This window comes from Pholis gunnellus (assembly GCF_910591455.1).
Source record: "Pholis gunnellus genome assembly, chromosome: 3".
Classification (NCBI taxonomy): Eukaryota; Metazoa; Chordata; class Actinopteri; order Perciformes; family Pholidae; genus Pholis; species Pholis gunnellus.
The window spans coordinates 15,636,268-15,743,286 of record NC_136529.1 but is presented as its reverse complement, the minus strand read 5'-3'; the positions used below and the strand labels follow the sequence as shown (position 1 = coordinate 15,743,286).

Genomic DNA, 107,019 nt, shown 5'->3' with positions numbered 1-107,019 from the left:
GGATCAAGAGCTGCATTTTTATTAGTTTCACATCAGGGTCTCAGAGTTTATGAGTTAAAGTACCTTAGTGCCTACATTAGCCTGCACTGAACACCACTTTGCTTATAGGCCTCTCTACACTTATAATAGAAGGGAATGTGAGAGACCTTGAGTGTTATCCAGTCTAGACTCCAGACATTTATCAGAGGCCATGCAGAAATACACAATGACATCAATATATATATATATTAAAATATTTCCCTTTCTTAACAGACTGAGGTGGGCAGACTGTCTTAGAAAGATTTGTTTGTGAAGGTTAACTATAACAAGTGCTTGTTTAAGTTTCAGAGCACGACTGTAGGTTGAACAATTTACAGCAGTAAACTAGAGGTCGAGTAGCATTTCCATGATGCAAATAATATATCTATTTTTGATCTGGTTTCAACATAACATACACTCAGAGACTAAAGAATGTCTTATAAAACATTTGACCTCTTCCCTCTATGTGTATCTTTACAGAGCAATGTATAGAACATTCACTCATTTAGATAAATATAAAAATATGTATCTGGCATAACTAGCGTTTTAGTCGCTTCAGGGTAAGTCTTTGAGATGCAGTTCCTAAATATAAAGGATTTGTTTTGTTGTAACGTTACCTGAAAGTGTATCTGAAAGGGTTTCACACACACACACACACACACACACACACACACACACACACACACACACACACACACACACACACACACACACACACACACACACACAAGCGCCTGCACACTTTGACAAGATGACTCAAATTGAAAATGATAAGAAACCTGAACATATAAAGCCTTGCAGTTTGAGATCTTAGACCTGCAGATATCCTACATTATATATTAGTGCTTCTCTGTTCCTGTACTTGCATCACAAAATGTTTTATAATTTCCCCGAACAAACCTGAAAGTGCCAACTCAAAAAGCAGAACTGAACTTCCAAAGAGTGGGCGCAGTGCACCACTTGCTGAGCGGCACGTCGCGATGTGCGCTGAACCCAGCAGTGAGTGCAGCGGAAACTGTGTCCTGTGTAAAAAGCGTTTTAGCGTCATCATAAATTGAAGTATCAAAAAATGTGGACTGAATATAATGAATGAGTGCTAGTAGCACACACATCTCCTTTCACGTGTTACAATCTTCCCTAACTTTCCAACCACTTGTCAGTCCATCTGAAAAACTGCGTGATGTTGATCAATAACGCATTAGGTTAGTTGTTTTGAATCTATGTATGCAACGGATCCCTGAGGCAGTTTGATTGATTTGTAGCATTGTGACGTCTGTTTTGTGGCACTTGGCTCAGAGTGTGTTTCCATGTCACTTTGGTGTCCAGTCTGTTTGAGCTTGTGTGAGTTTTGTTTACTTTGAATATAGGAAAATTAAATATAATTAAAGCGGCTAAATCAATATCTTTATAATGACAACTTATCAAATGGAAATGCGAAAACACTGACTAAATTCACTCGAGTTTCAACTGATTGTTTAGCTGTCCGGTCCACAACTTTACCCTTCTGGTTTACTCTCATGGTTCTCATAAAACCCACTGTAACCCATTACCTGCTTAGGAGACAGGCATAGTTTAGCTGGTGAACATAACGGCACATTTAGCTGCTTAAGGGCCTGACATTTCCCTCAGGAGTTGGTAGAGACCAAAAACAGAGCTAAAAGACAGTGCTGGACGTGTATTCACCAGGTGGTCAGAAACACAATTAAACATGAATGATATGCTCAGTCACTGTTCGTAAAAAAAGTTTGCGATTAGCAGGGGAAGTTATGTTAATGTTTTGTTCACCACTTGGCAAAACAATTATTAATGCGTGTTAAAGTTTCAATAATGTAAACAACAAAGGGATTCAGTGCAATGAAAAACAACCTGTGCCAGGCCAATGAAGGTTATGATAGAATTACCTTTGTGCAATGAAAGGACCTGCTACATTATTGTATAACATACATCTGTGTGAGTAATGCATGGAATTGCTATTGATGGGAGTGTGGGTGTAGATTAAAGCGTAATCTCTAAATTGGGGTTCATAGCTTTGAGCAGTAGTATTGTGCTACTTCAGTGCTTTTCTGCGTATTCTCAGAGCATGTGATGAGAGATGCTGCACGTTTCTGCAGAGGTTACTTTGACCGATCAGCTGCACGCCTCTGTCCCTCATCCCTCCATCCCTCAACTTATTTTCATCTCTCTGCATATAAACAGCTCTCCCTCCTTCCTCATCAAACATATTTACAAAGCGTATAATGTTAAATAGCACATCATTCTTTATATGTCCTCCAAGTTATAACTCTGTCCTACCTTTGAAAGGTAAACTCTTGAAAAAATAGTGACTCATTTCATGCATTAGTGCAGTGTAATCTTTTCCCCTCATCGTCTGCACATACATTTATTCCTAATTGCAGTTGCACTCACCCCCTTCCTCTGTCTCTGTTTTCTCATATATCTCTCTGACATTGTTTGTATCAATCAAAGTGTTAGCACGTTCATCGATTATTTCCTTGGAGCATATTCACATCCCTTCCCTCCTTCATCCAAATGTCTCTCTCTCTCTCTCTCTCTCTCTCTCTCTCTCTCTCTCTGCTGCCACCCCTCTCTTTGCTGCAGCGTGGAATTTTCCGAGCACAGCCAGTGCTGCAGTGTGTGATAGCGTAAACGAAGGATGAAAAGGAAGGAGGCAGGATAAAGGGTGAACACTAATTAACAGACACCACAAAAAAACTGAACCCTTGTGATGACGGACCCACCACCTCGTCTAAACTCAACAAATTCAGAGGAAAAATACCAGACAGACATAAAGATACAGATGCAGCTGAGAGGGAGAGCCTCCAAAACATACTGAGGAGGTGGATGTGTTCAAGTTATTTCAAAGAGGAAAATACTAAATGGTGCAGAATCTTTTATTTACTCATTCCTTTATCAATATAATGAATCAGAACCAAATGGCTGTATTAGCATTGCTATTAGTATTAGCACACTAGTGTTGCCTAAACCCTAATGATATCAAGAATTCAGAAACGCATGAAATAAATGCATTTATTAAAATATACATGTATGCAGTCGAAACTTCAGCTGCAATTCATTTTGATTTGATTATCTTCTTGCTAAATTCCCACCTTCCCTTATTGTTAGTCTGACCGGTGGTACTGGATCAGCTTAGAAAATTGCATGTTTATTTATTTATTTACATCATTCCCTAAATTCCAAGAAACTGGGCCCCCAATTTCCCAAGGGCAATGGACAAGGCTGTCATGTAAATACAGTGAACGTGACTATATACTGATTACTTATGTAACAAAATACAAAAATATAGAGTGCAAGTGGTGGATGGGTATTCTCAGCAGTAGCTAGATTGGTTGTTAAGGACGAACTGTTCCCAGCAGTCGATCTGACAAATGTCCCTAAAGGAAAACAGCCAGAGTCACATTGCAGCAAATTTGGTGTGAAAGTGGGGGAGGTGAGTGTAAATGTGTTAATGCCATTCTGCGATTGTGACGACTGCGCAGCAATGGGCCTCTGTGGTAATGTGGTAATGTGCTAATGGCAGCGGTTTGTGGTCATTCCGTGGGTAAATGACTGGGGCAGGTTTCGTGCTGCAGTGTGTTGGGACAGCGCGAGTATGATGACGTTGTAAATGTTGAAGAGAGAGAGGTAAGGGGAGGATACGCCATAGATTATTGTCCAGCGTCACCAGTGATGTGCAGGACATGACAGCATTTACCCTGCTGGGACTGTTCAACACCTCTCATCTCCAGTAACCTATAGGACGTATACATACAGTATATCTATAACTACAAATAACAGTTTACTTTGATGACAAACAATACATAATATGCAGGAGTGTAGTTTGAATGGGTCACGTACAGGTAATTGGATTATACTAATCTACAGAGAGACAGAGAGTCCTTATACTGGTAAAACCATACTGGCTGGTTGTTTTTTCACTGAGTCTTACTTATTTTGGAAAAAACAACTTGGGACTCAATGATGATGAACCTGATAGAGTTTTTTGGTGAAAATCTGCAACGTAGTGGTGCAATTGCGTCAGTGGATACAGAGTAATTTTAAATTCACTATAAATTTGATTGGAAATGTTAGTGTAATGACCTGATGGCCAGCCCAGCCCGTAAATATATCAGGAAATGGGGTAAGAGATGATGGCCAACACATTAATGAAGCAGGTTTGACATATATGAGATATATCCAGTGTAGCAAACAACAACCATATGGATATGTGTGTGAGAAACCTCAGCCACTCCCTGCATCCCCCTAACATATGTTGCGCGCTCCCTGTCACTTTCTGGTGCCAAAAGAAAATAGACCCAGTAATCCTTAGTGATGGGGGGGGGTTATGGGAATCCTGGGACCCAGGCCAGAGTGCCACAGGTGCCACTCATCTGTCCTTGTATGCACAAGCCAAGGGACACTGTCAGAGCAAACCGCACCAAATATGAAGGGGAGGAAGGTCGAGAAAGGTTGCAGTTAGCCTACCAGCTTAAAACGTGGTTAAGGTAAATAGTTTACAATGAAAAAAAATAAAGCTTCCTCTCTTAAACAATCTTACAGCTTTTAATATAAAGTGCAATCTTTCCTCTAACCCTCTCTTTAGGAATGTGTCTGAAACTCTGGCCTATGTACTGTAGTTTCAGCCTGTCTGAGTCAATTTGTCCCATGAAATAATCAGGGTTACATAACCCTGACCCCAGAGCCCACCACCACCACCACCACCAGCGGTAAATCCCAGAGATCAAAAACGGTTTTGAACAAAAGGACGACAGAGCGGACAATGACGAGACAGGGTGAAATAGAAGGGGCCGTGGCTGGAAAGTCATCTGACTGGGTCATTTGGCCCTCTCCTCTGAGAACACAGACTGGGTGAGAACACTGGGGCAGCAGACGGAGAGCACTGCCAGGAAAGAGAGTGGCTTACTCTTTGAAAAGATATGTCAACACAAACTCCCAATGTATGTCCATTTGCCTTGTGCTGTCAGGAACATAAAGGTGGCAGGGCTAAAGGAAGAAATTGAATTATGCCAGCAGTAGCTGTACTGGTATGAGATACTGAAGTGAGGCAGATGAGAATTCAGGAGTATTTTCTAATGTAATCTGTATTTCCCACCTATTCTCTCTGATAGGCGTTTCAAAAAGGTGTTCTGACAATGAAAAAAAAAGTTGGGAACTGGGACAGGCCTCCCTGGGCGAAAGGTTAAGTATCTCAGAAAGTAAGAAAAGGAAAAAAATCAAAAGGAGCAACCCAGAAATCTTCTTCCGCGTTGCAAGATGGAGGGAGGGATGGTAAAAGTAACCTTCAGAAATGATGCTAAAAACAGCCCAGCCATTTAGTAGGAGAGAACGAGAGGTAAATTACAGCCTCTGCCACATTTGCTCTTAACGAGAACAGTTTAAATATAGCCAGGAAGCTTCCGTCCAGGAAGCTTCTTGGCTATATGGAAGTTGAGATAGAACCTTCAAGAGTTTACGATCACTTCTCTCCATACATCTCTGTGAACATTTGCCAACCTTGCACCCAAATAAAAAAACGTAGTATCCTACTATGTCATTGACCTTACACCCTGTTGGAAATACTGTGAACCATACTGTGAATGCGTAAAATAATCCTTGTGGAATAAGATACACAAGGATATTACATAATGCCCACATATGGATATGCAAGTTATAGATTTGTAGAACATATATGAAGTATGAAGCCAGCCAGTGGGCCACCTTATAGCAGTATTTTTTCACTGTATAAACATACTAGTAGACTCCGACAGAAGTGCTATTTGGATGGTCGAACAACATCTAAACTCCCTCGCCCACACCTGTTCGATGTTGGAATTGGAGGAGCCGAATCAGACAATTTCAATAACTTTCCAAAACCTACAATCCGACATCATCGCCCACAAGCAGTGATTGACCTGATGTGTGGAGATGAAATGTTTTTCTTTAAAAAAAAAATCCTATCTAATATATTTCTTTCACATTTCATGTGGACAAAAGAGTGCAACACTGTGAATGCCTTCCAAAGAGAGACAGGGTGAAAATGTGTGCAGTAATCCCCATATTTAAACAATCTCAAATCTCGCCCCTTTCTATGATGGTCAGCTTTTCACCTCGCCTTTGAGTGTCAGCGTTTGATACAGGCATTAACACTTTCGCCTTCCGACATGCTTGGACAACACGTCGTATTAACTAGTTTTTTCAAGTATACCCCGGCTTTTTCAAGTATACCCCGGCTTTAAGGCTTTCCAGTCTCTACGTCAGTGTCCCTTCCTTCTCTGTTTTCTCCATGCCACACCTTCCTCCCCAATGAACTCAGACCCAAAGGAAATCCCCTGAAGTCTCTCCTGCACATGACCAAAGTGAAGAGTGAGATGTCAGATATTCTGTTACCAGTCAATGTCAGCACTCAACTTCTCCTTACTTTAGAATAAACTAAAAACTCAATATGTGTGTGTCTGTGTGTGTGCAGCTCTAACAGCTCTAACAACCATTTATCTTCTGTGGCGACCCGGTGTGTCAGCACAGCTTAGCTGACCTAGAACCCCTGAAAGCATCATGGTGCAAACGTACGCACAAGCAAAGGACTGTTGACATGTGCTGCACACACAGAGATCTTCTGATTACATCAGATTTATAGAAGCTGATCAATGTCTGCAGGGTGGAGCTGCACGGCACACACACTGAGGAAGACCATCGATTCTTTACAGAATTAGCTTGAGAGAGAAGAATGAGACAGAGCTCTTTCCGTGGCTGAGTAATATTTATTCTTTCTGCAGTGGAGGGCGAGAGGTTCTTTGAATGGGTTAATTATATGTAAGATATGTAAGGCTGTCTAATGATTGAAGATAATGATTATGGACTCGGCTTATAAAAGAGTAAACCTTTTGTGCTTCAGTGGCATGCACAGACAAGAGCTATTTAAGAGTCTATCACATTATAGTCCTGTGATACGATGGGTTTGAATTCAGCATGGGACCCTGTCACACGTTATCTGCCTCCTCATTGTCTTCACTCTGAACTCTGGTGGGTTCATGGGAACCTGTTTTTTTTTTTTTTCCTCCCCCTATTACGTGACATTCATTCTTTTGTGCCGGCATGTTCTTCAGGGGACATCGTTATAAATGTGCTTCTGAATGACATTTTATAACCTAAAACATAAACTTTTTAGTTCAGACTAAATGCAATATACTGAATGTCTGTATAAAGTAAGACAGGTTATAGCTAGACAATTACATTTTTATTATTTTTTTACTGTCTGGGCATGCTATGATATTTAGACTAAATGTGCATGCAGTAATTTGTGAAAATTACATCATCTTTACACACAATTTAAATCAGACAAATGAAAGATAATGTAAATATAGGTCTTCTATAGTTGCTTCCAGTGATTTTTTTTATAATAAGAAGCACACTTATTATGAGGGACATGAGAGTCTTGTAATTTTAGCCATGGAGACACTGTATCATGCTCAAGTTGTACAGTGTTTCTATATTTCTATTCATTATGTGTACATATAAGACGTTATATCACCCGATGTAAGCTACAGACATCTGAGAATTTCAACAGATTTTCCAAGTAAAGGATATAATGATAGTAGAGTCTACCTGTGAGTAGCTCCAAATGGGTTCAAACATTTAAATTACAACTGGATGCATGCAGCACACAGCACAAAGGCTGGCAGAGTAGCTGTGGTGCTGCAGGTGTTACACGATAGTGTGTATCTCTTTGTTAGGGCTCCTCAGTGCCTGAGCGCTTCACGTTCATCCCAACCCCCTCACCTTGTGTTCTGAGACGCAGGGACATGGTAATCTTACACCAGGCAACCTCTGAAGATGTGATGGCTCAATGGATCCAGCAGGCCGCTCAACCCTGCAGAGCACCTCGCACAATCAATAAGCCCGAGTACCACAATGTGCGTCTGTCAGTGAGAGAAAGATGGAATGAGTTCAGAGAGATAATAATACCGACCCAATGGACTGTTTTTGAGGCTCCCGAGTGAAATGGTAAGAATAGACTACAATGATCTCATCTCACATTGACCTCAACTATGTTCCAACACGTGCAACAGGCGAGGGGGCCTCGAGGACAATTATCAAGATATTTGGGGCATCACTGCTGTCAAATAGTGATCTTAGTGGAGGATACTCATTTCAAAGACGGTGGATCAAGATCTAGTCCACGTGTTAACATTTTAATAGGAGCAGGAATTTTACTGGCTGGAGTTTATGTTTTGCCAGCTTAAAAATAGAAGCATAAAATCAAACAATGTTTTCAGAGGGACTGGTATATTAATGAAATATTTGGACCAGAAGACTCAAAATGTATTTATTAAGTATTGCCTGTCGCTGTGTTTTATTGCATGTATTATTATCTGCAGTGTAGTCAAGTGATTTATGGCAAACTTATCTAAACATAACTGAGCCAACTCTCTCCTTCGTCCCCTGGCTCAAGAAGCGGTCTTATCTGTGTAAACAGATGGCAGGGCCAGAGAATACATGACATTAGCACTATATAAACACACACACAGGGAGGACGATGATTGGTAGGCTGGCAAATATGTGGTTGCTTCACCCGGTGTTTACTAAACTTTATATCTGCTGAGCTGACAGTCCTGCCACACTTAAAAGCAACTGGCAAAGGCGATGCCAAACGCTGCCAGTGACTTCTTGCTGGCCACAGGTGTTTAAGCGATGACACCCCTGTCTCTGTGAGTATCATCGGGCTTGGCTGGACCAGGTTCCCTATCATCAGAGGACTTATGGGAATCATTAACCACTTATCTATGTTCTTTCAGTTGATCAGCAGCAATATGAAGGCTTGACATTTTTTGGGATTTTTGCTGGAGTCAGTGCTGTGCTGGACTCTTTCTGTGATATCCCCAAAAAGATGTTCAAATACACACTGCCAGCACTCTGTGTCCTCCCGATCCGAGCAACAGGAAGAACATGTTGATCCAGGGGTCACAGCAACAGTAACCACCAACACATTGCTGCAACTGCTAATGCAGCAAAACATGTTGTACAGGGGTCACAGCAACAGTAACCCTCCAACACATTGCTGCAACTGCTAATGCAGCACTCTTTAAAGCTTCACTCCCATGCTATAAATAAAGACCTTCCAAAGTACTGGTCAATGGGAATTCTTATCCTCATTTAGAAAGTCTCAATGTCTCCTCCACTGTGGCATGTGTCTGACTGGATCACACTACACTGCTGTCTATCAACAACATGGAAAGAGAAGAGAGGAGAGGATAAGGGGAGACACACCGTTAAATGCTTTCTACCGAAAGGACATCTTTATGAACTGGCATTTCCAAGTTTGTGACAGAAGCTGACAGGAGATCAGCTGCTAGACCTACTGGCTGACATACAAGAAAAGATTCAAACCAAATTTGCTGGCATCTTCACAGCTTTCCAGAGACGTGTCAGCTCACTGCTACGCTTTCTGCAGGGAGTGGTTTGTAAAAATAAGAACGAGAAGAACGAGAAGAACGAGATGACAGATGAAGAATAAGAGCTGCAGCTTTACAAACTGAACTTGAATATAGCTTTTACTTCATGGTTTTTTGCTAACAGGAAAGATTTGAGATATAATCTGTTATTGCAATCCCGAATGCACTGATCTTCCTGCTGTGTTCCAAATCAGTTTCATAGCTTGGAAATGTTGGGCACGTTTCCAAAGACACAGGTCAAATGCCAAAATAATGGAAAGAACTGTACTCTACTGATGATTGAAATTAGTTTCTTCTAGTGAAATGAAAGGGAAAGCACAATAGAAAGGGAAAATCAAGAGATTGTTTTGCCCTGATATACCTGATATGAGAAACAGCATTCTGCATACAGACAACTCATTTTAATTTTACTTTTAATTTATAGAACGTGCAATGGCCATAATTACTGAAACTTTACACTAGTGTCTGGCTACTAAAGTATGAAATGTTTAACATTCTGGATAATTAGAGCAAGTTTTTTTTAATTAGCAGTAGCAAATTGACATTGACATGAGGAAAATTGGCAATGAAATGAACCAGCTTTTTGTCCTTCAGGTCAAACCGCATAAACAAGACAAGTCACTCTGATATAACTTGTCTCATCATCCTAAAATACATGTCTCTAAGATGGAGAGAAGATTAACATCTGTGAAAAAATAAAATCTCCATAGTTTTCAACTCTTTAAAAACTTTTCAAATGAGTCAGTTATAACACAAAAAAGAGCTGTTGAATGCAGATAAGTGAGTAACAGTAGCTGTCTGATTGTAAGCTGTCAGAGACAGGTGGAAGAATGGAGAGGTCTTATTCTTTCCTGACGTGATGATCAGGCTGGTCTTTGTGTATTTGACCACAGTCTCGATGACAGCACATTTGAAAGCAACAATATCTGTCTTTGGATATTTCTGTGTCTGTCTCTTACTTTCTCTGACTGTCATAAAGCTGATTCCTACCAGAGTTCAATGGACACGTGATTTCTTTCGGACAGCACACTGAAGGCTACACGAGCGCAATCTGAGGTTTGAAAAGAGGAAGTGCACTTGGGAGGGGGCTGAGTAAATACAGGAAGTGGGCCTGTTTTGGATATCTGTACAGCGAAACAAAAGCACTCATCCTGTTCTGTCTCTGCAGTGCTGACGCGCAAGCTCAACATAACTGCCGAGTCAACAATATCCGAGTCTTCCCGTTAATTAATCACAACGCTGGACAAACAGAGGACTCAAAGGCTGAAACAAGTGAACACAATAGGCCTTTTGCACGGCATAGGGGAAATTAATAACAGTCACAGGCTGGATCATTGGCGCTGCTTACTGGGACACTCAAAGGGAGCTGAGCTGGAGAGTCATTCATATAATTAGAATCACCTGTGCTTTACCTGCTACGACATGTCAAACGTCTGCTGTGAGAAAAGCTGCGCCTGAACTCATTTCCTCATTCACTCATTAACTAATCCCTGTTTGATAAACTCTCAGCGTACTCTATAAATGAGCGGAGCATTGCATTGTGGGATTGTTAGTGAGAAGATGTGTACACCCAATGGAACCTAAACATCAGTGTAAAGCCGTGGCTTTCAACTGGCCTAAAATGTTAGCTTTATAAGACAATAGACTCAAAACCTTGCAAGTCCTAAACAAGATAACTATTCATTATTTTCATTATTTCTCACACACACACACACACACACACACACACACACACACACACACACACACACACACACACACACACTTGCAAAAAGGCCGTTAAATCTCTGCCTGACCACAAATAGTCAGAATTATGTGAAACTGGTGAGTTGTACCTGACTCATGATTCCCACCAATGCGTCACTAAACTCACAAAGGACTTGAAAGACAACTTTGCCACTAAATCCAGTTGAGGCAGTTACCAGGTTCACATGACTTTATCTTCAGTTGTCAATGCAACAGTCCAATAATTATGGGTAACAGTACCACAAAACATGCCTTTTTTACATGCTTCTCTGGGTTTTTAAGAACATCATGGTTTGGGATAATTGCCAGACTTTTACAACCATGTGCTGGTCGCAGTCTGTTACATAATACAACTACAGGCACATGTGAGGAGTTGTACTTTTACTAACAGCAAGAATGTTTGGTACAGAATATCTAGTCCTTCAACTTTTTCTGTATCCTTTTTCTGCTGAACAACTGCACATTGACAATATATGTACACTTGAGCGTTCAATCTGCATAAAACAAACATGTTTACTTCAACATGTCTTCTGATAGATATGAATTAGACACTTTTCAGAAATAAAAAACACAAAGAAACAAAATCCTGTTTGGAAAGGTTTCTTAACTTTTTATCTTCTGAAAAATAAATACCGTGTTAAATAAAGAAGTCAAAGACAAGTTCAAACACTCCTTTTTCTGTCTGCTTCTTAAATACACGATGGATATATCTTGTCTTTGTACTGCAAACCAAATATACAAATAAAATAACCTGAATCACACGCACACAAAATAAACTCATCACACAACGTGTTTGAAGTGCAACAGGTTCAGTCCTCCCTGTGAAAGGTGTGTCTAATAAAACTAAGGAGTGGTATCTTAACTGGGGGACTCTCACAGGCAAAGAAACTGGTCTGGGAAGAAGTGAAATAGCGAAAGACAAATGATGGTGAATAGACGGCAGAGATAGATCAAATTTACTGTCTACTAAGGTCAAAATGCACAGACCAGCGTGGTAGATGGAGAGCAGGCAGTAAGAGAGTGAAGAGGTCCTGGAAGAGCATTTCCACTGAAACCAATGTTTAGTTTGTGACTAAAGATGTGCTGCGAAAAGTAGACAAATGACTTTGGTTCTTTGATGAGTTTACAGGATTCATAAGAACATTTATAAAACTAGTCATGGTGTAAAATCAACACTTGTGTATTGAAGTAATGAGGGAGAGAGTAAAGAGGTAAATAGAGAGACAGATGTGCTGGATGTAGTGTCAAGCTGCTACTAACGAGGAATGCATGATATCAAATATGTGTGAATTGAGGGATATGATGAACTTCAATAAGACTTATCAGGAGAGGTTTGCCTTTAATCAATAACAAGATGATGGGACAACAGGGGTGCATTGGCGTGGACAGGTCACTACAAATGGTAAACTTAGCGCCATGCTCAACAACATACTGGGCTACAACATGTTCTATTTGTGTGCAAGTGCAACAATTTGATTGGTCGAAGCAGTTGTTCCCCTTGTACTTTTTGCACTTTATATACTGCGACACAACATTCCCCAGATGAGGTTCCATTATAGCAAATGAGGATCAACTGTCTTGTTGGATTACACATTAATTATTTTTTGTTTTGCCAAAGGCCTTGATGACAGCACCATGTAACACATCCCCCATTCTCCCAGTGCATTGGTCTCGATAAACTGAATAAGGAACCCCACTGTGGGTCGAAAAAAATGCCTGAAGATGCTGAAAACCCAGTGTTGTTACACTTTCCCCTCTGGTTGAATAGGAGCAAGATGGCTGATGTCTCAAAACTGATGTCTGAAAGTTTGAGCAATAGTATTGACACTATATTTATGTCTTATGCAACAGCATTTGAATTGTCTTGTTGTTGAAAGGTGCTATACAATTAAACTTGCCAAAACACTTTATACTGTGTGTAACAGACAAGTAATTTGTTTATTTAATGTATATTTGTATAAGGAGAAGTATATAGCATGAGGCAATGCATGGACCTTTAAAATACAATAATGAAATATAAACAGAGCAGCACAAAACACACAATGTCACAGTTGAATTTCTTGTGAACATGGATACCCTGGAAGAGTTAACTGCCCTGAGATGAAGAATGTTGAATTTAAATGAAGCGCTCAAGTTCAATAACTTATTGGACAACATTGCCCCCTGGTGAAAGGTCATGTGAACTGATTGTATATGCACTTACTGTGTAGCTGACGTACATCCGGTTCTGGTATGTGTAACAACTTTCTAAATGTTGAATCAATCCAACTGTTATTGACTTTACACAAGAAACTGTGAACTATAAATCCAAATATTTTACAGAGGAGGCAAGTGAGAAGGTAAATTATAGTATTTAAGTACATGCAAGAGGTACTTTAACATTACTTGAGTATTCCCTGCGTTATACTTCTACTCAACCACGTTTCAGAGGAAAATGCTGAACTTTTTATCGCACTGTTTCTTTAGTTCTTTAGTTCACATTTACAATTTGTGTATGCAAACCCCATACACTTGTATTGTTTCTAAATCACCTAACCATGATTTAAAAAGACTTTAACGAACCTTAAATTTGCAGCTAATATTTCGTCCCCCGTGCATTCTTATCATGTGTGCAAGTTAGCAATAAGACGTGCAAGTTAGCAATAAGAAGTGCTTACCTTGTTTGACAATGGCGTGACTGTTAATAAAAAAAAACGTATTTGCTGCCGAAACCCGGGATCGAACCAGGGACCTTTAGATCTTCAGTCTAACGCTCTCCCAACTGAGCTATTTCGGCGCATGTGCAGCAAAGGGGATTCGTAATCTCTTTATCGTTGAGTTTATGTTTTCTACCGATAACTATAATCTACCAAGCCGTACCGAGCTAGCTACATAGGTAACAATGCACCTAAACCGGGTGTGGACTATAGTGACCGCCGAAGGTTTCTTATCCAACTACAGGACCCTGGCTTTCGAAGAAAAAATGTCTCCAAAAAACACATATCGGCAACTAAGCAGCAACGCCAGTTGATAATAACAGTGGAGAAATACAAAGTCCTCTTAATGCTACATTTAGCCGTGTTCAGCTAACGCTAAAGTTGTCATAGCTGAAGTTTGACCACATGATGGCGACATTGGTGACCATAAAACGCTGGCTGGCATAATATCAGAGACACGTCAGAGCAGATAAAGACTGTGTTTGATATTATTCACCGTTGTCTTTTTTCACAGGACACACAAATACGTGAAATGACCACGACCTGCAACAGCGCTTTACGTGATGGTGGCACGTAATGTGTTAACATTAGTAGTCGGCACCTCTGAAACAATTTAAAGTTAGGTTTAGACAACAAAACAAACTTTGGGTTCCATGGGCAACACGTCATTTCATCACATTTCGTGCCGCCACGTGATGCACTGAGAGGTCGTGGTCGTTTCATGTATTTCTGTGGAGGGAGGTTGAATGTATATGAAACACATTACTATACCAACTAACTATTTATTTGTACCCACAAATCAAAACATTTACTTTGTAAAAATGTATAAATGTAACACAATTTCTTGGGTGCCATTATTTACATTAGTGTTCCATATATTTGGCATATCCTACTTACAATATAATACATTTGTTGTGTTATGAACAATCACATCTCACCATACATAGAGTACTCCTTAACATTTTCAGAACTGTATCGATTAACATCTTAGCATCAGATAATATTAAAATCTATTAAATATCGGTCAAATTAGAAGGCCTCTGCAAGAACTGTGACCAGCAGGTACACTAAGTCCTGTCAAAGCTCTGTCAGTCTGTTGTTCTTTATTCCCATTACTGAGCTCAGACTCGATACTGACTGAATGTTTTGCCATAAATCACAAAGAGGGAGAAGGCTATAAATACTTAGTTGTTGGCTATCCTGTTTGTTTTTTGGATGACACCCAAACATGATGGGCAGGTGCAATATTGTAAGAAAACAGTAAAGCTGGATAATCTTATCATCGTGCACTTTGTTTTTGTATTGGGGCTCTGCAGTGATGCAGTGTTTTCCCTTTATTAGTCATATGATGTCCCGATGCCAGCTTCTATGCCTCCCTTTATTCTGTCTTTCCCTCCTTAATCTCCACTCAATACTGCCTCTCTCTCTCATTCTCTCTCCCCCTCTCTCTCTCTCTCTCTCTCTCTCTCTCTCACAGATTTTTGTGTCTCTGTCATCCCCCAAGGTGACTTTCCTTCCTTCACCGACACTGCAGCTGTTCCTCGCTTTGTTCTGGAAGGCCTGAGTGTGGATAAGAGATGAGAGAGACGCAGGCCGACGGAATAAAGAAAAGGAGGACCAAGGGAGGAAATGAGGGTGTGAAAAAGGAGGGGACTGATGAGATTATCAAGCAGAATGGAGGAATCTATGGCGTCGACTCACTGCTTAAATCAGTAAGGCATCAAACAAACAAACAAACAAACACACACATCACACATGAGCGGACAGTTTTGTTCTGGTATAATAAAAAAATGAAGTCAACATCAAGAGATTGAGCTGCCTCGACAGATGTTTACCTGACTAACAAGTTTCATCTTCATTAGTACTGGTGATTAGCACAGTTGTCACATCCCAGTGAGGGTGCACCAGAGTCAGTACTAAATACTGCAAGTATCTGGGACGGAGTTTCTAAATTTAGGGATCAGAGAGACGGGGAGCGGAAACAGGAGATGTATAAAAGGAGGAGCAGCTGGAAAAAGGAGTGACCGTTTTCGGACAGTAAGGTCCAGAAGAAGTCGGACGGAGGACTTCTGATGTTTCACTAAGCAGGATGAATCCAAGCAGCTCCTTAAGACTGTAGAAACACAGCTGCAGTGACGCAACTTTTTGTTTAAAAGGTCTAATATAAGAGTAACAGAATTTTCACATTTCAATTCTTTTAATTACAGATTCAATTCTTCTGAATTCTTAAATAGTCTACTGATTAGAGGTGTCATTTTATACATGAAGGTGATTGTTTAGGTTTTTTCCAGGTTGTTAAATTGAAAACAAGACATTTCTTCAAAATCTTCCCAATTTCTACCTCTGTATTGCTTCAGTTCTCTTATCTATTTTGTTATGTGTCTATAAGCTCATGAAAAAACAAGTCATCCATATAAATATTATTTCTAGTATCCTAGCAGATACAAATACACCTATGTAGATATTTGTAAATATTTTGTCCAGCTAAACAAAATTTCCTGTCAAGTAAAATATTATATTTGAAAATTGGCCACCAACACATTGAAGACAAGACGTGCATGAACTGACACTGAGATGGATCAGTTCTTAGATAGATCATCTTTTTTAATACAGATTCTGTTCTGTTCTATACAATAACACGTAATATAAATCTTATACAATACTAATATTTCTCTATACACATGGTCATAAATGTACAGTACAGTGTACACACATATAGTATTAACACAAATACACTTACATGTATCTTCTCGTTACAGTAGCTTTCCAACTCACTCAGAGTTTATCACAATGGCTGATTTTCTGTCCGGCAGATGATTGTGACCAAAAGAAAAACTATTTTCTTTGACTAAAACCCAAAACGGACACTTCAATATTTACATCCCTGAAAAATGTACATGAATACACAAGAATTATTGTCTTTTGTCTGGCTCACAAATATTGTAAAAGGGGTGAGGATGAAGGAGATAGCCCCAATCCCAAAGGCCCTCTCCAAGAGCCCATATAAAGTTTAAAGTGTACTCTATCTACTTACTGACATAAATCTACTGTAACATCCATTATACAACAGTTGATTGAGGGCTGGTTTATTGTTTTACGTCCAGCACGTTGAGAAACGATACATGAAGCCCTGAGGAGAAAGAGAGACACAGATATAGTGAAACATATTCAGGACTCGGTCCAGAAGCTGACAAAGGCTTTTTTACCTCCTCAGTCATTCAAAGTACTGTCCAAAAGTAGTGACTCTGCCCTCCAGAGCAACAAGCAGCCAACACGAGGAGATGTCCCATATCAGAGGTTTTTTTTGCCCCGTGTTGGGATTTCTCCCGTATAAGATGCTAGTTTACCTGCAGTTACTACAGACAGTTTTAATTAAGTTTCCACAAAATGTTGCCCTTTGATTTCCACTTTAAAACTGCAGTGATACAATTTCAGTAGTATTACAGTAGCCTGTGTAGTTAAGATTGCTCCAAGTATCCTGCTTTTATATTATGCCCAGTGGCCTCTTTCTGTTAATCAGTTGATTAAGTCATCTTTCTTCTCTCTTCCCCCAGTAATCTAAACCATAAGTAGAAAATCAACAATTCTGTGTTCACATTCTCTTTGTTCACATCCTAGGGGTCATTGCTTTTCTCAGAATTTATTGCACATAATCACAAACACGCACGCTCCTTTATTCATTTACCCAACCGCACACGCAAAAACACATGCCTACATGCACACATGCAAACATACCAACGCAATCACACATCCTCGCTTACGTCATCTTGACTTTTACTCATACAATTTATTAAACAAATAATAAATAAAGTCATGCCTTTTAGCTTTAACTTACACACATTCTTCCAAAATATGGTGCTTACTGCAAATGAAATCGGAAGCAGGTTTTTTTGCAGTTTCCTGGTAGTTTCATATGAGCTTGTAAACATCTGAATGCTTGTATTTACCCGCTATTAATTAGCTATACCATATACAGTATGTGCACTTTCACTCTGATACATTGTTGTAAACAAACAGCAGGACATTCAGCACCACAAGAATATAATAATAACTCAATTAAGGCATGAACAAATGAGGGAAATAAAGAGAAATATAGACTTCCATTAATTATCTCACTGAGAATATATCTGTGCAGGTAGATATTGGTGTGCTTTCACAGATAATGACTAAATATAGATCAGTGTGCATGTTAGGTGTGTGTGTGTGTGTGTGTGTGCGGCATATGTACATGCACATGCAAGTTGAGAGTGCACGCAGGAGCAGTAATGTATGCATTTGCTGTTGTCTTATCCTATACAACTGCACACTATTATTTTCAGTATACATGGCTGTCATATATGCTTGGCCAGTGTTGTCATGGAGACACAGTGGCCACCAGTTAGAAAGTGGACTGATGAGGGCGTGTGTGAGGAGAGCAGAGAGGAGGCTCAAATTACAGCCCAGGACTCGCCTGTCTCCACATCTGCATGGAACCAGTGGAGTCATTGGATTTGACCTTTGTAAACTAACAGTTTTTTCTCACGCCCATGCACAAATATACACATGACCCATCTCTAGCAAATTGGTAAGATACATACAATTCCTCAAATTCACACACACACACACACACACACTCACGCACATGCAAACACACTGAAGAACAGCCTCATTCCCTCACTGCCTCTGTGAGGCATCGATCAGTGGCATCACTGGCCTCCACTCGTGGCTTGCGACTCTTCCTCTGGCCTCCCCCCTCCACCCAGGAGTTATGAATAACTGTCCCCCCACTGGGAGCTGGGTCCACCTGCAGAAGGGACACTACCCTTTTCTTGACACGTGTTTTGAGGGCACGGCGCAGCTTCTGCCTGGTGAAGGCATAAAGCAGAGGATGAAAAATAGTGGTTCCATAAGCCATTGCCAAGAAGCAGAGGCGCAGCCGCACCAGGCTGTCGCTGGGACCCATACACAGGATCAGAACATTGACTGCAGACAGAGGGGCCCAGCAGCCGATGAAGGTGGATATGATGAGCAGGGACATTTTGAGGACGCGACGTTGACGCTCTCGACGGTCCCTGTGCCTGCGCACTGCCCGCCTCAAGGCGATGATGGCAGAAACCGAGGCCTGTACACCCAAGGTGGAGGCAGGCAGTGGTGATGTGGCGTGGGGCTGGGTTGAGGCTGAAGCTGGGGTTGGAGAAGCAGGGGTGGCCGGTGTGGTGGCGATGGGGGTGGTGGCAGCAGTACTGACAGTCGTGACTGTTGCTCCACTATCAGACGTCGCCTGTGGCATGGAGGGGAGTGGTGGGGGCGATGTTGGCGTAGGTGTGAGGGAGGGGATGAGAGGTGGATTGGTGAGGTTCTGGTTCTGGTTGGAGGACACTACCTCTGTGGGCAGGCTCAGGTCTTTCTTCTTCTGCCTCCTGCAGCGTATCCTGCAGGTGGAGTCCTTTGCACGCTTACTCCTCATCATGTGGGAGCCTATTCGAATGTTGAGGGCCTGCAGGATCCTGGAGTAGGTGAACAACATGACGACCACAGCGATGAAGAAGCAGGGCACTTGGAGTAACAAGTGGTAATACATAGCCAGGCCAGTGTAGTACCCCTGCCCTCCTACGCACAGCAGCGTCCTGTTCTGCCATACTGGAGTCAGGTGGTGTGTCGGGGAGGAGGGATGAGTTGAGGGTAAGGAGGAAGGAGAGATGGAGGAAAAAATGGGGGTCAGTCCAGTGGTGAAGTCCGAGTCATTGTTCTGCCCTCTTGGCTCCTCATCCTTACTGTCCTCAACCATCGAAGAGAAGAAATCTCCCTCAAGGAAGGGCAGGAAGAAGACAGCCAGAGACACGGCCCACACTGCTGCCAGGAGCAGTGCTGCTCTCCTGGGTGTCAGTAGACGACTGGCTGGACGCACCGAGATGTCGTAACGGTCCAAACTGATCACCAGCACATTGACTGCTGTGGCCACACTGGTGAACGTGACACAGGCCTCATGAAAGCAGCACAGCGTGGCCAGGCTGCCGACTCCGCTTTCATTAGCTGGTAGCAGGATCACAGCCACAGTCAGTGGCAGACACAGCAGACAGACCAGTATGTCCAGCACATGGAGGTTGACTGTGACCAGGTTGCTGACTGAATCCACCAGGTTGGACTGAGCACAGTAGAGCACAAGTACGGTCAGGTTGCTGCTGAAGCCCAACACCAGCTCCAGCATCAGCACAGTGGTCAAAGACACCTGGAAGCCCAGGGGGTAGGGTGTGCTCCAGCCCTCCTCCACCCCCACCTCACCCCCTCCATCCAGCAGGCCTACCCCCTGACCATCGCTGGTCTCCAGGAGGTCACGATAGCCTTCGGTCTCCATTGACGCCACAGCACTCCCTCACACATAGCAACAGCGGCCGCCACGCCAGACCATGCTCTGTCTTTCTTTTTCTTCTGGCTCAAACGAGACAGTGATGAGGATGATGGCCAGATCTGTGGTTGATTCTGTGAACAAAATAAATAGAAAAGAGTAGAAAGACAGGGAGATGACAGAGCCGTTATCAGTCAGCTTGTCTCATATTTACTCAAAAATAACACTGTACAGCAAGTACAAGTCAAACTTGTCAGATTTGACAAGGGGAGAGGAGCTAGGAGTTGACACAAGGAGGTGAAAGTGATCTTGGCCGGCGATTAGAGTCGTGGTGTGCAGTTCAAGCTGCTGCTGATGACCCATGATTCCTCACTGGGCTCAAGTAGTTAGACAACAACATGCTTCGCATAGACAATGGTAAGAGTTCAGACAGGAATTGGAGCAGGAAGTCTCTCGGGGGGTCATTTGCAAGTACGAGTACATTAAGCAGGGACTCAGCGGAGGATCCCTGAAGAGTCAACACATTTTAACAAACGATAGGGATTTATTTCCTGACTGTGCTTACAGTTCATATGCTATGATAAATTTTGTCACAAAGATGTAACCATGCCTCTCATGAACAGGAGTGGGTGGATGTTGGATTCATTGTTACGCAACATATAGGTCAGGAAGCTTGCAGAATAAGGCAAGTGGAAACATATAGAAACCAACCACAACTGTACTGTAAAGATGGCACTGACACACTACATGTTGTCTATACTGACGTAGATCTACCTCTACCTCTACCGGATTTGTACAATTAATGCCTTTACAAATCCAGTATTTGCCAATTTGAAAAAAAAAAAAAAACATCTGTTAAATCTTAAAACGGTCAGCTTCTGCCTCCAAGAGGAGAGGTGGCAGGGACATTGGTGGGCTGGTAGAGAAACCGTGCAGTGCATGTCAAGATAGCAGGCCTCCAACTGAGGGTGGCAGCAGTTAATAGTTCTCACAGGGAGATGTAATGAAGACGAATGGATCAATGAGCCACAGACAGTGGCATATAAACAATGCTATCACAGAAACACCAGATCCCCTGGCATCCTCTCTCCACACCCCCTCTGTCTCATCTGCTCTCCTACATCCCTCACCTCCCTTCCTACTCTGTTCCCCTTTTAGTGTACTGGCTGAGACAGACTACTTTGTATGTAGAGCATGCTATTCATGACTGACTTAATGCTCTCCTGTGCTTGGGAAGGAATCTTATTAAGTGTTGGTTGATTAGATATAAAACCTCTTGTTGATATGTAGCGATAGAAAACTATTCCCTGAGTCTCTGAACTAAAAGCAACAGGTGTGTCTTTACCGGCAGCGTTGACCTCAGCCTTTGCTGTCAACCTTTCGTCTAACCACAGCGTTTGTTCTCACCCTCTCGTTTGTCCTTTTCCCTTTGTTTTATCTCACTTTTATTCCGTCCCATTTGTCATCTGGAAAGAACCTACAGGCAGAACAGGACTCCGTGAGGAACAGTGGTCTATCTTAATCCACTATAGGTTCCATGGGGTTTGTGGTGTTGGAACATTGATTTAAAGCATCATTGATCCGATCTGCCAATTTAACAAGCCCGAGGCATGGGAGCACACAGACACACACTCTCTGTCTCCTCCTCTCACGGGTACCTGTGGTTTCATTTTGAGTCCTGTGGTTTCATTTTGAGTGCTGCATAAAATAGTTGTGAGCAAATTTGTTTTGTTTCTTTCTTTCTTTCAGCACCAACTGCAGTTAAAGTGTTGGTTTTATAGGTCTCAGTGTCATGCTGTAAGTGACATTAATGAACTGAGGTAGTGTGTTTAAAATGTTGGATGTAACTTCAGTATTTGTAATATTCCCCTTTTCCCAAAAGCAATCAAAACATATGTTGAACTAAAGATTTAAATTAAGCCTGAAATGGAAAAGACATCCGGCATAATCACAGATATATTTTAGGTATCTAGATGTTTGAGGCTATTCACACTGAACCACAAGAATATTTAGTGAGCTGTGATGTTTTAATGCCATCAACATCAATTGTGTTAATCACTTACAACAATCACAGAGGCAACATACATGTCAATACTGCATTGACCAAACTTCTTCCATCTCATGCAAGTGTGTGTTTGACGCACTACAGTAAATTGATGTCAGGAGAATTTACCATTTATGTAAAATTAAATATATGACGTAAATGTAAGCAAAAAATATGAAATGGAACGATATAATACAAAAATCACCTGTGATCTGAATTTTCATATTCACAGAAAATGGAGACATTTGTTCTTTTTTCAGTAAAATGCTATTATGAAGTTACTGATTTGATCTCGTCAAACATCATCTGCTTCTCTTAACAGTCCTGGCAATAATTACAAAGGGATGATTGTGTACCGGTGAAATGAGCGGGCTGAATTGCTTTCAACAAGAGTCGTTTATGTTACTCTATGACTAAGAGTAACAATGAGCCACAATCAGTGCTGTGATAATAGATACTCACTTTGTGATGAACTGGTAAGAGATAAGAGCCACAAGGCCACAAACAATAGAGCAGAAAAAAGAAGTCTGTGTTAACATGCAGTTTGAGGGCAAGACAAAATGTCATAAGCCCTGAATATGAGCAGCTGTGACTCTGACCTGCGGGCAGGAGCAGTCACCATATTATAGTATTTCCAGGGAGAGAGGGAAGAAGAAAATGAAACTGTGTAGACAGGGTGGTGGAGTTTGGGCTGTTTTCCTAATGATCACCAATGTTGGTGTCTTTCAGTTGGAATTGTAAATACTCAGGTTCATTTGAGGCTGCAGATCAGTCTTACACAATGTACGGTCCTGCTGGCTGAAAACCATGATGCAGAGAACTCCTTGCAGTATGCTATCATAAAATTGTGGAATAAGTGCATTGTGTTATTGTGGCGTGCTTGTTGCAACATACCAAAGTGTTTGTGTGCATATGTACGTGTGTATGTGTGCAAGTCGGTGCTCTTTTAGTTGTGGAAGCAAAAATAGCTGCAAACAAGGGGAAACTTCAGCGCCGGGATTTACATACAGCCTATATGATTGACAAGTCAGACAGAAGAGAAAGGAGCAGAAGGAAGCTTAAGGCATGCACTACAAAACATGATCTAAACAAATGACCCACACAATCAGGCATTCCAATTTTAAAAAGTCTAACACGCTTTTTGACAGCTTTGGTAGTTAATCCTGAAGACAAACAAACCTGAAGGTCATTTTTTTTAAGCCGGAGTTCTTTTGAGTTCTGTGATCATCATAGGGGATGGCTTCATTTCAGTCACAGAGGCTTAAATTAGTTTCGTTAAATCCATTTGACCCTCTCCTAAGTCATCAATCAACAGCATCATTTACAATCACGTACTGAAAGCTAAATAAAGTGTCTGGTCGGTTCAGCGTGGAATCTAAAGAGTAACTGTCATCTACAGATTTCATTTTGAAGATGATTTCATCAAATCTGGTGTGTAAATAACTGTAGATTATGTCCTTTGCTCCAAAACAACAACAAAAAGCTGAGTGTCATGCACAGTGACTGCGCAGCCTCCTGAAGCCGTGCTGTCAGGATTATTATAGGTGTCGGAAAGTGCCCCTCTACACAATACCAGAGGGGAAATGCTCAAGCTGATCCTATTGTCAGTGTGAAAAGTTCATTTTTTTGTTTCTATGCTTGTTTTTTTGTTTCTATGCTTGTCTTTGTGTAATTTATTTACATGTGCTCTAAGCTATCCATGTATCTAGTTTCTTTCTCCTGACAAAACGTTTCTTGCCAGAGGCTAAATTACTTCTTTCCAACACAAAGACAAACAGTAGGCATCCTTTTGGCCCAGACGGAGTCTAAAACAACACATTGTACGGCGTTTCATTATCTTGGTCTATTTGTTAGGTATGTCTTTGTGAAATAACATAACACACAACATAACTACATTGAGAGAATATGTAAAAGTCATAGCAGTGTACATGCTAGAGAACATGAGCAAGACTGAAATACAGCTGATCCGCCCTGGACTCACAAGATAACTGCAGCAAATCACTGCAACAGTTTTATCAAAGGAGTGCAATCAACAGTGCCGCAGCAGCTTAGTGGATGCCAAGATTAATTCAAGCCACAACTCTTTGTCTCCTATGTTTAGTCAGACATTGTGTTTATTATCTGTTATTATCAAAGAAAACAGTTATTCAGTTTCTACACTACAATCTTCTTTTATCAATACACCTGCAAACACCGACCACATGGATAGTACATTATAATGTCACTTCTGTAATCCTACCTCAAGGTGTAGCAGCACACTTCACTACTTCACACGAGATTCACCTCAGATGACAACTGCACTTCCAGGCCAGTGCACCTGTCTGATAAAAACAACACGTTTGCCGGGATGTCTAAAATGAGGCAGAAAAGGTTTATTAAATCTGTCCCTTTGTGTCATGGCTTCCGTCTGCTGTGCTGCTGTGCGCCGAGGTCTCAACCAGCTGCTGTTGAAAGTGCTGATCCTGCACCAGGCCTGAGGGCACTCTCCCATTTTCACCCCAGTCCTCTAGATGTGACAATGGTAGTCGGTACACGCGAGACTTCACTTTGCTAATTATTCAAATGTGAGCACTGCCTGTTCCCTCAATAAAACTTGATGTGCTCAGTTTGCATATTTCTGAGGGTGATAACAACTTTCCACAGAAGACAATCTCTGTCTGTTATAAACCATTTGTGTGGTGATTTAAAGTGTTAAAGTAGGTGTAGTGTAGGGTTGTTGTTTTCTGTCTCTTTGACCATCCTAATATTGCTGTAAGTTAGACAATATAGCTGCGAGCAGGGCTACTTAAGAATGACAGATAAGCAGCTCAGACTTCCGTAAGCTGATGTTTCGGCCATCTAATGTTATCTGAAAAGTCTGGTTTAGTGGAGCACACTGGATTGCTCTAAGTAAGTCTATCCGTCCTCGAGGCAGGAATTCTTAATTTTAATCAGTAAACCTGCTGCTGTGGTTTAAATTCAGCTGTTGGAAATGATTCAGCTCTTCTGTGAGGCTCTGCATTCACCTCAGGGACGGGGTTGTCAGTGCTGTTTACATTCAGACAACAATAAATAAAGTAGACGTGTGTACGTTTTTTTCTTTTCTCCAAAAATGAGATTGGAAAAGGAAAATTATGGTTTATTTAGGTAACTATCTGTTGAGAAATTGTTATCTTTTTCTTCTTTGATGGATACAAAATGGTGAAACTAGAAAGAAGCCTATGCTCTTTGATTCTATCGGACGGAAGCCAAAAGTTGACATTTAGTGAAGAAAGGGAAACTAGAGGAGAGAGACAGGAAAGGTGAGTGAAGGAGAAAAAGAGGGAAATGAAAGAAACCAACAGGAGGATGACGCATGCAGTACGCTGACTCATGGCTCTCTTAGGTATTCCTAATGTCCGCAGTGAGACAATCGATCAAAGACTTAATTTTCCCACTCGATTCATCCAGCAGTGCTAACAGCAAGCAGCCACCAGCTGGGCAGCAGCATACCTGGCAAGCTCCCAACAAAGCAGCCTGGACAGGCCAACAACAAAACCTGCTCAGTGAGAGCAACAACCTATCTCATAGGTTTCTGATTAGGACAGCTTCAGGAACTTCCTATGAAATACATTTGAATGTGCAGCAAACAGAATACTGTATGTTTATTACAGTTGTAAGTACAACTCCAGTGCTGTTAAAACCAACACTGCTACTTCAATGTCAGGCCAAGCAACACTGTAACTCTGTTAAATAAAAAAATGGGTTATCATATCGCCTGCTAAGACACACAAGCACGCCATGTAGTCCACAATGTATGGCTAACTGCCATCTGCCCACACAGCCACCCACCGCCAGCCCACGTCTCTGCACGCGCTCCCTGCAGATACAGCGGAAGATGGATTGCCATCTGAGGTGAATGACATCTTGTGTGCTCAAGAAACTGCTGAATCCCATCCGCACTTATGCCTGAGACAAGTTAGGGAAAAGGGGACGGGGGTAACGGGAGGTAAGATGAGAATGGGAGGTAGGTGCAGTGAGGGAGTGATGGATGGGAGGGTGGCTTAGGGGTGTGCAGATGGATACTGAGTCGTGTGCTCGCTTGAGGGTAATGTTTGTTCCCTGCGCACTACCTCTATCCATCTCTCTTTTGAATAGTCCCAGTTGCGCTGCCTCGCCTCCCCTCACCATCCATCTTACAACCAGCACATGCCTCTTTGCTTTTACACTGTGCAATACCTTTGTGAAATCCCACTCATATGTCCAGGCACTTTGTATCTCACAATTCTGACAGGCTGCTACCAGAACATCAATAAGGAAGCGATAGCAGACAGGTTAATTATCAAAGCCAGGAATCTATAGGAACAGCACTGAACAAAAAGACCTTGGTCGCAAGACAACTCAGACATCACTACCACCTGACAGCATGCTTGATAGATTTCATTTGGCTCCACACGTTCATTAAATACACTCTTTGGTATCCTATATCCAGCTATACAGGATACCAAGCCTGTAAAAAATAACCCATCAATAAGCACTAATCAAGGCTACCATGCAATCACAGTTCTTTGGCGAAATTAAGTAAAATTGAGTCGGAGCAAGATGAGACTGTTACGTAAATCAACGCTTTGGAAGGCTGTTCACTGGCCCAACAAAGAGAATAGCAATGATTCAAATAATTGAAATAATAATAGAAGAGGATAAATTGGAGAGATATAAAAGCCTTCATTATATTTCTATTATATCCATAATTACTCGTACATTCCTTATGTGTTCTGAAGTGATCAGACGTGATTAGCTACAGTATGTCTGCCTTCATCTCTCCATTTCAACAGCCCTTGTCATCGGGAGTTAATGGATTGTCAGAATGCAGTCAAGTAGCCTATATGCTGCACCCGCCTATGTATATTTGTGTTGTGAATGGGTAATCAAGCCACAGTGCGAGTTCTGTGGTAACTTTAATGCTGCACTGGTGACAAGACATTAAACCAACTGCAGATCAGCGAAATAGTGAGACCCCATTGGCGGATGTGCGAGCCGTTACTTCAGCAACTCGGACAGTGGCATGGATTTATCAATACACTGCCCAGAGTGAGCTGCTTCTGATATGCTCTGCGCCGCCTCTGGTGGCTGCACAAGCACTGTCTTTTGTGGCTGCAGCTACGCCCGATGGAGCCTACTAACTTGCACAAACCTCAGTACGATAAAGGATCAATAAGTCAGGCTGACTACACTAACCTATTCAACTAAACAACCCCTCTGCTTTGCTCTCTCAGGGAACGGAGAGGGCAGGTGTCAGGTATGGCAGGTTAACAGGGGGATGCATTTTGCTCATTTGCTAACAAGGGGGATGGCATCCCCCCCTCATATCACCTATTAGGCCTACTCATCCATGTGCTCAAAAAGAAACAAAACAGGGAGCCTTTTATTAAATGATTGCTCCATAGGATAACTAGTGGTCAAACCCTCCAAAGGAGACATTTAACAAGACACTGCAGTAAACAAACAAATCTGGAAATTTGCATTATTCACCTTCAGCTTGGATTTAATCAAACTTTGCTTCAGAAGCAGATTTGTGCCTTTAGGGAGAGGAATCTTTGGACCAATATATTATGTTTTACAACTATCTGAAATACACTCATGCTCAGTGTCCATGGATGATCGAGCTTTAGAGAAGTGGAGAGCAGTTGAAAAGGCCAAAAAACGAGAAAAATGGATTTGAAGGCAATAGAATAACAGCAAAGCAGTAAGTGGAACTGATAGGTACAAGAGAAAAAAGACTGAAGTTGTCTGAGACAGGTTAAAGTGATTAAGCTATTTCACTCAATACGGCAATTAAAGCTCAATTAATGCAATTTTCCCCCTGACAGACAGACAGACAGAGGTCTAACCTGAGGAACCAAGTCCAACACACACACAACCAAAAAAAGTCAGGGATTTATTTTCCATTCCCATATGAAGAGGTTTGGAAACCAGGAGGGCCAAAGAGCATGAGACGCATACGAAATACTTTTCAATTAAACCTCATTTACTCTCACACCTAATGTCGGTCAGCTTCCAACTATACCATGAAAGGTATACATGGCATACATTATATGTAAAACATACGCCAGGTGTGTCTGCAACGACTACCTCTGTAATGTTTGATTGAATGAACTCAACCCACAATTGGCTAATCCTCCCCGTCTAGACAAGTGTATCAGACATGTTTTTCACTTGCATGTCTTACACAACAGACACACTCTCATTTTAATCAATGCAAATGTCTGCACCATTTCTGTACAGGCGCACGTCTCAGCTCCGTCTCACAGGCGTAACTGTGACTTGAAGCATTTATTTAGGCTTCAAGTCAACTGAGCAAACAGTTTTCTCCAACTGTGTCTCTGACTGCAGAGCAGCAACTGAAGCGGGGATGCACTCAGCTGTGTTATCACTAGTGGCCCCTACCGGCCAGGGGAACGGTATATAGCAAGTGAAACGTCAGTGGGCAGCATAAAACATTCAATAAAAGTTGTTTTGAGAACGTTCTGATTCACCGCAAATTATTATGCAGTTTGCTGCAGCAGTATGAGAGATTTGCCATGGACAGCCGAGATACTCGCACACTCGAGCACTCGTTCATTCACTCACTCGCTCACACATGATGTCATGACCCTCCTGGAGGAGACACAATATAATATGCAAGAAAGCAGCTGTGTTCCTGTTTGATATCTATGAGTGGCCACACTGAGTCTATAAAGTCTCTGTGAATGGGTTCCATGTTTGCCTCTGTCTCCCTCCTGATAGTCCATTTTCACTCTGGTTACTCCACTCTGCTCTAATGATTTATCGGTCCGTCTCTTCTCTCTATTTGCTCATCATGCATCTCACTTTTCCACCATTCTCCTCCTGCTTTTCTCCTCCTTAGGGAATTAAGTGCAGTGTGCTTTTAATTTCACATGGTTAATACGAGTACGCTGACAGGAAGGATGAGCAGCCTCAGCCATCTCGATTATCAACACACCTTTGTGCACGGCAGCCACTGATGTTTATGATGTTTTTACTTGTTTATGTTGTTATACTATAGTTCAGAGACTGGGTTTGACAACTTGTTTCGACGACGATGAAGAAAGGAAGTGGCCGATCCAGTCAAAATGTAGTTCTAAATATAAAAATACAAATATACAGTTGTCCTTTAATACTATACAAGCCTGTTACAGCAGTAAATGTGATTGTTTGTGGTTACTGCAGTGACTTTTTGCACATGCTCATTCAAAAGTTGAATTGTTGAATTGTCAGTAAAAAGTAAACTCTTGGGACTATTTGTGTTGCAACATAACTGTTCCTTATAAATGTGTGCGAATCAGCGATGTAGCTGTGCCGTCATTATTATAAACTTAACACAATCATTGTCACATGTAAAACAATATTTGAGCCATTCAATTATATCCAAAACATCTTCCTTTCAGGCTTTTATGACAAATGAGCAGCTGTTACATAAATCGTGTGTGCTTTTCCCACACTGTTGTCCTATAATAACCTCAGCAAGACTCTGACCACCTCCTCTTCAGCGCTGTTATATATGAAAGGTAAATAAGACTCCTCAGATCAGAGGTAAAGTACCCCTTTGCTCATCGCGCTGAAATAAAATATGACAGTTTTCCTCAACTATGCTGCGGCATCTAGCTGGAGAGTGACACGTGTGGTGGAATATTTCCCCACCAGCAGCATCAAAGCTTCTCTATAAATACACGCACAGACACAAACACACAATGACCCACATGCAAAGCAAACACACAGGCTGCCTTCATGAGAGTGAATGGAAATGGGAATACATTAAAACAATTATCCCTTTGGGATTCGGCATAGAAAAGAGAAGGAACCACACTAACGCACAGCCAGAAAACATCACAGAGAAGGTGGGCTTTAACTCTGTCTTATTAATCTTCTGCATGTTTGTACTCAGTCTCATCAAAAAAAGTTCAATTGGAGGTGAACAGTCCTAATCTTGGCTACTTAATATCAAGATGAGCTTGTTACTGTATTTTCAGAGTAGCTAATTAACTGGCAGTTAAAAGGACTGATTGCTTGAGAAGATTGAGAAGAGAATAAAACGGTCCTCTTTGTCAAATGTGGTCACCTTATGGTTACTTTGCAACCCAAAAGTTTTTCATTTTACCAACTAGGCCACATCCTGCTGATTAATGTAGGCCTATTATTTATTTTAGAAAGTTTCCATAATGTGCCACTTGTTCACAAATTACATAACCACACATACAAAACACAAACACTGCGTCAGTATTTTAGGCCAAGCTTAAAATGAAATGAATTATGTTGCCACATATTGTGGTATGTTGTTGAGTGTTAGAAGTTACAATAAATGAGAGAATTCAAAAAGCATGTGAATGTGGGAAGGCAATAATGTGAGAAAATGGAATAAATAAGTGTTGCTTGGGATCATGGTATTATGTGGGAGCACAAAAGTAATATGAGCAAACAAAATACATTTATATTAATGTATTTTTATTTTAAATTCCTCACATAGCAAAAACCTCTTGACAAGAAGCAAAACATATGCAGCACTTGATCCAGAGAATTAGATTTTTGTATCGGAGCACTGTCTAATGCGGCAGTTTGACATTTAACCAACTGAAACTGTAACCTCAACTGAAGAGTATGTTGCTTTAGTGTTCAGCAGGGAGAAACCCATCACCACTTCACCAACTCACATGTTCCCATTTCGCATCTCATCAACAAGAGAGCAGTGCGGGAAACACTGCTCCATATTCAAACACATGGCGAGACAGAGCTAGATTACAAAAAAGGCTGATACAGTATTTATAGATTTTAAAATCATTTCTACGATTATACTAGAAGAAACAATGGCCTCAAAGAGCTCTTCATGAACACTGTGCTACACTATAACATTTACAATTTCAAATCTACATGAAAGCATAAGTCAAGCGGAGGAAATTTAAATTTCGATTTATTTTTTGGTTCATTTTCTTTCTTTTTTTTTTTTTTACTGTTTTTGCGTTTTTTGATGAAGGAAAATAACGGCAGAGACACCCTGATGAACAATCCTTTGAAAGCATTGTGTTGTCGGGTTATGCCAGTTCAAGACCAACTAATCATGTTCAATAATCTAATCTTATTATTAAAGCATTAAATGTCAAAGCATGGGTTGGTGAACTGAGCCATTGCTCTTAAACATGATCAAACGGGCCACCTCCATGTCAAGCGTGGCACATCCATGTGACTGAAGCATATCAACAATTACTAACGAGAGACCTGGAGGATCAAAATTACTAAGCCCACTTGGATCAAAACAACTCACAGGTCTATATTTTCTATTATATATTGTATTTCCCTCTTTGGGACGAAGTGTTGTCTGATTGTTGCTGCACAGAATGAAAAAGCATGTCCCACGTCATGTCCGAAAATGCAAAGAAGCGATTAAAATCAGTCGGTGATATGTCCCGAGGCTGATTTCGGGCCCCTCTTAAGTGCTGGTGAGTTGTTATCGTCGCCTCCAGTCCGGAATCAAAACAGGTTTGGACGGTCTTGTCCCTCCACTAGGCAGCCCACCATTTGATCCATTTTGCTGAAGACTGTCGATCCCTTTTGATCCCGTACAAGTCAAACTATCTCATTTTAAATATATATTTATGAAAACATGATCAAAATCGTGAGGATTTTTACTTGTCATTAAAATACGTGTCTACTAAACAGAAGTGTTGTAGTCGAGTGTTAAACTTACCAGTTTGGTGAGTGGGAATTCCCTTTACATCCTACTGCAGGTGTCGGTGCGCTGCGCTATCTCCAACACTGGACCCCGATTCACTCCAAGGCTCTCCAGGACAGCCGGCTGTCAGCCAAAAACGTGACCAGAATTTTTTGCCTCCGTTTTGTCATAAATATTACAGCGGGAGGGGGGTGGGGGGCCCTCCACGGCTGCAAAAGACGCAGAGTCGCAGCAGTGGCTCACAAAGCAGGTAATACCACAGTGTTTGGGCGTTTTTCTTTTAATTCCCCAATCAACACGGCGCGCTACACCTGTCCACTTTTATGCAGCGGACTTACAGCATCCCACACACGGACCGGTCAAAACGCATGATTATGCGCTAACTGCTCGCTGGAGCGCAGTCGCTCCATCACAGCGACCAATACGGTGATCTGCAAGCGCAGGGGGGGGGGGGAATGGAGTGGGATTTTTGTTGGAAGGGGGAGGAGACAGGGATGCGGGAGGAGGAGAGAGTGTGTGTGTGTGTGTGTGTGTGTGGAGGGGGGGGGGGGGGGGGGGGGGGGGGGATGGGTAGCCTTCCTTCCACAAGGACGACCTGAGATTCCTCAAGGGTGACCACTCCTCTGTAGTAATTCAAGGAGATTTCCAAATTACTTGTATCCCTCCCTCTCTCAAAACATATTGCACACACTTCACCTGATCTCCCTCAAAGGAAAACGACTGGATTGACTGGATAATATCAGTCTCCCCCCACTGTGGAGGAGGCTTTTGAAGGCTTCTGTCTTTGCTTTGCTGCACACTGGGGGCTGTACGGCGGGTGTCTGCCCTCATATCAGACTCTACATTTCGATGAGCTGGTTAAAGAGAAGATTCATGAGGCTTGAAGCCATATTTCACCTGAGATTGTCATCTCATTGTAAGGTGCATCATTCCATCTGCTGTACTAGGAGCACTCTGTCACTAGGAGCTGTGTGCATGGATCAAGGACACTGACTCAATTTGTGACCTTGGACACGTTAAATATGAAGTCCCTGCCACTGCAGTTCTCACACTGATTCACAGACAGCTGTTTTAGAGAGGGGTGTAAATGACTGTGCTAGTGAATATGTGAGATAGACTGTGCAGAGGGAGATTTAGATAAAAGGCGAGGAACATGGGGTGTCTGAGGAGAGGCAGGGCAGCGGATGTCAGCTGTTCACTGTTAAGAAACTCACACAGTAGACTGTATGCTAAAATTAAAATTAAAAGTCCACTATTAAGAATTGCTATGTATGGTTTTCCCAAAATGGATGTAAAGACTGTGAATATTTAACCTTATTTTGAATTGGTAAATGGTAAAACCTGCATCTGAAATTTCCATGTTTGCTCTTATATGCTAATAAACAGATGGTGGAATAAATACTGCTTATATAACCTTGAACAAGAAACATTGCATGCCTCTAAAACTAAATAAAATCAGTGCTGGCCCTCATGTTCTCCACCCACCATCCACCCCCCTAGGTTTTTGTATTCCATCCTGCAGTAATTGTTCATTTTTCTTGTTGGTATCATATTATCATGATATATGTCGTAGGTTATACGCCCAGAGTGTGTCATGTTGCAATAGTTTTGCCATTTTGGGAAATATTAGTTTTCTTGCAGTGAGTTGGATGAGAAGATGTACGTATATCACTCTCATATCTGTCCAGTAAATACACGGCTACAGTCAGCAGCTGGATAGCCTAGCTTAGCATACATACTGGAAACAAGGGGAAACAGCTCCCAGCACCTCCAAAGCGCACTGATAAAGGTTACTGCAAGGAACTTTTACCTGGTTATAAAACAGTCTCAATAAAATACAGATGCCTCTACGACCTACAAATGAGAACATCAGCAAGAACATTGGCTATTTCTTTATAGTTGCTCTTAATGCAAGTCATCAGTGCCACCGGGTCTACGAAATCGTGAAGGTTCACTAGAACCTCTTTCAGCTCAGACTCCAGCGTTTTTTTCCATTGGTATAAAAACTGTAAAAATAACAGTTTTACAGACATCTGTAGCCGGACCTTTTCTTCGCCGCGAGCAGTAACTTCCTGAAGTATCTGCGGGTTGCCTGGCAACTATAACACTAAAGCCACATAACTACAACACAGAAATGCCCCATCTCATTTTACGTGTTCTTTTTTTTTTCTAGAGAAATATAAAGTGTTAAACAGTGAACTTTAAAAGCGACGTAGGAACACTTTGTTGCTCTTTTGGACTAAACCAGGCTGTTTCTCCCTGCTTCCAGTCATTATGCTGTAACTGACTGCCAGCTGTAGCCATATGTAATGTACACCATACAGACATCTATCTCCTCATCTAACTCTCAGCAAGGAAGTGAGTGTAAAATGTAATACAGTAACTATAAATTGTATTATTAAGATTTGATTTAGGGAGAACTGACTGTGCTTCATGTGTGTGTTGGACAAAGATATGTGTGTAATGGGAAGTACATTTTTGGAGAAAAAGACATGATTATTGATGGCTATGATCCTTCATGAACACCTGGTCTCAGTCTAAAGATTGTAGTAGTTCACACCCCGCCACCTCCATCACCATCATTTCTCTGTCGCCCACTTTTTCCCTTTCACTGTGCCACACATTTTACAGAAACACCAAGGTTCCCCAGGAGCCCGCAGTTGCCAAACAAACACAAAAACAGAGTGAATTGCCCTTGCTACCGATCTGAATCTCTTGTGAAAACAGTCACATACAAATGCAAAGCTAGCCAGTGATAAGGAGCATCTGCCACACACCCACATACCATATGCCCCCATCACTCAGCCAAGGAAAAATACAGAAAAACATCTGAACACACACACCATACTAGAAAGCAAATAAAACTCCCCATAATAACAAAAACATATTCACACACTAAACACTTATCTGCTGAGACAAACTGCCGCCTATACAGCAAGATATAGGGAAAAAACTGCGGGGCCTACATTCAAGCTGTGCAACATGAATAAAGAATCTCTCCATTGTAATGTATCGTCCATTTGTAATTTTCAGCGCCTTCCAGCAGCTATCTTATGATACATGCTGCATAACTGTTTCAATGTATAAACCCTCTCTCTCTCCGTGTGCACTGCATCACCTCATCTTTTTTAATGATTTCTTGTTTTTCTCAGAATGCCTTTCAGCAACACCAAGACAAGGGGCATGAACATACAGGTGTAGCGAACATCCACGGAAAGATGATGAAACTGAAATGTAATAAATACAACAATGACAAAATCTTAACTAATAAACATCTGTAAGGAACTGAGTAACCCAAGACCTCTACGGTTACTGAGCACTTGGACTCTAAATTGACCACGTGTCTGGACATACTCATAGCAGATAAGACACTCAAGCCGTTAAGGCTGAGTCTACCATGTTTTATGTAGGCGGGCAGTTCTTTTCCGTCTGCAGGCTCGAAGGCCCAGTGTAAGCCAAGACATCTCCACAGGCTGAGAGGACATCCAGCCAACCTGAGAAGCAAGAACCTGAAGAAGTGTCTTCCTTCGTCTGGTTTCTAACATGCTACAACCATGATTGATAACTTTGAATCCTCCACACCAGATCTCTCCCTCAAGGCTCTGCCGGTTCCGCCTCTCTTCTGGCCTTCTGTTCCTGACCCGTCGACTGCGGCCATTCTGTGCCGTCTAATGTGCCATGCGGCTCCGACCTGCAATGCACCAACGTGCTGAAGATTTATTCCAGCAACTATTGAGAGAAAGAGACTCTAAAAGAAAAGACTCTAAGATGAGAGACATTTAAAACTGCCAAATGTGCCATAATGATCCCTGCTGCTAAAAAGAGGGGTGAAAAGATGAGTCAGCATCCCGCTGAGAGAGATGGAGAGGAGGAAAAATGGTTCAAGTTGTACCTCAACGAAGAAAACTATAAGCTCCGAAGATATCAGAGAAAGCCGAACCAACTGCCACAGAGGGAGGGATGGAAGAATGCAATTCAAATGAACTACTATCATCCAACATGATCCGAGATGCAGCGATGTCCACAGAGGAACAGCCGCCACTTCACACAGTTGAACCTCCCATCTGCTCATCAGACCCGTCAGGTGAAAACAATACAATTTCTAGATGTAAATGATTTAAGTCAGGCAATAAAATATTCTTAGATAGAAATCTTCATTAAACAGATGAATACGTTTTAAACCTAAAGATCTAAATTAGATGTAAATTAGAACTATTATAAAATTGCTTCACAATCGTAGCTGGTGCGTTTTAAACTCTCAACTGTATAAATCTTTTGAACAACATTGAATGTAAAAACGTCAAACGACGAATCTAATTGATAGACATTAATCAATGATAGGAGTCACTGATTGTACCTGGTCACATACAGTCCTTTTATTTGTGGTTCCCTATTATTCATTGTACTCTTCATCATATTCTATGTTCATTCCATTCATTTTGTTGATTCTATCATTTATTCATTAATTTTCTGTCTAGTAGTTTAGTTACTAATTCATGGGTTTATAAATCATAATTGAATTATTAATGATCATTAAATAGTTTGATATTAATTCATTATATTGTATTAAAACTGCTACAAGCAATAACGCTACACAGGTTGTGTTAAAGAGCGGCAGCGGGTTTATGGAATCTCATATATCTCCTTCCTATACAGAGGATTTCTTCCCATTTGGTTGTTGAATGTCAGCAAAATGTTGAGGCTAAAAAGAAACCCTCGCTCTTTGAATTTAAGGGGTGATATCAAAATGTGACCTTTTCTCTGACGTGTTAGAGCAATGAAAAGTTTTCTGTCAAGCCTCATTGTAACTGCACCAGAAAAACTTTAAAGCTCTCAGCTACTTATACTATTGAAAAAAAAACATACCACCAAACCCTGAGATGCATGTTGTTTTTTGTCTTTTGTATGTCAAGTCGAAACTGAAGCCCTACAAGTACTGTGAACCTCCCTGTTTCATCGCCAGAGGGAGATTTTTTTTCTACAGGCATCAATAAAGCAGCAGATCAGTTTTCTCCCTGTGGACTTATTTTGTACTTATTTTAAGTAGTGAATGAATCAGTCTGTGGCCACATTTCCAGATCAATGTGGACATAAAACATTTATTGGAGTGATAATTGTCAATCCTCTGTGTTGTGGGTTTTTAAGTACGTCCCTGTGTCCTGTGTGACAGCATGCCTGGCAGTTAGTGGGTCTGTGTCTCCGTCTGTCCTGCGCGGTATCAAAGACCCCATCATAACCTCTGGTAAACATGATGACATGTCAAGACCCCTGGGGCCCAGTCTGACTTCAGCCCCACTGACCAGTCAACAGAAAGAGAGACAGGCGGCCTGTCTCACAAACTCCCACATATGCTTGCTCGACCCAAATTAAAGTGATCTTAACCCACTGGTTCCCCAACGCGGGGGCACACACAGGTGTAACTAATAACATGTGAATCACTGCATCACAATTGCTGCAGCAACGATTGAGCTACAGTATGTTATCAAGACCGACATTAGCAAAATGAAGCAAAACAATATATAAAAAAACAAGGTGAACAGAACAAGACTTACAGCAGCTTCCCTTACAGTGCACGTACTGTTGCATGCAGTATATATTAAATTGGGACGATTAGGACTACTTTGTCATAACATTGCACCTTGAACGTTGACCTTCATGCTCATATTCTTTGCGCTAAGGATTGTGGGTCAGAATAGACAGAAAAGCATACTGCAAAATGGGACTGGATGTAGGACATCCTGGTATTTTTGGCATGGGCCTATTGCCTTTCTCTGGCATACTCAATAGGATGGTTGGAATAAATTCCAAGAGTCTACAGACATTCTTGCAGAGCTCTGTGCATCTTAAGCACATCAATGCTTTGAGCTAAATGCTAACATCAGCATGCTAACATGCTCAAAATGTGTATGTTGATGTTTAGCAATTTTATAATGTTTACCATCTTAGTTAAGCGTGTTTGCACATCTAACGCCTGCACCAAATCTTTGCGAAATCCATCCGATATCAGTTGAGATTTATTTATAAAGAAATGGTGGGGGTAGAAGAAAAGTCAGACGACCACCAAAGTCAATCGGACACATGTCTGGTATTAATGTGGTGTAAATCCATCTTGTAGATGCCGACATATTTCACTGAATAGGTGAAAACTTTGACCTGTCATCATGCGCACATATCAGTCAAATTCAACATATGTAAAACTTTGTATCTACCTGCATTTGTAAATGTGCCACAGCAACTGATAAACGTGTGTAAAATAACACAATCTGTTTATGTTCTCGATGGTGTTATTTTAATTTTAAGCTCTTACAAAAGTAATTAAGTATGTTGAGAATATAATTGGGATATGTGTACATGCAGACATGGTTAGTTGTGCCCTTGAATGTGACAGAAACATGCTGTGGACACATATACCTGATGTCCTATTATAGTCATAGACAACAAGATGGCCAGCTGGCCAGCTGGCCAGTGCAAATTAACATGTCACGATGCCTCAGCATGTCACCCATCGACTCAACTACACATCCTGCTCAATGAAAAGCACTTGAACATAAGAGGCAAGATTGATCAGATGGACCTGAGAGGAGAGGAAGCAATAAAAGCAACATGAACAAGGAGTTTGCATTCACTGAATTCCAACTGATACAGACAAACACAATAAGGTGCTTTGATGCAGACAAGTACAAAATTAAGCAGAGGAGTTGACACAAGAGAAGAGAAAATTAACCACGAAACTGTGTGGCCTGGTAACTGTAACCTTGGGTCGAGGTTTGAAGGAGGCAAACGCTGATCCAGGAGCACGGAGCAGACATAGAGTATTATGGGTTAGGTGTGGAGAGAGAGACAGAGAGAATTATGGGTTAGGTGTGGAGAGAGAGAGAGAGAGACAGAGACAGAGACAGAGAGAGAGAGAGAGATTATAATCATGCATTATGAATAAGGAGAGACACATTTACCTTTTTCCAGCTTTACGAAGAGGGAGCAGGGCACACAGAAGCTGGTCACTAAAGGCCACCACTGAAGTGTATTTGTATAAGCTCATGGTGTCCTGCCTAAGGAGGGGCAGACTGACAGCTTGAGTTTACCCTCTCATTAGTGTACCCAGGAAGTAGCCCTGGACCTGCACAGTGGGTCGAATATTGACTTTGTCACCATGACTGTGTGACCCGCCACAGCTGGCCAGTCACCTTTTTCCTGGTATTTTGTGGCGACTGTAAACTATAATTTTTTTTGATGCAGCATGACCACTGTGTGTCTACCGGCGGCTGCTTTTCAAATAAGTGTAATGGGCTGTGAAATTAGTTTTATCTCTGCGCACAATATGGCTATACAGAACATTTCTTGACTATCCAGTCTCCCTAAAAGGGGGAAAATGCATTTTCACTCTAAATGACAAACAGTGTAGCCATTACAGAAACGCGCAGATCCTCAATTTACATATACGCGCTTTAGTTAAGAAACAACCCATTTGACCAGTGTGTTAAGGTTTCCACAAGACAGAAACATTTGATTGGATGATATTTTTGTCTGGTACGGACAAGTGGGCACAGGTGTCTGCATGACTAAGCATTCACCTGTGCTCCTGCAGTCAAATTCAGTCAAGACATTTCTGGTTTGATTGAACCGCAAAGGGACTTTGTGATGGATGGAAGATGAGACGCTCACTGACCTGTCACTTCAACCTCCCCACCTCCAATCTCGGCCCCTTCCTTCCTGACCCCTGCCTGTGCGGTCTGCTCTCCCTGGGCGGCGTCTGACATCCACGGCGCTGTCTACAGCTCAGCCATCCTGTTCCTCGTCCACACGTACAGCCTGTCACTTCCCTCCCAATCCCAACTCAGCCGCACTTCACTTTTCCAGCACAGCAGCAGCAGGGCCCTTCTGTACCCCACCTGCATACTTAAACTTGAAAATGCCTTGTGGTCATCATCGTCAAACATTTTAAACAAGCCACTGCTTTTACAAACTGGTTTCTGTTTTTTTTCTTTAGGGTGCCATTTGATTCAGTGTGAAGATATTACTTGAAGCCTGACAGAGATAATATCCTGAACAAGAGAGCCGGAGCCCTGGAGCCCAGTAATCCAAACTGATACATCCTCACAGACAGCTTTCATACATCCATCTACAGAGACAGGGGGGATATAATCTTCTGTCTCACCTTGCCAATCTATCTTCAATCTCTACTAAACTACAATTTTTCTTCATCTGTGTCCTCCATTTCTCTGTGTGTTTTAAAGTTCAGTTGTTACAACATATTCAGTCAAAAGCTTAGCCATACTTTACACAAATGTTAATAAATCAATAGGCAATTATTTAGTGGTCACGTGATGTTGGTTAGGGAGCAGATATCAGAAAAGTCACTCAGGTAATGACCACATGGATCCACAGCAACAGCACAATTTAAGTCATCAGGGAATGAATGGTAAAATGGAAGATTGTAGTGTTTCAAAGCCGAACTTTAGTTGACCGCAATCAAAAGTGAAATATGAGCTGGAAGCTGCAGAAGGATCTCCCGGACAAGGACGTCTGGCAGCTCAGGCTACTCGCTAAGTGGGGTCAGAGGTCAACAGGCAGCGCTGTGAACCGTGTCTGAGGGGGTGGAGTGACATTGCTGATAAAGCAAACAAACTGAGGAGCTTAAGGTATGTGGAATTATGAGTATCATAAATGTGACGCAGCAACAGAGTCCACTGCCATGCTAGCGGCTCTGTGAGTCTGCACTAATTGCTTATAATGACAGATTTAACATCATTCACCTTGTTAAACATCTAGGTTTAGTGTGTAAGTGTAACAGTGTTTGTTCAATGTGTGATTCCACTTTCCATATACGTAGAGTAGGTTCAGGGGCTCACAGAGCAATATTTATTCTGTTCCTATTCAGACAATGCATGCAGCACCGAAATAGAAGCAGGCAGCTCGTCCATCTTTCCTCCGCCCAACACATCACAAGACAATGTAACGCAGAGTCAAAGGGTAGCCTTAGAGATATGGTGAGTAGAGCCGCTGCTTCTTTGCATCTATAGGTGCCAGCTGAGCTGGTTCTGGCATGTGATCAGGATGTCTTCTGGACACCTTGAGAAGGTTTTTCAGTACTTAGTTATCAGAGAAAAGAAGTGACAGCTTTCTGGTAAACCGTAGTACTTTCATATGCCTTATGGGCAGAGCACTAAAGTTGTATTGGCATTATCTGACTGGCATTAGTGGCTTCATACATGCTTCATACTGACACTTCTCACTATATCTGCTGATGTGATCAAATGTAACTGTATAACCATTTAATATTAACAGTTCATTTCTTGACACAAGTGTCTCTGAAGATATGAAATCAAAAGATATCATCATACGAGTCAAGCAGCAGGGACAACCCATGGACACCCAGGTCCATCGTGCCATCCTGCTACACCACAGTAATAGGTTTAGGTGTTGCACCAGTTCCAACGAGCAGGAAGTACCTTACAGGACCCTATCTTATTGCCATCTACCCCCATCTTCCAATAACCAACAATTTCCACCACTCTCTGCTTCCTAGTCAGCTGCAAAATTACTGATTACAGATTTGCTTACAGTCAAGAGAGGGAAGTGGATCACTGAAAGGGGGGGGGGGGGGGGGGGGGGACCAAAAAGATGAGAGGGAGAGAGTAATGGATAGGGAGAGCTGAGAAAACTGAAAAATCTCAGGCCATCAGTTGTAGCATAGGCTGCTGAATGACAGCAAGGAGAGATGAGAAATGGCATATGCTAATTTAGGCTTATGCATCTGAAATATCCCATGAGAGGCTTTTGATAATGCTGAGGCATTGTGACACTCAGGTGGCCCGTGCTCATCACTGCCATAATGAAGAGAATATGCTAATAGCTGAGTCATCTGCTGGAGGACAAATTAAACAAAGTAAACAACACCAACACTGCTCTCTGTTAGTTTATGGAGGAGATGGACAGGAGAGGAGACACAGTGAGGAAGAGGAGGGAGAGAGATAGATGAGATGGACAAAGTTAATGTTAAGCTAATGCCTTAGTGACCTTCATTTTGCAATTTTAAAGGTCTCTCTAAAAATCTTGATTTTTAAACACACCACAAAGCACAAATGTGCCCTGCATTAAAGTCTGGACTCACAGTAAGTGAGATATGAGGTGAGCAGAGATAGGCTGGTGTGTAATACCCACTTCTAATTGAAACGGCTTTGTGTGAAAGTGCTCAGTTCAGCCAGGAGCCCAGAGAGGCTAAACCAAAGGCTCAGATCAATACACTGAACAAATGCTTAGACTGGCACAACTCTGAGTGTTCAGGTGAAAGACTTACAGGACAGAAGAAACTTCTGATGCCCTCCACACTGTCCACACAAACAAACTCCAGGAGATCAAATAGAGAAAACACAGGGGTCAAAGCATCGGGGAATCTGCTGTGAACAGCACGCACAAGCTTTACAGTAATCCAGTTTTTCCCTGACACTCGCGTATAGATGAAGAATAATAATAATACTAAAATAACTTTATTTATACAGCACCTTTATAATCAAAGTTTACAAAGTGCCTCGACAGACAAAGCAGCAAAAGCAAGGCAATAATAACAACAACAGAAAGCTCAACAGTGAGGCCCAACAAAGCAAGACAATAAGGTAAGAGTTAAACCCCGATAAAACAGTACAATAGATGAAACGGGAAAAATACAATCGATAGGATAAAAATAAACTAATGAATAAATAAAATAAAATGAAATAAGAAGAGCATATGCACCTTAAAATGACCCTCACTGAATGGTTCCTATGTTTTGCTTAATGAACAATATGTGCAAGCGAGTAGCACATGAATATAGATAGAAGATATACGGATCATGTGCTATTATGACAGAGAGGGTAAAAGTGAGATTGAGAACATTTCTAGCATGTTTCATTGCTATAGCAACAGCCTTTGGACTTGCGGATTGAAGTGGGTGGCAGAAAAAAAAGAGCAAGAGTGAGAGGAGTGACGGAGAGCGAGAGAGAGAGAGAGAGAGCGAGAGAGAGAGCGAGAGACTTTGGCTTCCTCCTCTCTTTTGGGAGGTTCTACTAATCCAGCTCTCTGCCAACCCCAGACCCTGGGGCTTCCAACAGTCAAGGTCACTGAAGAGGAAAAATGAACAACTCCTAAACGTGTTTCTGCATACTCCACATTCGAGGGAGGTGAAAAGGAGCAGTTCTGTATCATACAGACAGGGGGAGCTACCATTGTACTCACAACATGCGCATGACTGTCCTCCACAAGACTCACTTCATCCCAGCAGAAGGATCATGGTGGCTGTGAAATACCCTTGAAGGGTCACGGACTATAATCCCCATTGTACCTTATTTGAATGCCTCTGTCTCAATCAAAATAGTGTAGAGAGAAAAACAACATAGTATCCATTTTTCTGTATTAAAAAAATTCACATACAAGCAGACGTGCTTCCTGTTTTGTATGCAAAAGCTAATCATCTCAATAATGTTCCATTCTGATTTAAAGTTGAATGGCCGCAGTACCACTGTTATGGTGGGAATTACAATAACACATATAGCTCGGCACATAAATGCAGTGAGGCGGGCACTTAGTTCATATTAAATTACAATTCAGTTGTAGCCAACGTTCACACACCACATTAGCATAAGTCTGCGAAGGACAACCTTGAGTCATGATATCAGACTGCGTGTTTAGAGAGAGAGAGAGCCCAAGAGCCCCGGCAGAGTGAATATCAAATTAGTTAAGGTTGTTAAAGCTCCCCTTGTTTCATAGAAACTTAAGTTTGCAGTTCCCCCCAACACACACACACACACACACACACACACACACACACACACACACACACACACACACACACACACACACACACACACACACACACACACACACACACACACACACACACACAGCTACTATCCTCACATGTCCTTTGAAAGACTTGCGGGACTGCTCTAAAGGCTTTTGGTGTCTTGTGTAAAGCTGACTAGTTACGGCTGCTGAAATCAGTGACGGCTGCTATTTTTAGAATATGTGAAATGTATCTCTAACACACAAATCATGATGAAATACCATATGAAATACGTGTGTGTGCCAGTGAGCGTTCACACGCACACGCACAAACACACACACACACACACACTCGTAACAGATGAGAGGAATCAAACCGACAGAGGGAGAGGTATGGGAGCAGAGAAGTGTGAGAAAAAAATACTTTTTTGTACTGTTTTCGGGTGCCATTTTGAGGTACTTGTACTTTTGTGAGTATTTCCATTTTTTCTTTCTATACGTTTGCTCCACTACATTTCAGTGGGATGTATTGTACCATTTAACTCCACTATTGATACTGTAATATGTCAGCTTTTAAAATATGATCCATTGCCATAGATAGAAAAAGATACCATAACCATGACATCTAAATATATTGCTTACACTTTAATTTATCAGTAATACTATTGAAGTAATATATATGAAAATATAACACTGTAATACGGGTCATTCTGCATAATGCGTGCAAATAATGTGTACTATTTTTGATACGTCACTGCTGGTATTTAAGTAAGCCGCTTGGGGAAAGCTCTTTCTTGTTACAGCTGTTTATGCATCTGTGCATAAAGAGAAATCCTTAAAAATGTGGTTTTCAGAGTTTGGTGTGGAAAATAAATCAACGCCATATCGCCCAGCATCAGTGTCACACTAATGCTCCTGTGGCTGAATGGGATCAAATCCCTGCAGTAAGGTTCCAGAATCTTGTGGCAAGCTTTCCACAGTAAGGTGGTGGCTGTCAGCATACTAATGCTCACAGCAGTGGCCTGTCTTTGGCCATCACCTGAACAATTTGAAGTCTCTCCCACCTGTTTATCTCTACATCCACAGCCACTGTCAGCATGTTGTGATCTTGTCCTTGCTACCGTGTGCATAATTTGTTGAAGCTGTCACACAGGCTCTGCAAACACATGCGAGCCCACACAGCACGATAAGGTGCTGACTGAGATTACTTTTGAAATTAAGTCAGGTAAAGGAAGATGACAAGGTGACGGCGAAGCTGGGCGAGGCCTGTTGGAGTGTGATGAGGTGGATATAGAGTCGGCGTGTCTTCCACCAAGGGAAATCAACCGAGGGCAGAGAGCATGGAAAAACCTAGGGAGGAGTCGTCGTGGCCAACAAGCAGAAAATCCTCTCATTAATAAAATCTGCTGATGAAATTAGAACAGATCTTGATCTGTCACACATACACACTTAACGATTTCTAGTCTCCTAATCTTCTCATTAACATTGACAAATTATGTGGTGAATTTCCATTATTGGAAATATTAAATTGTGTGTGCACACGGACACAGATCATTGAGGCCATATCATTTTATTTTCTGTTAATGTGAAGATCACAGGTTTAAAAGCCACATGTTCTAGTGTTGTGTATGCCAACATATAATGTTTACATTACAAACAGTTAATCGCTAAAATCAGAGAATACACCAGACTTGTCTTTATTCAAACCTTTGGTTTATTAGAAATGCCTTTTGAAATGTTCCATAACACTACAGAAACATTATAGTTTGCACCACACAAAAACACACTGTTCCATCTTCAATACACAGTATAAAAATACCTTTAAAAATAGCACCTTTTCTATGGCAGGTAAACATGCAGTCGTGATCAGAAACATGACTTCCCCCAAACGGTAAAATACAATATGTACAAAATATTGGCAGAATATTGTGCTTGATTCTTCATATTTAATACAAATGATAAAACTATATCATTAATAATAACCCAATTCAGATGTGATTGCATAGTAATCATGTAGAGAAGTGTGAGGAGTTATTTCAGGCATCTGGGGCTCTGGAAGTAAAAGTCCTGTTAATTCTCTGCAGATGGTATTCGGTGACTTGCAGTTAGAGCACTTTCATGGAAATCTCCTGGTTAAACTCATTCATTTCAACCATGTTGGGGAAAAAAAAAAATTTGATTCAAAGTCAAGATCAAGTACACAAAAACTTTAGGAGAGAAGTCAATTTCAACTCCTAAGGAGCACTACGGTAAAAACAACAACCAATCACTAAGTGTTGTTAAGGGCTGAAGTTAGTAGTTATTAGAGAATGAACTTCTGCTTTTGGTCTGGATTTACATTCTTTCTGTACCGTTTATCATGCAATGTTATTGTTCTTTTAGTTCACTTGAAAAATAATGTAAAAATAAAGCTTATGCATTGTAAAAGATGATTAATACAATTAGCAGTTTAAATAGATTCTTTCTTTGATTCTAATTTTTAATTTGGGGTCAATTTTGGAAGAATTCAGCATTCATGGCGCAGTGGCCTTCTTCTTCTCCATAGCAAAGTCTACTTAATACTACAGTATAAATTTACAGCATTTGCTAACCAAACTAACCCAAATGACAGGATTTCTCTGAAACAAAGCTGAAATACTAACACAAAAGTTACTTTATCCAGGCAACTTCTGTGCCTCTATGTTGAGGAACGTTACAGTAGGATTATCATTAGAAGAAAACTTTCGAATGCTCATTTACAAATTGGAAAATATTTCCACAACCCACACCTCTGCCCACTTTGCTACTCTACTAAGTCGGGACATTTAATCAGTCTGAGTACACATATAAGGAGTGAGCAAAATAATAGAAAACACCTTCCTTGCAGTAAATACCAGTTCAGTGAAGTCCACAAAGAGTGCAATTTGTAGTTTGTGCTGCTAAATCCTCCTGTTATGTGTATTTTATTGAGTGTTGCTGAGTGTGGTTTTCTTTGTTGATGCAGCTTTCATGTTTTTGGTTGTCATGCTTTTTATACTTCTCTCTTTTTTCAGGCAACAACAACTGCAAATCATTGTGACAACCACACAAGTGAGTAAGTTGAACACAGGCCTAGATTGTTGCAGCTTGCAAATTTGAAGAAATTCACACCAGGTGTTCCTGAGATATTGCGTCCACAAGTATGGACCGTACGTACGGACGACCCATACACATAATGCCTTCGGCCACAGTCGCCTCCGGCGTGGAGGCTTAAAAATATGGACCTTTTGAAAAAGTGGAACAAATGACCAAACAATGGAAGACGCAGTACTGTGGAAAGTGTGGAAAGAGTATTTTAAATCTGATAAGATGCACCTATTGTGACAGAATAACCATCACTTTCAAACTGGGAGACATTTCTTTTCAGTTTTCCGATAATAAGTGAAGTGACCGGCTCCATGTAAACACACATAATAACTGAACTATACTACAAACTACAGCCTCAAAAATGACCACTGCGTTAAAAAAAACAACAACATCATGAGCTTCACCATATTGGTATTTACACGAAACGAATAAAGGTACTGAAGGTACGGATGAGAGCAAAGGCACTCTTCTTAAGTGTGGAAATGAACTACTGCACAAAAAGAAAAGTTTTTTTTACGTACTGTACTAACATAACCAAAATAAAACTATTTTATCTTTCTTTTGCATGGTTTGGAGAACATAAAGCAAGGAGGCACTCTGGTATCCCCTCTCAATCTGGGGTAAAGCTTGCTTGGGTTTACAGAAACAATAAATAATGTTCAAGATTTGTTTTTTTGTTTGACAGTTGACAAAATAATAAGGAGGATTTGTCCTGAATCATCGTGCTGTCTTCAAGGGACGAGGACCTAAACAACAGATCACTCGTTAGTTTGCATACATCCAACACTGACATAAACTACCGTGTGTGTGTGTGTGTTTGTGTACCTTCAGCCTCCCCAAGGCAGAGCTCCTCACACTCCTCCAGGTGGAGGAAGCGGTTGTCGTTTCCTTCACAGCCGCTGTAGATGAAGGGCCTGCAGGCCTGAACCTGACTATTAAAGTACCAGCGCAGAGTGTATCGTCCACAGTTCCCCTCCTCCATGGGCAGCAGGCACAAGTCAGCTGGAGCTGCAGAACACACACACACACACACACACACACACACATGAAGAATGTGCACGCAGAGACACAAAGAGAAAAGGGCAGGCCAGGCAGAGAGGAGCAGAGGCAGAGCATTAATAAAGAGCAACAAGGGACCCAAAACAAGCATTCCTGACCACTGAGATCAAAAAATCAATCAAACCAACCGGTTTATTTAGATAATTTGACATTCTCTTTTAGATGTAAAGCAAATCATTATCACTGATACATTTTTCTTTGTTTTCGTTTTTACTGGATGCATTTATGCTTTTAAGACAACAGCAAAACAGTCAACGCAGCCTGGGACATGCAGAGAGGACCAGCCACCAGGCAGGCAGGATGGCAGAATTAATCCGTGATGAATCCCAATACAGGACAACCGCACACGAGCTAGTTTACCTTCCCCTTTGACTCTCCTCTTGATTCTGACTGATTTGGACTTGACTGCTTTCAGAGATGTAACTTTGGCTTCTTTCTGACCATCAGCTCTTGCTGTTTTCTTAACATCAGCTGTGGCTGATTTGTTTGGTTCAACTTTGACTGTTTTGTCAGGTTCATCCTTGAGAACCTCACCTGCGCACACACAGACACACAGCATTCAGTATGAATAGAAAAAAAGGGGGAAAAAAAAGACATTAATGTGATAACGGGTTTAAAGACGATCTAAGTTAACGTTCACAGACTCAGGATGGTGGGCGCTTGTAGCAGGCGTGAGTGAAAAAATTCACAAGGTCAACACGGTATCTCAATGTCATGAAATAAGCACAAAGTGAAACACACACTTAATATGAGACGTCCAGCACAAATTGGATTATGTGCTGGTTGAATAAACAAAATTATGGCACATGGGCAGCAATTTGACATCTTCTATTTATCACATGAACCAGATCAGTTTGTAGCATGTGAACAAATATTGTTAATGTTGGGGCCATTATAATTAAAAAGGGGAATCCAGGTATTTGACAACTTTGTTCTTATCATCAGACTTTTGTCTATTGTGAACATATTAATCACCACCTCCATTGTAGAGATTTGGAAAACCTGGAATTTGGCATAATTGTCATTATAGAATAATATAATATAAAAATATGGGACTAACATTCAGGTTGACACATTTCTTTGAGGTTAATCGTTTTGTCTTTGCTAAGACCTATTGCCTGAAAAACAAATTCACAAACTTGATGGCATAAGTAGTACAGCAAAGGTTGCTGGAGGTCTGATGTTTGTACCCATCTGCCTCTCAAAACCCATACTTCCACTGTTTTGTTTCAATGTTTGATTAAAATGTACCCTGTGGAGATTTTGACCACTTGTAGTTTGTGTTACTGTATGGTTTTACAGGTGGCTCCCCATTCTGTATGTGTATCCTGAACGTTCACAAGGACACACGTGCATGTCAGCACGCACACGGGCAACCAGCAAGCAGACATGGTTGTAAACAATGTTGATTTCAAATTCTTCCAAAAATAGGCTTTGCAAATGTTTTTTTGAGAAGAAAAATATTAATCTCATTTGTCAAGCTGCCAGTGCTTCTTTAAAAATGCTTGTCCGATTGTCGTAAAGCTTCAGCATATAAACCCCCCCCCCCCCACAAGGTATCTAATGTCTTTAAAGTACTATTTCCCTGCACGATAGGATCGGACACAGTATGAAACACAGTACCATCGCTCTGGTTGGCAGCGGGAGTGAAGTACAGCAGCTCGTCCAAGGGGTCGTCGTAGGCCTCGACGGAGTAGATGTGCTCGTAGTCTGGGTCGTTGGTGTTCACCACCACATGCAGCTCACGGCCTGAGAGAAATGCATCATCACACAGGTCAGAGATACTTCACCTGCGTCTGACGACCTCCAAGCCTCAGATAGATGGAAGGCCCTGGACCATATTGGCACAACTCAGGAAGCCTCTAAATACAGGTGAGAATAGTCAGTGAGCCTATACACTAACATCTGTATTTGTCTGGATACGCCTATAGAATACATTATGTGGGACATTAACATAAATGGAGTCCTCTGTTTTTCGTAATGAGAAAACCACCCAGTGATCAGAGGTCTCCAGGCCCAGCGCCACCAAAGTTAGACCTGTTTGTTAGGGACGAACACGCAGACAGACACACAGATCGAGGTCGACAAGCAGAGCAATGGACGGACACACTCACCCGCCTCACCCTTCACGACCAGTTGTTGCTCTGGTGCAGGCCGAGACCTGACCGGGGGCTGGGAACGGTTTACTGGGCCTGAACCTGAGAGAACCAGATAGGACAGGGAGGAGCGAAAAGGGACACCGAGGGAGCGGAGACAGGATTTAGAGAGCGAAGGGGACCGGGTAAGTGTTACAAAAAGGGGGACCGGAAAGGTAACATGATGGAAAAAAAAGGACAGAACATTCTGGTAGTAAAACCTTCAGATACATGAGCCAACAACAAAAACAACAACCCCAAAGCACCACAAAAAATCATTCCACCGTTCCAACATACACACCAGCTGAAAGGAGTTTTTGCAAGACTGGTCACCATGAGGCAGTCTTCCAAAGACTGGTTTTGAGGACTCAAGTCGCTGCTGTATGGACTTGTGTCTTACTCGAGTCCGATTTTTAAAACATGAAATGCATAACTACTTCTTAGGTAATAATGAAAATAAATTAAACATGAGTGACATGTTTGTTTTGGCCTCATTATCAGTAACACTGCATATTTAGTAACTGCTGCTTCACAACTCTGATGAAAACTTGCAATGATTAACATTTCACAAGTTAAAACATTGGGAAAGTTGATCATTTTGATTTTTTTTCTAATTGTCTTTTAATTAATTAATTTTGAAACATTTAATGCTATCCATTCTCAGTGATTGGAGAAAGTATGTTGTTTAGTCTAACATGTATATAATAATGGTAGGTAATATAACTCTCTTATTTTTGTGTGCATGAGGTTAAATGGTAATAAACCACACACAAATGCCTAATGAGAGAAAATGCCCTAAAGCATTCTAAAAATGTATATATGCGACTGACTGCTCTCACTACTCTGCAGCAGTATCTGTAGTATAGTGTACCGCTGTGACTCATACTAAATCACAGCCCTTCTGTCCACCCTTCTCTCTTCTGCTGCAGTCGAATGGCTCACTCACCTCCACACGCTGAGGATCCGACAGATGGACAGGAAGGAAGCAGAAACAGAGGGAATGAAAAAAGGTCAGCTTAAAGAGCCATGGCATTGTTGTAGTTCTCTGCAGCTTCTTATGTATCATACTTTCAAAAAGTTTAGCTGAAGCTGTGACTCATATGCTGTGATTACCATCTGAAGTTCAACGTGGGGACAACTCTGTTATAAATTAGCAATGCAAGCTGCATGAAAGACTCACCACAGTGCTGACTCATCTCTGAGCGAACGTACTCCCTGACCTCATACTCCTGAATTCAAAACAAAGAGGGGGAACAGAGCAAAAAGAAAAGAAACACACTTACAAACACAACCCTAATATCAGCTCTGTGTAAGTGTGTGTGTGCTGTTTGATGTCCACATCTTCAAATTGAACCCCGCGGTAAGGCTCAAGCACTGACCGTCATGCCTGGCTCTCCTCTGTCTCCCTTGGCTCCATCTGGTCCCAAATCTCCCTGCAACATGGACACATATTAGGACACACGACCCACAGAGAGGCTTGCAGCACAATAATTCATTAAGCTGAGACCAGGTGCAGCACGTGAACTAAATGCAAAGTCAAAGTCAAAGATCAGCCATTGTGACTTTTGCAGATACATGAAAAAAGGTTTCTCAGTCTCGACATCCTTTGCCAATATATGGGAAGCTATAAAGCTGGGAAGCATTAATAAAATATGGATGTCATTTTTAAGTAACCAGTTTTGGTTGAAACCAATTAACTGTATAAGCGATGAGAAGCTCATTTTAAATTTGGCACACTGTGGAAAGAGTAATACTGGAATGTAACAAGTAAGTTGTTCAGTGCGGTAATTACATTACATTACAGTCATTTAGCAGACGCTTTTATCCAAAGCGACTTACAATTCAGATCCCATCATACCGTAGGCATAGCTACGGGAGCAATTTTTGGGGTTAAGTGTCTTGCTCAAGGATACATGCGACTAGCGGAGCCGGGGATCGAACCACCGATCCACTTAGCCACAGTCGGTAATATATTCAAATGTTTTTGATAAGGGTACCAAGAATTTCTTCTGACATCTACAAATGGTTTCCTATCAAAGATGACAACCAGGAGACAAGTGTGACACTAACCGCTGCTCCTCGCTCCCCCGAGATCCCTGGGATACCGCGTGGACCAACCACGTGGGGACCGATTGGACCTCTTTCTCCCTGTCAGAGGTAAAACAACATTACAACATACAGCATGTCTGCAGCAGACAGGTGTAGTAAACCTTACAATGCAAGTAACAATCTCTACATTCATAATACATGGACAGGTGGTATTTGCCTGCATAACTTAGACAGATAACTGTTTCTAGTCCAGTGCTATCTATTCTCCAAATAAGCTGCTACTGTACTCATTCCACACACACAATATGCAAAAGAGATTTTACTATGCAGACATCAAAGCTACAGTTTACAGTATGTTTACAGTCTTTTTGTATTATTGTTCATTGCTTTTCCATCCTATTAACAGATCAGATGCTCAGACTTCCTTTCAGCCTGCACCAAAGCAAAAATATTGGTTTCGGAAAATAATGCAACTGGGTTGACTAAAGGGAGTGTCTCAGTTTGAAAAGAAAAGGTGAGCCCATCAAAGAGACTCGATATGGCCCTGCTCTCCTTTCACCAGCTTTCTTTCTTTATTTGTAAAGACAAATCGACTGGCAGACAAGCCAGTCGAATGCCGGGCCCATCAAACTGTCAATCATTCGGATGAAGCAATTCACAGAAATCAAACAAAATGTGCAGTCAGGTAAAAAAGAAACAGGAGAACAAACTATGGAGAAAAACAAAAGACTGTATTCTTTTTATAGAAGTCGTGCATCATATTCTTGTCATATACTGTGAAAAACAAAAAGTTTTATCTTTGTTGCCACTCACACATCTCTGACTTCTGCTCTTTTGTGCACTCACAGAGTAGAGCAATTGACACGTTAGTCTATTTTTGCTTCCATTATATTTTTCTTTGCTAGATTGCCAAGAAATGTGTGCACAGTCATACTTGATGGTGCGCCCATTAGCTGGTGTAACAAAGGCTTGTTGAATTGTCATTATGTCCTATCTCGTCTCTTTAATAGACATCTGCCTCCTTAAAGTGGAGAAGTGCGGAACTAGCCACTGTCAAGCCACATTAAGGATAGTCACCTTCTGTCCCTGGAGCCCCTCTGGGCCTTTAGCACCAGCTGGGCCCTGAGTGCCACTCAGGCCCGAGGCCCCATCCACTCCTCTGGGGCCAGGAGGACCAGGTACGCCAGACGGACCCTACATGAGGCACAGAGACAGTTAATTATGAATGTAAAGGTTTCCTGTATGTGGCTCTGAGGATGAGCCATGTTGTGTTTCTGACTGTACATACATATTATGGAGATTAGGTACAGCATGTAAGCTCACACTGTACTGCTGAGTTAGAAACTCACCCTTTCACCTTTCTCTCCCTGAGTTCCTTTGGGTCCTGCAAGGCCGTCAAATCCACGGTCACCCTACAAAGTCAGAGAAAAGTGGTAACACTCTATATTGGACACATTTATAGTGGATTTCAAGGACAGTTAGACAACACATACCTTGGGACCGACAATTCCCTCTTTTCCAGGGGTCCCTGGGGCCCCAGAAGATCCAAGTTCTCCCTGGAAAACACAGAGAGCATGCCTGTAAACGAATCTTAAGAGCACACGAGGCATATAATAGAGCACAGAGTGTCTGTTTGATGTTACTCATACCTGTTCACCTTTTCTTCCAGGTAGGCCTGATCGGCCATGAATACCAGCATCCCCCTGAACACAAACACTCAGATTCATTCAATTTTCAAAGTAATTATCACACAGTACTCGACTCATACATGTCTGACTCATAACTTATTAAAAAGGTACTATGAGGAGCTTTCATTTTGTGTTGATTTGACAGTCCCTGTGGACAAAAGCACCAGAGACTGCAGGTCGAAGGCGTTTGCAAAGCTGGGTCTGGGCCTGTCCACGACAGGCTGGTCGCTCAACGGCCCACTGGTGTCTGAGCTAAAAGGGGTTTCTGGTGAACCTTAGTGCTGTAAATCGTTTCGTCTGATTTTGCACAGAATAAGACCCGATGACAGGCATTAAGAAAAATGTATGACACCTAGGGATGCACCAATCCGAATGATTCAGTCCAGATATTGATAAAGATACCTGGGCTTTGAGTACTGGCCAATACAGAGTACCCATCAGATACCAGTATTTAATTAATAAGCTGTATGCCCAGTGACTGGGCCCATTGTGAGGCAATTATTATTATTCATTGATACATTTACTGAATTGTTATTAATTACAATAACAGTATCCAATATCAGATTGGCCCATTTTTCACCTAAACCTGATTCAGCTATTTGAGTCAGTATACTGATCTCCGTTATTGGTTTCGGTATCGCTGCATCTCTAATCACCACTAAAGGAAACAACATCTAGCTTCACAGACCACAAGCTATTACTGAAATGTTAACTTCTTGGTTCATTATTGGCACAGAATAAATACCCAGTGTCAAAATACCACTGGGTGGGAAATTATCACTATACAGTTTCTTCATTCATGCTTATTTCCTCTCCTCTTCCTCCCCCCAAATCAGTTATGTCTTGATCCCACCTTGTCTCCTTTTAGTCCATCATTTCCACAAGCCCCCTTGGGTCCTCGGTCACCCTGGAAACACATACGTTCATCATTGACAGAGGCACATGAAGAAGCTTGAGAGTGACAAAGGGACAAGATGCTCTAAACCAGTCAGACAGAGTCCATCCATTGATCTATTGTCCTTCTACCTGCCACTCAGGCTGAATCATTGTGCAGGAGCACTTACACGCACAGCAAACATGCCCCAGCTTGTCCAGCAACTTCCAAACAGCACAAATATGACGCAGAACTCATCTGATAATGGATGTTTTTACAAGTGGCAAAACAGCAGCAGAGGACTGGCCGATGTTGTCTGGTACAGCCGTGCTACATCCACATGTTCATTTGATAGCACACGGTATTATCTTCAAATGCACACAGACAGACCTACAGGACGTTTTCAACCCAGTTTTCCTTTGAAGATTTAAAGGTGGTGTATCTTCATACAACCTTTTTACAGAGTAACAGTAGGAGTCTTATAATTGCAACGCATAATTTAGCAAATGGCACAGAAATTAAAGATAACAAATTAGGTAACCATCATATTTGTATCTAACTATGTAGACACGTGTGAAAACGTAGGCTGGTCCTCAATGTCCACACTATCATTCTTGTTTATAAATGTATCCTACTAAAGCTGCGTCACTATCGCACACCTCTTCTCAGTAAAAACAACTGTTCACAAAAACAAACAGCCAGGACGGGTCAGTACCAGTGATTCCCACCATGAAAATAGTATGAATTTTTTTAGTAACATTTTGGGAAAGCCAGTGAACTGAGAAGATCAATATTACGCTCATCTGAAGCTGCTGCCAGCAGTCGTTTAGCTTAGTAACAGCTAGCCCAGCTCAGCCTAAAGGTAACAGCCCCCGGAAAGCTCACAAATTAACATGTAATATCAAACACATTATATAAAAAGTTGCCATGCACCCGGTGGAGTCTTCAGGAAGTAAATGGTCCAGCACAAGAAATAGCCTGGCACATAAAAAAACGGTTAATTGTGGTTATTATACTTGTCACTATACTTTAGTACGAATAATTGTGCGTTGGATTTTGTTAACTGTGGGCAGAGCCAAGCTAGCTTTATTTCCCCAAATGTCAAAATATGCCTTCAAAGCTTCAACGTCTCATCCCGCTGAGCAATTTTAAACTTTGTGCCTTTTTTAGAGAGGTCTATGATTGCTTCTGATGCAGTTTGTAGGTATATACTTGTGTGTGACTGGCTGCATCTGTTTATGTGTATGTCTTCTCTCTGTACTTTCTCCAGCTGTACTCTTGTCTCGCTTGCAAATTAGATTTTTATCTCAATGAGATAACCTGATAAAGGTTATTACAATAAAAAAATAAAATAAAATAGCTCGCCTCCACACATCTGAATCGTCGCCCACATCTTTGATTGGTTCAGTGATTAAAATATAATTCAAATGAATGAATTAAGTGAAAGAAAAATGGGCATTAGTTCTATCAGGCTGAGCAAAATCCCTATTTTCAGCTGTTTATAATCATAGTGACAGGGTGAAAGCAAATATTCTGCATGGATATCTTTAATTTAATCCTGTGCAATCATATTAATTTGATGCTAGTATTGAGTTGTTGCAGTCATCACCGACTCCTGAAAGATGCTTTAAGGTTGAAACCACACAGACACAAAGAAAATACCTTGATTCCTCTCATTCCTGCAACACCAATCTCTCCCTTCTCCCCCGACAGCCCTGGCATCCCGTCTTTTCCTCGGAAACCCTTGAAGAGAAAACAGAAAACATCCCTCGGTCTGTCCACCAAAGAGATAAAACCACACACAGAAAATGCTAAATCTACATTTGGATGGAATTAAAATCACAGACCGATTCACCAGGTACTCCAGGTTGGCCGGCTTCTCCCTGCAGGGAGACAACAGACTTATAGTGATTAGAGTTGTCAAATTATTACGTGTACCGAGTACTGACTGGCTTTGCTATTGATTCTGACACTGATTTGATCACAACAATCATCCATGCTCAGCATTACTCGCCTTTTGTCCACCAGGGCCACGGGCACCCGGGAATCCAATGGATCCTCTTTCTCCCGGCTCTCCCCGCAGACCCTGATGTCAAATACACCGTTACGGTTAGGTTGAATCATATTTCTGAGTTAAATAATCAGTTGATGCGCCTGCTAGGCCATCAGATCCACATTACTAATGATAATATATCATCAACCCCTAGTTCAGATCAAATTCTGTTGAAAGGCAAACTAACTATAAATCAGAGACAACTACTCAAATAGGCCATTAAGATAATTCATTGACAACTATTTTGACAATGAATGAAATGACGACCAAATAATTTGTAAATTCATCAAAAAAACAAAACAATTAACGTATAACTCAAAAATGAAAATTATCATTAGTAGCAGCCATAAGACCATCACATACGTTCGGACAAGAAACACATTTACCTGCTCCCCCAGAGGGCCCTCTTGACCTTTCCCCCCTTTTTCTCCCTGCACACCTTTGAGTCCCCTGTCACCCTAAAATGAAACAATAGTGACATCCACAACAAGCAAAAACCAAACACTATAAGAACAAACAAGGATATCTTATTATATTCAACATTTGGACACATCCAGGTGTTCACTGACTGTTTCTCCTTTGTTGCCATTTCCTCCAGGAGGTCCTCCCACCAGCACAGTGTCCCCCTGTGAGTGACAGTACAGCTGTAAACATCTGGCTTCTCCCCAAAGCCAAAACATCAACAAACAAGGTTTCATCCTGTAACCTTTTCTTAAGCGGTGTCGCTTTTAGTATCGTAGCTTATTAACATTGTGTGTATTCATACATTCCTCCTGCTCTCTCATGAAAGAGCTCTTTCAAAACAGCCACAATGTGTCTTATATTCTTCTTTATCCATTTTTGTGTCAGAAAGAGAGAGAGAGAGAGAGAGAGAGAGAGAGAGAGAGAGAGAGAGAGAGAGAGAGAGAGCGCAGTGGTGGAGCTTATTAGATAATACAATGCACACACCTTCTCTCCTTTGTCACCTTGCAGCCCGATGTCCCCCTGAATAAAATAAAATAGATTGAGAGCAAAACATTTTATTCAGGCGTGTCAAATTAAATTCCCCATTTTACATGCGCAAAAGACTCGAGGGAGGACACAGCTAGCATGATGACATGAAAATGGAAAAAGGCCTGGTAGTATTCACCTTCGTTCCCGAAGCCCCACGACTCCCTGGTGGACCCTGATAAACACACAAACACACATACTGGTTTATTATGTACTGGTCCACACAGAAAAGCCACCATGCATGTTTTTAACTCGGGGCCATGTTTACCTTGGTCAGACAACACAACTTAAATCCCAATAATATCATGACCCCTCAGGCTGTACAGTTAGATTAAAGGGTGAGCACAGGTTGATCTTGTTTTAAAATGATGGGTGCTGCAACACTGTGAGGGAGGACAAGGCCTGTTGAATAATTAGTTTACGATATAATACATTGTGTCCTTTGTGCAGAACAGCTCTTCTATCATAACAATAAGGATGTATGCCTGCGTTTTCCCCTTTGTGTCTGCATACATACAGCCTTCTGGTGAATTAAGCATTTTGTAAAGCACAACACTAAAAGACAAGTTCAAAGCTTGAGGCTGAGTGTCCATACAGCGTTTTTTTTTATTTCAGAAAGCACTGGCAGGGCACCGGAGTGACGACACCATCGCCTTTCTGAAAAGTTATAAAAAGGATATAAGGTTATAAAAAGGATATAAAAGTTGTCACATGGTATTTACCGTTGGCCCTCTCTCCCCATCCAAGCCAGCCCGGCCCTCCTCTCCCTAAGACATGACGGACAGAAAAAGGCACACAAACAAACCAGTTGTTATTATCCAGATTCATAATAGATCAAATGTTCAATGAAACACTGATGTCACCGATGTCTTACTCTCAGCCCTGATTCTCCTCTCTCTCCTCTGGGACCGGGGATTCCGACACCGACCTCCCCCTGGCAACAGAAATAATATGTACGCCCTTCAAAAAGACCATTAACATTCAAGCAGGGAGACAGAAATATGTGTCGCCTGGATAGTCACCTTGTCCCCTTTGAACCCGTTGGTACCAGGAGAGCCCTATAAAGTATGAATCGTAAAGATTTATTTTACGATAAAATGCACACAATGCACACACAATTCATCACTCATCTGTGTTTGTCGATTTCCCTTTCTCTCTCAGACCTTGAACTTTTTTTAAAAATAGATTTTTACGCAGTAATAAAAACAGGATCTAAACTCACCGCCTGTCCTGGAGGACCAGCGGGACCAGGGGGTCCGACATTTCCTGCACGGCCTGCAAAGCCCTGGAGGCCCTGAAAATGAGACCTCAGGAATTGAAAACCAACCACATATATTAAGAGAGAAGAAATACAGTATTGTGTAATAAGCAGCTCCACCAACCCTCTCCCCTGGTGGTCCAGGAGGTCCTAGTTGTCCAGTTTCTCCTCTCAGGCCAGGCTGCCCAGCAGCACCCGTCTTCCCCTGCAGCCCTGGAGGACCAGCTGAACCAGGAAGGCCTGGATCTCCCTGAAATTAAGTCAGAGTTAGATTTTGACCTATCTCACATCTGATAGATCACTTTTACTGATTAGAGAGGTAAAAACATACAGTAGATCGTCTGATGTTGCACCACATGCTGTTGCTCACCTTTAGGCCTTGAGGCCCAACCAGACCAGGAGGCCCTAGCTGTCCGATGCCCTTCTCTCCCTGCGACACACATTTTGTCATAACTGTCACTTGGATTGGTTTTGATTTCAGGCAAATTAATAACAACCCATGACAGAAGCTTACCTTATCTCCTTTTGGCCCTGAAGGTCCCCGTGACCCCTGAATGAAAGACAAATGTCAAGTGTAGAAGACCCATATCAATAATACCTTACTGGAAAGAAAACAGACACATGTAAACCATTGTTTTTTTCATATTAATAATGATAATAATAATAAAGCACAGTTGCAGTTTGTTTAAACAGTGTAACAACTTTCTGCATGCCTCCCAAATATCTGTTTGGCATTCATTATTATGCTGGTGAAGACACGTTCCATCAGTTTTAGTGTGTACTGTCAGTGGCTTGGTTGTCATTACACTTAACATGCCTCGTTAACCTCAAGGACCTCAAATAATCAAAACCTTGAGCATCAGAGGAGATTGGTCACAATTACAACTGACACTTTGAGATAGGCGGTCTAGAGACTCTAATAACACTGCTGTAGGTAGAAACAATGGCTGATCAAGGTCAGATTCATTGATTGGACTGAGCTTGAGGAGAAACCATTTGGCATAAAGAATCCTTGCTTTAAATGTGTGGCAACATCTGCAAACATTTACCAGCATCACTACATATTCCCTGCACTCTCGTTTGATTTCTGGATAACAGAAATGCCTAAAACATAAGTTTAAGTAGGATGTGATTACATAACTAGGATGATCAACATGTCCAATTTGGAGCTGATTATGCTAACAGCCCTGGATTAACACAGTGTGTAAATTAAGTGTTTAATGTAAAATGTTGATTTTGACCACTTGCCATCCGAGTATATTTTCATCGTGGCTATGTGCCGTGAGTGTTTTTCTTTCTTTGTTTTCGTTTAGCAGCATCTGCTTAGCTGAAGCCTGTTCATTTTGAATTTGTATACAAATACTTTAAAAGTCTAGTCTTTGTCTCAATCATTTGGTGCCCCCAGGCTCTCGCCTCATTCCATATTATCCGTCCCATCGTGCTAAATAGCAATATGCTGCATTTGATCATATTAATATAAAAGTCTAAGCTGGATGTAGTTGAGTAGTTACTCACATCATTATGGTAAAAGCTTTTACCTTAAATTACACACTACTAATGGTAGTGTAATGGTGGCATTTAATAAATGAAAGCATTAGACCTTTGGGAACAATTTGAAGATATACGCAAATAACAAAAAACACGTTCAGTAAAACAACACGTGAGAGAAAAAAAAAGAAATCCAGAAAACAAACGGTGGCTGTGGAAGCTGAGAACTTACATCTTCTCCAGGCTCTCCTGGCTCACCATCCACTCCCTAGTATGAAGACAGATAACATGATGTGAAAATGTGATGTTAACTTTATGAATATTTGTTTCCCTGCAGCATGATGTCACTCACTCTCTCTCCTTTGTTGGCAGCAGCTCCTTTGTCTCCCCTGTTACCCTGAAAGACAGCAGTTATTAGTGATCGGCGTTAATGAAAAAGCGCTCGATATTTTCACACAGTCTTGTGGCACCGACTAAGAGTGAGCCTTCAGTCGAAATGCTTTAGGCAGACTCACCTTTTCTCCAGGTAAACCTCTCTCTCCAGTTGTGCCTGGGAGTGTTTGACCACTAAGACCCTGCATCAATCATAACCAGGAAAGTGATGTTATTCAGTTGCTCTGTTCTGCTTCTTCATTTACAAACTTTTAGTATTCTCATTTCCGGACTAAGCTGCATTAATTTAGTATGTCACAGAATGAAAGAAAGGTTCAAGTAGCTACTTCCTCATTAATGCCATTAACAGTGACTCACCCTCTCTCCTTTGGGTCCAGGGGTTCCAGCCACAACCTTTAACAGTGCAGAAAAATGGAGAAAATAATAGTAATTACCTGCACAGCATGGTATGGCTTGTTGTTCTTGTATGAAAAGAGGTATATGTGTACCTCAAAGCCTTGGTATTACATTAGCCATTAGCTTTTCCAGCTCTCAAACATTAAGAGCCTTAATGTCTTTGGCAAGCACAGGTAATAAATGCACAACTCCTACGGCTTAAACATTGCACTATACCACAGCCTATACTTTTCTTCTCTGTGGGAGGCAATGGTGTTACGACAAACAACAACAACTTGTTTAAGATCCGCACGTATTGTGCTAATAATACGTCTATTCAATTGCAATTGACATTCAAGGAACACTCTGAGGAGAGCTACTCTGTGATCAAATGCTGTGTCTTTTTTTTCTGTGTCGTTAAATCTTTTCGGCTCTGTCTTGACAGAATGACAACTTCCAGATAAGTTGTCTGGGTCAAGAATGAGTGAATGAAGCAAAAAGGAAGCTCTGGTTCTTGCACTCAGAAGGTCTGAAACCAATTTAGAAAGCTTTACATGTGACTGTTTTCAAAGTTCAACGCAACTGTGGAGCTGGAAAATGCGATGTCACTTGTGTGTGTGTATGTGTGTGTGTGTGTGTGTGTTTGAACAAATGGTGGAGCTGCTGAGCAGATGGGCAAGCGTTGCCTTATTATTCATCAAACTAGTGAACTCACTGACAGTGTCACCATGGCTCTGTCCAGGGTGCTGAACCTGAGGCAGTCAGCAGTGAGGGAGCTGCTCGAGAAACTCATCACGATTCATGTCAACATTACGAACAGCAGGAATGGCCGTGACTACAGAGTGCGTGACAATCAAGCTCCATCTTCTTCTTTTTTTTACCAGCAGAGAGAAAGCCACACAAAAAGCTACTCTAGTGTATGAGCTACCTGCTACCATACATTTGATAAAACACCCCATTGTGGGGGAAGAAAAGGGGTTGGAGGAAAACACACTAGTGGAAACAATACAGGAGTATTGAGTATATTCAGTAGAATACTAATTTAAGTTCACATCACAGAAAATAGGTGCAGGTTGTTGTTGCTTTTGCTGTTGCTGTGGATGACCAACCCCTCACTGTGGTTGAATAAACATTGGGCTTTGGATGCTTAACTGAACAGCTAAAGCCTCTCTAAATACTGCCAAATGGACATTACATCTCTAACACAATTGTTCCACATCTGTACAAGCGAGACATCGTTTTCTATTAAAATGCTTAGAAAAAAATTGCAGTTTGGAGTTAATAGCAAGTAAATGTGTGTGCTAATACATGTCATTATGATATCTGGCAGCAATCCTAACAGACCCAAGTTATGCATTATAATAAGCTGCGCTCGAGGCTAAAAAGTTTGATTGTTCCGTACTCAGACAAGGGGGAATCTGCACCACAGTGTAATACTATTGATATTGTAAGCAAACAAGTTGTATTGAGCCATGTTGGATAGAAGGCGAAGAACAGAGATGATTTTGACTCTATGTGATGATGTGATGAGCCCTGCAGAGAGAGTTATGAACGCATGCGACCTTCTTTGTCATTTTCAGTCTCACTGAGCAGAAATGTGGCTTAATTGAGATCCTCATCATCAGAATTGGCCCAGACCTTGGCACGACGAGCCAATCCCTATTAACAGATGTCTGCAGTCATTCAAATACAGAGAACTGGCATGCAATAATATTTCAGTGTCAGTGGTAACGTAGTTTCCATGTGAAGGCCAAGTGAAGCTGACAAATCACAGTTGAGCAGAAGCAGGACTCATTGTAATGTAGGAGTTCATGTAAATCATCTACCAAAGTGTCTTTTGCACCTAAAATGTTGATGCTTGTAAATTCTAGAGAGAAATATTAAATTCAAGCAATAATGGGAGCAGCTACATTAGAACATCTGGTTTACTCTGATTTGCCAATTCCTATAAGAGGTTTAATGTGCACGATAGTGAATGATAAGATGATGAGCACTTAGAACTATAAGGGCACAATATATCTGTCAAGGCTCTTTTTCTTGTTATACCTAAAGATATATTCTGTATATTCTAATCCAGATCAGCTTTTTGCCACATGCAAATATGTTAAATATGTTCCTGACATATGAAAACTCATTATACAGGTGAGCAGGTGCCAGAGAATTTTCTCTTTGAATGTCAATCAATAACAGTCGTATAACAGAAAGATCCCACTGAGAGAACTTGCAAAGGGAAGATGGAGCTCTTCTTTTTCTGCCTTAGCCAAGCTCAAAATACCCAGGATTACGCTGGCTATTTGATATTACAGAGGGTAGTTCACTCAAAACAAATTGTTTTAAAATGTAACTGTAATAGTTGTGTGCGTTTCCTGATTCTGGGTATGCATGTACAATAGGATAAATGAATGAAAACCAAATACTTAGAAATGTTTTCACTCAGATCTTTTCTCACTTTGCCCAGATAGGTAGAGGTAGCAGTTGTACCACCACAGAGCGCTTTGGACACATTTGAACCCACAACTAATCATCTTCTAAGTTATAGCCGACGCAGTTCTTTGCATATCTAAACGCAAAATAAGAAACAGTGATGAGAGCAGGTTATCTGGTGAACCTCCATCAAACTAAGAGGGTCATGAGCTTATGCTTCATGTTGCTAACTAGAGCGCAATTTCTGGATTTAACGACCCTTAAACACCCTCAATTTCTGCCTTGCCCATTGTATTGACTTTAACTACAGGCTACTGACAGATCCCCTCATCAATAGAGAATGTCTATATATTCTGATGTTTTCTGTTTGAGAGCTGTTTGGAGCGCTCGTCTCGTTCCTGTCCGTACAGCCCCATGGCTCACACCGCTGCAGCCTACTCAGAGATATCACAGTTACAATATCAGTTTATAGAGACAGCTAGCAGCAGCATATAACCAGCTAACAGTGGGACTCCCGGACAACATTAAGTTGTGTGTAAATTGTAGGGGAATGTCTCTGGAGCACGATTTGGGTTACAGTCAGCCCCAGCCCCAGGTGGACAAACAACAGCATCCCAAACACGACCCTTGAAGGAAGACCCAGAATAGGCATCAGATGAAAACTCGCACAGTTGGAAGCTAATAATAGCCCAACATAAATGATTTTCTTTTTTATCACTTCAAGCAGCAAATCATTCTGTAGCTGGGATCACATCCAATAAAAGCTACCGCAAAACCAATTTCATTGACTGTCCTTTTAGCCAGCGGCTGCTTAGTAGATAAAGCATGTTCCCACCTTCCCTGGAGGACCGCTGTCTCCCTGCTCCCCCTTTAAGCCGGCCTGGCCTGGAGGTCCAGCATTGGCCTGAGGAACAAATTACACAATGATGACACAGAGGAAGACCTGATAAAAACAGCCCAGTGCACACTAGACATTGCATAAACAGTTGCCTACAAGTACACAGACATAGATAGTAAAACACACACACACACACACACACCTGCTTTCCTGGTAATCCAGGTATTCCTTCTTTGCCAGGCACCCCATCTCGTCCAGGGACTCCTGGTTTACCGGATTCACCCTTAGGAGCAGCACATACTTCAGTAGGTTTGATGTATGTGTAATCACAAGCATGTGCAGTCACATTTGCATTTGAGTGCACTCCAAAAAAGGTAGCAAATCATCTAAAAAGATCTGTGCAGCTGTCTTCAATCAACACCACACTTCATCAATTAATATGGATCAGTAATGGGGTCTTCACTTATTTTACATATTTATTTTATAATAGTGAGGTATTATTACACAAACAGCCAACAGTTTAAAACAAAAAGGAAACCAAGAAAAAGGCTATAAAAAAGGTCTGTACAGCGTACATGACATGTCGAGAGGATTGCTCGTTTTTCAGCTGGAGGTACAACAAATCACATGTTACGTAACCTACTTTTTTCAAACTGTGAACACAAAACACAGCTGAAGCCGCCATTTGTCAGCAAAAGCTTGGTACCCATGTTTTGTCATTTTTATTTAATTACCTTCCCATTTTCAGTTATAATTGAAATGCCTCAGGCAAAGAACATTTCTTCGATTTTACACTTGCTCACTGTGCTCACATCACATACTGCTCACATACTCACCACCTGCCCTGACAGTCCCGGAGGGCCCTGTGGACCCTGCAGAGGGAAATAAATGCAGTGGTAAGAAAGAACACAATCTGATACACACCATGAGATTTTTTTTATGAATTTCATGAGAAAAACACGGAAGCAGTTTCTTCCTGGGACACTTACTACAGCTCCAGGGGGACCCGTTGGTCCTGGCAGACCTGTGCTCCCCTGGGCACCGGGAGGACCCTGCAGATAAGAGAAATAAACTCACACACTGTTCTAAACCCTCACTGTCTAGAATGAAATGTGATTAGGTACTCGGTCAATTGAACCTCTGGACTAAAATATGTAAAATACTACTGGAATTGTTTTACCTTGACGCCAACACCTGGCTCTCCTTGATTACCCTGTGAGAGACACAGACGTTTTATGACTTTGGCCAGCAAGCAACAAACAAAAGAATCTCAGTATACATGCCGTGACACGTAGCGCACTGAGATGTAGTTAACTCACCTTCACACCAAGTGGACCTGGAAGCCCGTTGGGACCCATGGGGCCCTAATTGAAACACACACACCACCAACATGTAAACAGCTGCTGTTGCGAGTCTGTGAATGTGTATGTATGCTTCATCATGCGTGTGATACTTACAGTTGGCCCCCTGACTCCAGGCTCTCCTGAGTTTCCCTAGAAGCAAAATACAAGTCATGTACAGTATACTCACGTCATAAACTCACTAACAGCACACAGGCCACATTTTAAAAATGTCTATTTTGACATCTTGGAAAAGCTTAATCGCTTTAGTTAGACGAGAAGATCGATACCACTCTGGAGTTTGTCATTAAAAATGACTTCTTGGGAGTCTCCCCTAATTGCTAGGCAACCTTAGATGATGACAAAACTCCAGGAAGCCTCTGTGCCCAGTTAACAAATAAGGACTATTTGTTAGCACGATAACCCTCTATTAAACGAACAAGAGATAACATGTTGATTAGTGAGCTTAAGAGGTACTGGTATTCAAATTGTGTTACCTTTGACGTAGTCTAGCTGCTTCCAGTCTTCATGCTAAGCTAAATGGCTTCCGCTTCATATTCAACCAACAGATATGAGGTAGTGACCTTCTCATCCAACTCTCGGCAAGAAAGAGAATAACTGCATTTCCCAAAATGTCAAACTATTCCTTTAAGCAACATATATATGCATACATACGTTTATAAAACTTGAGCAATTAAAACTGTAAATACATTTTTATATACTCAAAATTTAACTACATGGAGTTCACAAAAATAGTACACAGATGTGTCACTGATTGACACAAGAGTCTCTCTAGGAGACACAAATATACAAACACATAAAACATCTGACTGACAACAGGTAGGACGATACAAACACAGAGGATCAACAATGTCAACAAAGAGACACTCGCGCTGAAAAACCAGTGCTGTGAGAGGGATAAGCACACAACAGACAGCATCAGGAGCAGCTGCATGCACGATAAGCAGACTCAAGCGAATTGACAACACAGTACTTTTTGGAGAACCAAAAACCCAATTTCATTTTATTCCCCTCTATTATTGTACACTAGATGCTGGCAAGAACTTCAGCAAAAGATGTCAGCTGACTTCCTTTCATCTCCTCCAACAAATATTTGGTGTCTTACATGTTTAGAAATTGTTTGACACAGATGCTTTGGGGACAGTTGGTCTTTATTAATATTTTAGGAGGATCCGATCAACGTCTGACTCTTATCCCAGCTCCCAGAAGGATGTTTCCAATACAAATGTATTGAAATTAAAGGGATTGAAATTTGTCTGGGAGGTACATGACGATGTGTGCATCCTGATGATAGGTTGTTTTTGTCTCCTGTTGTTAAATGCGGATACATCTTTCAAGCTATTTCCTGTCTAAGCTAAACCCCACTGGCATCTCTAAAGCTTTGGTGCTTTCTCCATTTGCATCCGATACCACAGGGACAGGTTCTCCCAGCCCTCCCTCCTCCAGAGCTCAAGCATGCCAGCCAGCCAGCAGCAGAGAACCTACCGGTCTGCCTAGAACTCCTGGGAACCCAGGCAGGCCCTGGAGAGGATGAAAGACAGGGGGGTATGGGGGGAAGAAAGGTGGGTGGAGAACAGTGTTGGAAGAGGGGAAACAAACAACACAGAAAAAGAAATGGACAGAGATAAGACACATATAAGGAGAGAGAGGAAGTCAGAGAGTAAGGTGTTAGCCGCACAGCTGAAAAAGGTTACAGTCTAAGGATCTATGAAGCCTCGGCCCAAGAGGGGGGAAAAGAGAGCTCCATCAGCCAACCCAGTGGTTTGCTCTGAGGATTAAGCCAAAGAGGAAGCCCCTTTGCTGGGTTACCGGTTACTCACTGGTTGGCCAAGAAGACCAGCGGGCCCTGTTGGGCCCTGCTCCAACATGGAGGGAAGGAAAACACAAAGTGTGAGGAAGTGCTTAATACCTCTCCTCTCCTCCACGCAATCATGACATACAGCACATCTTTTGTGTTTGGGCTTTAAGTGATCACTGCAAATACTATGGTAAGGATAAAGATCAAACCTTAATGTGACCTCTGATGTTAACTGGAATTATGCTGGTTTAAAAAAAATACAACAACTTAAATCATGTCTTTCATATCACTAAATAATCCTATATTTACTATCAGAATACTGTAAATGATTCAATTATTAAGTATTATTAACTATATATTGTTATTCTCATGAGAAAAAACAACACACTTACCAAGTCTGTTGAAAGAAACATTCACTAAATAGTTAACCAAGAAAGTCATTACTATAACACGCTCTAATATATAAAAATAGATTTGATGCGTATAACTTTACGTAGAGTACGTCACATTACCGGTTTCCCATCCTGACCCGGTTTTCCTGGTTCTCCCGGTGATCCCTAAAATGACAAAACAAAAATTGCTTCTTACATTTTTCATTTTACAGTTTTTCATCACGTCTTGAATGTCGTAACAATAAGATCAAAACTAGATTCTCTTACTTTCGGGGTCTGGGATTATTACAACACTCAGCTCACCTGCGAGCCATCACGTCCTGTTTCTCCAGACTGGCCTCTGTCTCCTTTGTCACCACGAGACCCTACAGAACCCTGTAAGACACATTACATGTAGCTCATTTGCATATAGAAACATGTAACAAATGTTATTGTATTATGTGTAAATCATACCCGTTCTCCTTGAAGTCCTGGTGATCCTGCAGCACCAGGTTCTCCCTTCTGTCCTAAAACTCCTGGAGGGCCTCTGGCTCCAGGCGCACCAATTAATACTGAGTCGGCAGAAGCTCCCTACAGTATATACACACACAAATATTTATGAACTCCATTATATGTACTGTGTATCTAATATTTACATTATTTAAATGTGGAATCGCCTTAGTTTCACTCCATCAGTAACAAAAGATGAGAAGGAGTTTACCTTTTGACCTGGTGGGCCGGCTACTCCCACTAGCCCACTTTTACCCTGAAAAACAGAATACATTCTCAGTTCAGTGTGGAAGTCATTACATAAAACATGAATTTCTTCTCACTACCTTGATGTGGTGGACCTAAATAAAAAATGTCAATGTAACATAAAACACTTACAGCTTCTCCTTTGTCACCTTTCTCTGCTCTCTCCCCCTGAAATGCAGATATACACTATATTAGCAGAATCATGTTCAATGAAACATCTTCATTTATTTGCCCAAGTCACCTTAACTCACCTTATCTCCCGTTCTTCCAGCCTCCCCCAGTTCCCCAGGTCGCCCAGGAACTCCCGGTATTCCTGGTTTGCCTGACACTCCAGCAGGCCCTGGGGGTCCCTCTGGCCCTCGCTCTCCAATAGCTCTACCTGTAGGCCCAATTGCTCCCGCGGGTCCTCGATCCCCTTGATCCCCTTTTGTTCCTCTCTCTCCTTGGAAACCACGGGAACCCTGGTGCACAACAGGAAATGGAGAGAGATAATCAAATCTAAATTTTAAACGAAAACGTAAAATGAATTACGTTATATATTTTTTTATTCACTGCAAGCCTCCACGATGCCCTTAGTCATGCTTACATCTACACCAGACGGTCCTCTCGGTCCAGGTTCACCACCGTCACCTTTATCACCTTTCACTGCCTTCTGCACTGAAGGAGGCACTGATGTGTCCTTCATGTCCACAACCACCTTCAGATCCGAGATCTGTGTGGAGGCAAGAAAAGGGAAATAGTTGGCAAGAGCTACATAACTTTCAGCCACAGCTGCCTGTCTGTGAAACACGTTAGACATCAGTCAAACACCAGCCATTGAGATTTCATCTCCGCAGCTGGAGAGTTTTTTGTAATCAGTGTTTATTTTCACGTATTCCACAGGCCCAAAAATGCAAGGCCTAATGGTCAATGTAAAATGTATTTGCACAAAACCTATAAAATATATGGTTTTACTGTGAGGGATGGAGATAGCTTTTCATCTGCAAGAATACTGAACGAGGTTAGCAAACTCCTCCACACTATCAGGGTGACGTTTATTTTAAGTAGTGTGCCAATTTAGTCATAAATCTATGTCTGTCAGTGGTCTACGTCTATGACATCAAGCCTCACATGCTGCGGAAGGGTTAACTACTTGCAGTCCTATTTTTATGATGCCCATAAACCAAGAGCCAATCCCATATTGGACCATGGTGAAATCTGTAATCCTCTTTTACTGGATAGAAGACATTTTATTTTTAAACTAATTGAGAAGTTATAAATACATCTGGAAGCCGTAAATGGCATGATGGCAGTTGAAATAACAAATAGACAAATAAAAACACAGTTCCAGGTCATTTTCAATTAGCATAACTATTCATCTATATATCCAGAACAGATAAATGAGTAATCATTTAGATTAAGGCTGCTAGGAATTAATACAAATACAAATTCAAATTGTCTTGCTATTTTTATGGGAATCTATAATTTGCCAAATTTATTTTCAAATGAAAGCAAAAAATTCATTTTGACATTTGTAATATGCCTAATAAACATATCTGAGTATTAACCAGGAATGTTTAGCGCTGAATCGATAGACATAAGTGTGAAAGTAGTTATACTTGCATTACATGCAGGTGCAAAGCTTTTGGAAATAAGCATTGATTAAAGGACTAACAATTTAAAAGTGTCCATCCAAAATAAATGTGTGCTTTGGCGTCAGTGTGGAGGCATTATTCTTCATCAACACTGACAGACATTTCTATTTTAGAAGGGATCATCATGCCATAACTTAATCAGATTCCAGAGTAAAGATGTATCCACTGCATTTAAATATATCTCCTTATATTACATAAAATACTGACGACTAGAAACCTTTCTGCACCTTTAAAAAGGCTCAACAAACTGTAAAATGTTACAGAATCATTAAACTGCTAATCCTAATTGTGTGCCAGTCCACATACCAGAATGCCATGGCTGGCCAGAGCCTTTTGTACATCCTGGTAAGAGAAATATACAAACATCAGTCAACAGAGATGAACAATATTGAAAACAAATGATTCCACAAGTCACAGTGATGTGCTGACATCTTACCACTAGAGTCCCAGGTTTGCCCGGCACCCCGTCCTCTCCTGGGTCTCCCTGCCAATAAAAAGAGATCAAAGTGTCAAAACACATAAAACCTCACTCACGACACATTTTCAATATAATAGGGAAGGATTTTTAACTTACAGCATCACCTTTCTGGCCAGACGTGCCTCTATCCCCCTGGAACAGAGAAAGTTAGAAGGTCAAGAGAACCACTAAGTGTTTACGAATCTATAGCAAACTGGGATCAACACAGACAACCACGACTTACTCTGGCTCCCACAGCTCCAGGGATCCCAGGAATGCCCTGAAGGACAGAGGAAGGACAATGATGAAAACATCAACAGATAAGACTGTGGGAGGGCTGCAGTAGCACACAGGGACAGATGTAGATAAGAACACACATCTCTGCCGCTACATGTGGGAGAGCAATGCCGCTGGGGACAACACGACCACACGAGGGCCAGATATCAGCTAGAGGTTTCTAATTTGATGCAAAAATAAACCCTAAATGAAAACATAATTACATACAGAGGAAGTGTCCTGTGCATATAATGATTTTATCTTCCATTAGTACACATTAGCCCTGGAGGTCTTCATAATTTCTAGTACACAGCCTTTCACTAAAAGCAGTGACTGTAATATGCATTAAAAGACTGTAATTAACAACAATGTCAGAAAGCTGCAACGTCATGCATACTCACAGGGGTTCCTGGAGGCCCCTGCGGGCCGGGGATTGGTGCCGCTTCAACTCCTTTAGCGTACACCACCTAAGAGACGGGGACCGTGTGTAGATTAGTAAAGATGACAAACTATAATTCCCATTCATGATATATTTCAAACGTGTCTACAACAGACACACCTGTCCAGGTGGGCCAATGCTGCCAGGTACTCCAGGAGACCCGGAAGAGCCAGAGGGTCCGGCAGGCCCAGCAAGACCTCGGTCTCCTTTCTGTCCATCTCGGCCCTGGAAAACATGTGCATTTACACAACTGAGACTCTCTCTACACGGGGTTACTTCCTCCTGTGCTATAGTTGAGGCTGAACTATAAAATCAAAGCAGGTGGCCGCTGCCACCCCTCCACTGATGTTGTAGAGATAATTAATGTAAATTTGCACATGAAAACAGCACAGCACTGACATTTGGTGCCTCCCTGGATTCCTCTCAGAAGCGGTTCCCCCTTAAAGGCTAGGCTTGATCATTAGAGGCTGGTGAATTTATATAGCTGCTTCTGAGAAGCCTATTGATTCAGCAACGAGTGAGGGTGTGATGGTAATGTCAATGTCAGAGCAAACTACAGTTGATAAATACACACTAGAGTGGGAAAGTGATGAGGAGAGAAGAAAGGAGGGAAGCTGATTTGTAATACAATAAAGTCAGGGATCAATACAGGAAGCGGGGGTGAGAAGGGGCGGGTCGACCGGACAGGATACAGCGTAGAAACAAACCAAACACAAAGAGATAACGATAGAAAAGAGATAAGGAAAAACTGACATCTCTTCCAGCAGCTCCCGATTCTCCTTTGTCACCCTGCACATTAAAGACAGAACAGTCAGATTCACAAAGAAATACCGACATAAGTAAACTTTTCATAAACAAAGTCATTAAAAGACAATAGTCCTATCTATCTAAAGTATTGTTTATTCTATTTCAAGTCATCGTGTTTGCCGTCTTTACATGGAGGCGTGTCCTGAATTATTGAAAACATTGCAAAGATAATATTCACGAATAGCACTATATCAAAGATGCAACACTTTAACAGACCATTTTACATGATGCCATTCATAAGAGGAGATCTTTGGGATAGAAGTTAGAAGAAACAGTATCTGACTAAACCTCATTCTGTCAGATGATTGTATAAACTGATAACAGCCACAAACCTTTCTCCCATCTTCACCTGGCACACCATCCTCGCCCTGCAAGTCAAAACAAAATGCATTGCAGACTTGAACAAACAAACTGAATAGTGGCCGGTCTGCTGCAGGAGCACTCAGATAATTCATTGCCATTGCTTTAGAGACTCACTTAAGATCACCATTATGCAGCACGCCCTGAAATAAATGTCCTCACTGCTTTATTGTCAAGGCCATTACCAAATTAGAGAATTATAGAAAGACATACTGGAAGAAAAATCAAGCACTACTGACACTAAGATTCATATTCTGACTGTTTGGATTAAATAATAATAATATTAAATAAAACAGTAAAAATATCAAAGTATGTCAGTCAAGCCACTAATAAAATGTGCAAGATGTCATGTTAGGAAGAGTTTATATTACAGTGAAGATGTTGGAGTATATCAGCTGAGAAAAGTGTTATAACAAGGAGTTACCATTTTGCCAGGAGAACCAGGTTTGCCATCTTCACCTGCTTTACCCTGAAATACAACAACAAGGACGATGACACGAGGTAAATGTGGTGGAGATGTAACGAAACAAAAATAATGGATGATACTGATAGAGCGACACGTTAATACAAAAATGAAAGGTTGTGTGTCGGGTCGTCGGGGGTGTGTATGTACTCACAGGTGTCCCTGCAGTGCCCGTAGGCCCAACAGGCCCCGAGGGGCCCTGCTCCCCTCTGAGTCCTGCTAAACCCTGTTAATCAAACCAACACGCATCACAATGATCAGTTTAATCTCACTTTTATTCAGACTAAATGCCTGCTTAGCTAAGACTAATTCAGATCTGCTCACATGTAGCACCGTATTGTGGGGATGTAAGGGCAGAAGAGAATATGTTTAATTTAGTAGTTTAAAAGTGTAGTAACACTCAGCAGATATTGCAACAGCTATTTGTTTTGCATGTACAGCAGCAGTTATAGAGACGTCATGTGTCTGCCCCATAAAACAGGATTTAGACTTTTTAACTAAATTGTAAATTTAGCAGGACTTTCAGAATCCTTATCATGGTCGATATTACATAATAGTCTCACGTGAAGCTGCACTGGCCAAGGATGTCTTTCCCTACAGTCGGCTTATGCAACCCGCCACAGTAGTGAAGACTGATTTTTACTACCTCCACAGTGCCCTCTGCTGCACAAACACATAATGTGCATATGTGATTGCAATTCAGGGGCAGATATGCGTTTACTGAAAATGTGTTTAATACAGAATTTGGATAATATTATTAAAATCAGAAAACTATTTTAAACTACTCACTAAATAAATACAAAAATCACAACTAAAGTGAGCACAAGATAAAAATATCAGCATCTATTTTCATGTAATTACTGATAACTAATACAAAATCAGGGCCAATTGTATATTTCAACCAACCAAACAGGAGAAACTAAACTCACGTCTCTTCCAGAATCACCCTGTTTCCCAGGATCACCCTGTGACACAAAGAACAAAACAAAAACTCATCAGCTACACACATTCGTAACCCAGTGAGGCTGCACATACGATGTGTTTTAAAGTTTGGGGAAGAGATGGCATAAAGTACCCTCTGACCAGGTGGTCCAGCGGCACCTGGTTTACCATCCAGACCAGAACGTCCATCTAACCCGGATGTTCCCCTTTCTCCCTGATCACACAGATGTTGAGGGTTAGAAAATCACATTGAATTTAGAGCCTACAGTTAGAAAACAGTTGATGTGGCTGAATTCAATTCATTTTATTAAAATATTGATAAAATGACTTGGGTCAGTTCAGTAGGTGAGATTGTGAGGACCAGCCACTCTGGTTGATTTCAAACCTTCTCTCCAGGCGCTCCTCTTTCTCCTGTGTCGCCCTGTAAACAGCAGAAGAGAAAATGATGTGTGTGGAAGAAAATTAGCAAAGCATTCAGGTATTAACAGATATCTAGTGATAAAAATAAATTGAAGTAGAGAAGCAGTGACAGAAAGCAAACTCACTCTTGTGCCTGCAGGTCCCCGTAGTCCCTCAGGACCCTGTATAAGTAGCGGAGAAAGAACAAGAAGTCACAAATGATCATCAGTCATGCATACCAAATCAACAGGGAAAGGGGTCAGTGTGCATACAGATGCATGTACTGTACGGTGGCTTATCAGATGCTCACAGAAGCATTTACAAATTGCAAGAATGAGGCAAACTCACTCGTAGGCCTGGGGCTCCGGGAGTCGCGGCTTCGCCTTTCTGACCTCTGCCGCCGTGCTCTCCTGGGTCGCCAGCATCACCCTGGAAATAACAATAACATGAGGTAAAACTTTTGGCTAATCGTGACATTTTTAATGAGTTTTTTTCACGTGTGGCTGCAATAACTACAGTCTGCAATAAGACTGGATTTGGGGAGAATACTTATTTTCACTCGCACGCTCTTCACAGGTACAGTACATACCTTCTCTCCTCTCTCTCCTTTGAACTGGCCCTGGATGTCAGCCTTTGGAAGAACACAAATATGTAGTATCAGGGTTGAATTGAGTTGAGCTATATGAAGTTCTCTCAATGGTAAGAAGATGCTGCAGAATGTAGTTCCTAACTCTAGTTTACTGTGATCAAAATGACACACTCACCACTTTTCCTGCTGGTCCTGGAGGCCCTTGGAGTCCCTTTAAGAAGAAAGTGAAATATTTAGATAAATACAATAGATATTAAGTTGTATAAGTACTTTGGGAAAAATAAAGCAGACAACAAACCAGTTCTCCTTTCTCTCCTCTCGGTCCTGCGGATCCAGGGCTGCCCTATGATCGAACACAGGTCAATAAATATACGGAGCAGCTGACTTTCCTCACCGCTTCTCCTCTCAAGGCTTCAGTGGGAAAGCACCAGCGCATATTGAAAAGCTGTCTTTATGATGATACATAAATGTGTGCCTCACATTTCGTCCGTGCTCTCCTGGGTCTCCGAAGTCTCCTTTCTCTCCAGGTCGACCCGGCTGACCAGCCAGTCCCTAAAGGGCGGTCAATCAAAAATATCTGTTAACTGAACTTTCCATTGATGGTAGTTTTTAAGTTTTAGAAAGAAAACTTGACTCTCAAACGTGTCAAAGACACTTGTCCTACCCTCAGTCCTCTTTCTCCTGCCTTCCCAGGAAGTCCAGACTCCCCCTGATGAAAAGCAAGTTTAAATAGACATTTGCAGTGACGTGTACAAGTTAATCTTTATAAATAAACACACACGTTTTATGAAAAGAGTGGTCGTTGAGATGTATTATACTTACAGGTGTGCCTTCATCACCCTTCTCTCCTCTCTCTCCCTTTAAGACATAAGTATTCATAATGATGAATATTTAACATATTAACTAGAAGGACACCTTAATTCCAACAACATCAGCTGAGTAGAGGGTCAGAGAACATATACAGAACGAATTGTTAGAAAATATCATGTCATGCACACAAAGTGTCACTTTTACCTCTAAAATGGCATCATTAGATAGAGATGCATGTTGGAAGGAAAAGAAGAAAGCTCAACAGGCAGTCTGATGTTTGATTATAGCACTGTGACCAACATGCAACAATAACAATAACTGTTTGACGATAATTTGAAGACAGTACAGAGTAATGTCTTACTTCACTGTGTAAGGAAATCCACTCCAGGAAAGACATTATAACATGATATAGAGCTGCGACAATAACTTTCACTTTTCATTTCTCTGTTATGGTTTTGTCTACAAAATGTAACAAATTTGTGAAAATATTTACAATTTCTCAGGGCCTAAGTTGACATATTTAGTCCATAGATATTTAGTTCTCAATGATATAAAACAGGGAGAACCAGTATATCCTCACATCATAAAACAAAGATTGAGATGAATTATCGCACAGCCCTACTTCCAACTCTACGTGGAGAACGCTAACAACAAGAGTGAATCATGGTACTTTCCACAGTTAAGGTTTGAACACCAATCTCACATCTTTCCCAGCAAGACCAGGCTTTCCTGGGATTCCTGGCCGCCCATTCTCCCCCCTCTCTCCTGGTTCACCTGGATCTCCCTGAAGAACAGTTAAAAGACCAGTTTTGACAATCAAATAAACAGAAAGGCTAAAAAAAACACACAAATAAACACAGCAGGCCTCTCACCTTGGCACCCGGCCTTCCACCGATACCACCAAGTCCCTGAGGGTAAGAGCACATGTTTTATGTATTTTGGGACGGAGCGGTTTTGGGGCATGACTTACACTGACAGCTGGCACGAGGGAATGTTTCATGAATAATGGATGCAATTGTCAGGAATATATCACAGCAGCTGTAAAAGTTATCATTGTGCCATTAGTTGTTAAAAAATACCATGTAGATGTAGATAAAGAGGCGTGACTATGAACTCACTCTCTCTCCCGGTTCTCCTTTAGCTCCAACAGCTGACCCTCCTGACCCTGAAGACCCCTTGCAGAATGACAGAGAAGGAAATGTGATTTAGACAGAGGTCAGACTGTATGTGTACTGCAGACACAGATTTCCATGAAGATCATCATCCCCTGGTTTCTCACTTTCTCTCCTTTCTGAGCGGGCTCTCCCTTTTCTCCCCTCGCCCCATCGGTACCAGGCTGGCCTCGGTCCCCCTTAAGCAGAACAGCAAAGGAGAGGAAACGCGTCAGAGTGAAGCTCTGGCAAAAGGAAAAGTCTCACGAGAACAGAATTTGATAGCTTACCTGTTCCCCCTTCTTCCCGGGAATAACTGGAGCCTGCGTGATTTGAATAAAACAGTAAGGACTCGTCATCACAGACAACGACTCGGACTGTCACGGACATTAACTGCATATCCAAAATGAAAGGACGGATAAATTATTAGACGTGAGGGTTTTTTTCCCCTCATGTGATAACTCACACTTCTGCCGGGCTCGCCGCGTGCACCTTCGTTTCCCTGGGAACAGACAGGTGCAACTGCTCTTTCATCTTTGCTATGAAAATTCATTACATCAGATTATGAAATGTTCTGTGAAAGAGTCACGTTCCTGTTGACCTGCTGCTTCTCGTATGATTACGCTTAATTTAATCAGCCTCACCTTTTCTCCTGCCGCTCCACTGGGCCCTGGTAAACCCTGGAGACAAAAGGGAAAGACTTCCTTCATGAGACTCTCGATGCATTTATAACAGTCAGACCATGCAGCAAGTATGAAACTAACTGATGTTATTAGCAACATGGCAGCCTGTCACTCACTCTCAACCCTGGTGTTCCTGCGAGGCCCGGCTTTCCTGGGTCCCCCTGCGGCAAAACATTATTCAGATAAAAGCACACAATCCAACCAAAAGGAAAGGATGTCAACAGTTGAATTAATCTAAATTTAAAACTTAACCAACTCTGCTCTACTCACTCTCTGCCCGGTTTCACCGGCCAGTCCTCTCTCCCCCTGCAAAGTAACACATATACAGGTTCACTGACATTTACCAAGTCAAATTGCATGTTCTGTGACTCTTCTGTGATTATCTGACTCACTGTCAACAAATCCTGCATCTTGCAAAGAAAGGTACATTACGTAACGTTTAGAATGATCACACTCTAACTAGTTACTTAGGGAGGTTTGTTGCTACGTAGAAATTAATGGAGCTTCTTAACTTGAAACGGCTCATCTACAAGTAAGTATCATTTCAGGAAAATAAAGGAATAAATAAAGGAAATCCCTCAAATTCTGCACAGCTATGAACATAATCTTGCACAGACAAACATCCATCACATCTAAAAAAGGAAATCAGGACAGCAAGACGTTGAATCGACATTAAAGCTTTCTCTCAGTTCAGGTACGAACACGTTCTCTGCAGCATATTATTTATTGGACTGAAGAAAAAAGAGGCAGCTGCTGTGTCTCCACCTTTTTCTAACCAATATTTCACAACTTGAACATTTGTAAGACCTATGTGAGCTTAATGAGACGCACATCAAGCGAAGCAAGATTGTAAATAAAAAATAATAATAATGATTTTGTTGAAATTGCATGTGCTCTACACTGTGGTAAAATGTGCTACTGCACCTGGTGCCATACCTGTGAATATGGACCATAGTCATGCAGACTATTAAAACACACACACACAGACACTTACACACAGACAGACATGCACATACTTGACTGATTCACTCATCACAGTACTCACCCTGTCTCCCTGTGATCCAGCCTCACCTGGCTGTCCTCGGTCACCCTATCGGAATAGAGCGAGTGACAAAGGTTACTCCTCTATTAACAGCTTACAAAATAAGTCATTTGTCTTACGTTTATCTTACCTTGCTACCAATTTCTCCTGGAGGCCCACGGAGACCCTGAAATACATGAGCACAATGCTGGATCATAAATGTATTAATTCCACTAAGGAGGTCAAGTTTTAATCCTGTTAATTTCTGTGTTTTTTATTAGTTAGCAGAGAATCTCAAAAATGACACGAGAGATTTTAGTGAAAGTTGGGCCATGGTACACGAAAGAAATGAATAGTTTCAACTGGGACAACGCCACCATGTGGACATTTATAAAGCACCTTATATCTTTGCTCACAACTCTTAAATTGTGAGAAACAGAAGCGTCTTAAACAGACACACATCAAAAGTTTGGAAATGGTGATGGGATTGTGTGGGCGTAGCAGAGGTCAGTGCTTTCTACTGTATTTATATTGTGCAAAAAACGGATTCCTCATCTTGACATCTTGTGCTCAACCTACCCTGTCCCCAGGGTCTCCTTGTCTCCCTGTAGGTCCAGGCACCCCATCGCCACCGTCGCCCTGAAAAAAACCCACAAGCCATCACTCTGGGATAAACACCTCCCATGCTCAAACATTCATAGACTTAATCAATCTGCAGCTACCTTGTCTCCCTTGCTGCCTTGAGGTCCTTCTGGCCCTCTAGGACTCTGAGCTCCTGGAAGTCCTGGGCTACCCTGATAATAAAAATGCCATTAGTAAATGCAAAATACACCCCCACATGCACACTAAGTTCATCTGCAAACTAAACATGTCAGCACATCAGCAGTGATTGACAGCGCTTACTGAGGAGCCTTTCTCGCCCTTCACTGCCACCCCGCTGCCGACTCCTGGAGGTCCCTGTCAGCAAAGAGAGATAAGAGCTGAGGATCATTATGCTTATGTGCTCCTCAGAATATTTCTGCAGTAAGAGGACAAGCTGGTGTTGGTGTGACTTACCCTATCTCCTGAGCTGCCCTTGTCTCCCTGCACAATGAGAGCGAGAGAGAGAGAGAGAGAGAGAGAGAGAGAGAGAGAGAGAGAGAGAGAGAGAGAGGATGCTGAACGTTGTTAGGAAACGTTTCTAATAACAACAGACATTGACGTGTACACACTTACTCACAGGTTGATACACAGACAACCCACTTCTCTGCTACTCCACATAGTAGCTCGACATTAAGGCAAAAGATTAAAAGGACAACCGATGACGACACATGAAACTACATTTTTTATATTACAGAAATAAGTTATTGGTCATTCTTTTTAATCCGCAAAAAAACATTGCTTCCATTCCTGAAGAATTAAAAACTATTGTAATGGTAGTTTGTCATTAATCAGGATAATTTCTAGAATAAAAAAATAAATGATTAAGACCATTATAAAAATCCTGACTTTTGAAATTAAATTATACACTAAAAATGATATTGTGTAACAAAAACTACCCCTAAAATCTCAGCTTTCCTGGCACATACAGTAAATACTTAAGCCAGCACTGAAGAAATATGCGAGTGGCTCACTGCTACCACCATGTGCATGAGTCTGATAATAACAGTTTCATCTTGAAGCTGTGCTTGGAGCCAAAAGACTCCATTGAGAATTTATTTAGGTCTCTAAAATGCATCAATCTAACAAAAAAAAAATATTTGAGTACGTGGAAATCTAAATGAGAGCATGCATGCACTTTTATCAAATATTTCATAACATAATTAACATAGTAAAGTTAAAAATGACAACATCTATATTTTTAAAACAGAATATGAGACTGTAAAATGCTTTCTTCAAATCGAATGTCTGTAAAAACTATTTCAGCAACAACTGAATAGCTCCTGAAAAAGCCTGAATATTTGAATATTGTTTTAATTAATGTGAGTAATTTAAATGTATTTTTTGTCACTTCAAAATGCCAAAGGGATGACAGATGCAAACTATCTAATATTGGTAAATCCAGCTTTATCATGACAGAGAGGTGCTCAAAGACAGCTTGTGTTTTGACTGTGAGTTTGGATTTAGGCTAATAGAGTAAATTATTTTAGCTCCGTTAAGGAGTGATGGAATGCTCACTTTTAGGATATTATATCAGACAGGTGTATTTTCAAGAGAAACTCTTTAAAAGCTGATAGCATACAAAAGTTATACTTTCTAAATTGAGGGAAAAGGAGAGAAGCAGGGGAGGACGCTCACCTTGATGGAGAGTCCTGGCGTTCCTGATAAACCTGGGCGACCATCCTGACCAGGTGTCCCCGAAGCTCCAAGTGCTCCTTTGCTCCCATCGCTGCCTGGCCGACCAGGAGTACCCTGAGTACACAACACAAACACTGGTCAGCATACAGAAATGAGAACATCCAAAACATCCAGACAGCTACACACAACCTTTTTACCTGGACGTCACTTTACAGATGAGAGTGTGTGTGAGTGTAGTCCACCGTGAGATTTAGGATACATGTGGCCATACAAAGCTAATTTAGGACTGTAGTCACTCCGGTTTGTTTCTTACCGGTATTCCTGGGATGCCTGGCTCTCCTTTCCTCCCAGGAAGACCCCCTCCTGATATAGCCGAGCCTGGTTCACCCTGAAGCATCAGCACAGCACCGTAAACACACACACACACATTTTGTTCTCCGTCGCTTTCAAACTGCCACAAAGGAACTACAAACACTTGTGAGGTGGTTTTTGGCAAAAGAAATGATCGCTCTGCTTACCCTTTCACCTTTAATCCCCGTTGGCCCCATTGGCCCTGTCCCACCTGTTTCACCCTAGAACAACAGAAAACACTTAGAAACCATTGTACTTTAGATATTTAAATGTCCACCTAACAATTCTACAGGTTAAGAGTTACTCACTCGATCTCCTCTGATCCCAGGTAGGCCCTGCGAACCCTGTCACAAGAACAACATTGTTTTGTTACTTCTATGTTAATACGACAACATGAACACATCCAATGGGTCGGTGGGTTTTGCTCCCTCAAACTCACCGGGACCCCTGGATTTCCAGAAGAACCCGGTCGTCCTGGCAGCCCTGAACTTCCATCAATACCGGGAAAACCCTAAAACGAAAACCAACTGCTTGTTACTTCAGTCCTCATTAGGGAAGTGTGTACAGTTTTGGTATGGCCTTAGCCGTACTCACTCTCTCCCCCTTTTCTCCTTTCACCCCCAATGAGGAGTCAGGAGGGATAGTTTGGCCGGGTGGACCTGGGCGTCCTTCAGCTCCTCTGGGGCCTTCCCTCCCAGGCACACCATCACGACCCTACACCACACATTGGGACACCACATTAGTATGTACAATCCATAGTATTTTGAAAAAGCAGTACATTGCTGTTAATAGGTCAGTGTTAATGAATGACTCACAGAATCTCCCTTGCGCCCATCTGCACCGTCTCTGCCTCTCTCACCCTGCGGAGTAAAACAAAACAAAATGGTACCTTAAAAGCTAAGAATGCAACTTACAAGGAGAGTGGTAAAATATTTTGCTTTCTGCACTGTACCGTCTCTCCACGAAATCCTCGCTCACCCTAAAATAAATAGGAAAGATTATATTTAGACATCATACAGGAGAGAGGAGGAGCAAGAGAACTTGAAGGATGTTTCTGGCGGTATAGAAATACAGTACATTATTATCACAGGTTCAATGTTTTGACACTGTATGAAAGTACAGCTGGAGAACTCACCTGAGGGCACTGAACGGTACACTGCTCTGGACCTGGACCTACCTAAACAACGACAGAAACATTAGGCTGAGATTAAAGAGGGTTTTTACTACGATATCCTCCTTTATTACAGTTAATCTATGCTATTTCCAAAAAAAAAGCTACAAAGTACCAGAAACATTTGTCTACAGATCACACAAAGCTTGAAAAACAAGACTATAAACAAAGCATAGGATTTGTCCAGGTTTCTTCTTACATCTGGTATTCTGGCAATGCCACAGAGCAAGTCTGCCAGCTCAGTATGTAAGGTGTCCAACTGCGCTGCATCACGGGCATACAGGATGTTCTGGGTGCTGCCGTCCGTCACTGCCCGTCGCAGCTCCTCGGTATTCGCCTGGCCGATACCAACTGCTAACACCGTCACACCTAGCAGACACACGCACACCAAGACATTTGTCTCACAGAGCAGAGGTGGATTTGGGATTTGTATGTGTCAGTGTAAAGTACGTCTACATATAGTTGGAAGTTCTTGTGAATTCAGAAGGAAACTAAAAGCACAGAAATATTTTCAAAGCTTTTCAAGTTGTTTAAGTTGTCACAGGCCCAGTGACTTAAAGGAATACTTACCCCGCAAAATGATCATTTGTATATCAACTACTCTCAGTGTTACCTTGAAGAAAATTAGTTTTTCTTACATGCCTCCACGGTGAACGGAGAATCAACGAACGGAGAAAAGTCTTGAGGAATTGAAGTGAATGGAGGCCATGTTTAAGAACAGCAAAACTATATCAAAACATTGTTATTTAAATTCTCGTTTGGACTCACTTGGACAAGTGGATGCCGAGGTGTTTTAGTAAAGATGCATGTGTTTGGGAAGTAGTGCGCATACAACTGGATGAATGAGACTTGGATTATACTGGTTGTGTGAGAGTTTGTAGAAGGATGCTTTGATAAAGTGTTGCCTCCATTTACTGTAATTGATAAGATTGCTTTCTGTTTTTTGATTCTTCATTCACCATAGAGGCATGTGAGAAAAACAAAGTTGTCTTCAAGAATTCAAGGTAACACAGGTTGAGTAATTGATATACAAATGTTCTTTTTATGGGTTAATATTTACATACATACTGTGGCTGAAATCTAAACTAAAATTATCCAGATGAAGCCAACATTAGTGATCTGATAGCTGCAGGTAGTTACATCCAACCAGGCTAAAGCAAACCATAAGTTTCGTTCACAGATGAGTGCAGTGTGACTGCTTGTTGTTCTGCTCCAGCACACCTGTAGTCCTGAGACTGTTGGCTGCGAGAGTCAGGTTGTCAGTTGATACTTTGTCTGCAATGATGACGACAGCACCGGGGACCCTCGGCCTCCGTCCAGCTGTGGGGGTCAGAAGGTACTGCCTGGCGTATGTCACCGCCTCACCTGCAGAGGGAGACAGACATTATCACAACTCATATGCATATACAGTACATCGAGCAGTAAATACGGAAAAGGCAAGAAAAATAACTGACCAATGTTATTCCCGGGACTTTCATCAAATGGTGTGGACAGGATCTCTTGAAGAAGTGTGTCATACCTGCTATGGCGATTAAGCAGGAACCATAATTTGGGTCTGTAACCGTATACTACAACTCCAAACTGAAACAGGCAGAAAATAATCAAAATGTCAGACAGCTAAAAGTGACCGTGCCATCAGATTCTGTGAGCAAACAGCCTCCCCAGGCCCTGTTGAGAGATTTATTCTTCAAGAGCAGTACCTGAGAGTCGTTGGCTCCGATAGTGTCGAGCGACCCAGCTGCACTCATTAGCAGTTCGCGCAGAGCTCTTGCGAGGCTAATCCGATCAGTGGATGCTGGGACCAGAAACACCACATCCAGACGCCCGCCCACACAAACTGTTGACAGCGAAGTTTGTAGGGTTAAGTACGGTATCAAGAGGTGTTTATAAGTATGGTAAGTACAGTATATGAAAGAGGAGGGTGTTGATGTGTTACCAGTGCGTTCAACAACAGAACTCTCAGTTCCCAATCGATTTTCAAAGGTGGGCTGCACCGTAATGCGATAACGACGGCCCAGACGCAGCCTAGTCAACTGGTAAAAGCTGGATGAGGCAGGGAGCGTAACAGACAAGCCTCGACCAACCTCTGAGAAATGTGAACAGTTAAAATGATGCAGGCAGAGTCTTTAAAAAGTAAATTATAACACATATAATAACATGTTTCACCTGTCTCCTCTCTCCAGCGTAGAATATATCCTGTGGCACCTGGTAGGGGATTCCAGCCAATCCGCATTGAATTCTGGGTAACCTCTGCCACTCGTACAGTTGTAGTTGTTGGGGGGGAGGGGGTACCAGCTGTAAACACGGATACAGAGAAGCAGCAATGACATTTAATTTGACATTTCATCCAATATATTTCTTGAAACATAAGATTTTGTATATCGTGCAATATTGAACTATTGCACTCAAGAAAGAAAACATTCCCATGCATATCTACACATCAAGTTCAAAGGCTTCTCAGGGACTTATGAGGTTTTACTTAGTGACTAAATACTGTATTGTTTTAGGGTAAGACTTGACATTATACAAGATATCACTGAGGCCTACAGTGCAATGTGTACTATGTTGTATTTTTACCATATTCAGCATTTGTGAACTACTGTGAAAAATGTAAAGTACTGTTTAACCCATTCATTTCAGAAAACTCCTTACATCCATTGTTTATTTCCTCCAGTCAAAACTCTTTCGGGGGTTAAACAAACAAACCTTGAACGAATATAGGAAGACAGGACTCACGTGTGGTGACTCTGACAGACACAGGGTTTCCCTCTCTGTTTTGAACTAAAGCCATGACCTGCACCTCGTACTGGGCTCCGGGGTCCAACTGGTCTAAATCCACCGCTGTCACATCACCCCCCAGCAGCTGACTCCTCTCATCACCACCTACAGCAGCACATAGTTGCAAGAGTGAGTGGGGTGACACAGCTCTCCTTAAACCTTTTACAAAGGATAGTTCTGATGTTTTGCAGTGGGGTTGTATGAGGTTCTTATCCATAGTAAGTGTTTTACCTACAGTAGATGATGGTGGGCACACCCCTAGTTTGGAGAAACAGACAGTAGTACTGAGGCAAGAGCAAAGCAATGTAGTGCTGTGGCTTCAGTTCCCCGTTGGAATAGGCTCACTGACGGCAAGGTAAAGCGCTGAAAATATATTTTATATAGCACACACTAAAACTGATATTGATTTCTTTAAGTTTTGCTGCAGTACATTGCTTTGCTTCCGTGCGGTAACTGTGGTTTATGTTTCTCCAAACTGGGAGTGTACCGAACGCCATCTACTGTAGGTAATACACTGACTGTGGGTAAGTACCTCATAAAAACCCACTTCAAAATATCCAAACTATCCCTTTAAGGGCAAATTAATGCTTGCGAGATGTTAGATTTATATTTAGGACTTAATAACAAAAGTGAAATGGACCAGCAATAGATCTACCATCTGTTTTCCTCCAAGACACACGATAAGCCGTCGCTCCCTGCACACCAACCCAAGTGACTCGGACAACCTCTCCACGGCCCTCCTGGATTTGCAGTGAAGTTACAGTCCCGACCACAGAGCTATCAGATTCTGAAGGTCGGGATGGAAAACAATCAGTCAGTTATTCTATGTAGTATTACCCTACTGAAAGTCAAGTTCTTCTCCCAAAAGACACTCTGGACAACAGCAATAATGTGAATTAGACAGATTCAGTGTGGTACCTGTTCTGATACTCAGGGTGGAAGGACTTCCCTCTCGAGAGCCAGTGAGTGAAGAAACTAATACGTTGTAGGCTGAATCTGACTGTAGCCCATCAATGGTGTAGGAAGAGATGTCGGCGGCCACGTTACGAGTTTTTTCAACTCCTGCATCAGCAAAACATAGCAGAGAAATGGAAATGTAGAAAAGAGAAATTGTTCCTCCAATTACAGATACATGAGGATAGAAGAGGCTGACAGCCAGATCACTACCCAGATCTACACACTAAGCTTTTATAATGTTATCATGTATTTGGATGTATCTTGTGTCTTTAAAATACTGAGTATTAATGCCAATCATTGCGTACCATCACCACTGCGCCAAGTGATCTTATAGCCAGTCGCCCTAACAGAGCGTGACCATGCAATGCGTATCTTCTGAGATGTAACGTCAACGATGCGAAGGCCAGACACTGATCCACCGTTGGGATTAGTCCGACTAGACAGCGTGACCACCTCTCCAACCCGTTCATCAACCACAGATGCAACACCAATTACCAGCGCCTCATCTGGTTGCAGGCCTTCTATGGTGAAGGCCGTGGCCGCCGCCTCCAGAATACGGGATTGCTCTGCATCTACAAGGCAGAACGTGAGGTAGTATAAAATTCTGCACACAAAAAAAAAAACGACTTTTAAGTAAAGATGTTCAACAAATTCAGCTTCAAAGTCTGCGGTTTTTGTTATTTTAAAGGATCATGAAATAAGATCTAAAAACAGCTTTCGCTCAATCTTCAAATAGATGTAAAGACTAATATAATAATACTTGATTTAAAACGATAAACTCACAAACGCGTTGTGACATAAAACACTTACTGTTGCCTTGTCTCCAAGTAACCCTGTAACCTGTTGCCCCTGTAGCACCGGTCCAGGCAATTCGAATTCTCCGACTGTTTGCGTTGGACACTCTGAGATTAGTCACTCTGCCAGCACCTTGCTCTGAAATGAAGGGCATACAGGGCCTTGTGTGACAAAATGCAATGTATATATCAATTTAAGAAAGCAAGCGCAAGTATTTTTCTTTGAGGGAAACAACAGGTAGAAAGAGAAAAGCTTGTACACCAAAATTCCCAATCAAGACTATTGGCTTTAAAAGATATTCATCTAGATGTCCACAGGTATATATAATATGCTAAGTATATGTGAACAGCATTGTTCAGACCAGTGGTGTGATTTTGCTAAATTAACGAGAGACTTTAATAACAACAACTATTGTGTTTGTACATCAAAGCTACTGTAAAATGTCAAGATAAAGAAGAAAGAAGAAATTAACCGTGACAGAATGAATTACATTATAAATAAGACAGCAATATTAGTTATCTGATATTCAGGTAGATTTACAGGAACAAGACAACAGGATGAATCACACAGCAGCACAGCGACACTGCTTAACCCACCTGGTTTGATGTAAACAGTAACGGGGTCCCCTTCATTTTCTCCCACCAGCGCTGTGACACTGACACCATAAGACACTCCCACTGTCAGGTCTCTGAGGTCAAGGGTCGTCTGGTTTCCAGGGATACGCCGTATTTCCTCTGATCCCGCTGACATGTCATGACACAAACAGAGACGCTATTTCACAAGAATGTTTCCATTCATAATTGAGCATTCAATCATCAAAATGGAAAATAAAGCAATGAATAAAAATGCTTCAGTGCACCTTCTGTGTTCAGTATAATGATGCGGTACTGTGTGGCTCCGGCTACACCCGTCCAGCCGAGTCTGACCGTGCTGCCCAGAGACTCCACAACTCTCAGGTCGGACACCCTCCCCACTGGCTGTTCCTCTGCAACACCAGAGAATCAGGACACTCATGAAACATGGACACAAGCACAAAAGCTTTTAAGCATATCTACAGGAACACGTATTCCCTCGGCATTCAACCCCAGCACATTTATGACCCATAAATCCACCCAAAATGAACTCAGAGTCGTGTGCCTCCAGGCTGAGGTACTGACCTATGGATGTGGTGGAGACAGGTGTGGCCTCCTCACGGCCTTCGAACAGGGTGTACAGGGTGATGATATATTCTGTGTTGGGCTGAAGGCCTGTTAGCTCGTAGCTGGTAGTGGTTCTAGGAAAGGTTAGGCTCTCTACACGGCCTCCTGGAGAGAGAGCAACAATCCAAGATCAGTGGTTTTATGTTCAATATACCTGCAGTACAGTATACTCGTCCTATTACCTGCAACTTAGAAGTGGAGCTGGCATTTACTACAGTATTTGGCTATATTTCAGTCAAAATATGTATAAAAAAATATATTTGGGATACAGTACACATAGCATTACTGTTGTGTATGTTGACATCAAAATGATTTATTGTGATCATCATAATAACTTGTCCATGTTGCACAGCCCTCCTTAAATCTACAGAATGTTACGTGTAATGTACACAAATACTACAAAAGGAACAATTGAATGTTTGAGCCTGCGTATGACATGCACATCTGACCTTCCCCAGTCCTATATTCCAGACGGTACCCTCGAGACGACTGAATGATTCTCCAGGTGAGGCGAATAGAGGAGGGGCCGGTGGTGGCTGCTCTGAGCACCTGCTGCTCCTGACGCTCTGAGGTAAAGACATAATATATCACATGTATGTAATTATGGAACACATCACAAGTAAAGCTCTATTCCCATCAATCAATCAATACAATATGTTAATGGTTAGATTCATATTATTAAAAACAATACTGGCCAAAGAGAGATCCCTCCCTAAAGTGATTTCAATGCGATGGGGACAAACCACACACAGTGCCTGCTCTTTGTACAAATGCAGTTTAAGTTCAGCTGACGCTGATACAAGGCTTCAGCAGGCTAAACTAGTCAAATCAAGCGGGTATTTCAAGGATTGGCTGAATGGCGGAAGAGTAATCTTTCTGTTTTATTTGAAGTTCACATAACACCAACAAGCAAGCTGGTATTGTTGAGTTCATACGACAATACATTTCACTACACTCCATACAAAAAACGTTTCTAAATAACATAAGGAAATCCATAAGGAAATTGAAAAAAAGGTGAGGCTTGCAGCAAGCTCCCGGCAGGTCTGCACCTGAACTGAACTAACTTCGACAATGAACTCTCCCTGAGGAGCTTCTACTCCTTGCTTTTAAAGAGGAAGTTCGTCCTCCTCCAACAGACAAACCAAAGTTAGTTCATAAACAATTAAGCCATCTAATAATTCTTAAAAGAACAACAAATATTTCTAAAGCCTTGTTCCAATTGTCCTAACATAAAAACAAACAGATCATTTAGGTAAAAGAGCTAAACAGAGAACAACTAAACCAACTAAAGTGGTCATGAAATAACATGCCTCTTTGAAACCATGCCAAATCCACAATTCATCTGCACTACAGCCAGATGTGTTTTACGATATTCACGTACACAACCTGCACATTTTCATGCCAGAACGTTGGGGTTCAGGAATCTGTTGCGAAACAATACAAAAACCTACTGTTTTGAGGAGGTAAGAAAACATGCTGTCTTTTCAGAGGACTGATAGAGAGTTTGGTCACATGGTGCAAAGACAATCACTGAAGCTCAATGTCAGCAAAACCAATGAGCTTAAAGTAGTGGACTAAAGGAACGGGATCATCCTGTCCTATAATAACATCGATTTGACTTGACTTTGTTAAGCTTTGTTGTTATGCTGTGTGTCTATTAGTGTGCAAATTTTGTGAGAGAAACAAAACCCGAGTCACATTCCTTGTTCACATGCTCGGCCAATAAAGCTGATTCTAATAGAACACAAAATTGTAGCCATGACAGTAGACAATGCTTTAAATATGGATGTTGCCGCAAAGACGCAACAAATTATAAAACGTGAATGCTTCAAACACACACACACACACACACACACACACACACACACACATCTTCAACCCGGCAGCATAGAAGATCTTTACAATCACCAGTTTCAAGGTGGGCACCCGAGATTAGTGTCACCCATTCAGTATCCGACACAATGTGAAATATGGTCACAATCTTCCCTTCTGTTCCTGACTTATCATGGTGCTGTATAGTGGCCAGATATGAACATTATGATGTCACAGTGAAGTTGACCTTTGGGGTATAAAATGTCACCACTTTTCCTTTAATCCCATAAGACATTTCTGTCAAATTGTGTCATAATCAGCATATGAATTCTTGTTTTATGGCCAAAAATGTGGTAAGTGAGGTCACAGTGGCCTTTGACCACCAAAATCTAATCAGTTCATTGTTCAGTCAAAGTGGAGGTTTACGCAAAAATGTAAAGAAATTCCCTCAAGGCGCTCCTGAGACATCACATTGATGAGAGTAGGACGGGTAGATGGATGGAAAACATAATGCCTTCCGGCCTTCTATCGCCGCTACAGAGGCAGTAAATTATCACACAGGTCAGAGCCACTAACCACTAAACACTTTCTCTCTGATGCTGTATGAGGCCACAGGTCTTTTCTTGTTCGTGAGACGAACAACAAATCAACAAGACAGTGCCAGGTGTCAGAAAAAAGCCTACAGACCAGTGGCTGAGCAACAGTCACTCACTGATGTCTCTTTTAGGCCAGATTCAGACCATACACGAACAAATTCCAACATTTTACTCAATGACACATTTGCTGGATTGAATGCCACACAAAGCTTTTGAAGTGGTTGGGAAAGTTGAAGAAGATAAACATAACCATAAACATAAACAATTAACTTAAACTTTAAATGTCATGCAGTCTTTGATATATTGTTTAGAATTTAATGTTAGACATCCTACATGTAAGAACGGTATTGATGAATATATACATTTGCAAATGAACATGAAGGCGTCATTCAATGTGTTCCTCACTAAAACAAAAAAAGGTCAACATGTTTACCTAATAAGAAGGAACAAACAACTCGTCACAAACCACAGACAACACAAATAGTTGCTTCTCCACAAGTTTCCACCGGAACAAACAAGCGAGGAACAAGCTCAGCTGCAGTTTAAGTTAATGTGGTGGGCAGTGTGCAGAGCACTGTGTATATCTCCCTTCTTTGATAGCAGAACTAGGCCACACAAAGGTTTTTAGTACTCCACTCTCTGCTCAGTACAGGGGCCATGCAGTGACTCAGCCTTGGTCCCACTGACCATATGGGCCTTACTCACGAGAGACAGATGATGTGTGCGTGTGTAATAAGTGTGTAGGTGTGCTCGAAATGTTCCTTAAACAAAGCTAAACAGTAACATGTGAAGGTTTTCAGAAGAGAGACGAACAGCAGAGGAGACTGTTGGCCATCCTGTCTGTCTCCTCTTCCTATCCGTGCACTTAGCAGGACACAACAGAAAGCAAAGCACCTATTAAACAAGCATTATTTTACTACGATCACTAATTTAAAAAGCACAAACATAAAAAGAGGAAGGAATGTAGTGTCATGTGGCAATTGGCAGTTTTGCTGTGTGTGTGTGTGTAACTCTGAGTTTTAAAAAAGGAAGACAGTACAAGGAACACAGAAAAATTCACAGAGATCAGAGACAGATGTTGAACTACTGAACCCACACCTACCTATCTTGAACCTGGCGGTTGCTACCGGGCCCTCAGTGTTGCCCTCATACAGCGGGATGATGGTGACGATGTACTCGGTGTCGGACTGCAGACTGGACAAAGTGTGAAACTCACCAGCAACCTCCACCGTCTCGACATTTCGACCTTTGTGAACAGAAAAACAAAAATATAATCATGAGTGTATGCAAATTTGTAAACATAAAATACTGACAGAAATGACAAGATGTTGTCTCATGTCGGCTTCGTCCTGACCTGTAAATGGTCCCCAGACCAGACGGTAGGCCCGCGCACCAACGACACCTCTCCACCGCACACGGACGCTGCCCTCCGACTCCGTCTCCACTGATAACTGCTGCACTGCCTCAAGGCGCACTGACACATGCAAAAACATGAACAGACGCTTTGAATAATATTTACTAATAATACTGAAACCCATTCCGAAGAAAGAGTATCACTATAAATGTGTACTGTATTCTGTGCATATACTGTATAACGTACACACTGCGTACTTAGGGCTGGGCGATTATTCAATAGGATAATTTACCATCTTTTAATTAAATCATATCGCGATGAAATCATATATCAAGATATCGTGATATACAATTACGTCGTCTAGATTGATAATAACAAGCACATACTAACTCAATAAGCTTCACCATGTGGTTATTTCATATAGACTGTTTATTTATTGAATAACCAGAAAACATGCTATATCGTGATATGAAGTTACCTATATCGTGATTCTTTTTTTGCATATCGCCCAGCCCTACAAATGCTGTACCTAACACTTGTTTTTTAATATTGCTCCATCATGTAACTTTATCCCAAAATCTACAACTGTATTACACTGTGTCGACTGATTATGATTACATTACAAGCACTTGCATCATTGTATAACAGTACCAAAGGAATTGATAAAGGGCCACAGGGTGGACTCACATGTGCGGGCGTTGAGGATGGACGGAGATGCAGAGTTCCGGGGGAACAGGGGATAGAGGCTGACGACGTACTCTGTGTCGGGCTGAAGTGACTCCAAGGTGACAGACGTGGAGTCTGCAGACAGAGACTGCTCCAACAGCTGAGCTGCTGGTTGACCTGCTCCTCCAAACACACAATAGACAGGGCAAGTAGGCATGGAGGGCATGCAGAGGATCAATGAATGCACTGATAGCAATCACAGATTATACTGTACAGTATGTCATTAGACAAATTAGCTTGCAACAAGCTGAAAAAATATAAGAGGTGTCGTCACACGCAAAACAAAGCCTAAGTATGGCAGCCAGCCAACTGTAGAGAAGTATGGTTCAGAGGACGTGTGTGTGTGTAGGTGTGTGTGTGTGTGTGTGTGTGTGTGTGTGTGTGTGTGTGTGTGTGTGTGTGTGTGTGTGTGTGGGTGCCTGTCAGTATCTGTCTTGTTTGTTTGAATTATCAGTGAGAGTAACAGCAGACACAGGAACATTAAACCCCTCTCATTGAAGTATACACGCTGGCCTCAATTAAATACTCTCACATACAGTATGTGCCAAACTAACTAGTCAGAGGAGGATCTCCATGTGAGACTGGCACTCCTGCCACATGTTCAGAGGGAGAAACGGTTTATATCAGCCCTCAAGGGCCACTTTTCTCTCCTGAATCACGGCAAAAGCACCTAGACATCTTAACACTATTCTAATCTATGCCACACCCTGTCTCTAGAAATGCGAGGACAAAATGACTGACGATCCGTGACATAACTGAAGGTTTTCACTCTCTATCTAAATTTCAAGTCTGCTGATGATAAAAATATTTAAGTAATGATTGGGCAATAAAAATCCTAAGTGACAGCCAGTGCCTGAGGGCGGTAAGGTGATAGAGAAGCTCATGTTCCCCATAATCAGCCTTGACTGCTGTACATTCTCGACATGTTTCCAACTTGCTACCAAAGGATAACTGTTATACAGTCCTGTAGCTTTTCCTCCATTTTTACTGTAATTATTCATTCTGCCAAGATTAGTTTTTTGCAAACACACTTGCACGAGTCAGATGAGTGGCAGACAGAAAGAGAAAGACAAGTCGACAGGTATGTGTGTGCCTGACCTCGTGGCCCATAGGTGAGTCTGTAGCCCTGCACAGCAGACGAAGGCTGATCCCAGCCCACAGAAAGAGAGAAGAAGCCTGCCTGGACCAGGCGGAGACTGGTGACCCCTGGCAAAGACCCTATAGGAAGATTTAAAAAAAGACACTGCAGATGTATGACTGTAATAAGTTCACCAGTACGGGTTTTGTCTTGTGAGAGAGAGGTTGCTCTAGCATTTTGGCAGGTTTCCCTGCTGACATTTCATCCTTCACTTTGTACTCACTGGTTCGTTGCTTGGCAGAAACAGACTCCCCCACGCTGTTGGGGTATTGGGCGATGATAGTCACCAGGTAGTCTGTTCCCGACCTCAACTCTTTTGCGGTAAAGGTCCGCTGACTGGCAGAGACAGTCTCCTGCAGAGAGAGCGGTCATTTTTGTAAGCAGTCAATCCTAAAGCAACCTTTCGCAAAGTGAATGACTGAAATAGATTGGTGAGCCATGACATTCTTCTATCTGCACCATGTCTGCAGGAGAAGGGAATTTCACTCTTTGCGCTGCCAAATTGTAATCTCTACAGCATCTATACAAAGAAGACCCACCCATTAGACATGTTTATACTCAGTCTGAAGGCACGCATTTCTCTCGCAATTTGCTACTTCAATCAAGGTCATCACCATGTGTCAGGAATACTCATCAAACACCTGGACTCACCTGACGCAGCTCTGCAGTGATAGGCTGACCCAGGCCAGAGAGTGGCACATACTGGACCACATAGCCACTCAAAGGCCCCCCTGCTGCACTCCAGCGAAACCTGAGAGTATCAGACGTTTGGCCTGTGAACTGAATGTTGGATACACCAGAAAAGCCCTCTGAAAAGGAGAGAAGAGGGTGGAAGCAGGAGGAGACAGATACAATTAAATGCAGGTTTACAATCTCACAATAAAGTCTGAGATAATAATAAGACACGTATCTTTGACTGTGTGTATTTTAATATACTGATGTTATGTTATTTAAGGTAACCCACATACCATCACTAGCATAGACCCCTCCTGCTTTGGAACACACTTGGGGGCTCACAAGAGGAAGAAGTGTGTTCAGCAGCTTGAAGTCCCCAACAAAGGAGGTGAAATCACTGCTGGGCTGGGAGGCAATCTGACCCAATTCATTCATGTCAGCGCTCTTTATACCTAACAAAACCACAGAAAATGATCACGGTGGCTCAGAAGCAAGTACAAAAAAAAATAAACTACTTTGAGTAAGAAAGGAGAAACTGCATGGTAGACACCTACCGACTGCATAAACATGCACTCCTTGACTGCGCAGCTTCTGTGCTGGTTCTGCTACACTGTCTTGTGACTTTCCGTCTGTGACGAGGATAGTGATCTGAAAGTTAAAGAGGACCCACAGGGAGAGTTAGCAACACAAGAGGTGCTATGTTGAATATGCAGTTTCATAATTATGAACCCCCAAAGAATGGCTGCTCCTCAGACCTTGGCTACATCCCGACTGGACGCAGGGTTGAAAAAGTTATCAGCGACAAACTTGAGACCAGCACCAGTCCGTGTGTTTCCACCCTTATAGTTCAGATTCTCTACAGCGTTGACCAGCTCAGTTCCAACCAGGTAAGTACTAAATGTAAATTCAACTCTGGAGGGAGAGAAATGCACATTAATACATATGTCTGCACCTGCTTAAGATCCTTTGCCATTGCATGCACAGGAAAGTAATGAGGTGAAATCTTAATCCTGTCAGTCACCTGGAGGTGTCGCTGTACTGTATGACCCCAAACCGTATCCCAGACTCGCTGACAGAGCTGGCAAATGGCTTGATGATCCCAGCCATAAAGCCTTTCACCTGCAGGAAGTTAGCTCGGCCAATACTGGAAGACCCATCAACCAGGAAAACAATATCTGCTGCTTGCACATTATTACACCTGCCTGCAAATACAAAGCGATGGAGAATACACGTGAGCACATAAACAGACACACACCTGAGGATAACACTTTGAGGAGGAGAATTATAGAGTTATTTATACCCTGAGCTTCAATCCGTTTCATGGAGGAAAGGAGGACAGTCGCAGTGAAAAACCAGCTCCACATCTTCACAACCTGGGTTCACAAAGAGCAGATAAAACCTTTATTATGTCACAAACTATTGCAACTCACTACAAAACAGTCTGACCACATTACACAGTTGTGATATTATACTGCTTTTACATTCTCTGTTAACATCCATCGATTGGTAGTTTCAGTATTCGTGCTTGCAGACATTGAAGGGCCTCGTTTTTTGCTATAACTACTACTCTTCGTTTCCTTGCGTCTCCAGGTTATATTAGTCTGTGTTGTCACCAACTCCAGTTAGAATAAAAGCTGCAACCCCTCAGCTACTTACTATTCATCCCCATCACATTTCCTGTTTCTGCTAGTCACCTGATTGTCACTTTCCTGTTCAGCTGCAGCCCATTAGTCATATGCTCCTCGGGTTATATTTAGGGTGGTTCAGCCCTGTTATTTGTCAGATTGTCTGTGTTTCTTTAGAATTATAGCCACTATTCCTGCCCGTACCTGTTCTAAACTACCTAGCATCTTTGATATCCTGCCTGCCAGCCTCATCCCTTTGAACATGTTTTCTTGTGCTAAATGTCTGTCTGACTGCAGAGTAAAGTCTCTCTTATTATACCAGTCAAGCTTCACAAGTCTGTTTAAGGTCCAAGTTCTATTTGCATGATACATTTTCAGTGAGTGTTAGCATAATGACCAAAACCGGAGCTTGTAGTGTCAGCTAAGGCAAGAATATGAAGTCATTAGCGCACAGCTGATCCGTCTGAGTACAACATTAATACATGTTCATATTATTCCTGGTAGATGTACATAAACAAGGCAAACAGCTTCCTCCAGTCTCATTTTTCTCTTCCCAGTAGGAGATGTTTTCCTGATTACAAATGAAAAAGCTAGAATGTAATGATGAGTTGTGTTCTTTAAAGGCACTATATTACCATGGATGATGATCTGAAGGGAACACATTTGTCATACCTATTAACTCTAAGCATGAATACTCTGTGTCAATATCAACAGAATACATGTTCACCAAACCCAGATGACCACCACCGCTTATGCAGAATGGGGCCAGCGTCCCTCCGGACCAACCACTCTAGCATCAACCATCTTAATTCTAGGCGGACTTTTCTCCTTAAACGCTTTTTTTTATTGGCGTTGTCATAAAGATTGTATTTCTCATCTGGAAAGACAGAATATCACTGTCTATCAAGCACTGTTGATGTATTGTAACTTAACTGAACCCGAGCGCCCCTGGTACTGGGGGCAGTTGCACACATTGCAGCAAACACCAGATAAGGACATGTTAGACATAAAGCAACATATTCATAACATATTATTTCATTAGTGTTAATTCTAATTCCTGGCCTTAAAAGTCAAATGAAAAAAGCCAAGATTTCATCTCATTCAATTTGGAACCAGGGTCTTGCATAAAATCGGACAAATTGTATTTTAGGTGACTAAATCTGCACTCAGTTTCAAACACAATCTGGTTAAGAAATAGTGGAGTAATCCGTATGGATCCCCACTCACGGTGAGGCACGCGTGTGGACCACGGATTAATTACACAGTTCAACGTTAACCATCACAGTGTGAAATAAAGTTGTATTTTGAGTGGAATATGCAATCAGGAATTCAGCATTTATGCTTTTCTAGTCGCCAATCTCTACATTTTTTTACACTGTAAACAAACAATACATTTTTAAATTGACCGAAGGAAAACAAAGGTTACATTATGATGTAAAAAAATGAGGCAAAAAAAAACAAATAGTCTGGAGCCGTGTAGACCAGCTGCTATCATCAAACAACAAAGGGATCCGTATCTGCCAATATGGATCATCAATGATGGACAATTACTATCAGCAGCAAAAAAACATGATCATGGATCTCTAAAAGTTATATTCGCTCCCTTTTTTCTTTTGTGCAGATCCGATCTGTGATCTGATCCATGACTCTGATCCATGATACGATCCAAACCGTGAGTTTTATGATCCGTATTACCTCTATTAAAAAACATTCCAAGACTTTGTTGATGTTTATATTTGACAGAAATGGGCATACTTATTATCACTAAGTCTTCATTAGACAAAGGACACATGGTACACTAAGACACATACAAATGTGTGCAGAGAGACACTAAGACAATGCTGCCTAGACATCTTCTCTCTTTGACCTCATCAGAGCAGATGAACTCCTCCAAAGTCCTTTGATCAGATCGGCCTCTTTTGGTTCATATCACTCTCCACAGCATGACCGATAACACCCTTGAACTTTACTACTGTATGTCTGGACTGCAGATGCAATAACCTTATGAACAGTATGTACCATTTTGAAAAACAGATTTTTTTTCCTCTTCTTTGAGACATAAAGAATGCACAACTTTCTCGTTTTGATTTTAACCTCTACAAATGATCAGTGATACCAACCGCTGCAAACCACCACTTCTTTTCATGACAACCTCTATTTTCACCTTTTTACAGAGGTGATGCACAACACAGCGGCTAGTGCAAATAGCTGACAGATGTTGAGCCAACGAACAAAACCTCTGATCTACTCTGTAGAGCTACGGTAGCTCGAGTAAACATTCCCGGGATCAAAACCCCGAGAAGCCACTTATGTTGATGAGACCAAATGTACATGTGAGAGCAGCGGGACAACAGCAGACAGAAGTGATTTTCTCAGCCTGTAAAGGAATGCAAGGAGCATCAACATCATCTGGAATTGAGTCGTTTTCTTTGGTGTTTTGTTAGAACACTGACCTGAACCAGACTGACTGTCCGTGTTTCCAACGTCAGAACGAGCCCACATAAAAGAAAGCTGTCGTTGACACACACTGACAGGGCTGATTGCATTAAGCAGACAGAAAACTACATTGAACGGCTCCCACTGTGTTGTAGTGCTGTATGACAACTATTTTGGCAACTAGAATAGCTATTACTAATAGTTTCACATACATTTGTTAGCTTTCTTGCTAAGAGTTGGATGAGAAGACTCTCATAAACTGTCTGGGAAATAGAAGGCTACAGCCAGCCACCTGTTAGCTGAACTTAGCATAAACACTGAAGACAGAAATGAACAGCTATATCAGTTGTTTAATTGGTACAAAAACTAAAGAGCAAGAACAACTATGGGTTTTTAATCACTGCACCCAGCCGAGAGATAGTTTGGCATGAAACCACAACTTGTCATTTTTTTTGTAGAAATTTAAAAAAACAAATCATAACATCATGTAAATTATTGGGCTTTGGAAGTGTTGGCGGGTGGATTTCGTTAACTTTGGACGTAGCCAAGCTAGCCGTTTCCCTCCGTCTTCAGTTTTAATGCTAAGCAAAGCTACTGTCTCCTGGCTGTAGCTATATTTACCTGCAGAGCGTTAGATCAGAGAGTCTGATCTAACTCTCTATAAGAAAGCGAATGAGCAAATTTGCCAAAATGTCGTACTCTTCCTTAAAGAAATATGACAAGAGAGTTGTAGGGTCTTGGGTGTTTCTAGAACAATACTTGAGTAGCTACTTTCATACATTGTATAGTGTATAGTACACACAGCAATTCTCTAAAAACTTGCATAACTAAAAATAGACAACAGACTATCCCTTCCAACTTCTAAACCTATAAAATTAAATTATGTGCAATTAGCGCCTGACGAGCCACATCCAAACAATGTTTATTACAGTATTCATTATGTAAGCCAGGTGTTGAGACCACAGCCTATTCTGAGCACTTACATAGTGGCTAACTCAACAGATCATAATTGAAAGGAATTGATGATTTGAGGGCCATTAAAAACACCAGCTGACAGATTTAATTCTCTTCCTGCCACTCGCACGACACACCCGCAAACCCTACTCTATTTTCAGACCCTTTTCTAATCTGTGAGTAAATACAATCCTGCTGGTACATATTTTCGAATATTTGTTCAAATGATACACTGGTCTAGATCACATGCCAACTGTGGGAGTAACCCACTTCCTCTGATGAGCTCATTTTTTTTATAACAGCATAATGTAAAGATATGAATCAAGAACATTCCAAAGGTGGCCTCCACACCTGGGGCTTTTGAAAGGATGAAGTACCTGGTTTATGGATATGGCCACACCAACTATAGGCCACACATCGGTTAAATATCAATGTCTTTGCTACTCAGACATCCAGAACAGGAGTCAAGTGAGGACTTAGTGTGGAAAAAACAAAAACTTCTGCTGCACAGAGGTTGAGCTGTGTTTTGTGAAAGCTCAGTTCGGGCAGGATCACAGAGTTGTGGTTTAGTAGAGATGCCATTCTCCCAGGGGGGGCGACAGGCCACAGGCCACTGCAATGTGACAGAGTGCAGGATTGCGTAAGAGCCAGGCTCCCTCAGCACAACATCGGTCACCAGGGACAGAGAGTGACACGACTGGACAAGGGGACGGAGGGGTCAGAGGAGTACGAGCTGTCACAGTAAATTACTAAAGTTTCCTGCCAATTTGCTCACACACCAGAATGTTGTGTGTACATGGACGCCAGAATCTGCTGGTTGCAAGAACAGAAGAGCCTTACTCTGAGGCTGTCTGGGAGTCAAAAACTGATCCTGTCATCTTTGACCTCTACCCTCAGGTCAAGTATAAAGTCCCTCATGTCCGCCAGTAATGGATTATTAGTCTGTTTCTTCATCCAAACGAAACAAAAGTATTATAAACAGGCAGCTTTTGAAAATCTCTCGTGACCCCTTGTTGGAACAAGTTTCAAAAGAAGCACTAATCTTATCCTCCTTTTGAAATATTTCACAAGCTTTGTATTACAACAAACAAACGCCGGATGGGATAGATCAGGGAAAAAACAGAATTAATTAATAGGTTATCTCATTCACATACAAAGACATGATTGAATGGAGACAGAAAGTCAATATCCCCTAGGTTGTAGCTAGTTTATTCCAACATAAACACAGTCAAGAGACATCTAAGCAACAATGAAAATATACACATATCCACTAAAAATGTAAGTTCTGGCTGCAAAGGTGCTCCACAAAAAGACCCATTGTTGATACAACAAGAATGTTCCTTTACAAACACATCAAACAGACACAGTAACCAGCAGCAGCCCTCCGTAGATGACACACTTGGGATCAGTCCAGAGCCATTCTCTAGGCCACAGACTGGCACGCCAAAAACTTAACCAAGTAAGGCTGCAGCAGTGCAGTCAATGAAAAGATGAATGAGAGAGTGGGAGGCTGAAGGTGAGTCATAGAGGAAGAGTCTAATCTGTCCTGCTAAAGGGTTTTCAGACATTATTATAAATTCCATGTCAATAGAGGACTTCTGGCTGCTGCGACAGCCAAACCACAGCAAAGATACGGATGCACTTAGAAGTGGAACAGACAACTGAAACCAATCGAGACATAAAGTCAGAGGAGCAAACGGAAGAGTGAGAGTCCCTTCCTCTGTGCAGGATAAACAGTGTTTAGCAGGGGTAATGCCCTGTAACTAAGGGAGTTCAGCTGAGGTCAACGTGGATGTGCACTCCCACGTTGACCTGTGCAACTGTAATAAAGACTAATGCAGACAGTGTGAAGGAGTATAATTACAGGATTTACTCGGGGTCAGACATTCATTCATTTAAAAATGCATTACCAAGTTGTTTAGTCTAATCACTGAATCGTCTGTGGGATTCTGAAAAATGTAATTTCAGAGAGGGTGAAAATGAGGCGATAGATGTTCTGCTTGGTCTTGTTCAAAGTCAAAGTTGTTGCTGCAGGGAGAGCAAACGGCGAAGGAGTGGTGCTTTGGCTACAATTCAGAGTTATCAAGAGTTATCGCTTATCCCAGCATGCACATGCAGAGTAAATCAATCAAGATATTTTCAGCCACACATTTAGATATCGCAGACATGCACAGCATAGTATTCCCATAAATGTATCTTCACCAAAGGGCTGCCAGCGAGCAGCACCGGGCAGGATCTGATCTCTCCGCCTCTGCCTCATCTTACCTGGGGGATCTCTGCTCGGTGCACCGGGGCCACAGCCTGCCGCTCCTCACCTTTCCACCTGTGGCATATCCAGCCCTAGCTCTCCGTTCAGTGTCTGTACACACTGCTTAGTATTCCCAGTCAGCGATGTCCAGTGTCACAGCTTAAAAAAAAAAAAAAAAAGAAGCACAGGGCAACTGCACGATCATCCACTGCAGCTCAATAAGTGAACTCCTGTCGCTGCATCCCTGCAGAAGAAAACGCAGTTTCTGATTCCCGAGGCTGCCTTGCTTAGCTGAACACAAGCAGCAGCTGAACAGTCCAGACTTGTTCAGACGCCTCAAGGGGAGTCCTAAGCTCTCCCTTTCTGCTTTTTTTCCCTCCCCACCTCATTCTCTTTGCCTCTTGTCCCTCCCTGCTCCTGCCTGCAAGCAACCCATGTAACCATGCGCAGCGGATACATTAGCCAAACAATTTCGCTACTTTTCAGGCTCAGCGTCACATTATTTCACGCAGATTGCCTTTATTTACGGTCAACCCACTTGGTGTAGTTACCTGCATACATTTGAAGAAGGGACTTAAAGTTTTGACAATAAAAATTCCAAAAAGTACTGTGAGCATGCATACAAACACTTTCTTAATTATTATTTTTTACAAACTAAAGCTTTACTTGTATTGCTGTATTTGATAACGTTTTTTTTTGTGCAATTCAAAATTGCAATGCAACACCCCACACAGAAGAATACCTCAAACATAAGTGGGATCAGCTCAGCTCTTTAAATGGAAATACTTCCCCTTTCTTGACATTTTGATTGTTCATTTGGTGCCTCGCAATGATGCCTGAAGCTTTTACTTCAGAGGCAAATGTGAAAGAGATTATATTGTAATTGTTAAGGTAAATTATTTTCAAACCAAACGTAGCAGACTTTTAAAGGGGGCAGTGCTAAAATAGAGCATTTTCCCGCCTCAGGGAGTTCAGTAATGTCTCTGCTTTTGTGCATTTTCCATTTTTATTTTAAAGGAGTGATTTTGAGAACACAACCAAATAAACCATGAACTGTAGCTAGCTACCACCCTTTGCAGTATGAATAGCATGGTAGTGTTAGCTATAGCTACGTCACTCATTGCCAAATGCTCACCTCCACTACAATATTAGCTGGCTTTCAACTGTTTTTATTTATATATTTAGACAATTGAAATTGTCCCTCTTACAGTTTGTTCTGCAGTTGTACTCTTCTTGTCAAATGTGTGACAAACCTGTCACCTGGTCACAGCCGACATCTTGACTTAGGGAAAACACTGTGTTATAATAACAATAACGACTGCTATGTTCTATTCATTTGTCCAGTAGGCCTAGACAGTGAGCAAGCAGGCACAATACCAGGGCCCTGAAAAGCATCTTAAGGCAATTTAGCAATCATTCACTTTATGACTCATTGGAGCAACTAGAAGTCATAAATTGTAAGAAGGGAAATATGTTCACCCAGTCGGAGATGCTTAGCTCGACGAGGCAACAGCACACAGAAGTGTTGGGCTTCGACATGGCCTTCTCAAATACAAGCTCTCTGGCTACCTTTAGCCCCTTTTCCAGGTCTGTATTCTCGGCTGTGTCACTAATGTTTGCACAGCTTCTGGTACTGGATGGATTTGTTGAGGACAAGCTACACATAGCCGACGAGCTCTTTATTCCTGATCTTCTCAAGGTCCTTCTTGGTTCCATCAGCTGAACCCTCATCATAACAATAGGCAGAGCAACCACAATGGCACAGAGAGGGATGACAAACTGGAATCTGTTATAGTGAGATAGTGTTGTTCAGAACAATTAATAGTCTGGAAGAGTCAGTCAATAGACACTCCTTGATTCTATTATCTTCTTTCCAAAAAACTGTCACCCCACCAGCCTTTCTAAGGCTAAACCTCTATAATTTAAATCAACACAAATAAGACTTCCTCCTCATTCTTTACAGACAGCTTCTTACTGTTGCCTCTCAATTGTCATTGTTACCATGGCAAAAACCCATTCTACTCTAAACTGTAGCACTGTTTCAGTACCATATGATTCTTATTTTATGCATTTTATTTGGGTGTTAGTCTGCAGTGTGTTGGACTTTATATATTGTGTATTGTTGTCTTACATGATGCCTTTGCTCTCTTTCTGGGTTTTGTTGTGTGTGAGGTCCTGTTGTGTGTGCTATGAGGTTGTGTCTCATTTGTGGTCATGTTTCATCCCCTCATGTTTAGGACAAAAACAGCCTTGACAACACACTTGCTCTTCAGATGGATGGTGTTTTTGTTTTTTTGCATCCATTTAATCTTACCCACTGATTTAAAGTTCAGCTTCTTCAGTGTTTTTAGAGAGAAAGAGACGACAGGCTGGTGAAAACCGCCAGCCAGGCAGACAAGCAGACAGAGCTCTGAACAAATCTGTGCGAGGCAGATGTGTTATGTGGCTCTAGATCTTTGAACCAGCCAACAAAGCTGAACCCATAACCATGCTGCACTAATAAAAATACATTCCAGCACTAGAATGTGTGTGTTCTCCCAACACTGCTTTTTTAGCCGGTGTTGGTTAGGGACAAACGGCACAAGATGACTTGTGGTTTAAACTGCTTCAATTTGCACATTACACACGATTCTCCACCTTCACGCCACGTGACATCTCTCTGCGTCTTAATCATAACCAGGCTGAAACAGTAAAACGGGCTAAAGGTTATGAAGGTGAGTTTGTGTTAGGGGTGCATTTTGCTTAATGACAGTCACCCTATCCCCAACAATTGTACCACTACTACAAGGATTTGACTATGTGAATATTAAACAGGGTTTTGCTGTAAAACAACGACAGAAAACATTTAAAATGTCTGCTCAGCAAACCCACCTGAAAAGTGGAAGAAAAACCACATGTAGGGTATCATATCTCAGGTCCACAATATTATTTCATAGATTTGTAGCCAGGAGAAGATGTCAGTGAACAGATCTCCGACAAGTTCTTTAGCCAACAGTCTATTTCTGTCATTGTCTGGCAGCACTTTTACTTCTCGTGCGAGGGTTCAGTGCAGAGGGCAGGCAGAAGGACCCAGTAAACCAGATATATTGAAACAAGAGGAGTAAAGTGGGCATGAAGTGCAGCTTGTTGTAATATGTGATAATGAACTCCTACTAGCAAGCTGCTGTCAACAGGTGTGAGCATGTTTTTTTAGTTTTTTGTTGAGGGAATGGGTTGGAGTTGGATACTTGATAAATGTTAAATCATCATTTCACTACATAGATGTACATATATGCAGATGTCTCATTATCCCTTTAAACAAACATGTATCACTGTCATCTCTTTGACAACACCTTTGATTTCACAATAAGATTCCTTGATCCTTCAAAACAAAAACATTTTAATATGCAATCGTTCTTTCATTAGAGAGATGAATTACTTTGTTTGCTGAAATTTAATCAATTTGTAATTCCGAAAAGAGATATGAGGAAATGGATTTATCACATTTTACTTGTTTTAAAGTGCAGGTTTCTTAGATGGAGATAGGAATGCAAAGGGACTGAATGATAACATGTGATGTCTGTTTCCTTTGCTTTCTTTTGTGATTGACACTGATCTCCCCATTCTGTCTCTCCTCCAACACTGGTTGCTCTACATGTTTAGCTGATTTAACTGGATTTAAAGATGTGTGACAACATGGGGGATAGGAGAGATTACACAGAGAGTGCAGTTTTTTCCCCCTGTAGGGGAGTCATTTTCCCTTTCAGCTTTATAAATATACTATTGTGTGGGTGGATTTGGTGTTTTTTCTGCGTTTGTGTATACATGTCTGAGTGCAGACCGGTGACAAGAGATAAATCGGCTTACGTTCATGAGCCAAAGCTCAGAGTGCATGTTTTCTTAGAGTTATCCTTAAGAACGATTTGGTTCTGACCCTGCTGTGTTTCTGCCGCAGGGACATGAAGGAGGGATGGTTTACCTCATCACGAGGATGGAATTCACGGGCTCTCTCCTCGTTCTTTCAGGCAGAGTTGGAGAGGAGAGAGGCAAATAACCAACCAGGCTCTTTTGTTGAGATCCTCAATCCCCTGCAGCTTTCTTTCCAAATACCACCTGTCCAGGTGACAAATAGCACAGTGACCTGCTCTCATACCTCCATTACAGAGGCCTGTGATTAAAATAGGGGAAAGGAGAAAGCAATGTAAGTATACAAGCATATACAATTTTACATGCTGCGCTTGGACTAGAAAAATATTGGGAGCGATTTAATAAGAAAATGTCCTGACCTCAATCGATGTTTCTTTGCACTTTGTAGCATGAATGCACAAACTGGCCCTCACACTGTATTCAGGTTGTCCAAGTTGGATATTTAAGTGCTATTCAGTTCAAAGTCACAAATGTTGATGGGTTGTAGTTTATTTTAGAAATACAGTCTGGTAGACTTGGTTCAGGCTTTAGGTCAGTCTAAGGACCAGGACCAGTTGCCAAGCAACCAGCAAAGACATCCAGGAAGTAACTGATCCTGGTCAAAACAAGTACATATGTCGAGAAATTAAAACCTTCTATAAAGCGGTGAATTGTTGCTTTTGTACAGATTAAACAAAGAAGATAAAACTTGTGAGCTCCAGAGGTGCTGGTCACATTTGTTACCTTTGGAGTTTGTGCAGAGCCAGGCTAGCTGTTCCACCGTTTAGCCTTTATGCTAAGCTAAATTAACGTAACTTATTATTCTTCTTCTCTGATTCTTGGCAAGAAAGCAATTAAGGCTATTTTCCAAAATGTGGATTTTTAAAGTCAAGGTTATAATTACATAACCTGTACAGATGCATTAAGTGTATGACAAGTGACGCTTTTTTCAAACACCTACTTTTTGTAGAAGGTAGAATGATTTGTTTGTTAATAACTCAAGAAAATGTTGAGACCCCACAGAGTGACATCATAATAACTCATATCTCAGAAATAAAACCACAAACAGCTGAGAGGAACCGCTCAGAGGTTGTTCTCTGCTCTGAAGCCATGGTTAGCATATTGTGTTAGCATTGCTACATATTTGCACACACGCAGCACACATGGACATAAAGACACTACACATGCTGCACAGAAACAAAACTAAAAAAAGAAGAAGTAAATAAAGTATAATGTTTTGTACAACAGTGAAGCAAAAGAACAACTGATGGGTGACATTCAA

At 41.7% G+C, this 107,019-nt stretch overlaps 3 protein-coding genes across 5 annotated transcripts; all 3 read right to left on the bottom strand.

Moving 5' to 3' along the window:
* Positions 1–18,551: 18,551 nt before the first annotated feature.
* On the bottom strand, positions 18,552–20,240 carry LOC306694035 (G-protein coupled receptor 22; the record flags this gene model as incomplete). The annotated part of the gene is made up of 1 exon (XM_079156736.1): positions 18,552–20,240. One exon carries the CDS (start codon positions 20,238–20,240, stop codon positions 18,552–18,554), a length of 1,689 nt encoding a protein of 562 aa, XP_079012862.1.
* A 25,176-nt stretch (positions 20,241–45,416) lies between these two features.
* On the bottom strand, positions 45,417–50,349 carry LOC306715851 (uncharacterized protein; the record flags this gene model as incomplete). The annotated part of the gene is made up of 6 exons (XM_079186330.1): positions 45,417–47,565; positions 47,645–47,827; positions 48,239–48,412; positions 49,502–49,627; positions 49,993–50,234; positions 50,315–50,349. 6 exons carry the CDS (start codon positions 50,347–50,349, stop codon positions 47,537–47,539), a joined length of 789 nt encoding a protein of 262 aa, XP_079042456.1. The 3' UTR covers positions 45,417–47,536.
* col7a1 (collagen, type VII, alpha 1) lies at positions 50,101–102,053 on the bottom strand. Of its 3 annotated transcripts, none has more exons than XM_079156732.1 (114): positions 101,870–102,053; positions 95,890–95,962; positions 95,611–95,791; positions 95,345–95,501; positions 95,144–95,237; positions 94,883–95,041; positions 94,566–94,723; positions 94,138–94,267; positions 93,875–93,994; positions 92,738–92,893; positions 92,051–92,170; positions 91,799–91,942; positions 88,738–88,854; positions 88,247–88,393; positions 87,949–88,074; positions 87,686–87,832; positions 87,105–87,227; positions 86,600–86,866; positions 86,256–86,399; positions 85,993–86,124; positions 85,296–85,442; positions 84,726–84,854; positions 84,496–84,645; positions 84,260–84,396; positions 84,014–84,140; positions 83,781–83,924; positions 82,759–82,928; positions 82,524–82,565; positions 82,341–82,367; positions 82,204–82,248; positions 81,983–82,102; positions 81,828–81,899; positions 81,697–81,732; positions 81,556–81,609; positions 81,351–81,425; positions 81,038–81,151; positions 79,817–79,843; positions 79,664–79,717; positions 79,483–79,554; positions 79,340–79,399; positions 78,912–78,947; positions 78,785–78,829; positions 78,010–78,045; positions 77,856–77,900; positions 77,701–77,736; positions 77,523–77,558; positions 77,347–77,379; positions 77,185–77,256; positions 77,024–77,080; positions 76,778–76,813; positions 76,609–76,689; positions 75,918–75,953; positions 75,760–75,804; positions 75,576–75,647; positions 75,394–75,438; positions 75,271–75,306; positions 75,096–75,137; positions 74,855–74,935; positions 74,653–74,688; positions 74,493–74,528; positions 74,241–74,321; positions 74,095–74,130; positions 73,320–73,391; positions 73,127–73,171; positions 72,675–72,710; positions 72,289–72,324; positions 71,656–71,760; positions 71,498–71,563; positions 71,065–71,100; positions 70,938–70,973; positions 70,800–70,847; positions 70,670–70,705; positions 69,316–69,441; positions 68,981–69,190; positions 68,862–68,897; positions 68,695–68,739; positions 68,448–68,564; positions 68,298–68,369; positions 68,115–68,159; positions 67,625–67,660; positions 65,901–65,936; positions 65,763–65,807; positions 65,624–65,656; positions 65,433–65,495; positions 65,280–65,315; positions 64,646–64,726; positions 64,441–64,509; positions 61,164–61,199; positions 60,929–60,988; positions 60,766–60,810; positions 60,646–60,681; positions 59,440–59,475; positions 59,296–59,355; positions 59,050–59,175; positions 58,890–58,961; positions 58,690–58,725; positions 58,542–58,601; positions 58,390–58,434; positions 57,807–57,842; positions 57,626–57,661; positions 57,247–57,303; positions 57,064–57,135; positions 56,635–56,710; positions 56,472–56,503; positions 56,287–56,367; positions 54,604–54,657; positions 53,712–53,765; positions 53,556–53,618; positions 53,412–53,474; positions 53,140–53,256; positions 52,084–52,161; positions 51,393–51,446; positions 51,194–51,242; positions 50,101–50,968 (listed from the first exon to the last, which is right to left on the bottom strand). In XM_079156732.1, the coding sequence occupies exons 2-114, from the start codon at positions 95,951–95,953 to the stop codon at positions 50,952–50,954; spliced, it is 8,664 nt and encodes a 2,887-aa protein (XP_079012858.1). In that variant the 5' UTR covers positions 95,954–95,962; positions 101,870–102,053; the 3' UTR covers positions 50,101–50,951. The 3 variants fall into 3 exon arrangements, with proteins under 3 accessions (XP_079012858.1, XP_079012859.1, XP_079012860.1); XM_079156733.1 differs by lacking the exon at positions 67,625–67,660 and adding an exon at positions 67,290–67,325; XM_079156734.1 differs by lacking the exon at positions 81,556–81,609.
* Between the last annotated feature and the right edge of the window lie 4,966 nt (positions 102,054–107,019).

Excerpts from the sequence above, each read along its gene's own strand:
- col7a1 (XM_079156732.1), bottom strand. The coding sequence starts at position 95,953 with ATGTGGAGCTGGTTTTTCACTGCGACTGTCCTCCTTTCCTCCATGAAA. Across the intron at positions 74,529-74,652 it reads GGGGACCTGCAGGCACAAGA|GGCGACACAGGAGAAAGAGG; the intron begins GTGAGTTTGCTT and ends TGCTGTTTACAG. Across the intron at positions 73,172-73,319 it reads CGGGCACTGCAGGGACACCT|GGTAAAGCAGGTGAAGATGG; the intron begins GTGAGTACATAC and ends GTTGTATTTCAG.